General features: G+C 44.7%; 2 protein-coding genes across 6 annotated transcripts; one reads left to right on the top strand and one right to left on the bottom strand.

Annotated features, from left to right (window-relative positions):
- The first annotated feature begins 13,028 nt into the window (after positions 1-13,028).
- Positions 13,029-50,949, top strand: PIK3CD (phosphatidylinositol-4,5-bisphosphate 3-kinase catalytic subunit delta). Of its 2 annotated transcripts, none has more exons than XM_035119821.3 (23): positions 13,029-13,352; positions 19,919-20,082; positions 24,406-24,634; positions 25,417-25,649; positions 26,431-26,610; positions 27,528-27,677; positions 28,800-28,889; positions 30,642-30,863; positions 34,431-34,527; positions 35,341-35,471; positions 36,240-36,299; positions 37,434-37,601; positions 38,504-38,625; positions 39,570-39,713; positions 40,440-40,539; positions 41,218-41,396; positions 42,913-43,025; positions 44,735-44,813; positions 45,491-45,658; positions 47,179-47,302; positions 47,820-47,965; positions 48,998-49,130; positions 49,567-50,949. In XM_035119821.3, the coding sequence occupies exons 2-23, from the start codon at positions 19,942-19,944 to the stop codon at positions 49,702-49,704; spliced, it is 3,147 nt and encodes a 1,048-aa protein (XP_034975712.1). In that variant the 5' UTR covers positions 13,029-13,352; positions 19,919-19,941; the 3' UTR covers positions 49,705-50,949. The 2 variants fall into 2 exon arrangements, with proteins under 2 accessions (XP_034975712.1, XP_060132210.1); XM_060276227.2 differs by lacking the exon at positions 13,029-13,352 and adding an exon at positions 18,022-18,157.
- A 1,501-nt stretch (positions 50,950-52,450) lies between these two features.
- CLSTN1 (calsyntenin 1) lies at positions 52,451-116,386 on the bottom strand. Of its 4 annotated transcripts, XM_035117897.3 has the most exons (19): positions 115,970-116,386; positions 95,473-95,595; positions 84,726-84,755; positions 82,890-83,085; positions 79,053-79,261; positions 76,782-76,931; positions 75,450-75,635; positions 73,550-73,798; positions 71,081-71,202; positions 70,632-70,794; positions 68,527-68,577; positions 66,804-66,961; positions 65,021-65,169; positions 63,133-63,359; positions 62,310-62,480; positions 60,222-60,367; positions 59,350-59,488; positions 56,833-57,017; positions 52,451-55,701 (listed from the first exon to the last, which is right to left on the bottom strand). In XM_035117897.3, exons 1-19 carry the CDS (start codon positions 116,043-116,045, stop codon positions 55,504-55,506), a joined length of 2,928 nt encoding a protein of 975 aa, XP_034973788.2. In that variant the 5' UTR covers positions 116,046-116,386; the 3' UTR covers positions 52,451-55,503. The 4 variants fall into 4 exon arrangements, with proteins under 4 accessions (XP_034973788.2, XP_034973790.2, XP_034973789.2 ...); XM_035117899.3 differs by lacking the exon at positions 68,527-68,577; XM_035117898.3 differs by lacking the exon at positions 84,726-84,755.
- Between the last annotated feature and the right edge of the window lie 14,471 nt (positions 116,387-130,857).

Raw genomic sequence — 130,857 nt, 5'->3', positions numbered from 1 at the left:
AGATAGTGTGTAAAGGTTTGTTTTAAAGAGGCTGTAGAAGGCCATTTTTTCCTTTCCAAAAGTAAAAAGAGGGGGCAGGATGAAGGAAAATAAATGCTTGCTCAATGCCTTGAAAATATTTTAAACTTGAAAATGTTCACTTCATAAACTCCAGCTATAAGTGGATAAGAGATGTGCTCAAGGTTTAGAATGTTATGGGGTGTGTTTAAATTGGCTACAACATCCATAGACTGCCTTCTTAAGTGTGCATAGTTAAAACTGCCAACTTCTTTAAATTTCTAGTATAGAAACAATGTTGAACCGATCAATCTTAAACATTATAAATATGAGAATGAGGTGTGCAAATGTTTGTTATTGAGAGAGGCTCCAAAGGGGAGTCTTTCTCCAAGTGACTAGATGAATATTGACTAAAGGAAAATTGAACAGCTATTCCAATAAAGGTGATTTGTTTGTCAAAAGTAGAGCTTTCATAGCCAGGAATTGTCTATCTGAGTCTAGTTTTAACTTCAATTGTGTTGGACAGAAGGGTTATTGTTGGGCTCCCCATATCAGTCTCTTAAGAAAAAAACAACTCATCTGCTCAAGGGTTCTGTATAAAGTTGGTATTTTCATTCAAATCTTGTGAATCCTGTATCTTAGAGGGTTAGACTAAATGACCTCAGGGTCCCTTCTAACTCCCATTTTAGAGCTATGTGAAAGGCAATGTGTCTGATGTGGTGATGGGTTGAAATTCAGCCCAGCTCTGCTTTCTGGCAAGGAAAGATTATTGGTTTTCAGAGTTGGAACAAGAGTGTCATTGTTGTTTTTATATGGAGTGATTATATAAGTTTTTATCACTTTGTCTATTAAGGGTTAAAGCTTAAGCACATATGAAAGTCTTGAACATTTCCCAATCTTTATCCAATCTTAAGGTTTGCTAAAGGCTTCTATATAACGTTGGTACTTTTAATCTTCCCCTTCCTTATTTTTCCCTTAGTACACACATGTGCTTCCGTGATAGGGCATAGCCTGTGTTTCCTTCCCAGTCAGGCGTCTGTACTCAAATGTATGTGTATCCTAAGGGCAGTGATAGTGTTGAGATCCCCATATTTCAGAAGGGGTGGACTAGATTACTCAAGATCCCTTCCAACCCTTTCCAAACTTGCAAAAAGGAGGGAGAGAAAATGTGTTTGTAAGCACTGAAAAGTGAGTTTAAACCCTGGTGGTATAGTGAAATGGCCTGAATTCAGTCAAGCATTACTCTTTGGTGGAGAAGGATGGAAAGATAGATTTTTAAAGTTTGGCATGAAGAGTTTGAGGTGCCATTCAGAAAGAGGTAGAGATGGTATATCATGCATTGAAAATGAATGTCTGGTGTTATTTTTTCCACCATATTGTCAGCTATTTTTTTTAACTGCAAAACTCCAGCCAACAGTTCAAGCACATACAAATTCATAATCAAGCAGAATGAGCCTTGACCATCCCTGTAAATAAAGGGCCAGAAAATTTTGTCTGGAATTGGTAAGGCTGAAAATCAATGAGAATGCAAAGGATTTTATGAATTCTGGCTCTATGACCATATTACCCATAGATAAGGGGGCAGAGAATTTAGTCTGCCATGGCTGTAATAAATTAATTAAAAACAAACAAACAAACGAAAACATTTGCAATTACGAATTCACCCCGAACCCTGTAGATAAAGGGGGCAAATCAAGATTTATTTTGCCTGGGGTATGAGATGTTTATATAGTACAGTAAACATGGCTAATTAGTGCCATGACTTCATTAAGGAGTTTAATTTGACCAAACTTTTCTTGCAGCTTTCTGGTAAAAATATTGGGTTGCCTGGATATTGAAGTTTTATATATTTAAAGTTTAAGATTTATAAGCCTGCTTCCTAAGCAGCAAGGAACAGGAAATAAGAGGTGTCAGAAATATCTCAGGACACAAAAGCTAAAGAAATGGATTTAAACTGACCAAAGAATTTAATTTCACCACTTTTGTTGCTGGTTTGGTGGAAGTGTAAATTGCTGGGTTTCTGTGTAAAATCTAACCCTATTTTAAAATCTACTCTTTCCCCTTCCCCTCCTTTATTCAGATGGTAATTTTGTCAAGAGGTGCAGCACTTTAAAAAATGGTACAATAGACTGCCGAATCATGAACTCTGTACATGCACAGAGGCTATGTCAGCTTGAAGAGGAAAATAGAGGAGAAAAAGGAGGTTTTAACTAAGGGGCGAAAAGGTTATAATCTGCTCATGAAATATTATTCAAATTTCTTAATGTAAAGCTTTGAACCACTGAGGGAAAACAACCTCATGTATGTTACTGGTCCATCAAAGTTAAATGGTTGCCAAGTTTCAAAATCTTAACATGCCAGATTCTTTCCACAGGTATAAATAACAGAGTACTACTATAAGTCTGTCTCTTGAGTAGTTTATAAATTAAGAGGTTCAAGGTTATGCTTTGCACATGAAACTTAAATTTAAATTTCCTTATGTAAAAATAAATAAATAAATAAATAAAGAACCATTGAGAACCATCAACTGTTTAGAAGCTGCCAATTCCAGTTCAACATGCAAAACTCTGTACATTTTAGGAACATTTCCTGACTGATTTTCACATGAAATAATTTTCCCTTTCCAGCAGAATACTGAGATTCAGGGTGTGGAGAAATTCTTTCAGAACCTTAATGCAAAATTATCTCCCAATGGGGGGGGGCAGACGCCACCTAAACAAGCCCCCCCACACTTGGAAATTCATAGGAAATTGCGGTCTTCTCTTCATACTGCCCTGATGTGTACCTTTGGTCTGATCCAACCAGTTGACAGACTATGCAAACAAAAGGCTCCATTTCTTTCCTAGCAGGTACTCAGGATGGATACTTATCTCTCATTTGCATTTCACCCCGAAGCATTACCCTATGTTAATATAACCCTCCCTTTTCTAATGTAGCAATGATTGAGTGTTTTGCCAATTCTTTTCTTCCACAGCAAAAAAAAAAAAGTGAGGAGCGAGGAGATACAAACAGTAATTTCATTTCTCTTTGGCGCTTCTCTTTAGCTTATAAATAATCTGCTTCCATTTATTATATCAGTTTTTCCATTATGTCTATGAAATTATTCTAACAATAACCAGGTAAAAATTGTTGTGTGAGTGGTAATCTAAATTTTATTATTTTATTTTTGTATCTTTTTTGGTATTTCTACTTTTTCTTTCTGTACATACAAATGTAGCATCTAAGTCATTCTTTCCTGTAAATAATAATAATATTAATCCCTTTCAAACAAGATACGTGAACCTCAAAGAGAATTCAGAACCACATAAGGAAAATGTTAATAACTTATCGATTGGGTCCTAATTAACAAAATTTTTGTCCTTTGTTTCCTCCACAGCCAAACTAGGTGAAGTAAATTAAACAGACTGAGTAGACAATAACAGCAGTAATTAAATAACTATGATCTTATATTCTTTGCAGCTTCCCAAGAAGAAATTTCTAGAATATTCTCCCCCTTCTTGACTATTGATCATTATTATACTATTTATCATTATTATTTTTTAACTAATTATATCTTCAGGCCCCAACCCCCTGCAGGCCTATTTTCAAAAGGATGTGTATCATTTACAGCTTCCCGACAATTTTTTTAGAAATACTGTAGGATATTCTCCCCTTTTGTTTTCCCACTCCTTCCTTCCTACGTAACTGTCTTTTAGTTCCAAGCACTCCTGTCCCTCTGCAGACTGTATTTCTGAAGACTGAATAATGAACCTACAGCAGCTGAACAGCATGAGAAAGCCCACAGCCATTGTTTCCATAAATGACTTTTTTGGGACTTTTTGGGACTTAAGGGAGGGGGGAGAAAGGGGGGAACTATTGTTGAAAAGTTTTAAGGATTTTGACTATAAGACTGTTTATTATCTGCAACAACAACAGACATCAGATTTTCCAAAGTAGCCACAGCATCTTCAAAATCTCCTTCCAAAGGAAACAGACTGAAGAGGGGCAAGGGAAAGTGAATTGCAAGGACATACGCTCTCTTTTGACTTCAAACTCTGTGCCCTATTAAGAATTGGCCTCAAGATACGCAACTGATATATGATTATGTTTTATGTTGTGTGATATTCGACAGAAACATTTAACTATGTCTGACAGTATGTTATTTCCACAAGGAGGGGGTGTGTGACCCAATTTTGTGTTTAATTGTTTTTATGTTTAATGTATAGTGTCCCAATGTTTTTTTTGTATTATTGCCATGCATTGTATGCCTTTTAAAGGATCAGGATATTGCATAGTCCAGTATTTAGATTAGATCAACTTATGACCATGTTTTCTTGTCCCACCTGGCACTCTGCAGTGTGCCAACCTTCTCTACACATTTTTTAAAATTGTTTTTACTCATTTTACCAAGAATAAGCTCCAAGATCCATGAAACACCAGATAAATGAAGGTATTTATGTCTTGATTTAACAGGAATGATCCCTTTTAGAGTTAAATTTGACTAATTTGGACATGTTTTATGGGGCTGTATAAATTTTAATTTGGCTTCAGTTCTAATTGGGCAAGTGTATCCAAGGTGCAAGTAGCTTTCTTCCTTTAAGAGCAACTGGGCAACTCCCTACAGTGCAAGGCCAGAGCCTATAAAAAGGCCCATAGGAAGCCCAAGGCAAAGGCATCTCTCTCATGACATGTCCAAACCTGTGGCAGCTATGGGGGGTGCCAGGCGACATGGTCAATATGAAAGCCCTAAGGGGATTCACCAGGGATTGTTGCTGTTGTGCCACGATGGAGGTGTGCAACCAGAGGAGAGCTAGCTTTTGACACCTGAGACACACACAAAAAAGACAGAAACAAAGCAGAATGTATTTTTCAGTCTTTGCTGAACCTTCCTCATAACTCTAAAGCATAAACCACTACCGAGAAAATGCTTATCACAAAGTGCTAGAATGTCACAAGTAATTTTAGTAACAAACTGCACTTTCCAGTCAATATTGGTGGACCATCCTGTTAAGTGTAATACATAGACCATTTTTGAGAAATGCTTCTCCCAAAGTACTGAAACAACACATCTGGTTATTCTTTTGTGGGGCAACAATTTTTAAGAAAAATTATAGCCCCAAATGGGGGATATTGTTATAAGAATTTTGAGGTCATATATATATATATAATAATTGTTCATAAAACATGTACATGAATGTACAGAAACATGTCTGAAGCAGCACAGGAGAACAGGCCTGACTGACACCATTTTGACTCTCTCTGACCAGGTGTTCCTCTGCAAGGAAGAAGTGGGGTGGGGGGAACCTTCTCATTGTCTCAGGAATTAAAGTGATAATCCCTGGCATCCTGATACCTGACTGCCAGACAAAAGGGTGTGATTAACTTGGCTGGGAAACAGGGAAATGTAAATATCTCTCAATTTTGTTGATTAGGTTTTGGGGGCAGGGGGCAGGGTCCAGGGTGCTCAGATTACTGCCACCAGACCTCCCCTTTCATGATGTACCTATGATGAATCTAGGGAGGGGGGGTCTTGGGCTACACCCCTTCTGTGACATATGGATGATGCTTCTGGGGGGTGGGCTGAAACCAATTTCAAATCTCTTTTTAAGGGCAAGACATCTTTGTTTGGGGTTCCTTCCTTGTTCTCCTGTGTGAGAGGAAGGACCCTGTTGCAACAGCGAAAATAAAGGCTTTGCTTCTCAAACTTCTCTGGTTGGCCTCTGTTATATTCTCCAACCGATGGAGAACCCAATAAGGGAATAAAGGCAGATTTTTGCCTAAATCACCACTTTCCAAAAAGCATAGTAATGTAATATAAATATACTAGCAGAATCCTCTGCTTTTTAGTCAGCGGTAGCAGCTGCATCTAAACTACCTGAGCTGCAATATTGTGACTAGTCTGTCTGGACGTCTGGTTTTTGGTAAGGAAATTGTTTGAGGTTAATGTTTATCCACCTGTAGGGAACTCCAGCATTTTTGTAAAGCTAATGTGTTTTTTCTTCTTTTAGATTTACATTCTTCTTATTTTCCTGAGTAAACCTTGTTTGTTTGTTTGTTTGTTATCTGTTTTGCTGTGGGTTTTTCCAAAACTCGAGTTTTTCAGAATGCCACTGGTTTTATAACTTTTTTAAAAACAGGTTTTTAATTTAAAGTGACAATAATTGATGTGACCCGTTGCGGCTGCAAGAAGGCCCACTAGGGCCTGCCGTAGGCTGAAGAATATTGAGGGGGCCCAGCACCCTCCTTGAATATTGGGGGGGGGGTTTGCTTTGGCCCTATGGCACCCGCAAATGGTACTCCTGAGTAGTGCTAATTTTGGGTCTGGTCGTAACGATTGTCCCATCATTTGATTAATGAGCCTGATTTGGCTGCTGCGCAAAAGGAGGAGTGTTGAGTTATTGGGACTAAAGTGGAATCAAAAGTTAAATGTTTCAATCAAATCTGATTTTAGAAAGAGGTTAACAATGTCTTGTCCATTTTCCGATAAGAGAGTGAACACATAAAGTCTTGGCCCCTATTAGCCTCCATTTTTAACCATGTGACCTGGTCTGAGCCTTGTAAAATCAAAAGTATATTGTATAAGTGAGCGGAGTCTTTACAGTATATCATTTTAGCATAGGCATCGCTATATCTCCTTTCTTGACCCTATAAAGGTAGCCGTGGTCTCTTGTTAGTATATATTTTTTGCCAATTATTAACATGAAAATTAGGTATGTTTATTGGTAAGACTCAGAATAACTCTCCCCCAACCATTACAATGCTAGCTTTGATCAATTTTTGAGCTTAAATTTGTTAAATATTTTGCAAGGGAGTAAATTTCAGTTCTTCTAGTTTAGATAAGATTCTTAGGTATATTACAGAGTTTCAGGACAGTTGTTTTGTGCCAATGCAGTTGTAGGTCTGGCACGGGTGTTTATACACACCAACTCAGATTAGGTGAAGTTAACAGTTAACCCAGATATCGTGCCATATATAGCAAGCTGGTGCATAACAGCAGGTAATGAAGTTTCAGGATCAGAAAGGAATAGCGCAGCTTCGTCTACAAAATATTGATAAGATGGGTTTTTCCAAATAATTCAAAACCTTTTATATCATCATCTGCTTTTAGTGCCAAAGCTCCATGGCCAGGTTTTATGGCCAGGGCAAAAAGCAGGAGAGACCATGGGTATCTCTGCTACGTGCCCCAGCCAATGGGAAATGTCAAAACCTGGACCTGTGACCCACAGCATAAATTATAAAGCATTATCAACACAGGATGCACTAATACCAAAGTGTTGTCATAACTTTTAGGACTATAGAGCTAAGTCAGCCAACTCTTGTGTATTTATTCATTTACTTATTTATTTATTTTTCAAACTTATATAGGAAAGCATCACATTACAGTGCACATTTTAATTGGGAGGGGAAGCCAAACTGGACTGACTTTTGCATAATATCAGCCTATATCATGCTGCTGCTGCTGCTGATTTGTTGGCTTTGGTGCTACCTTTTAACTATTTTAATGATTATTGCTATTTTATTTTATGAGTTATTGTAAATCACTCTGGAAGTTTTTAACTGGAGGGCAGCATAGAAAGGTTTGAAATAAATCAATGCAACTTAATTTTACTTATTTATGGTGATTGCATTCAGTTTTTCTGATGCGTATGAGCCCTCAGAGTTAGCTAATACAGTAGCCGGGGCTTTTCTTTTGCTGGAGCTCACCAGAGCTCAGCTCTGGCACCTCTCAGGTGGATACCATTGCCATTCGAAGAGAACAAGGGAGAAGTTCATGGTGAGCTCGGGCACCTCTTTTTCTTGAAAAGTAACAGTGATTGTAGTGCATGCAAATAATGCCATTGGCATCAGAATGAATAATCTTCCTATTTACATAAAAATGCAAGACTGTTGTCACGCTGTAGTTTGCATGGCTGCCAACAGATGGCCACATCGACTCCAGTGGTACGGCAAGCAGGCAAGTGAGCATGGCGGTCAGGAAAGCTATTTAGTGGGGATGGCAAGCAGTCAGGGGTAGACTTTGGTAATCTTTCATAATACGACGCCCTGTGTAAGGCCAAAATTTGGCTCCCCCAAACGGATCTTATCAATTTTGTGCCCCCTTGGGGGACCACCTGCCCTGCCCTGCCCTAAATGCAGAGCTGGCAGAGTCCACCAGCCTCTACCAGTTCAAGAGCAATCGTCCAGTACAGTAGTTAGTTGATTAATCTACCACAGGCATCCCCAAACTGCGGCCCTCCAGATTATTGGCCTACAACTCCCATGACCCCTAGCTAACAGGACCAGTGGTTGGGGAAGATGGTAATTGTAGTCCAAAACATCTGGAGGGCCGAAGTTTGGGGATGCTTGATCTACCAGTTAAAATTCACATTGCATTTTTATCTGCTATCTAACAGCAGAATTCTGCACAACTTTATGCAGAAGTAAATCCCAGGTTATTGAATGAGGCTTGCTCCCAGAGATGCTCACTAACCCAGGAGTAAATCCCATGTGAGTAGACCTTCCTAAAATTGGATTATGCTGCACAAAGGCTCTCTAAATTACACCTTGGTTGCAGAAAAACAACAACCCTGATAATTTCTGTGGCTTCGCTGCAACATGCAAAAGACGTTTTAGGCTAAGTTGGGGGAAAGGGCAATGAATAAAATGACTCACCTTCTAGAAGGAGGTTTGAGTTTTTCTGCAAAGAAAAAATGTGTTAGATTGCAGGGGGAAAATAGCTGCAGAGTTAAATGTTTCCTCTCCTCCACAACCCAGGTGGTTGTTGAAAACTGGTAACATTTTAATCAGGCTTAAAGTAAATTTAATTAAAACGCTGAAGGTAAAAATTCAATTACAAGGAGAAGTGAATTGCCCAGTTTGTCCTTAAGCATATAAATAGTCCCTGTGCTTTTACTGAAACAATCCTATGCATTTTACTTAGCAAAAAGACTACATAACGCATCCCGACATGTTTAAAATACACGGTGTCCTCAAAGAATCTTGGGAACTGTAGTTTACCTCTTACAGAGCTATGATTCCCAGCACTGTTAACGAGCCACAGTTCTCAGGATTCTTAATTTTAAACAATTTTAAATTGATGGTGTGTACACAGCCTGTGTGTGATCATGTGGCTGTGTAACCTTGCAGTGCTATACTTTTAGCACCACCTAATATTGCCCTGCCAACCTAGCAGTTCGAAAGCACGTCAAAAATGCAAGTAGATAAATAGGAACCGCTACAGCGGGAAGGTAAACGGTGTTTCCATGTGCTGCTCTGGTTTGCCTGAAGCGGCTTTGTCATGCTGGCCACATGACCTGGAAGCTATACGCCTCGGCCAATAATGCGAGATGAGCGCGCAACCCCAGAGTCGGTCACGACTGGACCTAATGGTCAGGGGTCCCTTTACCTTTACCTTTAATATTGCCCCATTCTACATCTTCTTAGCTGCCTTCTGCCCTGCCAACTGCAAAGGTGGATCTACACACATGAAATAACCGCTATAAATAAGTCAGAAATTAGATCGTTATAACGAAATTTTAAAACCCCTGTGGGAAAATGCATATTAAAACTTCCTGCTTTACGTTATTGGTGTTGCATGTTTATAGCGCATTCAAATAGTCGTTTCTTTCCTAATGTGGCTGAGTCTCAATAGCCACCAGCCACCACTGCCTTTATTACAGTGATGTATTCTGGTGTAATGGGAAGCTGTTCCTAAGATTACGGGTGATCAAGGCAGGCACTGCTAACAAGACCTGGACACAGATTTTATTTTAATCCCTGGTCTATTGGGTGCATTGCTAATTGTTTACTATTTGTATGGATTTCCATGAATTTTTCATTAGTTTAAACTCGGTAATTTTGGCGGGTTGCTAAATGCATTGCTAATTGTTTGTTATTTACATGGACGGGCGTGTTGTTTTCATTAGTTTATCATGTTCATTTTGCTTTTGCTTTTTAAATGGGATATAAGCTTGTTATATATGGTTCATGGGGCCGAGCATTTAAGAAAGGCCTGGTTCTGCACCCATGCACCCATGTGCACCTTTAATAAACTGTAGCACAAAGGCAGGAGTTGCAGGTGGTGCTGAAAACAGCTGTCCAGCTGTGGAAGATGGCAGTCTCCAAAGACTAACCAGCCTTCCTGTTTGTCTTGTGGTTGCAATTAAGCAGGCAGCCTTCAAAAACATTTTACTTTGTCCCGTTCGCCTACGGTATTAGGGTGTTGAAAAGAGGAGGAATGGGTGATGCACAATGAGCTTTTTAAATTGCCTAATTGGCCATAATTGTCGCAGAGATTTTTCTAAAAAAGAAAAAGTGACACTTCTTCAAATAAGCAGAAGTTGTCATCCGGTAAACAGTGACTTACAGAAATATCTCCACATATAGCAAGGCAGGATACAACCACCACCACCACCACCACCACCTCAGAGAAGCTCTGTAGAGAGGTTTGTGATGGCTAACAATTATTCCCTTATTAAAGGCATTTTCTGCTTGTCTGCAGCTTCCAAAGATTGAAGGGAATATGGAATAGTAAAGCAGATTGCAAGTGCAATCTTAAAAACATAAGACAATAAAACCATGAAAGGGGATTGTATTTTTTTACAGTCCAATGTGTTCTTCATGGATACATATGTAGTGATTTGTTAGATTTTTGTACAGTGGTTTTCGAACGTCCTGGAAGTTGGACGTTTCTGTTTTTGAATGCCGAAAAACCCGGAAATAAATGCTTTGGTTTTCGAACAAGCCTCGGGAAGTTGAACACGCTACGCGACTTCAAGATCTGGAGGCGTAGGTGTCGGCTACTGAGGTTTCGGTTTTGAAACGTTTCAGAACGGATTACATTCAAAAACCACGCTACCACTGTACACTGTGGATAGATTAGAGCCGAAAGCTTATATTGGTCTACTAAGTGGATGCATCAGCTATAGCTGTAGATTAGCATGGCATCTGCCAATGTAGTGCCAATGTAGTGCACACCAGGTGCATTGAACGTTCATCAGCCTCGCCAAGTCCAAAGCACCTGGAGGGGCAGCAAAAGTTGGACTGGTTGGCAAACAGCTAATTGCACAGAGTTTCATTTGAAATAAAAATAAAAATGGAGGCTATTTTCATTCAGACGTATGTAATGCCAGCCCGACTGAAAGAGAAACCTGCTAGCAGAAATGGTATTTCCTCCTGGCAAGGAATAGAATCTTTCATTTCTTAAACACTGCCTTACACCTTTTTTCAGTTCTGCATTCTTACAGCGAGGTCATTTTCAGTGAGGGGATCTTCCATGCTGTACCAAGGAAGAGTGGGGAGGTCTCAGTAGCATACTCTCCAAGTGTCCCTATTTTACAGGGACAGTCCTGGAACTATATACACAAAGTATCAAATGTGGTGACAGTAATAATAGTACAACAAAACAAAACAACAACACCACAAACTGGCTAGTTAATATAAAACCAAATATACACAACAACAACAACAACAACAACAACAACAATTTATTATTTATACCCCGCCCATCTGGCTGGATTTCCCCAGCCACTCTGGGCGGCTTCCAACAGAAAAATGAAATAAAATAATCTATTAAACATTAAAAGCCTTCCTAAACAGGGCTGCCTTCAGGTGTCTTCTAAAAATCTGGTAGCTGTTTTTCTCTTTGACATCTGATGGGAGGGCGTTCCACAGGGCGGGCGCCACCACCGAGAAGGCCCTCTGCCTGGTTCCCTGCAACTTGGCTTCTCGCAACGAGGGAACCGCCAGAAGGCCCTCAGTACTGGACCTCAGTGTCCGGGCAGAATGATGGGGGTGGAGACGCTCCTTCAGGTTTAATACAGGATTAATAGCTAGAATAGAGATAGGCTAGTAACAGTAAATGTTATATAGACTGGATTAGTGACCTGTTCAACATGTGGCGTGAGTCCAACGGAACGGCAACTCCGTGCCACGACAACGGAGAGGGTAGCACAAAGGAGAATATGAAAAATGTTTCAAAGCCGCTTATCAAAGATGAACTGGATGGAATGTTCTTCAATGGGTCTTGAGATGGAAACACAAAGCCGTGTACGTGGATCAATCACAGGAAGTCGAATCAAAGCCACCACCCTGATGGGAATAACACAGGAGCATGGGAGAGGAAGAGAAGAGTTTTGGATTTGATATCCCGCTTTATGACTACCTGAAGGAGTCTCGAAGCGGCTAACATTCTCCTTTCCCTTCCTCTCCCGCAACAAACACTCTGTGAGGTGAGTGGGGCTGAGAGACTTCAAAGAAGTGTGACTAGCCCAAGGTCACCCAGCAGCTGCATGTGGAGGAGCGGAGACGCGAACCCGGTTCCCCAGATTACGAGTCTACCGCTCTTAACCACTACACCATACTAGCTCTCTTACCACACTGGTATTAGAGATACCTGAGGGTATGTTCTGTGGGTCGTGATTATGGATCTTTTTTGTTTCCCAGTGAAATCTGAGTGTCTGTCTGGGACACCTTGTGGGCCCCATGGTGGTAATAGGCACTGAACTGGCAACCCCTCGTATGGGAGATGGAATGGAGTATTCTGAAGTAGGTGGTGTTGTCCAGCTGGCACCATGAACAAGAGGACTCCGCATTGCAATATTTTGTTAAAGGCCCTACTAGATATATCTAAAAGGCCACCGATGCTCATTGTGCTGCATTGAACATGTTTAACAGCTAAAATTGTGCATTAACTTTTCTTTTTTTAAAAAAAACCCAAATATTGGCCGAGAAAAGTCAGATGTTTAAATGGACTTTTCAGACATCTCGAATCACTCCACACTCTGGATAAAACAGCTGGAAGAATGTTTTTAAGTGAAATACGTTTTTTAAGTTTAATACGTAATGGTTTTCCTAATGTTTTAACCGTTTTAGGACTTTGCTTCCGTTTTCAGACGTTCCATCTCTTTGCCGCCCTGCGCTCCTCGAGGGGGGGAGGCAGGGTGCAAATTCAAGAAGCAATGGCAATGCCGCAGGGCATCCTGTGTGGGGCTGCCCTTGGAGGCTGTTCCGGCCGGGATGGTTGCCTGGGCTTGAGGGCTGATGGGAGTTGTAGTCCAGAACCATCTGGAAGGTAGCCGGTTGAGGAAGGCTGACCCTAACGTGTTGCTTTTGTGCGTGTTGCCTGCGAGAAAAAGTTGTCTGCAAACGCTTCCTGTTGCCGCAGAGACTTTGCAAACGGTCCCTTGGAAAGCGCCAAGCCCAGCCTTCGGGAAGGAGGGGGGTGCCGAAGACTTCCTAGGCCGGCGTTCTCCAGATTCTCGGTGGCAAGGTTTATTTTATTTTATTTTCAGTTCAGTTCATTTTTATTTTTATTTTTATTTTCATTTTCAGTCGGCGCCGGTTAAGAGATCCGCTTGCTTTCCTGCTGGCGAAGGGATCATGGATGCTACCTCCAGGTCAGTAGAAGGGGTGGTGGGCGCATCATGAATAAAGATTTGACACTGTATTTCAGCCTCTGCCCTCCCAGGAATTCAGTCTTCTCCAGCAGCTGGCCCTACTCGGAGTAGACCCATTGAAGTTAATGGGCTCGGCTCGTTTAGGCTCCTGAATTTCCTTACTCTGAGATGGATCGTAGCAGGCGGCAACGCTTGGTTTATTCTGGGTTGTATCCAGCCCTTACTCAGAGTAGACCCGTTGAGATTAATGGGCAAGGCTAGCCCAGGCGCAATACTTTTGAATGGGTGTACTTGTGAGTAAAACCTAGCAGGGATGCAATCCTCTGACTTTTATCCTGACTTTGAATTCCACCCCATTCCAGTCCTCCCAATTTAGGAGCACATGAATGATGCTTGTTTTTCTCTGTGATTCTCTTTCTTTTCCTTTTTTTTTTTGAAGAGGTGGAGGGGGGACGGGACTTCTCTGGGCTGAATTCCAGTCCTGTGACCCAGAGAGGTAAATGTGAAATGGAGGTGAATGGGAATCTATATTAGTTTCTAACGGTTGCTATGTGCACGTATAAGACCTTGAGCGCAGTGCCTCTGAGCATGTTCAGAGTGCCCTTAGAACACTGTCTTCCACCAACTCAAACTGTTCATTCAGCCTGGTGTTCCGGCAGAGGACTTTCCCAGCAGATGCTGCCTGATTTATTTTAACTGCAGGTCATGGTGGGGACCTTCTGTTTCTGTGAGACATTAAACATTTCAGATTTGGCCATGAGAGATGCAAGGGGTCTATGTCAGAAGGTTGTGACATTATATGTGCCTTTGTTATCCATGAGAATCTTTCAATAAAAACAAATTAATGATAATAATATTTGCCTGCCTCTCAGCATCCTGACCTAAGGTGGGTCACCACAGCAGACACACTTACATTATTGGATTAAAAAGTGGATCCCCAAAATCATGTTTGGGCTAAAGGTTTGGCCTTGATCTGAAAAGCTGGAGGACTGTTGCAAAGTATATAAAATGTTAAAATTGGGGCTTAGAGGTCTGAAATAAAGGATGTCAATTTTGCAGTTGGGGTGGTAGATATTGTTGCTTCAGTGTTATGGGGAGAGGGGAGGAGTGGTCTTACTGGGGGGGTGTATGTCTTTGTATGGAGCAGACTTGATTTTTTTTTTTAAGGATGCTGAGTTCTCTGCAGCTCAAGAGCTATGGGGTTGCTAATATTCATTGTGGGGCCAACTGTTTGCTTCTTTCTCCTCAACCTTTTGAAGTATGGTATGTTCTGAAAATAGTTTTACTTTGATTTTTACAAAAAAAAGCAGAAGTATTATATGCCACGCTCTTCAGTTTTAACCCAGGCAAGAAATAAATAACACCACGGGTGGAGTCTGTACTGGTTTGTTTATCTCAGCCTTGAAGCTAATCCCTGTTTTGGTGCAAGATCTTCTCATTTCTTTCTTTATTTTAAAGGGGCATGCATTTTTAAGACTTTAGTCCTCATAGCTATAGAGAGAAGCTTGACAAAGCTCCTGTGCAAGACTCAGTATTCTGAGAATTTCAGTATGCATTCATTTATAAGAGGGCTTGCATTTCTAATATTCTAGTCCTCATTGTTACAGGGGGGTGGGGAAAGCTTGTGAAACATATGGGCAGCATTTGGCTGCTGGGAAAGGTTTAATCTTCCTTTGAATTATGTATCGGTATATACAAACATGCATTGTATTGGTCTCCTCCCAGCTTTATTATCACTCTCCGGAATAAGTCATCCTCTTCCTGTTATGCTTTGAAAATACCCCTAGCAAATAAATGCATCATCTTTGCAGATGTCTCCCCCCACCCCCCACCCCCCAGTGTGGCCTGTAGAGGTTTTTCTTTCATGTTGTTTTGTTATCGTAAGTGCAAGTTTGCCTGGCATCTAAGTGCCTGGCAAGTCAGATTTATAATAACGAAGCACTTAGTGTAGGGCTACTGCGTTATCAAGGGGAATAATAATTCGCTCTCTTAGCTAGCCGAGTAATATTTCTGCCTCTGTGACCTGTAGATGGACAGGGCTGGCTGGTAAACTAGCTTTGTTCCTGGGGTCCGTTGTGTGTGGGGTAAGCTGGATTCTATACGCACCCCATTGAGCCATGCACTCATGCGCCCAAGCACCTAAGCGCTGAAGCACTTGAGCACACCCCCTCTGAAGGCCGAAGAGGAAAATGCAGGAAGGTGGCATAAGATTCCAGAAATGGAATGGGAGGTCAGCAGCCATGGACTCATGATGTCACAGCTATGACATCACCGGCACTGGCCTTTAGCTCCATGTGCTGCTAGAACAAAACATCTCTTCCCTGCGGGGGGGGGGGGGGGAGGAAGAGGAAAGTATTTGCTTGCTGTGTCAAGAACTCCTGTTTCTCAGCAACTGTTGTTGGCAATCTTGCCTGTGCTGGGAAACTGGAACGTAACTGAGAACAGGCACTGTCTGGACTGATTTTATTGATGGCTGTGGACTCTGCTTGGAAACGACCTGGTCTGTTTTTTTTTATTTAAAAAAAATCTCAAGTGACCCCAAACAGCATTGCGTTCTGCTTGTTACTCAGTGTTCAGCACAAACACTACTGTCAGGAGGGAACATCTGATTCCGCAGCAATCTGTGTCCTCCCCCCAAAAAAAATCATTTGGATGGCATGCTCCAAAGCAGAGCTATTTTGAATTTTCATTCTGCAGTATTTTCCGTGCCATTGGCTGCCTTTGGATGTTTTGTCAGCATTGAGCTGTAACATTTTTAAGATAATATTCTGAGTTAGGAACCTAGGAAGCTGCCTTGCCATTGTTCCACCTACGTGTAGTGCTGTTCCACCTGAGTTGAGTGATGGGCATGTTTGGGGAGCATGTGGGAGGTCCCAAATCCAGTCCTTATCAAAGGGGTGAGGAACCAGTGGTCCTCTACATCAGTGTTTCCCAACCTTGTGCCTCCAGATGTTTTGAGACTACAATTCCCATCATCCCTAGCTAGCAAGACCAGTGGTCAGGGATGATGGGAATTGTAGTCCGAAAACAGCTGGAGGCACAAGGTTGGGAAACACTGCTCTAGATGTTTTCAGTTTGCTCTAACCATCTCTAACCATTGGATGGTGGGAGTTGGGAGCCCAACTACACCTAGAGGGTCGCAAGTTCCCCATCCCGGAACTAGACTGCCACTTTCCTTTACTGCCCCTACCTGCCTCCATCACTTGACTTCACTGCCCTGCGTTTGAATCATAGAATTGTAGAGTTGGAAAGGAGCACAATGGTTATCTACTCCAACCCCCCTGCAATGCAGGAATCTTTCACCCAATGTGGGACTCGAACCCATGACCCTGAGTTTGAGTCTCCTGCTCTACCGACTGAGCTATCCAGCCTCAACTCTGCCTTCCTCTAAATGTTGCTGGACTGCAACCCTACCATCTCTGACTGCTGGCCCTGCTGGTTGCGGCTAATGGGTGCTGGAGTCCAGCAAAGCCTTCCTAGCCTGCCATCTCTGCTTAGAAGTGTGGTGCAGCAGTGAGAGAACTTCCAAGTTCAAAATCTACCACTCTGCTATCTCTTGGGCTTCTTACCTACCTCACAAGGCTGTTGTGAAATTTGTGAAATGCAGTGGATGGGGGTGGGGGTGGGAGAGAGGAAGAGAATCAGGTACAGTACTTCATCTAGAAGCCTTGAGCTCTTTGGAGGACAGATGGGATAGAAAATGTGAAAAATAAAAGTATCATTTTGTTGACAGGTGACAGGTAAAAACTCCTCTCTGTATGAGACTCTGGAAATTTGCTGCCAGTCAGAGCAGGCGAATCCAGGGTAGATAGATCAGTGACCATGCTTAGTTGGCATCCACATTTAAAACCACATTTAATGCACAATGAAAGCACATGACTCCCCTCAAAATAACCCTGGGAACTGCGGTTTGCTAAGGGTGGTGGGAATTGTAGTTCCATAGAAGTAAGCTACAGTTCCCAAGAACGGTTTCCCCAAAGAATCCTGGCTACCTTCGTTTGTTAAAGGTTCTCAGAATTGTAGCTCTGTGGGGGTATGTGTAAAGTAGTTCCCAAAGAATCATGGGAACCACAGTTTATTAAAAGGGCTGGGAATTGTAGCTCTGTGTGGGAGCAAACAACAGTTCCCAGGATTCTTCTTTGTTGGGGGGAGTATCATGTACCTTAAGGGATTTGTAGTCATTTCAGGTGATGTGATGTGAGCAGGAATTGCTAACTCTCACCCTGCGCTAATATATTTCAAATACAGCTGGAGTCTCATGGGGTGGCACCAAATGTGTGTGTGTCCCGTCCCCCGTCCCCTGTCCCCCGACCGCTCACCCCCGCCGAGTCATCCCTGGCTCAGCTTTTGCATCTGTAACTCAAAACAAGCAACAGTCATAAATGCTTCTGGCATGCCAAAGCTCATCTTGTAAACATGTCTGGGGTTTGATGTGTGTGTCCCGGCTGCAGAGGACAGGGAGGGTGTCAGTGAAACCTCTTATATATTTCCTCTACTGAGCCCCCCCCCTCAGCCCCCCACCCCCACCCCCGTGCTTATATTTCCTTCCCTTCCTAGGAAGTTGAATGTGTGGTTTGTGGTGGCTGCATCTGGACCTGAAGCGATACCAAAAGGGCTCAACAGATAATATTTCTTTCTCTCTCTTTTTTTTTTAAGCAAGAACCACAGACTGCATTTCTGGGAATTTTTGCACCCAGCTTAGCAACAGATGAGGACATGGCATGCACACTCTGAGGGGCTGGCATGCAAAAGTGGTGAAGATTGACAAATGGCACCCAAGGGTCCTGCAAGCTGCATTATTTGGGGTAGGGTGGGTTGTTGCTTCACACACACACACACACACCCTCTTTCCCAGAAGGTTCTGGTGCCTCCTAGTCCTTTAGCAGGTGTATTGTGGTTAGCAAGTCGGCACCTGGCACTGTCAGGATTTACCTGGAGATGCTGCACTGGGAAGAAACCTCACCTGTTGAATCTCTGCCTCTTGTGTACCGTGTTTCTCATATTTTAAGGCATCCCTAAAAAATAAGGCATGGCAGGATTTTCCAGACCTGGTGAAATATAAGGCATACCCTGAAAATAAGACATGCTGGTACGGTATGGCAGGGCACGCCGCGCCAAGTCCCGACCCAGCGGGACCCAGCAAGGGCAGCAGTGCGCGCTTTGCCGAGCCCCGACTGAGCGGGAGCTGGCAAAGGCAGCAGCCCGCCGCCGGCTTGGAGCTCGAGCCGGCAAAGGCAGCAGCGGCGCTTTGCCGAGCTCCACCGAATCGGGTGAGAATTGCGTTCGTACCCCTGCCTTGCAGCCTCCGACCCTTCACCCAGGGCGTTCACACATGCATCCCCACCCCCGACCCGCGTCCTCGTCTACCGGTACCTGAAAGCTGCGCACGCGGCATTCCAGCACAAAGCCGCCAGCCAGCGTCGGAAGAGGAGAAGGAGGTGTCGCCGAGAAACTTTGCCGAGCTCCAAGCCGGCGGCGGGCTGCTGCCTTTGCTGCTTTCCGCTCCGTTGGGGGGGGAGCAGGAAGTCGCTCGCAACTTTCCGGATCCCTCCCCGCCGGTCTCCTCCTCCTTCCCACTGCGCCTCCCCTTTCTGGGTTTCTCGGCGACACCTCCTTCTCCTCTTCCGACGCTGGCTGGCGGCTTTGTGCTGGAATGCCGCGTGCGCAGCTTTCAGGTACCGGTAGACGAGGACACGGGTCGGGGGTGGGGATGCATGTGTGAACGTCCTGGGTGAAGGGTCGGAGGCTGCAAGGCAGGGGTACGAACGCAATTCTCACCTGATTCGGTGGAGCTCGGCAAAGCGCCACTGCTGCCTTTGCCGGCTCGAGCTCCAAGCCGGCGGCGGGCTGCTGCCTTTGCCAGCTCCCGCTCAGTCGGGGCTCGGCAAAAAATAAGACGCCCCCGAAAATAAGCCATAGGCTTATTTTCTTGAGTAAAAAAAAATATAAGACATGACTTATAATATGAGAAACACGGTAGCTCTCTTGGGAAAGGGTGAAACATGGCTAATCTTTTTTATTTATTATTACCTTTCAGAATTAAGCATTGGAAACTTGCAGAGAGGCATAATTATTATTACATCCATCCCATCCCAGTCCAATTGAAAGGGAGACCTCTTTCCAATAATTATGGTGGGGTGGAGGTGGAAGTTTGAATTTGGGTGTGCTAGGCAACTAATGACTTCCCTTTACTACTTATGTGTCCAGAAAAAAATAGGACATCTCCCGACAACTGCCACAATCCTGGTGATATTTTTATTAACATTAATTTTGACTAATGATCAGGTAGCGAATCCATCCTCCCAAACTTCTTGGTATTTTTTTGCTCTCTCTTTTTTTTGGTTAAGTTTCTAGTCCTTAGGATTACGTTCCTTCTCATAAGGACCGCAAACTTGTTTGTCAGGAAAGACGAAAATATGATCCAGGTGCTAAATTCTTTGTTTATAAACTCCTGGCTAGTGCGGCCTGTTTGGGGGCAAAACTGAAAACCATCGCATTTCTTTCTGTCTTGAGACCTTACAGATACGTAAGTTTAACTTGTCCTCTCTGCTTCTCCTTGGTGGCAGGTTGTAGCTGAGACCGGAGCAGGATGCCCCCTGGGATTGCTTGCCCCGTAGAATTTTGGTCCAAAGAAGCGAACCAGAGCATTCAAGTCGACTTCCTCTTACCCACTGGCATTTACTTGACCCTCTCCATTTCCTGCAATGCAAGTCTTAACACCATCAAACAGGTACTCGGCTCTTTCTCTTTTTATCTTTCTCCATCGCAACGGAGTTGCCAAACTCATTCCACATGTTTTCTGTAAGCAAGAGATTGTGCAAGGTCCTGAGGTTCTCTGATGCATCCCAAGCCAGGGCTGGAAAAATTCCATGAAGCTAAAATGTTGTTAGTGAAAAGAACTAACAACGTATTCACCCAAGGGCCAAATGTGGCCCTCTAAGCTTCTCCGTTTGGCACCCTGGACTCTCTCCCAAGACACACCTCTCAACAGCCCTGCCCTACTCCCGCCTCACCTAGTCAGATGGGCAGGGTACTACTGCTGCTGCTGCTACTACTACTAAAATTATTATTATTATTATTATTATTATTATTATTATTATTATTATTATTTATTATTCCCAGCTAGGATAGGTCATTGAACCTCTTGCTTGCTTTCCTGGACGAAGGACAGAGACAGATCTCTCTGTCTGTAGTCTACTATACAGAGATGAAATTTGCATTCATTGCCCCACCTACTTTCCCCTCTGGCCCCTCCCACCATCGGATTGCGGCCCCTGGAAAGCTGCCCAGAAAGGAATGTGGTGCTTTATTTGAGAATGGTTTCCGGTCCACCTTCTGGCCCTTGCAGAGAACTGTATGCACCTTTCAGACCCTCCCAGCAGCCAGCATCAAAGGCAGAAATCCTTGTATTTCCCCAGCCTTGGAGTTTAGAAGCCAGCTGTTTTGTTACAGGAGCTGAAGTGCAACCCAGACAAAGCAGAAAGTCACTCTCTGTTTATCAAATAAAGGAAGTGGCAGTCAACCTGTTCGAGGTGAGATTGCACTTCCCCTTCTTAAAAGATCCAAGATTGCACCTTTGCAGGTGCGTCTAAGACCTCATCTACCGGTATTTCAGAAAATGCCCACATTTAGTTTTACTTACCTACCTGTTTCTCTGTCGTTAAAAAACAATCCAAGCAGTTAATTTGATTCCTTCGCCCCCAGGACTTTTATGTCAAAAACTTGCTGTGATACCTCAGTTAGCGCATTTGAATTAGTTTACAGGACAGGGCAAAAATTTCAGGAGTATGATCCTGATTTTGGGTACCAGTGGCCTGGCTAGCTATGGTGAGGCACCAGAAAGATCCATGGGGTGGGAGCACCATTGAGCATTGTTATCATGAAATGTGTCATGTTGCCATGGTGGAAAATTACCACAAAACTCCAACTTACTCAGGGGACAAATTAAAGCAACTTGGTGGCGATTTGGCTTAACTTTACCATATTCCAAGGACACATTCCAGGCTAGCAAGATGCTCAGAGTGCAGTAAAGAAGGACCAGGGAAGGTGTGGCCTCGGGAGAGGGAGTGTGGTTTGGAGAGAGTTCTGAGGGCCAGATAAGAGAGGCTTTGAGGGCCGGCTCCCCCCCCCCCCCGGTCCTGAAGTTATTGGTTAAGCTAACAAAATTAAAACCACAGCAAAGGTCCACTGTCACATGACGCAAAGCTCTGGAAGTCATAAGGCTTCCTATGTTTATACATCTGTTGTTTTCAGAACCACCTGCAAACAAAACAACACAAGCAGTTCTTTCCCAGAATCTGGGCATTGTCCGAAGGTATGTTTCGTGAACAACGTTCTGTGCAGGAGAAAGAACACTTGGCATTGTTTGAATGGAGAGGAATTGTTTCTTTCCTCGTGCCACTGGTTTTACGCAATACAATATGACAAAATAAACAAAATAAAATAACCCCAACCATACACAATCAAAGCAGATTACAGGAATGATATAAGGCACACCAGAGAAATGGAAAGCAATGCATTTATTTTGCAAACGTGAAAATGCTAGGATGTTTTAAGAACCCCCATGTGCATGCATGTAGAGTAATGGGATGGAGAAGTCTGGATGAACAGTACGTAAAACGCCCCAGCTTATATTCACCAGCATCTCTAAGTGGGGCTGGGAAGTCCTTGTGCCTGAAATCCTGGAGAACTGCTGCCAGCCAGTGTGGGTAATATTGAGCTCAAGGGACCAGTTGTCGAACTCAGTATAAGACAGCTTTCTGTGTCTTAAGGGAAAGGTTTCAGCTCAGAGTCAGTGCATCTGCTTTGCACATAGAAGGTCTGAGGTTCTATCCCTGGTGTCTGGGAGTGTCTGGTGTCTGAAACCCCAGAGAGCAGCCAGTGTAGACGGTAGTGAGCTAGACAGATAAATGGTCCTACTTGGTATAATGTACAATATGTGTTGTAATGTTCCTTATGTAACAAACACAACCAGGAATAAGACCCACAGAAATATAAATTATATAAAAATATCAACATATTTACAATGTATATAATGTATAGTGATAGATAGATAGATAGATAGATAGATAGATAGATAGATAGATAGATGAATGAGCTGGTAGAGCATGAGTCACTTAATCACAGGGTTGTGGGTTTGAACCCCATGCTAGGCAAAAGATTCTTGCATTGCAGGGGGTTGGACTAGATGACCCTTGGGGATCCCTTCCAACCTTCCAACCCTATGATTCTGTGATCTGTAATGTACTTCAAAATATGAACAACGTAAAAAGTAGTCATTCCGTAGTCATTCTTCATTGCTTTATTTTTATGGGTTTTTTTTAAAAGCACATTTCAAGTATATTTACAGTATGCACCTGTGGGTCTTAACTGTTGGCTCAATATAAGGCAGGCTTCCTCAACCTTGGCCCTCCAGATGTTTTTGGCCTACAACTCCCATGATCCCTAGCTAGCAGGACCAGGGGTCAGGGATGATGGGAATTGTAGTCTCAAAAACATCTGGAGGGCCGAGGTTGAGGAAGCCTGATATAAGGCAACTTCGTATATCATAAGGGGAAGTCTCGCCGGTAGAACACCTGCTAAACACAGAGGATTCCTAGTTCATTATTTAAGTGTTTCCAATCCCTTTCCCCAGAATTCACCCTGTGAACAAACTTGAACTCGGCTAGCTACCTTGATTGGACTCCCATCTTAGGGAAAGCACCTGTTCAGATGTTGATGGGGCAACTCATACGAGGGGCTCATCTTCACTGTGCATTTGAAGCAGCAGCATACTACTCCAAACAGCCATGGCTTCCTCCACAAAGAATCCTGGGAACTGTAGTTTGTTAAGGGTGCTGAGATTTGTTAGGAGGTCCCATTCCCCTCATAGAGCAGCAGTTCCCAGGGTTCCCTGGGAAAGGAGTATAGGTTGTTAAGCCACTCTGTGACGGGAATAGGGGGGTCTCTCTTCCCAACTCTCAGTACCCTTAACAAACTACAGCTCCCAGTATTCTTTGGGGAAGCCATGAGTGTTTAAAGTGGTGTCATAGTGCTTTAAATGTATAGTGGGGATGGGAGCAAGGGAGGGAGAGGGGGGAGGGAATAAGGTGTATACAGTGCTTTTTTTCTTAAATTTTTTTTTTAGGGGTACTCTCATTTCTCTCATTTTCCTACTCGTATTGAAATACTGCCCCTCAATGATGCCAAACTTAGATTCACAAAATGTTTAGGGGGTATGTGTACCCCTGTGTCAGCCCAGAGAAAAGCGCCGTAGTGTCAAAAGAATTCTAACTTCAGTGGACTTTGAATACCTAGGATCTGAGTACAAATTGCCAACTGCTTTTCCATACAAACTCTACTGCTCAGATCCAAAGGTCTTTGCAATACAAAAATGAAGAGCAAACAACGAAACACAGCATCTGTACAGAGAGGCACAAATAAGCTACAAACATGACTAAGGTTTTTGAAAATAAAAATGGGATGGCAGCTCTTAATTAGGTTAGATTGTGGTCATGATAGAAAGAAGTGAGGCTGGAAGTGATTTGATCCGTTTTAACGGCTGAGAACAGATTTCTTTCCCCCCAGACATAGAGACTTATCGTTGTTTAATTGATCAGTCACATTAGCATTTTTAAAGCATTTCCTTCCTTAGATGTGCAAAAAATTGCTTTATTTTTTGTGGATAGCCTAAATATCAAACCTGCTGATGATTCGTTTTATGTGTGTGAACACCAGAAGCAGCCTAACAATTGCTTTTTTAAAAAAGAAAAAGAAAAAAAAATGGAAATAAAGGGCTGGATCCAGTGTTCGTCCTATTCAGAGTAAGTCTATTGAGATTAAGTTAGTCATGCCCATTAATTTCAATGGTTCTCCTTTGAGTAGGACTAATGTTCAATACAACCCAGTGCAAAGAAACGGGAACTATTTCTTTTCTTTTTTTAAAAAAAGTTTGTAAAGCAGGAATAGGAATGTTGGTGAGGGCAGCAGGTTGGTGTGGGGAGTCCTGGCTCTAGAGGGTCAAATATTCTGATCCCAGAATAAGGCACCTTCTCCTCCTCTCCCTGTGTTTCAGATGGTCTGGCACCATGCTCAGTTTGAGCCCCTCTTCCACATGCTCAGTGGCCCAGAGTCCTACGTCTTCACCTGCGTCAACCAGACAGCCGAGCAGCAGGAGTTGGAGGACGAACAGCGGAGGCTCTGCGATGTCCAACCCTTCCTGCCGGTCCTGCGGCTTGTGGCCCGTGAAGGCGACCGAGTTAAGAAGCTGATCAACTCTCAGATCAGCCTCCTCATTGGCAAAGGTGAGGCCCAACCTCGAGGGGTGGTAACTTGGGTTGAAGTAACCCAGCCTTGCCCTGCTTGCCGCCTTCCAGGTGGTTTGGACTATTGACTCCCATCAGCCCCTGGTGTTGTTGTCATACTTATATCCTACCTTTCCTCCAAGGAACTCCAGTATAGTTTAATATTCACAACAACCCTGTGAGGGAGTTCAGGCCAAGAGCTGTATGGCTGAGTGTTAGGACGGAGACACTGATGTGAGAGCACTTTCAAAAGTTGCTCAATCCCATCCATTGTTTTGGTTGCCCCTTTCCGAACCTTTTTCCAATTCTATGATTTGTCTGAAAATAGTGGGGTTACGGCAGTGGAAGCAGAACCCCTGTGAAGCTTAAAAACAACATATTAAACTCATTCTGCATGCCTGCTTTGTAGTTTGTTTTCCTCTTTTATTTTTCATGTGTTGTTATAATTGGTCGCTCTGTTTTATATACATTATGAAAAAAATATTTACAAGAATAACAACTTAGAACTCTAAGAATCCCAATTGCAAAATCATTTCAGTTTATGACTCTTCTATGGGTGCTGCCCATCCATTTTTAAGCAACACCCCCCAAATGCTTTCATAAGGACTGGAAACTTAAAAGTTGGGAAATATTTAAAAGATGCCATTATATTAGAGTGATGGCATTGCCTGGTTCTACATCACAGATGGCACCCCTCACATTCAAAAAACTATTATTATTATTATTATTTTTGTTGTTGTTGTTATTATTAAAAAAAATTCTTGGGGATTTACTATTGTCAGGCCTGCATGAGTTTGACGCCTTGTCTGACCCGGAAGTGAACGACTTCCGCACCAAAATGCACCAGTTCTGTGAGGAGAGAGTGACCAGGCGGCAGCTGCTGAGCTGGAAAGCCTGGATGGAGTACAGCTTCCCCGTGCAACTGGAACCCTCGTCTAGCAGTCTCGGAAGAAAGAGCCCCCTCCAAGTCCCCAACAAGAACATCTTTGTCAACGTCAAGTTTGAGTCCGGAGGGGTAAATCCACAAGCCTTTTCAATCTTAGCAACTTTTTTTAATAAAAAAAATAATACTCGTATTTATTTAATGTGGAATGCATGCAGCTTTTGCAGTTTGCACGAGAACAGATCTCTGCCCGCAAAGAGCTTACAATATAAGATTTGGCATAAGGGGAAACAGAGAGGGGGAAGCAGGGCCTAAACAGTGAGGAAAATGTGCGGCATAAGGCAGCTTCCTATGTCATAAGTGGTCAGGCATCTGCTTTTGCATGCAGAAGGTCCCAGGTTCAATCCCCAGCATCTCCAGGTCGGGCTGGGAGAGACTCCCTGTGTGGAATCTATAGATAAGCATATAGACAACAGTTTTTTTATTATCATATTTATTTGTTAGTAACTTTACAAAGAAAAAAAGCCTCTCAGAGCAACTTAGCATTATAAAATGCACCAGCAAATAACAATAAAAAATAAAAAATATAAAACAATGTATAAAATATGGATTGATAGTGCTGTCTATATACTGACAAATCATAAGATTATTGGTTTCGTTTTGTACTTATTTTTATTACGTATTTTGTGTTTTTTATATTGTAATTTTATGTTCTGAACTGCCTTGAGATCTATGGATGAAGGGCAGTATACAAATTTAATTAATATTACTACTAATATACTATTTAATTCTGGAATTTTACTGAGAACCATGAGGACTAGAGTCATAATTTTTTTTTTTGCAGGGGAATAGGCCATAACTCCCTGGTAGAGCAGCTTCCTGTGTTTTGCTCATTATATTTCCTTCCCTGCAGGAAAGTTTCACCTTCCAGATCTCTCCCAAGGAATTCCCCGTGACACTGATGAGCTATGCTGTCAAGAAGCAAGCCACAATTTTTCGGCACCAAAGAATGAATAGCCCGGAGGAATACACCCTGCAGGTTAACGGGAAATGTGAATATCTGTACGGGAACTACCCTCTCTACCAGTTCCAGGTGTGTGCTCCCCTCCCCTACCTTTTGTCTCACTGACTAGCTGGGAAAGGGCAGAGAAGGCAAAGGATATTAGTTCCCTGAGCAGAATGGGCTTTTCGCTTTCTGGGAGGACCCTGTTTGGGAAGCCACTGGGCCAGACCAGTGGTTTATCTAGCTCTGTACTGTGTACAGAGACTCTCCATACTTTCCCAGCCCTATCTGGCGATTCCAGGGATTGAACCGAGGACATCTTGCACACAAGGCAGATGCTGTATCCCTAAGCTACAACCCCTATCTTAAGACCCAGGAAGCTGCCTTTTACTGACTCAGACCATTGAGCTCAGTGCAGTTTGCACGGACTGGCAGCAGCTCTCTCAGATTTAATATAGGAATCTTTCCCAGCTCCACTTGGCCTGCCTTTAAAAATATACATGTCCAGTTTATTTTATTTTTATAGCAAGGCAAGCCTCTGATTTATTCCTATACTCTATCTATTTTAAAAATTTATTTTATTTTATTTTGACATTATTTATTTTGACATGTGCACCAAAGTGATCACAAGGAGAACCATTTAGTTCACTGGGGGACACTGGGAAGGAGACCATAGAGAGGAGTGCAAGCTCTTTCTGTGCTAGGGATACCTGTGCACAGGTACCCACCATTCTGTCATTTCAGGGGGGGGGGTAGTGGATTGGAATTCAGCATTTTTCTCATATGGGCTAGAAATGTGGTTGTTGTTTTTTATTTAAAAAATGAGATTCTCAGGATTCTGTAATTACTATATCTTTTCTCTGAGAACATAATCTGGGCCTCCCACCCTGACTTGGCCGCCGTTCCCAATTCCTGTAGCCTTGCAACTCCTTTTCTCCTCTCATACATTTAGCGTTTTGAGCTCCTGCTACGTATATATGCTAATCTCCTTTGATCCATTCCCGCAGTACATCCGTGACTGTTTGCACCGTGGCCTCCTGCCACATCTCACAATGGTGCACTCCGCTTCCATCATGGCTCTGTGCGAAGAACAAACCAATGGGATCACTCATCCCTCAAAAGCGTCCCCCAAACCTCCTCCGGTCCCCAAGAAAAAGGTAAAGGGACCCCAGACCATTAGGGTCAGTCGTGACCGACTCTGGGGTTGTGGCGCTCATCTCGCGTTATTGGCCGAGGGAGCCGGCGTACAGCTTCCAGGTCATGTGGCCAGCATGACTAAGCCGCTTCTGGCGAACCAGAGCAGCACACGGAAACGCTGTTTACCTTCCCACTGGAGCGGTACCTATTTATCTACTTGCACTTGACGTGCTTTCAAACTGCTAGGTTGGCAGGGGCAGGAACCGAGCAATGGGAGCTCACCTCGTCACGGGGATTCGAACTGCCGACCTTCTGATCAGCAAGCTCTAGGCTCTGTGGTTTAACCCACAGCGCCACCCGCTGTAAGCCGTAATAAACAAACAAGCGAGAAAGGCATGTCCAGACACTGTGGTTTTCCCGTCTTTGAAACGGAACATGCGAAGTTTGTAGTCCATATGACATTTTCACTGGCCTGGATTACCTGGGTTTAATTTTTTACTCGTGGAAATGATGCAGCGTTTGCAGGAAGTTTTGAAGCTTTGACCTACCTCACAGGGTAGTTGTTAGGTTAAAGAAAATCATTGTAAGCTAGGAGTGGCGAAGTTCAGTCTTGGGTGTTGGATGTGGCCCTCCATGCCTCAGCCTGTGGCCCTCAGACCTCTTCCCAGGCCACACCTCCCTCCTTGCCCGCATCTCTCTTGGGTATACCTGGAGTCAGTTCTTGGACTCTGACAATGCCTCTTTCTTGCCTTGATGGGAGGCCAGAGTGGGATGTGTGCAGAAACCAGCCGAATCCAGAAAAGTAAAATTCACAGTTGTTGCTCCACCCACTTTTGCCTCAGGCCCCGCCCACCACTGGCATGTGGCCCACAGATACTTGCCCAGGAGAATGTGGCCCCTGGACAGCAAAAGTTTCCCCACCGCCTCCTGTAAGCCATCCCGTGATAGCTCGACGGAAGGGTTGGGGTAGCGATCAGAGTAATAAAGTCTGGACAGAATAACAGAAATTAAATATATCTCAATGCTTGGTGTATAGCTTTCCCAGCTTAGCTAAATAAATTGGCTGATAGTTGCCTCCTATGCTTTAGTGGTGATGTTTACCTCTCTCCCTTTTCTCCCCCCTCCCCAACCCCACATGCTAGCCCAACTCCATCTCTCTGTGGTCACTTGAGCAGCCTTACTATATCGACTTGGTGCAGGGCAGTAAGGTGAATGCTGATGAACGGATGAAGGTACTCTCCCCCTCTTTCTTTCTGCTAGACTTTCTGTGACTGCTTTTTCCTCTTCCTGCCTTGTTGTTTACTGCTTGTTGTTTTAAAAATGCTGAGATCAAAAGGCAGAAGTCATGTGCTGACTTCTCCTCTCAGCCACCACCAGCCTACATGAGACTTTTTCATTCAGCTCTTCAGACGGTGTCAGTGGCTTCCCACTACAGGAAAGGGGAGGGTTGCTGATCAGCATTCTGCAGAAGGAGAGTTCTTAGAAATTTCTGGCTGCGTGGGAGATCACTGGTTTTTGGGTGTTTGTTTGTTTTTTAAAAAAATGTGCTCCTGCATGATACAAAGCCAAAAAAAAAAAGACCAAAGAAAGCAACCCACAAATGCTGACACCTTCATAGATGTAGAAAATTGGCTCTGCAAGGTGCAGGGGAGGCTGGAACTTTGCTTCTTGAAGGTGCTACCTTTCTGCTAGCAGGGAGGGTTGTAGTTCTTTTTATTAGGTTGAAGAGCAGTCAAAAATGGCATTACCGTATTATGATGGTGATTATTTAATGTATTTATTACCCATCTTCCTCCAAGGCTGGGATTCAAAGTGGCTACCAACATTTAAAATGACATTATACAATACAAAGGAATAAAACCAAACTAGCTGGCTGAAAACATTAATTAAAAATATATCAGAACACCTCTTAAAACCAGTAGTTAAAACCCAGTTTGCCCGTTGATCAGCATTGCCTGCAAAGAGTACTTTACAAAGAGTACTATTGTTTATTTATGTCGGGTTTTGTTCAGCTTAAGTTAGAGTAGACCCATGTGCCAAAGTTCGCCATGGCCATTAATGTAATTGGATCGGCTTTGAGTTGGACGAGCACTGGACACAACCGGTTGTTACTTATTTATTTCCATTTCTATAAAACATAGGCAGCTGCCTTGTCCGGAATCAGGCCATTAGTTCATCTAGCTCAGTGCTGTCTACACTGGCTGGCAGCAGCTCTCCATGGAGATGCTGGGGACTGAACTTGGGACCTTCTGCATGTAAGCAGATGCTCTACGCACTGAGCTACTATGGTCTGTCCCCAAGTTGAAGTGATTAACAATCGAAACATAATCATATAACATACTGTAGCAGTGATTCCTGCGTTGTAGCATGTTGGACTACATGACCCTTGGGGTGCTTTGTATTTCTGCTGGGAGCCCGACCTGATGCCATTGACTGGCAGTTATCACCACTATAGAGCAATACAGTGGTGCCTCGCTAGACGAATTTAATTCGTTCCACGGGTCTTTTCTTATAACGAAAAATTCGTCTAGCGAATCCCATAGGAATGCATTGAATTTTTTTTGAATTTTCTTTTGCCCAGAGGAACGCATTAATTGAATTTCAATGCATTCCTATGGGAAACCGCGATTCGCTAGACGAATTTTTCATAAAACGAATTCGTCTAGCGAGGCAACCTCCGCTCAAAAAAATCCTTTCGTTAAGCAGAAATTTCGTTAAGCAGGGCATTCGTTAAGCGAGGCACCACTGTATGTTTATTGAGTTTTGCCAGCAGCAACTCAGCTGGAATGCAGGCCGATGAAGTATCTCCCCCTGCCTTGTTTACTAAGCAACAGAGACGGATTTGTGTCATTTTCCTTTGTCCACTCTTTTCTCTACCTGTTACCTTTTGAAGCGCACATGGGCTGAGCGCATGGCGCACGCATGCACAGAGCTGTGAGGTTGGATGGCTTGGCTCACCCTTCTCCTACATCTCCCTTTCTCAGCTGGTGGTCCAGGCGGGCCTGTACCACGGCCACGAGATGCTCTGCAAGATGGTGTCCAGCTCTGAAGTCAACGTCTGCTCAGAGCCCGTGTGGGGGCAGAGGCTTGAATTTGAGATTAACGTCTGTGACCTACCTCGCATGGCCCGGCTGTGCCTGGCGCTCTACGCCGTGGTGGAGAAAGCCAAGAAGGCAAGGTCTACCAAGAAGAAGTCAAAGAAAGCTGTAAGTCCCTCCTAGGGTTCACTGCACTGGTCTGGATCCACCCCACACAACCAAACGAGGTGGTGCAGTCTTGCAGTGGCAGGGTGGAATGTACCACTACTACACTGCTGGTTGTGTGTGAGAGAGTTTCCTCCTCTTAAAAACACCCTGCAAATAGAAAACTAGACCAGCAGGGGAGAGGGCTGAAACCTGTTTCCCTGGTGAATTCGCTTTCTTCTTGCAGGAGATATATATTTTTTAAATGTAAGAACCTTCCCCAAATGGTGTATTTCTTCCTTCAGGCACTGTCTGAAGCTGTTAATTCTATGCTATGTCTTCATAGCCAGTGTGGGGCAGTGTGGTGTAGTTAAGAGTGGTAGACTCGTAATCTGGAGAACCGGGTTCGCGTCTCCGCTCCTCCAAATGCAGCTGCTGGGTGACCTTGGGCTAGTCACACTTCTCTGAAGTCTCTCAGCCTCACTCACCTCACAGAGTGTTTGTTGTGGGGGAGGAAGAGAAAGGAGAATGTTAGCCGCTTTGAGACTTCTTAGGGTAGTGATAAAGCGGGATATCAAATCCAAACTCCTCCTCCTCCTCTTCTTCTTCTTCCTCTTCCTCTTCTTCTTCCTCTTCTTCAAGATTCTTTCCACTTCCATTCCGTGGAGGTCTTAGAATTGGGGCGCCACAAACCATGTGGATGCGGGAGATGAGGGTGAAGCAGGTCAATTTCTCCAAAGTGTGGCTCTGGTTGTTTACAACCTGAGTCTGTTATCTATGTTAGGACACAGCGATCACTTTAAAGTGTGATAGCATCCCGCAAAGGATGTGGCTGGGTGGAGCTGAGTAGTTGTATAAGGGCAGGAGGTGATTCAGTGGACGTTTCTTGTTGCCTTTCACTGAGTTCCCCCCTCCCCCACCCCCTCCTGCTTCTCTCTCTGCACTCCTTTACCTCCATCTTTAAAACCCGGGCTTACAAGCCTGGTCTGAAATCCTGGTCTAATGTTTGGAGGACCATAGGTTCCATATCCTTGATCTAAATGATTGCCCATAGGTAGTTAGCAAGATAGATACAGTCATACTTCGGTTTCAGTACGCTTCGGTTTGAGTACTTTCAGTTTAAGTACTCCGCGGACCCGTCTGGAACGGATTAATCCGCTTTCCATTACTTTCAATGGGAAAGTTCGCTTCAGGTTAAGTACGCTTCAGGTTAAGTACAGACTTCCGGAACCAATTGTGTACTTAAACCGAGGTACCACTGTACTTAGTTAGATAACAAGATAGCTAGGAAGTTAGTCAGATAGCTAACAGGGTAGCTAGCTAGATGATAGATAGAAAGTTAACTATCTTATTTAGCAAGACAGCTAGATAGACAGAAGGTTAGCTAGGTAGCAAGAAAGATAGAGAACAAGATAGCTATACAAAGAAAGCTAGCTAGCTAGGAAGCAATATAGAAAGTTAACTCCCTAGGTGGAAAACTGGCTAGTTAGCAGACAGATAGAAAGCATGTTAGGGCGCAAGATAGATAAGATAGGTAGCCTTATTGGTGCCACATCTAGGTTCACAATGCAGGCTTAAAATGCAGCAAGGTCAGTCCTCACCCCCCACTGCTTCAAATCACACTTGCATTCTGTTATATACATCAGTGCAGTGGGATATCTTTCCAAGTTGCCACTTCCCATCCACACCAGTGGTTGGAGAAGGTGTGTGGATGTCCATATGGCTTCCATTTTCAAAGACCACGTTTCTCAAGGAACTAACAGGACAGATGTGGATCGGGGCATTTACAAACCAATAGGAGCAGCACTGGATGGAGAGTGAACAGAACTGTGTACACAACCTTAAATGAAAAAGTGTGTAGGTTTTTTGAGAGTTGCAAATTCCTTATGTACAAAAATCCAGCGAGAACAAGCTTACAGGAACTGGGCTTGAGCCCTTGGACTGCATCATGCTCTGCTGAGTCATGCTGCAGCTATTCTCTGTTGCTTCCTCGGAAGATGCCGAGTCATTCACTTCTTGGACCATCTCCACCAAAGATCTCATCATTTCGAGCTTGGTCAGGAGCCAGGCCTTCTGCTGTTTTGGCTGGGTGGCTCTTAAGAAGGCTTAGAAGTTGAAAGAAGGGAGGCAGTTCGAAGTAGAGAGGTGAAGCAATATTTCCGGGTATTTATTTTCTTGGATATGTGCTGGAAGCGAGCATTGCGAAAGAAAACGGAGGAGGGTGTTTTCAGCCAGATTAATCCCTCGTCCCTGTTTACTGTGCAATTTCTTTTTTTGGGTGTGTGTGTGTTTGCTTGTTGTTGTTGTTTTTTAAAAAAGACCAGTTGGACCAGTTGACAGTTCTAACTGCCCCCCCCCATTCCAAGGTTAAGGGACTGAGCTGCAAATTTCTAATGACAAAAGCACACCAGAGTCAGAGGGAATCTAAACAAACAAGTTCAAGACCCAGTAGCCGTTCTGAGTTGATGTGAAAATGTGGGCCCTGCTTTTCAATGAATGCATTGTATGGGCAGCTTACCAACTCCTACAAAAACCAACCCCGCCCTTGAAGAAAATATAAATATATAAAACACTGTACAACTAAAAAATAAATCAGTAGCTGAAGTGCCTTTGTTTTTCTTCTGGGTTTTTAAAAGCTGCTTTGGCTCTGCTTCTGACTCTTGAACTTGTTTGTTTTCATTTTTTAAAAAGCCGCTTTGGGCTCTGGGTTTTGAATTTTTTTCTCTGTGTGCATTTAAAAAAAAGAAAGCAGACAAGTTGAAGACCCAGTAGCATACCAGAGCCAAAAAAAGCAGCTTTAAAAAAGGGTGGAGTGGGTAATTGGATCTGATCAGTGGGCCCATTCCTTATCTCCCCTTCTTACAGGCCATGTTTGATGGGTGGGCAGGACAACCCACTTGTCCATCACCTGATGTCACAGTAGCATCAGGTGACATGTTTTCCTGGTGCACGCTGCTTTGAAGGCCCGACTATCAGCTGATTGCCAGGCCTTCAAAGCAGCATTGCACCAGGAAAATATGTCACCTAATAAAGGTAAAAGGTAAAGGACCCCTGGACAGTTAAGTCCAATCAAAGGTGACTGTGGGGTATGGCGCTCATCTCGCTTCAGGCCAAGGGAGCCAGTGTTTGTCCACAGGTAGCTTTCTGTGTCATGTGGCCAGCATGACTAAACCACTTCTGGCACAACGGGACACCGTGACGAGTGCCAGAGCACATGGAAATGCCACTTACCTTCCCGCCGCAGCGGTACCTATTTATCTACTTGCACTGGTATGCTTTCGAACTACTAGGTTCACAGAAACTGGGACAGAGCAACAGGAGCTCACCCCGTCATGCAAATTTGAACCGCCAACCTTCCGATCAGCAGGCCCAAGAGGCTCAGTAGTTTAGACTACAGCGCCACCCGGAAAGCAGGTCACCTAATGTCTCTAAAGCACTGCAGAGATTTTTGCAAGTGCTGGAGATGAGCTTATCTTCAGCCCTGGTGCCTGCAAGGGTATATGGCCAGCAGGCGTGGCTTGATCAGAGTCATTGAATGTTATTCCTGCTGCATGAACCTGACCCGCTAAATCTTCTTCACCCTCCCTGCAGGATTGCCCAATTGCCTGGGTGAACATCATGCTGTTTGACTATCAAGACCAGTTGAAAACTGGAGAGTGCTGCCTGCCAATGTGGTCATCGTTTCCAGGTACATAAGGCAGCTCCCTAATATCACTGTTGTTTTCATCCTGGGTGATAGAATATATGGGAAAGGGACGTAACTCAAAGATAGAACATCAGCTTGGAATGCAGAGGGTCCCAGGTTCAGTCCCCCATGGTAGCTTCAGGTTTGGTCTCAGGGAAAAACCTCTCTCTGTGTGTGAGAGAGAGCAGGGGGTAAAACCCTGGAGAGCTGCTGCTAATCAGTGCAGACAATGCTTAGTTCAGGCATCCCCAAACTTCGGCCATCCAGATGTTTCGGACTACAATTCCCATCATCCCTGACCACTGGTCCTGTTAGCTAGGGATCATGGGAATTGTAGGCCAAAACATCTGGAGGGCCACAGTTTGGGGATGCTTGGCTTAGTTCAATGGACCAGTTGGGCTGAAAATTATTTACTTTATTTCATAAAACTTACACACCGCATGATTGTAAAAGACAACCACCACCTGAAAGCGGTTTACGAAAACAGATAAAGTGATGAAATTGCCCATACGAAAAAATAACAATATTTTTAAGACATCTGAAAAGCTAAAATAACAGTAAGCTAAAAACAGAATTAAAAAACTTTTTTAGCAGACTCTGAAAAGAGGTACTTGTGCCTGAGATCAATAGGCAGGGAGTTCCAAAGTGTAGGTGCTGCCACACTTAAAAAAAAGAAAGAGGCAGCTTCCTAGGTTCCTCTGAGTGTGACTTAGCCGAGTATCACAATGCATGGCATTCATGTTCCGTTCTTGCCAAATCATTGGCCACTAGGTGGCGCCACGTTTCTTAGGGAGCCTCACCCTGCTTGCTTTCCAGATGAGAAAGGAGAGCTGCTGAACCCAACGGGCACCGTCCGGACTAACCCCAATACGGAAAGTGCCGCGGCCTTGGTCATCCGCTTCCCTGGCATTTCGCTGTACCCGGTCTACTATCCGTCCTTTGAACAGGTAAGAAGGTGTCAGTTTGCACCCCTGCCCCTGGCCAGTCTAGTCTGCTTTCTGAGTCAGTGGGAAAAGTGGGTCACTTCCATTCAGTTTTAAGAGGGGTGCGCCTCTCATTACTGAGTGTGGAATCCCATTTTCATATAGGGCTGCCAGTTCGACTGATTTATTAGGCTTGCATTTTGTTTGTTTGTTTGTTTCATAATATTTACCCACTGCTTGACTGGGCAGCTTACAGTGGGAATAAAACAATAACATCAGTAAAAATAACTCTTTAAAACACTGAAAGAGATAAAAATCAGCAATAAACTGTGTGTGATCTGGGCTGGAAACAGGCTGGGAGCTAGAGAGACAGAGGCATGCTTGCTGTGTGCCTGATGGAGAGGCAAGATCCTGTTAATGCTACGAACCCCTCCATCTTACGCTCAGGTTGTATATATGTGTAAATAAAACCAAATATCCTAAAGACATCACAGTCTCTGCTGGGCTAAATTCCAATGTAAGCATCTGGGACCCCTGGATTCTCTCATCGCTTGGAGATTGGGGCAGAATGTAACAGTACAAATATTTATACCGTATATATATTAGTCATATAAACCTTTGTACATAATAGTTCCATACATTATTGTAAATCACGTGGCGTTTACTTTTCGTAGAGGGGAAAAGACCAATATGTGCAAATGATGAATATGATGATGGAGCCGTTACAGTAATAATAATCACCACAGTGTTTAAATGTCATCGTATACATTCTGTTTTATCTTTGCGTTTCAGATCATGGAGCATGGAAGGAATGGGCAGTGCCCCCGGTACATGTCGGAGGACCCAGAAGAGGTGAGCACATCTTCCCGCGCATCCATTTTCAAAACCAGTTCAACATTCCGTCACACCCCAGCGTGACCAAGGAACAGGAGCCGGGGGTGGGGCTATGCAAATAGGAGCCTGTTTGAATCTCAATCGCTTGGGATCATCTGGGGTGCAGGATACAGTTTAGCTGGTGTTTTGCTGATTTATTAATGAAATGCCAGCACATCCCCTTCCTTGTGGCAAGTGTGTCCATTGGGTTATCCTGTTTGATCTTCCCAACGGCCCTGTGAGGTAGGTTAGGGTGAAAGAGGGAGACTTGCTCAGTGCTGTCCAATGAGGCTGAGTGAGGCCACGTCAAAAGAAAAAACAAAGCTTGTAGACCCATTGAAGTGAATGGAAGATTAATTTAGGTCCACTAATTTCTGTGGGCCTGCCTTGAGTAGAACTGACTTGGATACACTGCAAAAACCTGAGGATAGACATTATCTTCAATATTATTTTTTAAAACTGGATGGCGTGTCGGTTAGGGTGTTGGAGCATGAAAAAACAAGTAGGTTCCCAACTAATACAGCCCAGACCTCTGTTTCCATAACAGTGCATTTTCAAAATAAAAAAATTCCTTCCAGCAGCACCTTAAAGACCAACTAAGTTTTTTATTTTGGTATGAGCTTTCGTGTGCATGCACACTTCTTCAGATATCTGAAGGTATCTGAAGAAGTGTGCATGCACACAGAAGCTCATACCAAAATAAAAAACTTAGTTGGTCTTTAAGGTGCTGCTGGAAGGAATTTTTAAATTTTGTTTCGACTACGTCAGACCAACACGGCTACCTACCTGTAACTAGTGCATTTTCAGTTGCCTGCATGCACAACACCGTGCTATCCCCCTCACAAATGGCTTTAAAAGAGGATTAGACAAATTCATGGAGGCGAAGGCAGTGTGGTGTAGGGGTTAGAGTGTCGGCCTAGGACCCTGGAGACCACAGTTTGAATCCCTCAATCATCCACAAAGCTCACTGGGTGTGACCATTCACTCTCTCTCAGCCTAACCTGTCTCACGGGGTTGCCGCGAAGATAAGATGAGGAGGGAGGAGGAGCTCCCCAAGGGAAAAGTAGGGCATAAATGTGCTAAGTCAATAGTGTACCAATCCCAACGGTTCAGAAACAACAGCTGAAAGAGATTCTGGAGCGCCGATCTCACACCGAACTCTACGAGCACGAGAAAGACCTTGTGTGGAAGATGAGGCATCAGATGCGGGACCAGTACCCGGGTGCCCTGGCGAAGCTGCTGGTTGTAACCAAATGGAACAAGCATGAAGATGTTGCTCAGGTGAGAAGTTCTTGCTTGGGAGCCAGGGCAGCAGTTGGCAGAGAGGGAACGTTCAGGTATTGCACGCAGATGTTCAAGCCAAACATGGGTTGTAGAATATCTATCTATCTATGCATGTGTATATGTTTTTACGATGCAGAATTATACAGAATAGCAGAATATGTGAAGCCATGCTAGGAAAAACAGTTTTTTTTCCTTCAAAGCCAACAAGTTAAAAATAACCCATCCTTTGCACAAGGGTGGGTGGCAACTCTGTTATTCCCTCCATCCTCTTTGATCAGCTACCCTCCCTCCTCCTCCTCCTCCCCCCGCATCCCCCACCTTCCTGTTTGTGGCAGTGGAGTTTTTGACACCAACTTCCTTTCCCCACAACTTCCTCCAAGCTCTGAGAAAGGGACAAAGGTGACCCCTTCTGCACAAGGTAGCCAGCAGAGTGCTTGAGCTGGTATGCTCTGCTGCAGTAGCTAGAAGGATACTTCAGCTTCAGCCTTTTCAGCCCCCCAGAAGGCCTTGCTCCTTTCTCATCTCTTTCAACCGTTGTTCGTAGGACTTGGTCCTCACAGGACTTTTTTTTGTGCCTGACTGGAATGTGTCTAGCAATGCCTCTTGCTTGTCTAGAGAGAGGAAAAGGGTTTGTGAGCTGGTGTGGCAAACAAACTAATGTACAAAGGCAAAAGTTTTGATTTTTGCTCCACCCACTTTCCCCTGGCTCCGCCAACTGCTGGCATGTGGCCCCCGGGAGGTTGCCCAAAATAGAATGCGGCCCTCGGGCAGAAAGAGGTTCTGGACCCTCCAACAACCCCTGGACGTGTTCCAGTTTGTCAATCTTTCTTCTTTCCCTCCCACCCCAAGTATGTTATTGCTTTCAGCCTGTCTTTAAAAAAAAAATGTCCACTTTGCAGATGATCCACTTGTTGCAGTCTTGGCCGGAGCTGCCCGTTCTCAATGCCTTAGAGCTGCTGGATTTCAACTTCCCCGATCGCTACGTGGGTTCCTTCACAGTCAACTCGCTGAAAAAGTTGACGTGAGTAAAACGAAAGTTTGCCTGATGTTACTCATTTGGCTAGATTTATATGCCATTTGATAACATGAAAGGTGGAATGTAGCCAGTGTCCACTCGCATTTATTTATTTATTGACAGCATTTGTACCCTTGCTTCCTCAGCCAAAAATGCTCCTACAGTGGCTTACATACCACCAAAACAAGACAGTCACTACCCTCAGGCTTGCAATCTGGAAAAAGATGGCACGCAAGGCAAAAGAGAGAGGGAGGGTATATCAAAATCAAAACTCAGGCACCAGTTTCTAAGCAGTTGGCACAGTTCAGGGGGCACGGGAGGTGCCTGATGGAGCTAGGCCTCCAGCAAAGTGGATGAAATGAGCCTTCTGTTTCCTATCTCTCCCACTGAGGCTGGCATGCCACAGCAGAGCCAGTGCATAGGGATAAAACTAGAATGAGTGGGTTCCTGCTGGCCCTCATTCTTGCTTTGCCTCATTTTTCTGCCCTACCAGTCCCAGTGGGAACCAGCAAAGGGGTTGGGGCCAAGCAAACAAGAGGGCAGAAAGCTAACCCACGCCTACCCCAGGGTAGAGTCATGAGTGGTTATGGAACTGTCTGCATAACTCTCTGCCGTGCCCACAAATTTGCTGGAATAAAAGTTGAAACCTATGAGAACTGTAACTGAATGTTGCAGCATGGGACGCTTCTGTCCGAGGCACACCAGCCAGCCATACCCTTTCCCGTCATTGGCTCTGGCTCCTCCTGCTGTCGGGCTCCGTGCCTTCTGCCCCAGCCGTCTGTCTCCCTCACCCACCCCAGAAAAATCCCCACGGGGAAATAAAAATAAATAGATGAAGGGAGGAAGAGGTGGGTTTGCTGGTTTACAATAGCCTTGTGCTGCATGTCAACTGATGCCTCTGCACTTGTGGTGTGGAAATGACTCCTCTTCTGCCGCCTCTCCTTCTGCAGAGATGCCGAATTGTTCCAGTACCTCCTCCAGCTGGTTCAAGTGCTGAAGTACAAATCTTATTTAGACTGCGAATTGACCAAGTTCCTGTTGGACCGGGCCTTATCCAATCGCAAAATAGGGCACTTCCTGTTCTGGCACCTCAGGTAAGGAAGTACTTAGTGTACAGTTAAAAGTTAACTGCGTGGCATGGGCTGCGGCAGGGAAGGAATACGGAGTTTAATTATTTCCTTATTCCTCACACACACACACCCCGGCCAGCTGTGGTCCCAATGAAAATCTCCTCCCCACCTGCTTGTTGCTGCTGCTGCTGCTGCTGTTGCTAAAGACCCAAACGGTGTCAACTGATTTCAATATTGTATTTTTAATGTGGCTGTAACCCACTTTGAGACTTTTGGGTGAAGGATGGATAAAACTATCAATAAATTATAATTAATCAAGAAGTAATTTTGTTAGCCTTTTAACCGGCATTTTCAGCAGAGGCCTTTCTCTGAGGGCCCTCATTTGCTGAGGTGTGTTTATATGCTTGAACAAATAGGCAGGGACTTTTTCTGTAGTGGCTCCCACCCAACTTTAGAATATATCCACCCCCATAATCCCTGGCACCAACATTCTTATCATTTTCAGCAACAAGTTATTTCCGTGGGAACATTTTAAAGGGATTACCTTTGTCTGTGGCTTGCTTTGTGTTTGTTTTTTCTTAGTTTAGTTTTTTTTAAAAAAAAAAACCTGTCTTCTGATATTTTGCTTTTATTATATTTTGTTGTTGTACACTTTGCCCTGAAACTCATTTTGGGTGAAGGATATTTCTTTTAAAAAAGATCATCATAATCGTAAGATGTCAATTTCCTCCTCTCACCATCCCCGCTTAGATCTGAAATGCACGTCCCATCTGTGGCCTTAAGGTTTGGCCTGATCCTGGAAGCTTATTGCCGAGGGAGCACTCACCACATGAAATCTCTGATGAGGCAGGTAAGCAGCTGGCTTGTCCAAAGGGGATGCTTGCATTTTTTTCAACCCAGCAGGTTGGTACAGGGCAGGCCCCAGGGCTGAATTAATCATTAAGCAAAATAAGCATGTGCTTAGGCACAGGGGCTAGCAAACTTTTTCAGCAGGGGGCCGGTCCACTGTCCCTCAGACACTGAGGGGCACCACAGAAATTTCCTGTTGTGATTAGAAGAAGTAGGATAAAAACATTCAAATATAATTTTCCTTCTTACTGTAGGTTTTGTTTCATTCCGAAGAATAAAATTTTATTTTGTGGGTTTATATTTTGAATTATTTATTGAAGGTACCAAAATCTTTTAAGTGTTTTTAGGGCAGGCATCCCCAAACTTCGGCCCTCCAGATGTTTTGGACTACAATTCCCATCTTCCCCGACCACTGGTCCTGTTAGCTAGGGATCATGGGAGTTGTAGGCCAAAATATCTGGAGGGCCGCAGTTTGGGGATGCCTGGTTTAGGGTCTCTAAAGATCTGAATACTTCCCCGACGGATTAAATGGTGCGTTTATTTCACATACAGAGTCCAAATGGACTGTCAGCGGGATCTTATTTGGACGCCTTAAATATTTTGAATAGAACAAAATGAGTTGACTTGGCTCTGGTTGTGTTTTAGATTATTTAATTTTTCACCCTGCCTCCCGATTCAGAGTGAAGCCCTCAACAAGATGAAGGCCTTGAATGGCATCGTCAAATTAAGTGCCCTAAAGAACCCCAAGCCTCAAACCAAGGAGTTCATGCACACCTGTTTGCGGCAAGAGACCTACCTGGAAGCTCTCTCCAACCTTCAGTCTCCCTTGAACCCCAGTGTCATCCTGGCAAAAGTCAGGTAAGGCAGGGCTGGGGATCCTCGGGCAAGGAGCTGGATGTGGCCCTCCAGACCCCCTCGGAACTCTCCCTAGGCCACACCCCTTCTCAGGCCACACCCATCAGCAACTCTGGTTTGCATCCTCCTGGCTAGAATGTGTTGCTGAATGGATAATGCCTCTCACTTGCCTGGAGCGAAGCTAGAGTAAATTTACCACGTGTGGCTCCGCCCCCCTCTTGCTTCTGGTCCTGCCCACCACTGGCATGTGGCCCCTGAAAGGTTGTCTAGGAGGCAATGTGGCCCCTGGGCTGAAAAGGATTTCCCGTTGCTGACACAAGGGGGTACTTTAGATCGCACCAGAGCTTGCGCTCGCTCAGAGTGGGCTGATTTCTTCTTGCCGATTTCAGCAGTTTATACTGCCCAGGACCGGACAAAGATGAAAAACGTGTTTTTAAACAGCCCAAGATGCTGTTTTAAAACATCAAATCGGGGAACTCACAAGGCCTGTTGGAATAATACGGTTCTTTATCAGGAGTCGGAAGATCAATGGGAGAGCGGGTCTGTGTGATCTCTGCTGGGAGGTTGCTCCTCAGAAGTGTTTTCCCAAAACCAAACACACAGATGTGAGCCATGCATCTTGAGCCTTGTGGGGGACCACAGACAGTGACTTCCCGGAAGGGCTCAGTAATCAGGCAGGGATACAAGGGGTATAAGCAGCCCATTGGGCCCAAATTGTGAAGGGCTTTATAAGTTAGTAGAAGAACCTCAAATTTGAACCAGTAGCTGTCATGCAGCCGGTACAAGCTTTTAAGCACCGGAGTTAAGTTCTGGCAGCCATCAGCCCCTACCAACAGTTTGGCTGTAGCATTTTGCACAATCTGGGCCTAGGATGGTTTGGACCCAGGAGGGCTCTGAGCTCAGTGGTAGAGCATCTTCTTTGCAAGCAGAATGACCCATCGGTGTTTCCAGGTAGGGCTGGGAAAGATTCGCTGCCTAAAACCCTGGAGAGCCACTGCCAGTCATTGCAGGCAGTACTGAATTTGATGGACCTAATGGTTTGACCCTGTATAAAACAGCTTCCTTTTGTTCTTAGGCCTCAAGGGAAGGGATTTAAGGTCACTAGTAGAGCACATGCCTTGCATGTAGAAGGGCCTGGGCTTGGTCCCCAGCCTCGCCTTTTAAAGCAGGGCTTCCCAAACTTGGGTCCCCAGCTGTTTTTGGACTACAATTCCCATTATCCCTGATCACTGGCCCTGCTAGCTAGGGATGATGGGTGTTGTAGTCCAAAAGCAACTGATGAACCAAGTTTAGGAAACCCTGATTTTGAAGGACCTGGCAGCAGGTGTTGGGAGAAAGATCTCCCTCCTTCTGCCAGGGATCCAGCAGAGCAGCTTGACAACACAGCATGGCTATGTGGAAAGAGACTTATCTTGCACCATTTAAATTTTTTTATTATTTTCACCCCTTCTTACTTCCAAGCTTCTGCAGGTGGGTGGAGGTTTTCAGTTGGTTTTATGTGTGTGCGCAATTTTTCTAGTGTGGAGCTTTGCACTTTCATGGACTCGAAGATGAAGCCTCTGTGGATCGTGTTTAACAATGAAGAGATAGGCGGCACCAGCAACGTGGGGATCATCTTCAAAAATGGAGACGGTAAGGAAGCCACACAACAGCTTCTTGATGGGTTTGTGATTGATATAGGATGAGCCTCTTTGTCCCAGGGAGACGCCTCTCCCTATAACAGTGGCCGTGATAACTAAGGAGCACGTAGTTAAACTACGCAGCTGGCTATCACTTAACTGTTTGATGCCGCCTGTGTGTGGTGTTTTTACAAACAGTTTAAAACAGACACTGGGAAAGAGCAGAGGATGTGGGAAATTAGAAGAGTATGTGATTATTTCAACTATGTTTGGCTTTGTTACAGTAAGGCAGGAATAAGGAGTTTGTGGTCCAGCAACATCTGGAAGGCTGCAGGTTGCCCATTCCTGGACTTAAGGCTCCTAGGAGCACCTTTCAGAAATGAGGCTGCCTGTTGCGTCTCTGCATGAGTGCCTGCTCTGGCTTTTAATTGATTAAAACTAGTGAGTTTTGACAAGGGAATTAAGAGGTGCGGTTGCATAAAGGCTGTTCTGGGGCATGCACATATCTATATTTACTCTTGATTCGGCTATTTGCTTTTAATGTGGATTTTTTAAAAGCAACCCTGGAATTTTATTTCCACTGTTGACACTGTGTAGGGTGTAGATTAAGTAAGCAACATGCCAATTAACATACGAAATATCCCTTTCCTAAAGAAGGTACATATCTTAAGTTGGCACGCTAGTTTCCTAGCACAAACATTGTGCATTATGCTGGTAATCTTTTTACAACCACCTTGTAAGGTAGGGCCATATTGTGTTGACAGAGGTAAGATGTAAAACAGGGGTCAGCAACCTTTTTCAGCCGTGGGCTGGTCCACCATCCCTCAGACCATGTGGTGGGCCGGAGTATTTTTTTTTTTGGGGGGGGGGAATGAACGAATTCCTATGCCCCACAAATAACCCAGAGATGCATTTTAAATAAAACCACACATTCTACTCATGTAAAAACACCAGGCAGGCCCCCACAAATAAGCCACAGATGCATTTTAAATAAACTAATGTAAAAACAGGCTGATTCCCGGACCGTCCATGGGCCAGATTGAGAAGGCGACTGGGCCGCATTTGGCCCATGGGCCTTAGGTTGCCTACCCCTGATGTACAGCCTGGAGACTCCTCCCTCGGTCTCATCAGGCTATGCTTTGCTCAGAGGAAACTGATTGGAATTAATGAGCCTAAGTAAGCCGTGCCAATCAGTTGCACGTAGGAAATCAAATGAAACGGTTCCAAGAACTCGGGCCGGGGAGGAGATTAATTATGAATTCTTAGGCAAACACAATTGGTACACTTTGACCATGAGACTATAGCTGATGAAGAATAAACGAATCAGGGCCTTGTCCTGGATTTGAAAATCATTTCAAATGGAATTTTTCTCATTACCTTAAGCATAAAAGAGTTTGAGGAATTCAAAATTAATCTCCTTCCTGGCCCGAATTCTTGGAACCGTTTCATTTAATCAGTTGCACGTAGTCTACTCTGAGTAGGACTAATGCTGGCTTACAACCCTTAGTCTCTTAGTCACAATGCTACTCCAACTTTCCCAGTTTTAATCATCAGAGCGCCCTAAAACATGGGAACGCACAGATCTGCATGCTGTTAGTGCCCCCTTGTGGCCAGATGAAGAACACACAAAGGCAAATGTTCCCATCATCATAACCGCTGATGAAATGGGAGAAATCATGGGATGAATAGAGAAAAAGAGAGAAATGTTTCTTAATTTTTCAGATCTCCGTCAGGATATGTTGACCCTGCAGATGATCCAGCTGATGGATATCCTGTGGAAGAAAGAAGGGCTAGATCTCAGGTGAATTCCAAAATAAATAATTATGTTTATACCCCCCCTTTCATCCAAGGTCCTTAAGGCTGCATACATACCGTAGTTCTCTCTTCTCTTCCCCACCCCCAATTTTTTTTACCTTCACAACAACCCTCTGAGGTTGATTAGGGCTGAGAGATCTATATAGCTACTGGTCCACAAAAGAGCAAGCCACTGAGGCTGGGTTGGGGGTCTCACTCCTGTCTCTCTTGATGTTTGTGAATTAACCCTGGGTGTAGGGGTGTGTGTAGGGCAACAGAGTGGAAGTCTCAAACCAGGCTGCTAATGGTGCGCTACCTCTGCGTCTGCTGCAGTCAGAGCAGACTGGTAGCCCAGCATAAAATGACACTTTTAAGGCACAAAAACTCAACACTGTCCAAGCATTCTGTCACCTGACTGCCCAGCAGCCAATCCTGGTATACAGAGCCTTCAAAATTCACCTCTGGCATCAGGACAGCCTTGAGTTCCTGCTCTCTTCCCCCAACAGCGACACACCTTCCTTCCAGGCCTTTTAAGAACTTGGGACCCATGCCTGGGTTTTGTTTTGTTTTGGCCATGTACCTGCCTCATGCCCACTTGGGCTGTCAGTGGCTTCCCTGCAAAACACCCAGATTTATTTTTTTAAAGGGTCCTGACCTCTTCCCCTCACTCTTACCTTCTTTAAGGATGACTCCTTATGGCTGCCTTTCCACGGGAGACAAGACAGGGCTGATAGAAGTGGTCATGGACTCGGACACAATTGCCAACATTCAGCTCAACAAAAGCAACATGGCAGCCACTGCCGCCTTCAACAAGGATGCTCTGTTGAACTGGCTGAAGTCCAAGAACCCAGGGTAAGTTTTTGAATTATTTTATCTTAGCCCACTCTTGATTTAAAATAAATCCCAAAGCAGGGAACATCAACATCAAATAACTCCTCCTCTTCCTCCTCCTCCTCCTCCTCCTCCTCCTCCTCCTCTTCTTCTTCTTCTTCTTCTTCTTCTTCTTCTTCCTCTTCTTCCTCTTCCTACATTGCAGTGGGTTGGAAAAGATGACCCCCTTCCAACTCTACAATTCTATTCTATTTCCTTACTATGGCTACTGTTATTTTTTAATTATCATTAGAGCAAGTAAGAATAGTAGGTTGTATCTACGGCCTCTTGTTCCATTAGTGCAAGGTTCCCATTCACACATGGGAACTTCTCTCTCTGCCCTCCACTCCATCCCCATATCTTCTCCAGAGGAGGTGAGGGAGGGAGGTTGTGTTGTGCTGGCGTAAATGCTTGCATGAATGGAATGGAATGAGAGGCTTAGTGCTGCTGTGGATCCAAGCCCACAAATATAAATCAAATTGCAAAATGGTTCAGTGAGGGTTAAAAAAAAACCCTCATGACTTCCCTAATAGATGAAGGGTCGCCAACCTTTGATATGCTTACTGGGCAAAAATTGCAGAATTTTTGAGCTGGTGCCTTGAGTTCATTGGAGGGTTCATTGGGAGCCTTGAAAAGTACATAAAGCTGAAAGAGGAAGTGGGAAAGAGAGTCACTTACTCAACTTCCTCCTCCAATCCTATCCTATCTACTTTCCAACAGAAAAAACGTAACCACCCTCAGCACCTCGTGAGTGTGGGAAGTTCTGCACATCACACTGTCAGCCCCAGCAACAGATCATCTAAATACCTGGATAAATAAAAATGCCCTTTAAAAGATGGCTTAAACCCATTGGGGTTGGCACCTGCCAGATCTGTGAAGGGGAGGCTGTTGTGTAATGAGTGCTGCAACTGAGAACACCCCTTCCTGCATTGACACATCATGTTTGCTGTTTGGGGCTGGGTTACGGTGTTTTACCTGATCTCAGTGTCCGAGGCTGGTATATATGAGAGAAGGCAAAACCCACCCCCCACCCCGCCCCAAAGCACTTACATCCCATTTGTGGTTGTAACAGAAATATATGTGGCATACATACCATACATTTAAAGCACATGGTTCCATCCCCCAAAGAGTCCTGGGAACTGTAGTTTTACCCGTATAATTCCCAGTACCCATAAGAAACTAGTTCCTGGGATTCTTTGGAGGAAGTCATGCTCTTTAAATGCATGTGGTGTATGTACAGTGAGGGGGAAAAGGTATTTGATCCCCTGCTAAATTTGCCCCCCTCACTGTATGTGCAGCCATGGAGACGCTGGCCATGTTCTCTGACCTAGCTCACTCCATTGTTATTTTGAATCATTTGATTTACGTCCCACCAAGGAACTTGAGGCGACAGCAGGTCCTAGTCCGGCACTTTAATCACTATACTACAAGGTTACATTGCCTTGCAAGGATGAGCTCCAGCTTATCTTCAGTGGGTTTTTGTTCCCTGCCTTTTTGCGTAGTGATGCGCTGGACCGAGCCATTGAGGAATTCACGCTCTCCTGTGCTGGGTACTGCGTCGCCACCTACGTGCTTGGCATTGGAGACCGCCACAGTGACAACATCATGATCCGAGAGAACGGCCAGGTATTGGCAATCTGATACACCTTCAAGGAGCTATGCAGCTGGTTAATTTCTTCCCACCTCCTTTTGAATCCTCTCAACAACCCTGTGAGGTAGTTTTATACTGATAAGGAAGGTAACCCCTTGAACTTCTGCAGTGGCTTTCAAATTCTCCCACAAGGAGAGATTGCAGCGTTAGGGGCTTTTTAAAAAAAAAAAAGAGAGAAAAAGGCAATGAAGAGGCTACACATTAGCAGCTTGTAACTTTACGCATGGCATGGAGACAGCAGATAAACAACACCCCCCCCCCAACATTAGAACTTGCTTCCACAGGAGGTAGCGATGGCCATCAACTTGGATGGCGCTTAAGGTTTGCAATGCCTGTCGTGCAATTTCTTAGTACAGAATTTAGTGGTTTTTAGAATGGTGCACGTAGCTTTGGGTCCGTCTTCTGTTTGGGAAATTCTAGGCCATTGGGACGATGCTGCCAGGCTTGCAATTAGAAGCCCTAACCTGTTCCCTCCCCCCCATTTGTTTCCAGCTGTTTCACATCGATTTTGGCCACTTCCTGGGAAATTTCAAGACCAAGTTCGGGATCAATCGCGAGCGGGTCCCTTTCATCTTGACCTACGACTTCGTCCATGTGATCCAGCAAGGCAAAACCAGCAACAGTGAGAAGTTTGAACGGTAAAGGATGAGTTGTGTCGCTTTGAAAGTTGCCCCCAATTTGCTCTGGCTGGGCTCTTCCCTCCCCAACTTGCCTGGGGCTTAGGGTGGAATCAAGGGCTTTATTTTGTGTCTAGGGTTGGGAGCGGCTGGTAACTGAGAAACAAAGTCAGAGAGATGGACTATATACAATGGATGTTTTGTGTAAAAGGTATATGCGCACGCACAGTGAGAGTCTGTGTGTAAAATCTCTGTGTATTAACACTTGCACATGGGAGGAAATTTATGGGCTGCACCCAGTGCGAGTCCTACTCAGAGCAGACCCACTGAAGTTAATGGGCCTGACATTGTATGCCACCTGTATATTAAAAAGATAAAATACACCTATATATGGTAGTAACACATAAGTCTGTGTACAGCTCAGAACCAGGTTGAGAGGCTGCCTTGTGCCTTACACACCCAGTAGATCGCTGCAGTCTGCGGGATGGTTTCTCTTGCAAGTTCCAAAGACTTCTCAAGTGCACTCTGCAGTAACTCAGAGCAGGGCATTTATTGTGGATGCCCCTTCTGTGGAATAGGATTTCGAGATATGGCAGGAGCCCACTAGCTGCACTTTCGGAAACAGTTGAAGACATCCCCACCCCCACCCCCGCTTGATGAATGGTCTGTAACGCGCGTTAAGGCCACTTGCTAGGGTTTTAGTGTGTTAAACTGCTTTTAATTATCTTGCCTTTAATTATCTTGCATGTAATACACCTTGAGACTATGGCTTAGAAGGCAATTAATAAATCAGTGGTGTAAGAGATATTACAGATTAACCAATTACGCACCCCGTATGTATAGAGTTGGGTTCTGGCAATGGGCTGTACTAAGTGCTCCACGAAGCCCATGAGTTGCCCCATGTATATGTTGCAGAGTGTTGCTGTGTACAATGGTTCCTGAATTGTATCTAGTGCAAATCCTAGTGAAATTAAGATGATTTATTTATTTATTTAGGGGGGGACCATTGTCCTCCCTTCCATCCACTTCCATTTCATACCTTTTTCCTTCCAGATTCAGAGAGTACTGCGAAAGAGCCTACATGATCCTCCGATGCCACGGCCTCCTCTTTCTACACCTGTTTGCACTGATGAAAGCAGCGGGGCTGCCGGAGCTGAGCTGCTCCAAAGACATCCAGTATCTCAAGGTGAGAGAGAGATCAGGCAGGTTTCAAGGAAACCTTAAGGTCAGGCGAGGACCCACCTTTACAGCAGGCTGACCCCGTTTTCCCCAAAATTCTGCCCCCACCATGGGCCACTGAATATTTCTGCCTGCCACAGCAATTGTTAGGTGCTGCACAATTTTCAATCATGTTTTCTTACATGTTGTACGGTTTTTACAATTCCATAGAACACAACAAACTATAATATGTAAGAAATGAAAGCAGCAATGAAACTGTTAAAAATCAATGTGGATATGGAGCATGGACAATTCTGTGGTCTACTGACCAGTTTGAGAACCTCTTGTTTTAAATTGTTTTTAATACTGTGTTTTTAGATGCCAGGACCTTATGGTGAAGGGCGGGTAAGAAACTGAACTAAAAATAAAACAATATATTTAGTTCCATTTTCCTCCTTCATTAGGACTCGTTAGCATTAGGGAAGACGGATGAAGAGGCGAGGAAACACTTCCAACTCAAGTTTAACGAAGCCCTGCGGGAGAGCTGGAAAACCAAAGTTAACTGGCTGGCTCACAACGTGTCCAAGGACAACAGGCAATAGTTCTCTCTAAGCCTCTTCTTTTATCTACCTGCCAGGCGTGCAGAGTTGTGCCCAACATGGGGAGGGGGTCACATCATACACGTGACCAGCCCCCTCCCCTAAACAGGCTCCCATCGGAGCCTGGCTACGACCTGTGAGGGAGCTGCCAAGGCAGCTTCCTTGGAGTGAAGAGTTGGCGGCAGAGAGCTGCTGCCCCTCTCCTCAACTGGGCTGCAACATGTGATGTTCACCCTAGCTGTAGGGCAAGGAGATGGGGCCCAGCAGTGGCATCCCCCTCAATATTTTTTGAGGGGGCTGAGACCCCTGGCCAAAAATATTGAGGGGGCTGAAGCCCCCAGCACCTATTACTTGCCCATCCTTTGAAACGGACCCTCCAAGGAAAGGTTTCCCACTTCTTGGCTATTTATGCGACTGCTTGAGTCTTTTCTTGCTGGAAAGCCACTCCTCCTGCACAGCTGTTTGTGTGTGTGTTTGTGATTCCATTCATGGATTATAGGAGGTCCTTGTACAGGCATTTTAAAAGGATGACTTTGAAAGGGGTGTGTGTGTGGTTTTGCGTGTTGTGTATTTTATACTGATAAAGTGTGTGCTAGATATACTTTACCTGTTCACTGGTTGAACAGAGATATTGTAGTGTGAAAACCTCCAAAAGCAAAGAAGAGCTGGGCTCTCTAGGAGGATTTGATGCCTTTCTTTTCTGGATTCTTTTGTGTAACACATGCACCCTCATCTCTATAAAAAAGAAAAAATGCTACAGGTGACAGTGTCTCCTGAAATGCTTTATGTGCATGGGTGTAGTAAAGATCAAACCTCTTACACTTACGAGTACAGTGGTACCTCGGGTTACAAATGCTTCAGGTTACAGACTCTGCTAACCCAGAAATAGTACCTCGGGTTAAGAACTTTGCTTCAGGATGAGAACAGAAATCGTGCTCTGGCAGCGCGGCGGCGGCCCCAGGTTAAGAGGGCTTCCTGGTTCAGGTTAAGAACAGACCTCTGGAACGAATTAAGTTCTTAACCAGAGGTACCACTGTACTAGATAGTTACTGTGCAAAGAATTTTTTGTGTCACCTATGCTTAGCCAATAACTGTAAAGAAAACAGCCTTGAGGTACTACATGCAAGCCAATTCTGAACTGTTTTTTGTTCCTATATGGGGCTTAAGCCCAAGATTTGCATTGATAAAGGTTTACATGTGATTTCAGGTGCTTGGTTTGGGGGCTGAAATATAGTTGTTTTTGTTAAAGTGTGTTCTTGTCATTTCTTATTAGCAGTTGGACTGTCTTGTTGGTGCACTGCAAGCGGAACTAATAATAATGTTCAACATGTGACCAGCTTACAGATACAGTGGTGCCTCGCTAGACGAAATTAATTCGTTCCGGGACTCAATTCGTCCTACGAAAATTTCGTCTAGCGAGGCACCGTTTCCCATAGGAATGCATTAAAAGTCAATTAATGCGTTCCTATGGGCTCGGGGGGAACTGGTGGCAGCGGCGGCGTTTGTTCTCTTGGAAGGCAGGCAGGCGCTTCCCCGAGCCAAGAGAGCAAGCGCCACTGCTACCAACGACAGAGCCGGATCGGACGAAGCTTCAGAAGCTTTGTCGGATTTGGCTCTGTCGGGAGGGGTGGGGGAAAGGCGAAGGAACGATCCTGAGCCTTTCCCCCACCTCTGCCAAGCCCCATGCCGGCGAGAAGCGGTGGCGGGAGAAGAAGTCCCGCCGCCGCCGCGCCTTCCTGCCTCCCCCGACATGGAGCGCGGCTTTGGACACCTCCGAAACCGCGCTCCATGCCGGCTGTGCGCGGCAAGACGCGGTGGCGGAAGAAGACGTTCCCCCGCCGCCGCGTCTTGCCTGCCTCCCCCGACACACAGTGGGGATCGTAGGGTCTTGAGAAGCCCCTACGATCCCCGCTGTGTGACAGGCAGGATGGTGGGGGGACGCAGGAAAAATCCTGCGTTTCCCCTGCATCCCGCCTGTCACACAGCGGGGATCGTAGGGCGCTTGAGAAGCCCCTACGATCCCCGTTGTGTGTCGGACGGGATGCAGGGGGGGGACGCAGGAGAAATCCTGCGGTTCCCCCACATCCCGCCTGCCGAGGGGCTAGAGGCGGCAGTGGGAAAAGACCTTCTACCGCTGCCGCCTCCCCCCACACTGAGCACAGCTTCGGAGGCAAAGGAAGATTAGCTGTCAGCTTCCCGCGCTGACAGCTCATCTTCCTTTGCCGCTTTCTATGGCCGCGCTTCGTAAGACGAAGCGGCGGTCATAGAAAATTCTGTCGTCTTACGAATGCCTCTCGCAACGCAACTCTTTCGTCTAGCGAGTTTTTCGTAAAGCGAGGCATTTGTAAAGCGAGGCACCACTGTATTTGCAGAAGGCAGAATGAGCAAGGATGCCTCAATACTCAGGTTCCAAACTGCCTTTTTGCAAAACTGAAGACTTTTGGTAAACTTACATTTCCTTTTCTGGAACCAAAACTTCTCAAAGACCTACCTTGCAAGGCAGATGCTCTACAACTGAGCTACGGCCTTTACCTGTACAAGCACTCGTCAGATCCTGCTTCCAAATCTATGTTACCAAGGTGCAATGTTTATAGCCTCCATTTCTTTTAAGAAGCCCTGTCAGAAAAACGCTTACACATTTTGTTTCCAAAACAGTAGAGGATTTTAAAAAATGCATTCAGTTGCTAGGCAGAAAGAAATCAGCTCAGAGGCCTAACAAAGAGGCAGAAAGCTAGACAGTAACAAAAGAAAAATTTAGAACCAGAAATTTATTGTAGCTCAGACTCCCCCCCCCCAACTTGACCTATTTACCAATATACACATCCGAAATGTTAGATCCATGATGGCTACATACTGCATCAGAAAAAGTGTACAACCTTTCAGCATTAGCATTTAAAAGAGAGAGAGAGAGAGTCATGATCAGGTTTACAGTCTCTAAAATACAGCTGCTACAGTGATGGTATCATGAAAAAGAGGGTTAAGGAATCTTCTCTACACAGTGACATTTAAAGCACAGGGCAACTTGGACATAAGTTAAAAGTTTTCCCGTTTTGTTTTGTTTTACTTCAAACTAGCACTTGTAACAGTGGTCAAAACCAACTTCCTTGCCCCTTAACATTTTGCAATTAAACCCCCCCCCCAAAAAAAAGGGAGCAGGAATGAGCCGAGTTGTTCAGGGCTTAGCCTTTCCCTACCGTCGGGTCCACCCTATTGTGAAAGGCACTCCAGAGAGACTTTCCTCTAACTGAGGGATGGGGACTCTGCCCCTGCAGACACAGCTCCCTGACCACTGGTCATGCTGGCTGTGGGGCAGGAGCCCAGCTACATCGGGAGTGCTGCAAGGTTTCCATCCCTACGCAAAAATAAACCCTGCTTCTAGGTAGTAAGAGATTTAAAATGCAAGGTGCAGGAGCATCTTGTAGGAAGCTGCCTTATACCAAGCCAGCCATATAGCTCAGTAATGCCTGCACTGACTGGCAGTGCCTTCTCAGGACTTTCAGGAGGGACATCCCTAGCTCTACCTGGAGATGCCACAGGGGATTGAAGCTGCAGCCCTTCTGCATTCAAAGCAGACACTCTACCAATGAGGGGAGGTCTCACTCTATTTCCTCACTGCTGTCTCCAACCACCTGGACCAAGCCCCCCACAAACAGACATGCCAGCAGCCAACATTCTCCCCTGGCCCTGCTGAATCCAATGCTCAAACTCCTGTTCTATTTGCCTAAAACTGCAAAGCAGCCAGATTTTTTTTTTCTCATGCAAAGCAGCCAGTCAGAACTTGGCTCACCTTAGCAGGCAACCCACACAACAAAGAAAAGCTTCAGTAGAACACCCCCTCAGGGAATAAATCAACTGTAAAAGCAATAAACCCGAGGCTCTATCAAGGAATAGTAATTGTTAAAAAGTTAAAGCAGAGGAGAGGGAGGACCACATGCCTAATGAAAAGCCCAGCACTCGCCACTGCCATCGGGGTCATAACTTGCTTTTCGGAAAACCACTCCGGTCCCTTCCAAATCCGGGCACAAAATTTTACTGGGCACAGTCTTCCCACCAACAACCCCCTACCCCGTCTCCAAAGCTTGTGGACTAAACTGCTTAATTAAAGAGTATTCACAAGGTCACCACTGGGAATAGCTTATGCCCTAGTTTTGACAGGAAGGTAGCACATATGTTCAGTGTAAACAACGACTGAAAGAAGAGAACGGAAGCTTAATAAAAAGAGACCCAACGTCCCCATGTTAACTGTACCCAAGGAGCTACAGGGAATGGACAGGAGTGTTCATTTGTTTTTGTTTAAAAACAAACAAACTGGAATGATGCCAGCAAGGAAAGTCGACTTGACCCCCCCTCCTCTCCAAAATGTTCAGGTTCACGACTTAAGACAGGCAGTCAAGACAGAAGCACCCTTCCTGTGACACTGTCCTTTTACAATCAACCGAGCCACCTGCGTGACTAGTAGTGTGCAACCCAGAGAGAGCACCAGGCCCAAGTGGTCCAACTGGGCTGTCTCCCTTTGTGCAAAAGAAATTGTGTGATCTGGCCAGCCCACCTTACTGTCCCTAAAACTGAAACAGACCAGGACCCAGAATGCAAGAGGCAGGACAGTTGGACCCAGAGAAAGAGGGGGTCCATGAAGATGCCTTCATGGTCAAATCACGTTTTGCCTCCTCCCTCCCACAACGAAATATTAAAAAATAAAATAAAAAGGGGAGAAACCCATCAGTAGAGTTGGGCCAGACTGAAGATGGCAGTCTAATCCAAGGCCATTGGATCATCGTTAGCTTTTCCTCTACGCTAATTAAACTTGCCCCATGCTGCTGCTGCAGGAATTTTTTGGGGGGGAGGAAAACCCAAAACCTTATTATTACATCATGCGGCATGTTTTTTTATTTTAAAACCCTAGCATGGCTTGTGTCCCCCCCTCCCCCCTTTCCCCGTTTTCACTACCACAAATGACGTAATTACATAATTCCAAGATTATTTACAAAATATTAAAAAGTCTGTTAAATCTTCTAACATAGTTAACCTCATTCTGCCACTTTACACATGCACTAGAGTTCAGGAGGAGGAAAAGAAATGCATTTAAAAAGAAGAAGAAGGAAGAAAGAAGAAGAAGAAGAAGAAGAAGAAGAAGAAGAAGAAGAAGAAGAAGAAGAAGAAGAAGAATCATCATCACAGGGATGTAACAAGCCACAAAATAATAATAATAAAAATAATAAATCCGACCCAAAGGTTTTTAAAAAGTTAATCTTTTTGTGAGAGAAGGATCCTGGCATTATTATTATTATTACTATTTTACACTCAACCACCCCAACAAGAAAGCATGAGAAACGATGCCGGAAGCCTAGTGCCGGACCAAAAATAAGATTAAAAAAACCCTCAAAATCATGGTCTAGCGTGTGCAATGACTAGAGGGCTGGTCATGTCCCTTAAATGAGATGACACAAGGAGTGTGTGAGTGAGAGAGACAGATAGCACAAGGCAGTTCCTTGCAGAATAGAAATAAAAATAATCCAGTCATTGTGAGGCGAGGGAGAAATAGGTACTAAATAAATTTCTAGAGGTGCGAGATTTTGATTGGCGAGATTAGCCAGGAAAGAAGAGACAGGACACCAGGACAGGGGGTCTAGGGAGGGGTGTGTGTTGTTGGTCAGCTCTGGGGGCCCAACCGACTCTCTTCACGCCATGGATTTTCAGGAGCGATGGAGTGGTTTTGCTGTGGAGTCTTCTAGGGCGGAAGAACAAAGGAGAGAGACAGAGAGACAGACAGAGACAGACATACAACAGCGGAAGGAGCTGGGATCAATAGGTGAGCGTGGAGTCATCCCATTCTAGCTGCTGCTGCCTGTTCACATTCTGCTGGTCCTCTTCCCGCTCCCCCTCCTCTTCGTCACTGCTCTCGGACTCGGCGCTGGTGATGTCGTCCTCCTCCTCCCCATCCTCGCTCTCCTCCTCCTCCTCTTCCTCCTCCTCCTCGCTGCTGTGCTGGTCCTCGTATGTCTGTGCAAGGAAAACAAAGACACAAAAAGGCATGAATGGCATTGCAGCCAATTCAAGTTCTACTTGGAGCAGCGCCCGCTGAAATTAAGAGGGGCCACTGGGCAGGGGTTGTTTTTTTAAGGAATAGCGCTCTGCTTGTTTGCTATCTATATTTTAACAGATTTACCTTTTATACCATTTTAATTCTATTAGAGAATGATTACTTTTCAACTTACAGCCTTTTATATGATTCTAGCTTTTTGCATTTTATCTGGGTTGTTTCAGTTTGTGAATGCTGCCTTTAGTCCCAGTCAGGGGGGAAAGTCAGGAGATAAATAAGTACAGTACTGTAATAATAAAAACAACAACTACTTAGTTCAATTAGATTCAAGGGGTATATTCAGAGTAGATGTTTAGTCGAATACGACATAATAATGCAAGGCACTTTCTGTTGCAACTTTTAAATGCCTACTGAAAACTTTTCTATTCTGCCAGGCTTAGGCAGGCAATTAAGAATCCCTATTTCCACAATAGTTAATTGATGCCTGTTTTAAACTTTTCTTTTACTGAATTCACACATTTTTGTTGCAAACCACTTTGGTATACTGTATATTCCTGCATATAAGACTACTTTTAAACCCAGGAAAATCTTCTCAAAAGTTTAATGGATGTCTTGTGTTTGAGAGACATCAATTGCTGGTGTGTTTGCCTGTACAACTTCCAAGAACTTGCTCCCTTTAGGACTGCATTCCATTCAGGGATAAAGGCACTCAGAGCCAGTGAGGGGTGTGGCTTGGGAAGAGTCCTGAGGACCAGCCAGAGAGGCCTGGAGGTCTGATGATGTCCCTACCACCACCACCACCCTATTTCAAATCAATTAGTGAAGGGTGAAATGCTTCATAAACTTCAGCATCAGGCCCGCCTCTCACATACAAGGCCTTTAAAGAAAAGCCAGAGGAAGATGCTGGAGCGCTGGTGGCAGACGAAAGGCCGTAGAAGCTCAGCAGGCACGATGCAAACTTTGGACCACCTATTGAAGAACGAAGTCCCAGAGGAATCTGTACCCTGCCCTCTTGGATAAAGTGCAAGAGAGGAGGAAGAAGAGGGGAGGAAACCCACACAGAGAAACCCACAACACCACACAGGCCTTACCTCCATGGGGTTGACAGTAATGGTCAAGGCTGAGTCGTCCCAGTCCATCTCGTTCTCCTTCCCAGAATCCTGGTCCCGCATCGTCCGCTGGTGGGCAGCTCTGATCCGGAACACGCCCAGGATGATCATGAATACTAGGAAGCTGACGCAGACCACAATCACAACAGTGGCAGTGCTTGGGACCACTAGGAGAGGGTTGGAAGACGTAGGCAGATCGCACAGTTAGATGGTCACAGAAGAGGAAGAAGCAGGCAGCACATGCCATGTGCTTCCTTAATGGGTTCCGGTTTCCGCCTGCAGGAATGGCGGACCTGTTTTCCATCTCTCTGACCTTTGTAAGGAATTTGGCGGTTGCTAGGGGAGTAAATGGCAACCCCCTACCCTCTTCGGGGGTTACGGAGAGGGGCCGCTGGCCCGCGATGCCCCCAGACCCACTCCGACTGTTTTTGGAGTGGGGGGAGCTTGGGCTGAGCACTTACAAGGGCCAGGACTCCCGGACGCTAATCTGCATGGCGGGGATTTCCATGGTTAAAGAAGATAATTAGGCTTAAATCTATGGACATACTTCAGAAGGAGGGAAAGAAGCGCTGTTTACTGCTGAGAAATTTATGCTGCCGAGTGAGAGGAGTCAAAGATTGTACTGCATCTGGAAGAAGGATTGATGGGGACGGAGCGATAAGGGGAGTGAGTTTTTATTTTATTTTTTTTCTTCATATTGTTGCCTCGTACCTTCCCGGACGCGATGTCCTGGCTTGTTTGGAGTGAAAGAGAAGCAAAAGACTGTGTGAGTTGAACCTTATAACTGTTGTTACTGAGCATATTTTTTTAAAGATGTGGAGTTGCCGATGAGAAAAGCCCCCCCCTAGTCGGACGGAAGGAGTTCTGAATGCGTTCGGAGGATTTATGAGCTGTGACGCACTTTAAATTGGAGCAGCGACCTGAAGCTAAGTTCAGCTATAGGGCAAGGAGATCCATTAATTTACCAAGAGTCTATGGTTTGATGTTTGGGTCTCCTGCCTGGAAAAGCTGTAAATTCTATAATGATCGTAAATCTTCATGGCTAAAAGCGAAAGTGATTTGAGCTTTTTAAGATGGCGCTACTTCGAATTGCTTCAACGCAACAGGAGCTCCATTAAGAAGATTTATGGGGAGGCTGGACTGATTAACTCACACAGGAGAAAGAACATCTGTGAGACTTTGTTTGATATTTATATCAGCAGCTGGGAAACAATCGTGAAAGTGGAAAACATCTATGTGACTGTAAGGGGAGGATCTGGATTATTATGAACTTGAAGGACGATTTGAACTTTAGAAAAAAGACGGCAGTGGACAGTTGCGAGGAATTCCCAATTTCTTGAAGCATGGGAACCCAAATAAAAAATTCTTTAGATGATTTGGCATAACATTCGGTCTGATTGATATATATATGTGTATAATTTGAAATATTGAATGTGATATAATTGGTTTTAATTGGAAAATTAATAAAAATATTTTTTTAAAAAAAATAGATGGTCACAGAAGAGGAAGAAGCAGGCAGCACATGCCATGTGCTTCCTTACCCAGAGTGGTGGGGAGATCAGGGGAATCTTTTTTTTAGAAGGAAGCACTAGAGAATCACACTATGTGTGTGATACCGGAACCCACCCCCCACCCCAAAATGCTGCTTGCTCAGTTTGCATGTTTATAACATGTAGTTACAAAAAGGTATACTAGTTCCCAAGCAACTGTACAGTCAGCTCCTCTACATTTCTGAAGCATAAGCTGCTCCTAACTGCTTCACTCCAACTTCCAAGGCTAATGGCTCTCATTGGGGTCCAGCCTCATGACAAGGCTGCTAAGGGGCAGAGGTCCAAATGTGACTGGAACCCACAGTCTCTGTTTATGAATGCCCATCCTGGGCTCCCTTCACTGGTTTGAGAATTATTCTGCCAGCCTCTTCCTGATTCTCCATTATTGAAACTGCCAAACAAATTGTGCTCTTGTTCACAGATGGCAGAGAAAGCTTAGTTCAGCTAATCTGATGCCCTCTGGATCTTTTGGACTACAATTCCCATCAGCTTCCCCCACCCCTGTAGCTTATGAAGGTTGTGTTAAGTGTGTTGGGGCCAAGGAATGTCCACAAGTAACTCCACACAGTGTAACCTTTCAGTGAAATCCCAACATCAGGCTTGGCAATCATTTAAAAAAGGAAAGGAAAAGCTCCCTCTTTCTAAAAAGCTCAAGGAGAAACAGGCTGTAAATCCTTTTTTCTTTTTTAAATATACGAAGGCTACTTTTAAAGAAATCTAGCAGGCTATCTGTGCCTCACAGGGAGACTTGAATTTCATATCCCCCAAGACATTAAGTGCTGCTTAGATGCAATTAGACTGATATATCAGCCACCTCTGGGAAGAGAGCCACAGACCTGCCTCTCCTCAGTGGCAAAAGAGCCTCTCTGAAGAGGATTTTATCTGAGTGGGTTGGAGGGGGCAGAGCAGTCGTCAAAGAATGTTTATCCAAGGCAGGACGAGCCCTTACCTGAAAATCCTGGGTGAGGGCTAGCCAGGTTGTGGCCAGAGAGGTCGACAAAGGAATGGTGGACGGGCTGGACAAACTGAGGCTGCGCTGCGATGTGGCTGGCATGGTCCATGGGGTTGGCGGTGTGGATCACGTTCACCTGGTGAAATAAAAGACAGGCGAGTAGGAAGAGAAAAGGGGAAATTAAATTTGGGATTATCTGAGTGAGAACTAGCCCCCTCATTTCCGCATCCAAATTTCTACATACACCCGACTCATAATAGTAGGACCCAGTAGGGTAGCCCAATGAAGCAGAATGGTGGAAAATTCTGAACCAAAGGAAAGACTTTGTGGATATCACAAATTCACAGGGAAGGATTTAAATGGCTATGAGCCACAATGACTACGAGGGCTAACTCCCATTATTAGAAGGAGGATGCCCCTTAAGGAAAATTTTTGGAAATCACAAGTGGGGAGAGCACTGCCATTATAGGCCTGTGGTAGGCTACCATGGGACCAGGATAGTAGAGTGAATGGGCCTTTGGCCAGACCCATCAGCAAGGCTCTTTTCATGTTCAGCTGTAAGCCTACAGAAAGGGTCCAATATAATTTTCTGTACAGCAACTAGATGCTTCATAAAATGAGCATCACCAGGGCTGCGCCAATGCTCTTTCAATTGACTAAAAAGGTTTTTCTTAATCAGCTGCTTCTTTTTAACAAAAGGATAAAAACCTGACAAAATGCCATGTTAAGGGGCACCCTAGCAGTTGGACTCTGCGTGAGACAGCTTGCAATGCACATTAGCTCTCTCTATAGCATTGGCTGGCCCCAGTTCCTCAAAACACCCCTAGGAGTCCATGCAGATCTCCTGAAGCCAACATTTGCTGACATACCTCCACTTTAAATTCATTGCTGACGTAGCGCCCGTTCAGCTCCGAACAGACCAGCTTGAACTTGCGGTCAAACAGAGACACGGCGTGCCAATTGCGGTAGCGTATCAAGTGCAAAACCTCCTCATAGCTGGCCATAGTATCAACCCCTAGAGGTAACACAAAATGCTGGTGAGGGGACAGAGGGGGGGGGAGCTCTCTCTCATATATATGAAAGTTGCATTTTTATACAAAAAATCCAAACTGCTACCCAAGTACCCCCCCCACCTGAAATGTAGCCCCCAATACTGGTTACAGCAGAAATCTGTCAAGAACATGAAAAATATCAAAATTATGGGGAGGTAAAAATGCCAAAATAAAACCTTCAGCTACATAAGGAGCCTTAAACATTCCACATTGCATGTTAATTAAGATGGAGGATTTACATCATTGTCTTTAATGTATACATGTTAAACCATACTTTAATAAATTAAGTTTTAAGAAATAGTTTTAATAAATTAATGGAATAAACGAGGAAGTATTCCATTAAGCATAGTTTCCTGTTTAACCCAAACTGGGAAAGTATAGCAAATTATGGTTAACTAGTGTCATTCAGCCCGTTTAATAAACGGGTGCTAGAACATTTGGCCTTTTTCGGCGGCACTTGGGGGGGCCGGCTGGCCCCTCCCATGGCTGCCGCTTCGTCGGAGTGCTCTGCTGAGCCAGCTGGCCTTCTCCTGGGCGGCCGCGATTCTTCTGAGGACTACGAGGGAAACGGTAGGCAGAGGGGTGGGGGGGGTGGAGAGAGCGTGTGTGTGCGTCAAGTCTCTGCGTCCAATCCCTGTGTCCGTGGGGCACATGCGCAGTAGCGTGGACACAGGGACTGGACGCAGAGACACTTGCACTTTATTATATAGGATGGGTTGAAAGCAAGCCAAGACAGTAAGCTGTGGTTTGACGTTGCATGTTCCAAACCTGTTGAACCACAGTGTTCCAGATCAAATGAGAAGGGAAACTACAGCGAATAGCATGCTTCCTGGCTTGTTTGCAGCAGGGTTGGGGAACCTGTGGCTCTCTAGATCAGGAATCCCCAAACTCCAGATGTTTTGGGACTACAATTCCCGTCATCCCTGACCACTGGTCCTGTTAGCTAGGGATGATGGAAGTTGTAGTCCCAAAACATCTGGAAGGGCGAGTTTGGGGAAGCCTGCTCCAGATGTTACTGGACTTGCACCCTGATTCCCGGCCATGCTGGCAGGGGATGATGGGAGCTGGAAGTCCAACAACATCTGGAGGTTCACAGGTTTCTCCATCCCTGGGGCTAAAGGGGGCCACAGAACTGCCCTTTGACGTATCAGAATCATATGCCTATCTTACCAGTACCAATGCTTTAAACATCCCAGCAAGTGGAGAGGAAGAGGGGACAGACACACCATGTCTGGCCTAACAAAAATGCCCCCTGCGCTTCTTCTGCAGAGATTCTTGTGGCACTTGAATGCTGCCATTAAGGCAGAGCTGTCCTGGCTGACGAATGAGTGAGACACTATGCATTATCTCCAACTAAGTCTAGACCCCTTGAAATTAATGGAGCCAAGTGAGTTGTGTTCATTGATTTCAATGGGTCCACTCTAAGCAGGACTGACACTGGATACAGCCCACTGTTTCTCTGATGAGAGATCAAGCCACCTTTAAGAGGGAGCATGGATGCCTTATTCTTGCTTTCACAAGAGGAACAAAGCACAAAGATACCTTTGTAAGAGAATGGAGGAGCTGAATTTTGCCTACAAATTCTCCTGAAAACCAAAGACCAGTTCCAAAGGTTTATGCAAACTTGTGGATCACTTAATAAGAACGTGTTTTGCAGGTGTATCTTGTTAAAAGTTTATGTACAAGAATGCAAGTTTTCATAATGTATTTTAGAGGGGACCTCCAGGGAAATTTAAATAACATTTTTAAAAGGCTTGCTTTCAGTTTAGTAAATACCAGCCGGGTCTGTAAATGGTTTATCACTGTGACTCTAAACTGAAATATATTTAAGACTTTGGGTCTCTGCCTTATTAATGCAATTAGGATTTCAAGCACATTCAGGTACAGAGGAAGAAAGTACAATACCGGTAATGATCATGCCCAGGTTGGAAGTGCTCATCTCCATCCCCTTCTGCTGCAGCCGGATCATGTCAACCTCCAGGCTCTCTTGCTCCTGGCTGAGCTCATCACCAACCACCGTAACCTCGCAGGTATCCAAGTTGTGCATGATCTCCTCAGACACCAGTGATTCTTGGACTGCAAAGGAGAGGAGGGAGGACGAGAAGATCAGGAAGGCAAGAAAACACACACAGAGTCTTCTTTGCTTCCAAGCTTTTGCCAGACACAGGGCTCACCCATTTGCCTAAGGGCTTGCTTTAGGACTAGAATCTTGAATGTTTCCTACATTAGGAAGCTGCCTTAGGACTGAGTCAAGCCACTGGCCCCATCGAGCTTAGTACTGCCTGTGTGACTGACACTGGCTCCCTAGGGCTTCAGTCTCTACTAGCGCTTCCTGGAGATGCTAGGAAAGGAACACAGGATCTTCTGCATGCAAAGCAGATGCTCTACCACTGAGCCACGGCCCTTCCTTTAAGACATAGGAGGTGCCTTACACTTAATCAGACTATTGGTCCATCTAGCTCAGTTCTGCCTGCACTGACTAGCAGCAGCTTCTCATTGTTTCAAAGTCAAGGAATCTTTCCCAGTCCTACTTGGAGGAGCCATTGCCCCTTCCCAACATTGACTGTTTTCCCCACGTTGTCTCTACTACTCTCTACCCACCCCCATCCCAGCCTCTCCCCCAAATCCAAGTTTTTCTGATAATCCCTCAAAACAGGGGTTGTATCATACCCTGCCGCCAGGCCACTAGCCCAAGTATGTGTTGCACAACTAGGTGAGTGGGCTTTACCTGTGGGGTCCTCATCTCCCTCCCCCTCCGGCTCAACCTCCCGCGTGATGGTGCTGATGATGCGAAGCTCGGGGAAGAGGGAGACCCCTTCGGGGCTCTCAAACTCCGAAGCCGAGCGGGCAAAGTGGTTGATGCCACTCAGGCTGATCTTGGGCTCTTCAGGCTGCAGGACCATGATGTAGCCGTCCACAAAGGGGATGGCGATGCAGGCTTCATCGTTGGAACACCTGCCAAAAAAGGGGGAAAAGGTGATAGGAGCCAGTTGCCATCAATGCCGGAGAGAGGGTGGTATCCCAGGAGGAAAAGACGCAAAGGACTAACTGTAAGAAAGAGGGCCTGTCTGAAATGTGGGCAGTGATCATCTTGAAAACCACACATCAGCTCTGCCTCTGAGCTGTCTTTATGCCAGATGGTGATTATAAGTTTGCTTTTTCCTCTCCTCCCTCCCTATCCTTATAATGGTGCTAGGGACGTGGGTGGCACTGTGGGTTAAACCACAGAGCCTAGGGCTTGCTGATCAGAAGGTCGGCGGTTCGAATCCCCGCAACGGGATGAGCTCCTGTTGCTTGGTCCCTGCTCCTGCCAACCTAGCAGTTCGAAAGCACGTCAAGTGCAAGTAGATAAATAGGTACCGCTCCAGCGGGAAGGTAAATGGCGTTTCCATGTGCTGCTCTGGTTCACCAGAAGCGGCTTAGTCATGCTGGCCACATGACCTGGAAACTGTATGCCGGGTCCCTCGGCCAGTAAAGCACTGCAACCCCAGAGTCGTCCGTGACTGGACCTAATGGTCAGAGGTCCCTTTACCTTTAAGCCACGGTTTGGATAAAGAGTGGGGCACAAATGCTCTAAATAAAGATAAAACACGTGGGCACATTCAGAGGGTTCTCCTCTTAAGGACATGGTGTGTGTGCCACGCCCAAATAACAAAAGTGCAGCATCTTCCATTATAGAACTCCTTCATTCTCTGCTCAGTGGTGGCTGCTCATGTGTGGAATGCTGTCCCCAGGAAGACACGTCTGGTACCATCCCTTATGTGCTTTCAGTTGCTTGGCAAATATATTTTTATCCCCCCAGGCCTCTGGACCTCCGTTTGGGAGGGTGCAGTATGTTTGGGGGGTTCTCTTCCTCCCCTCATCTTTTCAATAGGGCGGGCAGAGTTGGGTCTGCCTTTTATGCATGCTGCTAGTGAGTAATTTGGGTTGATTTTGTTTGCTTCCACAAGACGCTTTGAGTCACTTTCCTGAAAAACTGGTTGGCACCTGTCTGTCTTGGAAGACAATGGAAGAGTGTTCCTTTGCGGGAGAAGTCAAACTGTTGGAAGGTTACAGTGCCTGCTGTGGCTGTAGAGACCGTTACGGGAGAGACATGTTTTGTTGCAGCTAGAGAAGATGAAGGCATCTGGTTGTGCTGCTGCAGATGCAACACGGCGCTTCTTCTGATAACCATAATAATCTTACATCTTACCCAAGATGTGGAGGCATCTTCAAGACAACCGGGTAGAGTTGGGACCACGAGGGTAATCTAGTCTAATCCCGTCTATGGAATGCTCTCCCCAGGGAAGTTCGCCTGGAGCCTTCATTATACACCTTTAGGCAGCAGGCGAAAACGTTCCTTTTTAACTAAGCCTTTGGTTGATTTATTGACATCCAACACCCTTTTAGAATGTGGCTTTTGGGAGGGGGAATGTTATTGGGTTACTGCTTTTGGTTTGGTGTTGTGGTCTTGTTGTGAACTGTTCTGAGACTTCCAGGTATAGGGTGGTGTAGAAGTTGAATAAATAATACTACAACAACAACAACCTCCTGCAATGCAGGAATCTTTTGCCCAATGTGGGGCTCAAACCCACGACCCCGAGTCTCATGTGGCTTGCTCCCAAAGGGAAACTCACTTCACGGTGCTTGTGATCTTGATCCTCCGGATCCCAGGTGTGGGGAACTGGCGGGAGTTTAGGTAGGCGATGTGCTGCATGGCCTTGTCAAACCGGTCAATGTCGTCTCCTTCCAAGCTCAACACTGACTGGCTCGGGTTCATGTGGATCTGGAAGATCAGGCAGAGAGAAGAAGTGAGAAGGGCAGCAGGGGCAGGGGCAGGAAAGAGATCAGACCCAGGAAGTGCTAAAATAAAGCAATTCTGTGCCCAAGACTCCTCTATACAGAGACAGGAAAGGGAAGGACATTAGCTCAGTGGTAGAGCATCTGCTTTGCATGCAGATTGTCCCGTTTCAATCCTAAACATCTCCAGGTAGGGCTGGGAGAGACTCCTGCCTGAAATCCTGGAGAGCTGGTGCCAGTCAGTGTGGACTATATTGAGCTAGATGGACCAGTGGCCTCAGTATAAGGCAGCTTCCTGTGTCCCTAGGTCTTTAGGGAAGGGCCAAAAGTCAGGGATCACAGAACCCGATTCTCCAGGTAGGACTGGGAATGTCCCCATCTGAAATCCTGGAGAGCTGCTGTCAACCTGTGTGGACATTACTGAGCTAAATGGGACTGATGGTCAGACTCTGTATAAGGCAGCTTCCTCTGTCTCTATGTTTCTTCAACAGTTACTGATTAAAGAGTAATTTATTAACCAGAATTTGCCTGACTGCCCCCAATTAGCTTGAAAAGGTAGCAACACAATAACTGTGGGTGTATTTCACCATCCAAGAAAACATCCTCAGGACCGGGCTGGTTCCTAAGTCTCTAGTAATCCATCCAATTCTGCATGCATACTGTATTTTCTATGCTGCCGCAACCCCCCTACAACTGCAAGGTCACAGTTCTCCATGCCTCAGCAAGTAAAGAGAAGAAAGGTATATGGGGGCGAAGGAGTATTCTTCTCCCTTAATTTGCTTCTCCCAATACAAGAGAATTCCAAGCAAATTTATGGGATGATTATTAATCCGAGGCATGTAGGGAGCCATTTCAGAACAATGGCTCATTCAGCTCTGTATAAACTGGCAGCAGCTCACCAATAATATGGCAATTAAAGCATAAATAATCCAAATGCATCTTTCATATTTATTTAGACCATTTTTTCACTGCTTAATATATAAGAAGTGCCTGTAAGTTGTGTACAGAAAACTGAAGCAGCAACAAACATTACAGTAATACACAATACAAGTTAAAAACAAACGCATGCAGTGCATGTGCTGTAAGTGGCAAGTGTGTGCCCATGTATGCACTGAACACATCCTTCCTGACCATGCCCAAGGCTTGAACCTGGGCCATTAGGTTATGTTATTGCTTTCGTATACCGCCTTTCTGCCAAGGTATCAAAGGCCGAAATTAAAATGCTAAAATAAATAGACGGTTTACAATACAGAGCAATCGGGTCCTCTTGGGCTGATTGGTGGCAAAAGCCCACCCACGCCCTCCCAATGCCAGTCTGAGCATCCAGGATCCTGCCTTCCTGCAGGGCATGCAAGGTTTAAGTAGCCCCAGGGAAGATGGAGTGGTTGCCCAGCAGTTCAGCTCTGCTGGGAGCTCATGCTATCTGCTCCCTGGCCTTGATTTCCTCCTTTTAGGCACCCCTGCTTTAGAGCCACCAGGCGGTGCCGGGACAGACGTCATTCCTGCTCTCATTAGAGAAAGGAGAGGAGGATGTGTGTGTGAGAGAGACACATAACATGTCATCCTAATTGATCTCTGTTCTGCCAATGAATCAAGGGTCCCTCTGCTGCACAAGTTTACCTTCAGGCCTTTGCCGACGCCATCTGAGGTCTGTAAATCCAGTCCTTCCTTGCAGGTGTAAAGGCAGTCAATCACCTTCTTGTTCTCCAGTTTACCAGAGCGGATCATTAAGCCGGCCAAGTTGCCTCGGAAGAACTGAGCCATGCGGAGCTCTCCACCTTTATGGAGCAAAGGAAGACATCTTGAGCATCATACAAGTTTGCTCCAGGGGGGGTGGGATGCGTTTGTTTAAAGTGCCAACTGTGCTTTGGTTCTTAAAACTGGCATGCAGGTTAGTTTAGTGCCCATTCTTGTGTTAACCTTGCAAGTATGTTCAAGCACAAAGGTGGGGGGGGGGTGTAGAAAACTCAAAAAGAATGAAAGAAGTCCACTCATGCAATAAATATGTCTTCTGAGGCAAGGATGGAATGACCCTACTCAGTGCTGAAGGAAAGGGGTACAATCCTTTGGTCATCACAAACAGGATTTTCTCCCTTAGAAGCAGACTCTTCAAAAGGCCAAGGATACCTTCATAACTGTAACTGCAGTACGGAAACTGCACCTCCCACTTAAATAAAAATATTTACACAACAGTCCATCCAAGTAACAACCGCTGCTCAATCAGACACCAGGTGCAGGAAGCTACCTCATTTGGAGGCAGTTTCCTTCTACTGAATGTGAGAAGCTGCCTCATACTGACTTGGAAAACTGGACCTTTCAGCTCTGCATTGACTAGCAGCAATTCTCCAGGGGCCTTTTCCAACCCCATTTGGCAATACCACAGATTGAACCTGGGGCTTTCTCCATGTAAAAGAAATACTCTACCACTGAGCTACTGCCCTTTCCTGAAGCTATTAGGAGAAGATGAAGCTAGGAAGACCAATCTTTGCATGGGCTATTCCAACACACCTCTTCTAATATGATGTTAACCATGACACACTTCTACAGTCTTTTTTCTTTTTTTAATGATGCTTTTTACCTTTTGGAACTATTGCTTTCATATGCACATACACAGAGTTAACCTCTCAAGATCCACAGAAATTAATCTAAAATTTCTTTAATCGGATGACAGCCTTCTTCAAAATTAAGTATTCTATTATTTAACAGTTCTCAAAAGTTAGTTTTTAACTTCACCGTTCAAGATGAGAATAATTAGAAGGTATTATTCTACCCTGTACAGCACTTCATATAAAAGGTGCAATTTAAAATTAACGAAAGTCTTGGTTTAATTGTCTCAAGCAGAGATGTTAAATCCACCGAGCCGTTTCCAACAGACCTGGAAATATCAGCTGCCAGTCACAAGAGTTTTACAGCTGTGTATGTAATAGACCCTCCCCAAACATATCGGCTGGCAAGTCATTCCAGCGCTTCCTCCAACCTCTTGTTATGGGACATGCAAATTTATAGAAGAGGCAGCTCTTCTGATTGACCATTCGATTCAAGGGAGTGAGGGCTGAACCATCAAAGCAATTGACAAACTGTCTCATTTCAAAGCAGCCTTTTAAACTGCTTTTAATCTTGCAATTATCACCAATGATAGATAAAAAGAAAAGAAGTGAACATTCAAGAAACAACCAAACAAGAAAAAAAGAAGAAGCACAATGGAAGAAAACAAGCCCAGCAACACAATAATAATGTAGCTTCGATGACCATAATGCAATGCTGGCATGTCATGCTTGTGTGAGATGAAGCTTTATCTCAGCATAGAAGTGAAAGGGGGGGAATAAGTAAGAACACCAGCAACCTGCAGGAGTCTCGGTCGCTTTTTCTGTGTCATTCTCATTTCCTGTATATTCTGCAGAAAAGCAAGACGAAAGAATAGGAACAAGGAGAAGAGAAAAAGGAACCGGGTGGTTAGGACCTGGAGGTTTCTCTGACGCAGTGCACATGCCTTGGAGGACGTGCTTTGTTTACCAGATGCCCATCTCCCTCTCTGCATTCAGTACTATATATATTCTTAAATTCTCTCCCCATCCTATATTGGTCCTCCTGCCAAGGAAACCTTTAGTCTGTATCGGGGAACTCCAAGAAGACTGCAGAAGGACACTTTCCAGAGGGCACACTTGGAGATGGATCTTCATGTGTGGCAGGGTGTAGCAGGGATGATGTGAAGGAACTCAGAGGGGACATAAAGGAAAGGGACAAATTCAACTGCAGGTTTCAGGTGGAAACCTTTCCCAGACCTACCAGGAGATGCTGCCGGGGGCTGAACTTGGGACCTTCTGCATGCAAGGCAGGTGCTCTACATCTACACTAGGACCCTTCCCTTGAGACATAGGAACACAGCAAGCTGTCTTACACCATCTAGTTCAGGCATCCCCAAACTGCAGCCCTCCAGATGTTTTGGCCTACACTCCCATGATCCCTAGCTAACAGGACCAGTGATTGGGGAAGATGGGAATTGTAGTCCACAACATCTGGAGGGCCAAAGTTTGGGGATGCCTGATCTAGTTCTGTACAAGGACTGAAGAACCTGCGAGCTTCTGCATGAAAAGCAGTTCCACCACTGAGCTATGGCTCTTTCCTGTTGAACAGAAGTTTACACATAGGGAAGCATACAAATCTCTGTTCCCCCCCCATAATGCAGTATAAGGTGGTGCATTTGATCTTACTACCTTCCTCATTCCACTACAGGTGTAAGCCTGAGCCACAGCTGGCTAGGTCATGACCCGCCAGGCCTGCTAAGCCTAGCTGCGTAAGACGAAAGTGCAATCGCTTAACACACCCAAGGGGAACAAATAATTGCCTCTTAGGGACACCTAAGTGCCATTTTGACCATACAAATCAGGAAGCACAGAGAAACCATCAGCACATGCCGACATTGCAGCGAGAGTTCTTCTAGGCATTCAAGAAGATTCACCTGTTCTTTATATCATTTTCACATTTAAAATTGCATTTCAAAAGCTTTAAATATATGCCGGGAAATAGTCTTGCAGGATATAATAGTTAGGGATTGTATTCTGAAGCTTACCCTGTTCAGAGTAAATCCACTGAAACTAATGGCCATGACTAACTTAGATTCATTTATTTGAATCGGTCCCACTCTGAGTCGGACTTAGCTGGATACTAATCCTACGAATAAATATGCCATTTATGGTGCTAACTCCCTCCTCCCCCCTCCCACTTTTAGCCTAGATACAGCAGGTGTCTTTCATTTGGTGATCTACATCCCTTCCTCCACTCTTGGGATGAATCCCAGAAGCCATTTTCTCAAGATGCTGACGAGGGAGAGCGTCACTGGCCTTGAAGGCTGTGATTCAGCAATATGAATCCTCGAGGGAACGGCCGTTTAAACCTGCTTTGCATGTTAAAACCTACAGCTACTGCTGTGTTTCTTTTTATAGACATAAGCAGTAAAATCCTCCAACACACAGAGACAGAGGGTAAATTACTCCATCAAAATCCTCAAAACCAAGCGTGTGGTCCCAGAGGGAGGAAAACACAAGAAATTTAGCATTCATGTAACTTCTAACCAAGTTCAAGAGCACAACTTCTTCATTCCAAGGTGAGGTTTTCTCCACTGATGTTCTCAAGATTTGCAACAAATGTTTTGCTTTTATTTAACTCTGCCAACAGACTGCGAGGATGCCAATCACCCAGGCTTCACAGACATCCCAAAATAATTAGGAGGAGAGAGAACAGGCTGCACAATTAGCTCCTATGCATTCCCCATTGAAAATGCATTGCTATTTTCAACCTCCATCTGTTCTCTTGCACAGCCTCACTGCAGAGATGCAAGCTCAGTAGAGTTTTTGCACACAAACTAGAACAGAACAAGAGTTCTGGACAAATGACCTACAACTATTCTTCCATCTTTGAGAAGCCTGCAGCTAAAAAAAGGTAAGCTACCTTGCCAGCAGGCTCCGACCACCAGCTGGGATTCTATTTTGGAGGGATGGAGCGGGTAGTCTTCTGTCACTGATAGAGGGTCAAAGGAAACTCCGTCCACGTACAGGGTCACTGCTGGAAATTCGACATTGAGGACATAGTGATGCCATTCCTTGTCACACACCTGGAAAAGGAACAAGAGTTTTTAAATGGCAGGAAGGAGGGAGGGAACCTTTACCAGTACTTTGCGCCAGATGACTTCCTTTCACATCCAGTTCTTGATAATAAAAACACAATTTTGTCAAAGATACCGAAAGCAGGAGTGTTACTGTATCGCTACCCCATTACAGTTCCATAACGAACATTTCGTTCGTTTGGGATGGCCTGTTCCTCCTGCAAATTGACATACAAAGACTGGCTATTGATCAATCTAATATTACACCCAGGGCTGCCTCCTCTTATAAACCCACCTGGTTCAGCTTCCAGTGGAATTCTGCTGGTTTGTAACTCTGCCCCTCCGAAGGATCTTGGCGAAAGAGGAACCCGAGACGGCAATTGTGCACATAGAGGGAATAGTGGTGCCGGTTCATATCTGTCACAAGAAAGATCAGGCATGTGTTACCATTTCCCTTTCCTCCAGCTGTAAAGCTAGTGAACATTTGGATCCTGTTATACATGTTACAATCCAGCACATTCTTGTCACAGCATAAGCATGGGATGGGGAACCTTTCCAGCAGGTGGGCTAGATCCTCATCTCCACACCCCTTCTGGGATAAACGTGACGGGTGGGTGGGGTCCACCGCCTGCCAATCACCTGATGTCACAAAGACATCTCCAGCAATGCTGGGCTTTGAAGCTCTGATTGTCGGGACTTCAAAGCTGCCTGAAAGCCCTTTTGCAAGAAGCCCCATGCTGCGGTTTAAATTTCAGAAAACTGCAGTGTCAAGAGTGGGGCAGAGCTGCTTGCATGAGGGCTTTTAAATAGCCCTGCACTCTGCTTTTCAGATGGTTAAGCAGCAGTGCCAGGAAGGAGAACGCAGCTGCCTTACTTCAGCAAAGGAACAATCGGAAACTCACTTTAAGCTCTCAAGTTTATCTTTGAAGCCTTGCCCTTACCTGCCCCACACCTGATGTCAGGTATGACAGCAAGGTGTAGGATGGGTAGGCATGGCTTGCCCCAAAATACCATGGCCTGGCAAGCTAACTCTGCACCCTTCAGGTTGAGGGTTCCCCACCCCTGCAGTAAAGGGAGGTGCTTAGCAAAAAAGGATGCAGGAGGCCTAATCAAAGGGAGACCATTTCCATGGCAGAAATGCTTCCCCTTAGGGCAGTTCCATAGTAACTGCTCTTTGAAAGTCCAAGACATTTCAGGAAAATGTCTGCTTCTCAACTAATGGCTCGGCCAAATTTTGCACAGAGGTGCAATAAGAAGAAATAGGCTAGCACTGAAGTGAAATAATAAATGGCAGTACTCTGGTTTGCTAGTCTTGTGACAGCCTTCAGCCTGGAATTCGGAGCCGGGGTGGCTTTTCACACAAGAGCACCCCTGCTTCCCCATTCAGTGTGAAAGGGACCCAGAAAAGCAACTTTGCTGATAAGGGTGCATGGATTTAATGACAGTTCCCCTGTGCTGAAAAGCATGGAATTAGTTTCTGGGAAAGGGTCTGGATTACAATGGATTTCAAGAGCATAGTCTTGCTTGACAAGCTGCCAAAAAAAAAATCCAGATTGTTCAACAATAGTTAGCCATGGAGTTCAGGGTTTTTTGGAGCCCTCTGGGAGGAAGGGGCAGAAAAGATTCACAACGCCTCAACACCAACACACACTGGGGGATGCGTTCACATGAATCCATCTTTAAGCCACTACCACCAAGATAAGAGAAAACTGTAAATCTGCTGTACTCAGGAATCAAATTCTCTGTGGCCGAGAGCATCCTTCTGCAGAACCACATCCAAGAATGAATGGAATAATTCACCCATGTTTTAAAAGCTTCATCTCCAGCCTAATTATTTTCAGGGTCCCAGATGATCTCTTTTTAATTAAGGGAAACATCTTAAGTTGGCCTTACCCCAATTCTTTTAAGTGAAAGCATGGAAGCTTCTGCTTGAAGAGAGCACTTTTGAACACAGCCAGCTTTTGACTGATATGCCTTGATCTTTTCCCCTTATTAAGTGGAGACTGATCAAAAAGGAGGAAGAGGCCCTTTCCCAAGGTGTCCTCCAGATGTTGTTTGCTAGACTGCCTGGGGCTGATGGGAGCTGTAGTTCAACTACGTCTCAGGGAAGGCTAGTTTAAGCTTTGGGAGATCAAAGTTTTAGTTGCTCATAAAGGCTGCTTCAGCCCCAAGATGACAAGACACACAATTCCTTTCTGCACTGCTGAGGTGCAATGTACAAAACCCAAATGACCGCATCTCCTTTGGCTCAATACCACCTTTCCAGAGTATTGTTGGCATCATTCAAAGACTGATGCTATTGACAAAGAGATTGGGGAGGGGAAATGCAGGACAGAAGAGAAAAACATGTTTTCCCAGAAAATGTCAATCAAGACTTTTGTGCACTCTGTTCATTTTTTATCAGCATACTGAGGGATCATATTGCAACACCTGCTGGAGAAAACTGGAAAGCAGCAACTCCCACACTTCTGACTGCCACTAACATGAAGAATCAGATACATTTACCCACCACCACCAACCCTGCCCCTCACCCACACCAAACACACAAAATCAGAACAGACTGCAGCATCCTTTGCCATATTATAATGGAATAGCAATGGTGAGCCCTGGGCAACCATTCTTACACTGATGCAATCAGGTTCTCCCTCCCTCCAGCTCACAGAACTTGGAATGTTTGCTAACGTTCTGTGGCATTGCAATGGTTCAGCCAGTCCTAAAAGCCCCCCTTTTTAGCCCAAGGGTTCCCCTTCCCCGCCCATTCCACCTGTCTTGTCTGAGTTGCAGATGATGGTCTCCTTCTCCCTGGCCCCAGGCCCATGCCTCATCCACACCGAAATCACAAAAGGCTCTTTCATGTTGACAGTGACAATGTTGTCTGGGACCTTCACGGCTTGGGTGCCATTGAACTCGAAGACCTGGTCGCTGTCATGGCCGTTGTCAGTCGGAAGGCCTATCGTCCAGTTCGCTGTGCTGCTTGGAGGAGGAAGCAGCTCAGCCGTGCCAGAGGAAGCACCTGCAATTAAAACCATCAACATGTCACAGCAGACTGCCAACAGAGGAAACACATTTTGTGTGTGTGTGTGTGTGTGTGTGTGTGTGTGTGTGTGTGTGTGTGTGTGTCATCTGTTGTTAGGAAAAAATGCTAGACCTTCACAGCATTAGCAGCAAGAATTCAGAGTCAGCATTGTTTGCTGAACTTCCACTGTAGTGGAGCTAGACAGACCCCCCCAGCTTTAAAAATGGCTCCCTTTCCCTATTTAACCCACTGGCCAATATCCAGGTTCCACTGCCCTCAGTATCTCTGCACTGTGAGAACTGCATTACACTCTAATGGTGCTTCTCTTGTTGAATTCTTGCTTCAAACTGAAGAAGGATCCATCACCATTTACAGCTCCTTCCTCTCATATGGCTTCTGTCGTCCAATCCCTCAAGCTCAGCCTTCCATGCACCATCACTGCTGCTGCTGCTGCTGCCGCACTCAGAGGCTGCTAATTCTCAGGAGCAAGGGAAGGAACCAAACCCTGCCCTAACAATTGCCATCGTTGCTCGTTCCCTTGGAGAATGTTCAGCTGACAGGAGCCATGGAGGAAGACCAAAGCCATCTCTCAAGAGCTTGCGCTGGGAATTGTTTGTATAAGGATATTGACACCATGCTATGCAGCTAAGATTGGCTCCCAAAGGAGCCTACAGTTAAGATTTAATAGTACAACACTATTAGGGATACAGGTGCAGGTTTGCACCTGCCTCTTCCGGCCGTCTGCATTGTTTATGGCCTAGTTCTGGTCTTCCCCAGAGGAGGCAGATGGCAGGAGAAGCTGTGAATAAAGACTTGTGGGATAGCTGATGACACACAACATATAAAGACTGCTATAATTTCACACTATTTCGTGCCAGTGGTGATGTGCATTAGCCACTTCCAGTTCCCCAACAAAAAAGGGAGGGTTATAAACCAGTAACACAAATAAATGAGTTATCCTTTCTGTTTTAAAGGCCACATGCTAAAGGGGAGTGCCCACCTTCCTCCACCTCTGGTCTGTTAATGCTTACGACAGGGATGGCGAGCCTCAGACCTGGGGAGCCAAATGCAGCCCTCCAGGGTTCTCTGTCTGACCCATAGGGCCCTCTCCAGGCTATCCATCTCACTGGTTTTGCTTCACACACTCACTCAGTGTTTTTGCCTCTGATCCTATACCTCTGCTGCCTTGCAGAATATCTTCAGGAGAAGAAAGACTATGGAGTAAACTCTACAGAAATCCAAAGTGCAGTCCCTAAGATGGTTGAATGGCACCTTGTACTTCTGGCAAGTCCTGCAGTCAAGCTGGTGCCAAATGTATTGCTCTGCTTTCCTTTGGATCACACCAGCAAGGCCAAGAGGGGTTTTTTGTTGTCTGCCCAGGTCCCCCAGGTTTGTATCCCATGGAGGTCACTCCAGTGCTGCTGACTCAACATTCTGACTTTACTCCCGGAAATGCACTCTGTTGTCTTTCAAGACAGACGGATGATAACAGCAGCAAAATTGTTTAAATTTATAAAGTTTTAAGATTTTAAAAATACTGATTTGTGGGGAGTGGGTTATGCAGACTGTGCACTGACTATTTGAAATAAGATAAAGATAAAAGGAAGGTGTGGGTTTTCAACAGGCCTGTTGGACCAAAGGAACCTACCACAGAGCCTGTGAAGGGATTTCTCAGAGTAAGTATCTCGGTCACAGCCCTTCCCAATATGGTTGGTCTCCAGCTCAACTGTGGCCTGCACGGAGGTGATGGGCTCATCACATGTCTCCAGATGGATGTTGGGGAAGAGAGCGAGGGAGCCAGTTCCAGGTTCGTACTCCATTCTTTTGCTCCAGCCTGAAGTCATAAATGGAGGGGGTAGGGGAGAACAGTAACGATCCATTAGTACCTCAACCCTGGTACCTCAACCAATCCAATTTTAAAAGAAAGCAGAGAATATAAAGAAGTACAAAACCACTGCCTCAGAAGAACAAAGTTAGGCACTAAAAATATTTTACTTCCTATTACAACCAGGCCTGAACTGAGAACTGAAATGGGTCCAAATGATCTTTTTCTTCTAAGAGTAACTGCAATTACTGTGCCACAACCCTCTCAAACACCTTTCCTAAAGGGAGGAAGGAATAGTATTGGGAACTGGGTGGTAGTTGTCACAAACCAACAGGCCCAGGGTGGGCTTTTTTAGAGTTGGAAGGGACCCTAGGGGTCGTCTAAGTCCAACCCCCTGTAATGCAGGTATCACAGCTAAAGAATCTCTGACAGATGACCATCCAACCTCGATTTAAAAACCTCCAGTGAAGGAGAGTCCACCCTTCCCAGGAAGTACATTCCACCGATTAACAGCTCCTACCCTCAAAAAGTTCTTCCTAATGTTCAGTCGGAATCTCCTGTATTGTCATTTGAATCCTTTGGTTCGGGCCCCCCTCTCTGGAGCAGCAGAAAACAAGCTTGCACCGTCTTCCATGTGACACTGCCAGCCCTTCAGATATTTGAAGGTGGCTATCATATCACCTCTTAATCTCCTCCTCTCCAGGCTAAACATACCCAACTCCCTCAGTTGTTCCTCACAAGGCATGGTTTCCAGACCCTTTATTATCTTTGTTGCCCTCCTGTGCACACAGTCCCAGCTTGTCAATATTGCTCTTAAATTGTGGTGCCCAGAACTGGACACGAAACTCCAGGTGGGGACTGAACAAAACAGAACAGTGGTACCGTTACTATTTTCAGGAGTGGTCAGAACACTGCCTCATGCAGGATGGCCAGAACCCCACTCCCCTCTGTAAGGGTTGACTAGACCCTGGCTCCACCAGGCCTAAACCCAGATTGAAGTGGATCCAAGTAAGAAGTTTCTTCCAGGAATACCTACAGCTGCTCTGCCAACACTCTCAACACCTCCTTTCCCCCAAAAAAGGGTACTGGCAATGGGCACTGGCAAGCATTTCACCGCTGTAACGCTGCATAGGGTGGGTGGGGAACAGCACTAACCTTGCCAGCCTGGCTTGCATGTAGGTTTAATGCTAATCTTCACCAGCACGTCCTCGGCAGCTCTCTTCTTCCCGCAGTCATAGGCTGTCACGGTGAGCTTATACTGGTGCTCCTTGCCGTAGTTCAGCTTCTCTGTGTTCTTAATGTAACCTGACAGCGGGAGAAAAGCATTTGTGTTTTTTTTCAATTGAAAAAAACTGGTGCACTGAAAAGGTTGAGGGGGTGGAGAAGTTGTGAATACAAATTTACTTGGGATGCCTATGCCAAGTTATAGGAGAATTTTCTTGGTGAATGGATTCAGGAAGCAGTTGGAACACGTAGGGAATCAATAGAAAGGAAACCAAAAAATGGGAGAGACCAGGGTTCAAATCCCAGCTCAGCTATGAAGTTCACCAGGTGACCCTGGGAGCGTGTCACTGCATCTCAGCCTAACTTGCCTCACAGGATTGTTGAGGGAATTAAATAAGGAGGGGGAGAACCATGTATACCACTTAGAGCTCTTTGGGAGGAAAAGGTGGGATATAAATGCACTAAATAAATAAACAAGACACTAACCAAGAAGTTGTGCCTCTTGCATGAAGTGAACTTAAAGAGTCCAGGGCACTCTAGAATGCCAGTTCTCAAAAGTTGCTGCAGACCACTCACTGCAGACCTCAATAGATAACTTAGTGTACTTTTTTTTTGTTCCATAAATTAAAGGATGTGTGTGTTTTAACAATGTTTTTCAGTCTACAGCTCCTGTGTCACAATAAAACCGCTGAGAAATTTGCAGGCACTAGGCCTCTTTAGCCTCTTCAACAACCTGGTCCCGGTCAAAAAGCAGCCTCAATCCCAATCATCAGAAAAGAAAATGAATCCATAAAATGCAGGACCAAGTACAATTCGGCAAGCTTTCTGGAGCCCATCAGAATGGAGCTCATGGTCCACCAGCGGTTTGAGAACCTCTGCTGTGGAATGCACCGATCCCCCCCCCTGTGACTTTTCATCACAGGGCAGGATGGGCAGCAGAGACACATTAAGTCTTTTTGCAACTTTCCTTAGACACACAACCAGCTCCAAAGCTCTCCAGAACAAAGTTTGAAATACTCCTATTTTGTAGGCTGAAAATTTGAAGCACCAATGAAAAGAGGTATTTTCTACTGTTGCATCAGGGATGAGGAACGTTTGGGTCCTCCAGATCTTGTTGGACTACAATTCCTATCATCCCTGATCACTGACCATGCTGGCTGAGTCTGATGGGAGCTCGTAGAGGACAACAGATTCCTCACCTCTCATTTGTATCTAACGTTAGTCCTAGTATAGGACTAGTATAAGATATTTCCGGAAGAAATATCAACAACCTCAGATATGCTGATGACACAACCTCGATGGCAGAAAGTGAGGAGGAATTAAAGAACCTTTTAATGAGGGTGAAAGAGGAGAGCGCAAAATATGGTCTGAGGCTCAACACCAAAAAAACTAAGATCATGGCCACTGGTCCCATCACCTCCTGGCAAATAGAAGGGGAAGAAATGGAGGCAGTGAGAGATTTTACTTTCTTGGGTTCCATGATCATTGCAGATGGTGACAGCAGTCATGAAATTAGAAGACGCCTGCTTCTTGGGAGAAAAGCAATGACAAACCTAGACAGCATCTTAAAAAGCAGAGACATCACCTTGCCGACAAAGGTCCGTATAGTTAAAGCTATGGTTTTCCCAGTAGTGATGTATGGAAGTGAGAGCTGGACCATAAAGAAGGCTGATTGCCAAAGAATTGATGCTTTTGAATTATGGTGCTGGAGGAGACTCTTGAGAGTCCCATGGACTGCAAGAAGATCTTAAGAAAATCAGCCCTGAGTGCTCACTGGAAGGACAGATCCTGAAGCTGAGGCTCCAGTACTTTGGCTACCTCATGAGAAGAAAGGACTCCCTGGAAAAGACCCTGATGTTGGGAAAGATTGAGGGCACAAGGAGAAGGGGACGACAGAGGACGAGATGGTTGGACAGTGTTCTCGGAGCTATCAACATGAGTTTGATGAAACTGTGGGAGGCAGTGGAAGACAGGAGTGCCTGGCATGCTCTGGCCCATGGGGGTCACAAAGAGTCGGACACGACTAAACGACTAAACAACAACAACAAAGTATAGGGTTGCCACATTTCCAGACAGTTGTTGAGCTTTTCTCTCTCTCTCTAAAATCTCAAAAAAAAAATGCCAGATTTAAATGCATTTACGGAGCAGGGTGAAATGGAAACTACCCCTGTATATGCACACACAGTCAATGGTCCTACTCACCATCCTTGTCAATAGCAAAGGGAACATCCGGTGTGACGATTTCATAGCTGCAGATCTGGCTGAACTGGGGAGAGCAGTCGGCATCCACCGCTTCCACTTTCAGGATGTTGTCATACCTCTTGCCCTCAATAACGGCGGCTTTGTAGGACTTCTCTTTAAACACCGGGGCATACTCGTTGACATCGTTCACCTGGATATGCACCGTTGCTCTGGAGACAGAGTAGCAGCCCATTATTGGCATTCAGCAGAGTACAAAAAAAAGAGAGCCAACTACATTCTCTATCAATCAACCAGTTATGGTTTACAGAATACTATCAGTGTTCCAAAAAGCTCTTAGAAAACTAAGATGCCGACGATGCTGACCACTGGGCCGCTGTCAGGGCAAACTGTATTTCAATGTTGGTTTTAAATGTGCTTTAATGTATTTTAACTATTGCTTTTCAACTAGTTCACTTTTATTACTCTGTATTTTATAGTGATTTTTTAAATGTTATATGCCACCTTGAATTCCAAACTAGGAGAAAGGTGGAATATAAATGCATTAAAATAACAGCTGTTGTTGTTGTTTATATTATTATTATTATTGAAACACGGAGGCTACCAATGTGTGGGTAGATAAGGAGTCCAAGTCCGAGATGCGATTTCAACCAACTGCCTATTTTATCTTTCTAGCTATTCCAGTACATGGGAGAGTAATCAAAATGCAGCTTGTTTGTTTTTTAGATCAACCCACAGGAAATCATCCACTGCTCTCAGGGCTCTTCGAGCTACTTGGGCAAAGGCAGACACCATGCTGCCCTCCATTCAAGTTGGTGGCCATCATTGCCCCCTGTGGCATGGGGCTGCATAGTCTAACTATGCACTGTGGGTTCCTTGCAGAGCCAAATTGCCAAGAGTCTTGCTGCAATGCAACATCTGGAGGACACAATGTTAGACTACCTCTGTACTAGGAGGAAGACACAGATGGAGTGCTATCGTTTCCCCATCAGAGGACAAGCAACACAGCTGTCTGGAATTTTCAGCTTCAAGCACCTAGGAGTTACATGCCTGGCAGCAAGCAACAGAGCAGTTTCAAGAAGGCACAATGGGGCAAAGGAACAAGTAATGCCTTGCATCTCTAATGCACATTAAACAGAGATAAAGAAGAATAGGGTTTGCAAGGCACTCGCTGTCCCTCCATGTAACATCCAAAGCTACTCTCATGTCTCAGGCTTTGCAAATGTGGTGTCGGTCATTTATTTTCCCTACTATAAATGGCATCTAATGAATCACGGGAACGGAATAAAGACAGGGCAATTGGCCTGGTCAGCCAGATTTGATAGCTTTTATTACAACAATAGATTTATTGAAGTAAAGGCCAAGTGAGCTCATTTCTTAAAGGCATGAAAATTTGCCACCATAAAGATGACTACAATAGCTTATTTTTAATAGGAAAACCTATAAAGAATATCTGAGACGGCTTCTTGTACTCAAAAGTTATTACAAAAACATGTGACCCTTATCAGTAAGCAAAATACAGAATAAATCAATACGGGATTAAGCTTTGGAAATACAAAACGCTGTCTGGAGCACGTTTCATTTTTAAAATAAATAAACATTTTTTATTTCATACAATCAAACAGCAATATTTAAAGCCTTTAATTTCAAAACTTGCATAGAATTAAATAATTTTACTATTACAGAGCTAGAATAAATATAAGAGATAAAAAAGGATACTTGGGGCTGATGTCTGACTTGTTCTTCATTTTGTTTAATGCTTTTGACTCTTCCTCATTTGTATTAATTTGTATTAATGTGTCCTCATAAACACATGTAATCAATTCCCTGTCCTGAAATTCCCATCTCTCTTTTGAGATATTAAGTTACTTGGTTCCATGGATTTATGCTCTCTCTCAACTTCTCTACCCCCATAGCATATCTGTTAGCTTACCAATATTTACCTGCTCCCATGCTTTATTAGATATAGTTTATTAGGCTTCCGTTTTTCACCCCATGCCTTTGCATAAAGTATTCTAGCCACTGAAGTTATGATATACAGAGCATCAGTCTAATTCACACAACAGTTTTCTTTTCAGCGGGAGCCTAAGTAGGTGTACAAAAAGATCCACTACATATTTGAGATTCCTTGAACCCACTGTTTTGTTTCCCATCAATGAACAAATGCTTTTTGCCAGCTTTGTGGACATGTGAAAGAGAACAGTGATATATAAACTCTGCTGTGTGCTGGAGAGGGGGGAATTTTTGCATGCCATGGAAAAAATGGGGCCCTATATACTGCACATCTAGTGCGGGCCTGTTCCATACGACATATTGAAGGGTTTACAGCATCAGGGCCCACTTCTGTGTATTGGAAAAGAGCACTGATGCTTTCATTCATCCATTCCATTCTTAGGCTGCTCATCAACCAAAGCCTTCTGGACCATGTTAAGAGGCTGGAGAGTAGCTGGGTGTCAGCAGCAACACCCTGTCCAAGCTGTAAAAGATATGCTCAGGAGCAAATCCAAGAGGTACATCTTAGAGAATGGGATATGACTATGGATTTTCCAACCCAATACGCATCTGGCTCTTTTAGGCATGACAGGTGTATGTATTGAATCCCTTTAATCTGTCTGGTCCTGCTGTAACCAAGTACTATGAAGAGGCTTTGGGTGTGCTGATGACATTAAGCTCTCTAGGGAAAAGGTGGGGGGAGGATCAGTGGATTCTGGGTAGAAAGGGGAACCAATGTTTTTGAGTTCTGAATACAGTATGGTTTTTATTCTGTATATTTTCTGTGTTTGTCCTGATCTTCAATAAACATTATATTTAAAAACAAAACAAAAGCAAAGTAATGAAATACCAGCTTTTGGGAAGGCATTTGGGAAAGTGCCATACCCTAGTGATAGTGATCCCACTTTGCATACAGAAAGTCCCAAGGAAGGATCAATCCCTGGAATTTCCAGATAGTGCTGGAAAAGACTCCCTTGCCTGAAACCCGTGAGAGCCTCTGCCAGTCAGTGTAGACAATACAGTACTGAACTAGATGGAACAACTGGTTTCATCTATTAGAGGAAACACACAGAACTGCTGTATTTTAAGCACAGAAATCTTTGAATTTATGCATTGCATTTAGGGAAGCCTGAGGGGAAAAGAAAATGTCTAATAACTTTGGTCAATGCTCAAGCAGTGATAATGATGCATAATAGACTGTCCCTATTTTCATTTGAGGAATGTTGGAGGGTACAGTATAGTCCAGGCTTCCTCAACCTTGGCCCTCCAGATGTTTTTTGCCTACAACTCCCATGATCCCTAGCTAGCAGGACCAGTGGTCAGGGATGATGGGAATTTTAGTCTCAAAACATCTGGAGGGCCGAGGTTGAGGAAGCCTGGTATAGTCCACACTGACTAGCAGCAGCTCTCTAGGGTTTCTACCTCAGCCCTATCAGGAGATGTTGGGGATTGAACCCGGGACCTTCTGCATGCAAAGCAGGTACTCTACCACTGAACATACCTTTATTTACCTCTTTCCCTCCTACCCCACGTTTATTATTAAAAACCAAAGCATTGTTTACGACTGCAAACAGCCTTGAATGCACTGGCAGCTTATGAAGGTGGCAGAATGATTTTTAATCAAGAAGGTAATGTATGGGCAGATCAATGCAGTTTAGGGTCTGGGTGCAGCTGGGAACTCTTCTGGTACCAAGACCACCCATTGAGCATCTATCACTGTCGCCAGCCGGTATTAATTCATTCATTCAAGGGCAGACTACAAAGAAGAAGAAACCGCATCCGGGGGGGGGGGGGGAGAGATGCCTAAATCAGAGCCTCCCACCTCCCTCTCTCCCACGCTGTACTTACTTGTGGGATTTCTTCATATTTGCTCCGTCTGGGCCCTTCCCACAATCATAGGCCTGGATGGTGAACGTGTAGTCCTTCTGCAGCTCACAGTCCAGTTTCTCTTTGGATCGGATCATCCCCTCCCCGGTGGATTTATCCACCACCACCGCTTCAAAAGGGACATTTTGGCCGTGGATTTTAAACCCACAAATCTCACCTATGAGATTCAAAGTAACTCCAGTTAGCATTTCCAGGTAACAGAGCATGCACAGCGGGGTGGTTTCTTTTGTTTTGCTTTTTAAATGCAATTGTATGTGTGTGCAGCCAAGGGTTTGTGAGGGTCTGTGGACAAAGCAAAGAGGCAACTGTGCTTTTAAAGATGGGTGAGTTCCGGCAACTTTGTTTTTAAAATAAAAATAAAAAGGCATACATTTTGCTTTCCAAGCAACTGGGTTTTTTTTTATTTACTTTGCATCCATTCATGCAGGAATACAAAAAGAGAGAGAGAGAAAGAGAGATGTAGACAGGCATTTCACAGGAGTACTTGAGATGCACTCTAGGGCAAAAGAGTAAGAGATCTTAGGGGAGCGAACAGCCAAGGCCAGGGGGGGGGGGTCTTCTATGCCAAGCTACTGGGAAATAGCTGGGCAGCTTTGCTGGATTTTGACCAGAGCAGGAGGTTATAATGCACCGTTACAAAGTTGGGAGAGGGAACGGGGGAAAAGATGGAAAGAAAAGCTTCAAGGTATATAGAAGATTCAGCACCACAATTAACATGAATTCTGTCAATTGATCAAAAGGACAAAGTCTTCCTGTGCAATGTACCTGGCATTTTAAAAAAAAAAGAAGTCAGGGAATCAGAATGAACTACTGAATGAGAAAAGGTAGAAATACCAACTTTTTCAGGCATCCATTTCAACCTACTAACTTGGAACTGTCCTCTATACTCTTACTTTGTGGTTCAGCTCTAAACCATAACATAAACAGAAGAGAGTGATATAGGCCCAGTGCAAGGACAAACTATTTCTACTGTTGTGCCTACGGTTGTGAGATTTGGGATGTCCCACCTGTTCACACACTCTTTTCCCTCGGCTTCCTTCTTGCACATAATTGCCATCTCTCTCTCCTTTTCAGAGCTATCCATAGTAGAGTTACATCTCCACTAATACTACAAGCACAGTTAAGTTTCAAACTAGAGTGTGCAAGCCTACAGTGGTTATACCACTTTGAAACTAACCATTGTTGCTTCAGTACAGATGTAACCAAGCACCATGGTTAGCTCTGAAAAGGGAAGGCAAGCTGGAAGGCAAGGGAGGCTGAAAGAATAAACATGTTTGTGGGTGTCTCCATCTCCAAGATTACGAATATTATACCTGCATGGGCTACAACTAAGTCCAGCTTAGTTGTATCCAGCTTAGTTGTATACAAAGTGACCAACAATCTATACCATGAATTGCTGGTATGCAGTACTGTATACAATTCGTTGCTCCAGTTGGCAAAAGTTTTGGGATAACTTTACTTGTTTCAATATATGACTAGAACACCCTCAGAAAGGGAAACTATTAGAGAAAACACTCAGAAAACACATTTACCAGAACTATACACAGCCTAAGTATTAAACTGCACAGTTCAAATGGATGTCTGATTTACCGATATTTCTAGCCAAGGGTTGGTAACATAACATTTTTCTATCAATATATTTTGAGGGTGGTGGGGTCGGGGAGGAAAAAACTGGGATAATAAAATGGGGTCAAAGAGCATGACAGGATCTTCTGTTTAAGTGCTGATTCCCCATTTCATAACCAAAGTTAGTGGGTTAATATTCATAAAAGGGGGATAGAAAGAACCCTTTATCACCTTCTTTGGTGACTGTCACCTCAAAACTCTCTAAAGGGAGAAAAGATAAACCCAAGTCAGTAATACAAGAAAGACTGAAAAGGGAGCAAATAAGGAAAAGGTCAAAGATGTAGACATTTACACAGAAAACCTTCGAACATTTCTCTTTTTTAAAAAAAATCAGAATCAAACGGTCAGAACCAGATCTTCACCTTACTCCTTTCTTTCAAGTTCAGAGACACCAAAGATGCAATTTCACGTTAACACATTTTCAACATCACTCATTTCCTTCTTCCAGTACTTTGGAATTTACATACTTGTTCTGAACTATATCTATATTTAAGAGCTCAAGGCTGCCATCCTATGCCAACTTACCTAGGACCAAGTCCCACAGCCACCCCAGTATATTGCCTATTGTATCAATATCATATTCACTTGTAGCAGTGAAGCCTTCAGCACTTGACTGGTTGAGCTGATGTGGCAGTGCAGGATGTGCAGCAGCCCAGGTGCTAAACATTCTGCTGTTAAGACTTCTGTGAGGGAAGCTGAAGCTGTCAGTTTGCCTGGGATTAAGAATCCCACAAGGGGGTGGGAATCCCACAAGGGGCAGATGGAGGACTCTGAAAGCAATTCTGGGACACAGAGAAGGTACAAAGGCAGGGCATCCAACATCAGCAGACTAAGAAAGAAAAACTGGAGATGTGTAGGTACTGGTAGGTAGAAGCTTGAAGGGCAGAGGAAATGGGAGTTATTAGAAACATAACCTCATAGAAACAAAGGAAGCTGCCTTATACTGAGTTGGTTCATCTATTGTGGCTCACTGTTGTCTACAAACAGGCAGCATCTTTCCAGGATTTCAAGAAGAGGTCTCTCCCAGCCAAAGAATTGAACCTGGGTCTTTTGCATGCAAAGCAGATGCTCTACCCTTGTGAGTTATGTACCTTCCCCACTCCTGGTCTATCTAGTCAGACACTTGCTGTCTGTTATGCTACAGGGCAGAAAACCACACTATGGGGAACAAATGTGCCAGGTCTTCCCCAACAAGCATTAGGAAGGCAAGGCTGCAGAGAAAGCTCAGCAGGGGGCAAAGTGGGCTGTCAAAGCATTTGCTGAATGTTGAAGCATGGCTGCCTGCATCTTCTGGCCACCAGGCTGTGCAAGTGCTGCTGCCAGAAAGGGTTGTGGAAAGATGAGCGGTACCCATGTGCTTGTCGCAGCTCCAGCAGCCCATTAACTGCAGCCTTCTGCTTTCCAAATGCAAGTGAGTCTGTGCAGCAGAAGTAGCAATGCACTTCACTTTAAATAATGTTCACTCATTTTAAGAAGTAATACATGCCTGTTATCTAAAGGTTGTGTGGGTACCAACTTGCAAGTATCTTACAGAGTAACCTAGTTGGAGGAGAGAGCTGAAGAGGGAATTATGTACTGTACCCTGGCTGAGTTTTATCAACAGGCAGATAGATCTCTTATGACTAAGAAGCCGCCTCAGTAACTATAATCTTGTTTTAGGCTCAAAACCCCAGAGTATCTGAGGCAGTAAGGCAGACATGTATTTTATTGCAACAGTGTAAGCTTTCTGAAAAACACAACTTTAATCATTAGCCCAACCCTGCAGGAATTGTGTTACTTCAGAATTCTGTACAGCATCAGTAAACCCTGCTGGATCACGTAAAGGCTCATCTGGTCCAGCATCCTGTTTTCACAGTGGCATAACAGATGCCCCACTGGGAAGCCTGCAAGCAGGACCTGAGCACAAGAGCAGCTTTCCTCACTTGTGAATCTCAGCAACTAGTATTTAGAGCAGGCATCCCCAAACTGCGGCCCTCCAGATGTTTTGGCCTACAACTTCCATGATCCCTAGCTAACAGGACCAGTGGTCAGGGATGATGGGAATTGTAGTCCAAAACATCTGGAGGGCCGAAGTTTGGGGGTGCCTGATTTAGAGGCACACTGTGGCTAGCAACCACTGATGTCCCATGAGTCTATCTTAAAGCCATCCAGGTTGGCAGCCATTATGCCATCTTGTAACAGCCATTATATGCTGTGCCTGTTACCAGTAAATGTGGAAAAGCCTTGAAAGGTGACATGCTACTTCTAAATGGATGCCTGCACCAGGCACTACAACTACCTCTTCCAATAAAAATGACTCTCAAAAGAAACACATGAAATAGGAATGTCCTGTTAAAATTAACTGGACCCAAATCAATGCCGAAACACATGACTTTTTTTTAAGTCACACAAACAGAAAGTGTTTTCTTGAATAGCAGTTAAGAGAATGCTCCTGCGTGTAATTATACATCATTATATTATTATTATTATTACTAGTATTACTTTTATTAATAATAATTTATTATATTTCCTACTCTTTACCAGCAGGTCCCATGCTTCATCTATTAGCAGAAGGAGAACAAGAGTGTGGGTCATGCAGACCTTCTTAGGCAAGGTCAAATGGTGGGGGCCATAGCAGAAAAGACCCTACTCGTGTTCCCAAACATTTCACTTCTGAAAAGGTGTGAATATGAAGTACGGCCTTCCTTCCTATCCAACAGGACTGAAAGAATGCCATGGGAACAGCATTTCTTGATTTTCAATGCAGACCTACCCAATTATTCTGCCCTCATTGGCCAGGCACAGCAAATATTACCCTCCTGGGAAAGGAACTCAAGACAGTGTATTTGGGAAGTCAATGGGTCAATGAGGGTACAAAACCTCTTGTTCCGCCCCTGCAAGTAGACTTCAGACAAGTTCCCCACCCAGAGGGCTAAATACAAAAAGCTCATGAAAATGCTAGAGTACCAATAGTTCTGGCACAGGAATGAGTTTCATAAACAATTTCCACAGGGAATGGTAGCTGCCGTAGCTTCTTGCAGCAAAAATCAACTGTCTTTTGCTATCTTAAGGACAAGCTGTGTTATGGCATAAACTTTCACGACTAGCCATGAAATTGGCGCTTTTTACAGCAGCAGACTGGTGACATTTTATTGAGCATTGCAGAGAGGACTGCATTATCACCAGAAAGAAACAGTACTAGACAGCACATATATTTGGCATTGGTAAGCTACTCAAGCAGTTATCTCAATTTAACTCACAGGGGTTCAGCTATTTCACATTGTATTCTTCCTTATCAATAACTGCTTGTGAATAGTTTCCTGCTCTACTAAAGATGTTAATTTACTCAGCACTGGTGAGATGATCGTATTATCACCAATCTGCTACTGTAATGGATTTGCCTATTTAACTTACATTTAAAGCTCTTATTGATTGCTGGTTGCAATTTTTACATCTCCTTGCTGCTCAACTCCCACCTTAATGATTTTCTCCTGTACTAGTCCAATGAAAAAATTATGTCATAATAAAATTTTGTTACGCCTTTAAAAAGGTGCCACAATACACTCTGTTGCTTTTTCTTCAAAAACACTATGCTTTTCTTGAAGCAAACATTCCCATGAAAACATTAAGAGCCTAGTCTATGGCTGCAGGAGGGCATGATGGCAAGAAGCCCAACAGCGAAGCGGAGGAGGAGAAGGAGGGGGAGACAGACAAGAAAGAAGTGTGTTGATGTGACACAGTTGCCTTTTGAAAATAAAAAGTCTGCACAGCTCTTGGCCACTTTAATTGGTCTCTTAAACTCCTTTGTCAATGCCAGTCAATGCCAACCTTTGCCATGAGGCGATTCGAGCATCACACTTCTTGGCATCCCTCTGTCAGAACTAATCTATCCAGGAACACTCCTCGATTCCCCAAACATTGACTGCAGTGGCATTAAGACCAGTACTCAAGCACTGAGAAACCTTCTCCCACCCCCCATATTGACCGATTATCACTTTCATGTGAAGCACATGAGCAAAACAAAATTAACAGGCAAATATTTGAAATTTAGGGCCTGGAGTATTTGAAGTAGAAATAGCTCTTTGAATTAGGGTAACAGAGTTGAATTCCAACCCTGTTCTACATTGACCCTGGGGAGAGGGAGGACAGAAACAAGCATTTATTCAGACAAATTCCAAGCATGTCACTAATTGGGCTTTGAAGTGTGGCACTCATTTGGCCACTCGCTGTTCTACAGAAAGGCCAGGAATTTCACTCAAACAAACATTTCTGAACACATTAGGGAGTCTTAAAAAACAACACCCATAATATGGCCAAAAGGAGTGTTTTGGGGCCTGTTCTGCATATTCTAATAATTGAACAGACAAGAGGTCACAGTTTCAATATGTGCTCCAGATTTTCAGGGCACAATTAATGGGTATAATGTTTCTGCCAGAGTTGCACAGTCAGTTGCACAGTTGCACAGCTTAAAAACAACAACCAGGGAACCAGAAAATACAGCTTCTTAAAACAATGCTGAAATACAGCACTCAGCATTGGATTTACCTACAATCAAGAAAAGTGGAAGGTCAAGACTGGAGCAGATTATGGGTTCTCCAACCAATGAACTGTGCCCTCCAATAGAAACAGTTACACTTTTGATGAACTGCAGTCATGCAGGTGTATTCCTCACAGGTACACATAATTGGAAGTGATGTGACCTCAAGCAATGCACTTACAGCAAAGGTCTTCCAGAGAGTGCTCTAGTTTTGAATCTCTGTGGTGCCTTCCCACTCAAACAAAGGTACTTAATACCAGATAAGACTACTGGCCAATCTGGTCCCTTATTATCCACTCTAATTGACCTGATCCAATGAATTGGAGATGCTGTGGAGGCTGGACCTGGAACCTTCTCTTGCAACTGATACCCCCCCTATGGTAGCGTCATTCTACACTATAGTTCTTTCTACCTTCAGAGATAGAAAAGATGCCCTTCAAGGAAGCTTGCTGACCATTATTTGTCTGCTCAACAGTGGCACCCACCGGGACTGGTAGGCTGGAAAGCAGCCAGGCAACGGCAAGTAATTCTAGATTTCCCCCCATCCTCTTCTCTGCTGAATTCTACCAAAGGGCAACACTGAGGCTAAGGTAGAGGAAGCTGACAGGCAGAACCAATCCCTAGGCTGATTGTAAGCAAGAAGACAGGCAGGGGCTGGCTGAGGGCAGTGCCATATTCACCTTAATGGACCACCCCCCACTGTTTAGTAGTGGCAAAGGACAGCCCCACACCTATCTATCCTAAACGTGACAGTTCCAAGGTTCTAGGGTGGACACAAATAACTGTCTAGTCTTCAAACACTGGTCTGTTCCGTCTGCACTCCAACATCATCCGTACACAGATGGAAATTCACTGAAAACAAATAACAGCTAGAAAGAAAAACCCAATTTGAAGCCATAAAGTTTATGTTTCATTTAATTTTCATTTCACTTTTAATTTGTATACCACCTTTCTAGGTTTACAAGGCGGTTTACCAGCTGAAGAAATAACAAAACATACAACAAAGATCACACATATTATAGCACTGCAATTCAATAGGAATAAGCCATAATAAAATACAGTATATTACTTAAAATAAATGACTTATACCAAGTAATATTCAATAATCCATTAGAATATAACAGTACTGTGCACTATAAAGTTCACTCTCAAAATATCAGCAAATAGTATCAAACAGAAATTCACTCTCAACAATTGCAATGAATCTTTTATTAAATTATAATCAATGAAAATAACAGCAAAATTACAATACATAAAATGCCACAATATATAAAAAAAAACACGTATATCAAACCTTTATACCAAGGCAGATTCCTCCTAACATTCCTGCTTGAGTGATGTCAAAAGCTCTCCCTGCCCTGCCCTAAGCCCAATATTATCAATTTACAAATTAGCCAGCAAACCTAGTTACAGGAATTTATCCATTCCTATCTGTTAATTGGAACTGACAAGGCCAACGCCCCTCTCTGATCACTCACTCAAGCACGGCTGTTTGCTTCCCCTCTTTGCCTATCAATTAAACTCCCATACTACACATTTCGCCAGCTGCAGCCAGGATGGCAGCACCGCTCACTGCTCTAAACAAACAAGGACTGGCAGCACAACCAGGAGAGACGCAGACATCAGCAATCACTCACCGGAACATGAGCTTCCTGTAAATTGCAAGTGGGGAGAGAGGAAGGAATACTGATAGAAGCTTAAATTTTGTGGGTTATTTTTTAAAAAGATGAATCCACAATGCTTAGACATGCTGCATGAGGACTTTTATATCCTGTACGCAAGCACTTCCCTTAAAATGGAGACTTAAATCATGCACAATGGCAAATTCCTACTTTTAACACACCATTATTAATATAGGACGGTGTGGAGAATCAGCTGGGGGGGAAGCCAATGGTAGTCCTACTCAAGAGCAGATCCAATGAATTTAATGGACATGATGAACTTTAGGTCCATTCATTTAAATGGGACACAACCCAAAGTAATTCTTCTTGGAAGTAAGCAAGCTATGTGCACACACTATATTAAAGCTTCTGTTTAATTCCAGAGTTTTTATCTCTCTCTCTGTTTTGAGACAGAAGAGACCGGCTGATCTCATTACGGTTGCTGAGAATTGCAAGTGAGGAGAGTGCTGTTGCGGTCAAGTCCTGCTTTTGGACTTCTTATGCATGGCCACTGTGAGAAAAGGACACTGGACTAGATGGGACTTTGGTCTGACCCAGAGCTACAGGGTTCTTCTTATGTTCACGGCACCTGTGGGAGCATTTGGGGGGTTTTGTGGGTTTTTTTACTGTAGGATAAGGGTAGAGGAACATGTGGGCTTTGAGATGTTCCTTGACTACAACTCCTATTATCCCTGATCACTGGGCCATGCTGGCTGGGGCTGATGGGAGTTGGAGTCCAACAACATCCAAGTTTATTTGAGAGATCACTGTACCCCTTATATACTCAGTAAAAAGGTAAAGGTAAAGGGACCCCTGACCATTAGGTCCAGTCCAGTGCATTATGCAGGAGAATCATGCCCCAGAATACCAGTTGCTGGGAACCCCAAGTGGATAGTGCTACTGCTTGCTGCATGCATATTCAGCTTGCAGGCTTCCCACAGGCATCTCATTGGCCACTATAAGTACAGGATGATGGACTAGATAGTCCACTAGTCTGGTCCAGCAGGCTTGTCTTACATCCTCATGTCCTAGGAACAAAGGAAGCTGCCTTATACTGAGTCAGACCCACTAATTCACCTAGCTCAGCATTGTACACAATGACTGGCAACGGTTCTCTTGAGTTTCGGACTGGGTTCTCTCCCAGCCCTACCTGGAGATGCCAGAGATTGGCCCTGGGACCTTCTACATGCAAAGCAGGTGCTCTACTGCTAAGCTACAGAAAAGACATGATTTATCTGCCTAAGATCTCAGATTCAGTTATTTCTAGCTACAGATAAAATGGTCTTGGACAGGGCAGCTATGCCTAACCCTTAGCTCTCCTTCTGAAGCAAGCAGAGTTGCAAACATTGAAACAATAATGAAAATTGGACTGCAAACTGTTCCTGAAGCTGAACAAAGTAATCAAAACAACCCCCCCTTTAAGCTCCACAAAAAAGCCAATGTTCTCAATAGAACAGACTGGTGTGTGTGTTTGAAAACCAAAGTGTGGCAGGTTTGTACAGGTCAGAATGAAATATAGACATAATAAACGCAATGAACTTGCTATCTTAACGTTTTGTCTGGTTGTGAATATTGCCAGATTGGTTTCCCAATCAGGGACTTGGTCCTGTAAAAGATTTTACTTAGCAAACGGTTTATTCAGACAAACCACTAATTAAAAGCTTATGTTAATAGCAAGGAATAGACTTGACACCAAATGGTCTCCTGCACATAATCTCCTTATGCCTGATCAATCAAGGGGCAACCTGTGGGATGTGTTTTTTAATCCGTTTATTGACTGAAGTAGACTTTAAAGCAAGTTGCTGATGATGGTAACAACCTAGCAAAACAAAGTAGTAGCAGAAGAAATTGTCCACAGGTTGGAACTGTTCGATTTCTTAGTTGCCCTTTACCATGAGGTCCCAGGGCAGGCTACAACAATTTAAAATTCAGTATTAAAAACAGTTTAAAACAAATTAGTCAAGGGAATAGAGTGGGTCTTGTAAATGTATGTATCTCAGGTGTCCAGGGTAAAGAGGTGCGTCTTCAGCATTTGACAGAAATTATATAATGGTGCTAGGGACGCGGGTGGCACTGTGGGTTAAACTACAGAGCCTAGGGCTTGCTGATCAGAAGGTCGGCGGTTTGAATCCCCGCAACGGGATGAGCTCCCGTTGCTTGGTCCCTGCTCCTGCCAACCTAGCAGTTCGAAAGCACGTCAAGTGCAAGTAGATAAATAGGTACCGCTCCAGCGGGAAGGTAAATGGCGTTTCCATGTGCTGCTCTGGTTCACCAGAAGCGGCTTAGTCATGCTGGCTGCATGACCTGGAAGCTGTACGCTGGCTCCCTCGGCCAATAGAGAAGATGAGCGCCAAAACCCCAAAGTCGGTCATAACTGGACCTAATGGTCAGGGGTCCCTTTACCTTTTTATATAATGGTGCTAGATGCCCCTCAGAGCTGCCACAGGGAATGCCCTCTCCTGGGCATCTACCCCAAATTTCTGAGGGCAGTGGAATTACCAAGAGGGCCCCCTCTGCTAATTTTAACACCCAAGAGCGTCTTTTGGGAAGAAGGAGGTCTTGCACATTTTTGGTAGTAATCCAGTCCAGCTGCTTAACCCCAACACAGTACAGCCCCCTTCCCTGTACATAATGATGCGTGTCCAGCTTTTTTCAAAAAGAACTCCCAACAGCTGCTTCATCCATTGTCAAAATGCTTTTCAAGTTCCCACAGCAATTATGGGGAATGTTCTTGTCTCCAGGGTTAGAATCTCACCAATATATAAGCTAATCGCCAAATGGCACCTTAAGCCTGGGTTACAGTCACCACAATGGTATACAGTGGTACCTCGCAAGACGAATGCCCTGCAAGACTATTTTTTCGCAAGACGAATGCGTCTTGTGATCTGATGGTGACTCACAAGACGAATTCGTTTTGTGAAAAATTGTCTTGCGAATCACGGTTTCCCATAGGAATGCACTGAAATTTAATTAATGTGTTCCTATGGGCAAAAAAAAGAAATTTCAATGCATTCCTATGGGAAACCACAATTCGCAAGACGAATTTTTCGCAAAACGAATTGACTCGCGGAACGAATTAAATTCGTCTTGCGAGGTACCACTGTATTTGGCATCACCACACCAAGTGTGATGTTTGTTGTTGTTATTATTAATTTCATTTCTATACAGCTTTATATTGCAAGAAAAAATATATCAGTGGTTTACAACACATCAAACCAAACAATACAGAATAAAAACAAATCCAAGCTTTAAGGAAAATATTTCAGATCCTTCTCTAGGTGACATTTTGCTTTTTCCATGTACATATATGTTTACCTACTTAATTTACATTAAGATTATCTGAAGAAGTGTGCATGCACACGAAAGCTCATACCAATGACAAACTTAGTTGGTATCTAAGGTGCTACTGGAAGAAATTCTTTAATTTACACAGTTCCTCCACAGCAGAAGTACTCTAGAAAGCCAGTGTGGTAGAATGGTTAAGAGTGTCACACTAGGACCTAGGAGATCAGGGTTCAAATCCCCACTCAGTCATAAAGCTCACTGGGTGACCTTGGGCCAGTCACAGCCCCTTAACCTACCTCACAGGGTCATTGTAGGGATTAACTGAGGAGGGGGTGAGCCATGTACTCCTTGGAGGAAAAGGTGGGGTGTAAATGCAATAAATACACTCTTCTGCTTACCTGCTTAAAGAAAGCTGGAGGGGTCAGGCAGATGGAGATGTCAATTGCCAACCTGGCACCCAGAGATCTCCACATGGTTGCAATCGGGCCCACTCCAGTCATAAAACACGGCTGGCTAATTTCTAGCACTGCTCCTCTTTGCACAATTAGTGTCAGCTCTCTCTAGGCAAGATTGTTGTGTTTCTTCTTGCATTAGCACACTGGAAGTAGCTGCACAGTTCCAGAAGGGTAACCACATTTGTTGCTTTAGCTGCAACAGACTTCACTGGCACAGGCCCTGACTTGTTAACAAATGATCACTGGATATCACATCCAAAACAGCACAGAACCCTGTGGCACCTTTAAAGATTAAAGGGTTTTATTCTGGCATAAGTCGTCATGGAACAGAGGCGACATCAGACACTGAGAAAAGCTTATGCCATAATAGACCTGTTAGGTCTTCAAAATGCCAGAAGCCTCTTGTAATTTTAGCTACCGGTACATGTTAAATCTTGTCTAAATAAAGTGGAACTATTATGAAACATGCACCCAGAGAACAGAAGTCGTATTATTTCTTCAATCTTTCATTTCAATTAATGCAATCCTGAATCTATTAAATCCAACACTTCTGCAGTAGACCATAGACATAACTGTCTCAAATCTAGTTTAGATGTTCTCCTCAGAAGTGCTACTTATTAACCAGGTTGCCCTGCCTTGCACAGGCAAACTCTGGTTTGTATCCAATGCTAGTTCTACTCAAAGTAGCCCCACTGAATTTAACAGTCTAATTTGGGTCTGTTGCTTTCAGTGTGTCTACTCTGAGTACAACTTAAGTCAGATACAACCTTGTGTTTTCCCTCATTCCTGGGTGTGGATTTTTGTACTTGTCCTTGTCGAAGACTGTATTGGTTATCTCCTCAGCTCTGTCTCATCATTTGCAATCATTGGTTTGGCATAACAGCACATTAGACTTTAATCTAATGAGTGCATTGCCACCTTACATGAGTTATTTCTGGACAAATTTCTCACACTTTCAAAAGACACGCAACAGTTAACATAAAATACCAAGATGCCCGTACCTGCAAAACGGAGAGGTGCATCCTTATCCAGTGCTATTAATGGGGGATCCAACAGTACTGTGTTGTCGTTTTCTGTAACTATGCCATGGTAAGTTGTTTCAATCCACGGTTTGTGCTTGTTAACTAAGACAGGGAGAGAAAAGCAAGGTGAAGAATATATCAAGAAAAATTCTACTTAATTTAAAAGTGTAACAGATTGTACCCAGCTAAATCCTACACATTCAACCCAAATTAGCCATTTCCATTAATTTCAATGGATCTATGTTAGATACAATGTAATGTTTTGATGCTATACTTCCATTTGGGGACACTATGTTCACCAGGAAAAGGCCCCCATGAAGCAGCAGTTTGACAATAAAGATGATTCATTTTGAAGTAGTTTACAGAGTGTCCTTTTCCAGCATTCAAGAAGGACCAGATTATGCCAACAGCAGTAATTTTCACACTAGTAGTGTGAAGCCATGCATCAATGCTAATCTGGCCCAAGCTTTGTGAGAAAAATGGAAATTCTTACCATGAACCTCTATGGAGAGCATTCATGAAGCTTGGCAAGGGAAGAAGCAGGCCTGTGATTCTGGCCACAAGAAAAGGAGACGCAGTAGGTCTCCCTCCTCACATCCCTCCAGCTGCAGGAATGCCCCCCAGAAACCCATGGGAAAGATGACCCTTCACATGCCCTCTCAAATATCTGCTCAACTAGTGGAATGTTGTTACATGTTATGTTTGCTGAGGTCCTACATCATTCATTTAAACCAAGGCCACATTCCCTTCTGAGGGCCACATGCTAGTGGCCAGTGGTGGATGGGGCCAGTGGCAAAAGTGGGCAGAACAATGAATGCAAATGCTACCTTTGTCTCATGGACTATTTTCTACACACATTTACCCAGCTCTCTGTCCTCTTTCCTGCCAAGAAAGAACTTATTATTGGAGCTGAAGGACACATTCCAACCAGGCAAAAGCACTCGGGATGCAAAGCAGGGCCAGTGAGGTATGTGGCCTGGGGAATAGCTCCAACTGACAGAGAGGCCTGGTTCCCCGTTGCTGCTGCAAACCTAGACAGTCAGTCACAGATAGCAGGACAAGATATGCCCTATTGCTCAGTTTTTGTGTAGATTATAGCAGCCAACCAGGACTTTAATCAAGTTAAGTACCGGTAATGCACAAGGTGTCCCTAATATGGCTTGGTTTTGGACATGAACAGAATGTTAATGCTACAGAGGCGACCCTGCGCACCGATTTGAAACTCCACAGCGATGTGCTTTCAGTATTTCGTCTAATCCAACTGCAGCATATAAAAACTCCTAAACTTGCAGATGAAGACTAAAAACTAAGGAGAAGCTCAGTGAGATTTCTTCCAAAGTATGTATGTGTGGCCTTACAGCCTTAAAAGCAGGCCTTGTGGAAGCTGTGGCTTTCCATATGTGATTGGACCACAACTCCCATAATCTTTGATAGCTGATCACACTGGCTGGAGCTGATGGGAAATGAAGTCCAGCAAATATTGGAGGTCCACAAAGGTTCCCTACGTACTGCTTAACATCAATGCAATGCTCCCTATACCAAACATGAAGTTTACCGTTCTACATTTAAACCTCCAATAACATGCCATATACTGCCTCTTCTACTACATCTTAGCATCTTCAACTCCCACCATAGAGTTACCAAAAAGTATATTTAAATGCGATTTTGAAACAAGTTTTATTTGCATTATGTTGAATACTGTCATGCCTAGCCATGACATTGTGCTAGGCATGAAGGCCTCAGAGGGTGAACTTGACACCACTGAGAAACAGGCAGGGACCCATAATTCCAATGCTGAAGATCCCCTTGAGGGGCCCTCTGGGTTAACACCTGAAAAAGAGCCTCATGACATCAAATGAGGGGGTGGAGCCACATCCCAGTCCACAACAGCACCACAAGGTTTAGATCCCTGCAACAGCACAACAAGCATCTACAGGAGTCTGCAGGTTACTCATGAATAAGTAATCCATGATACTCCTTCAGGGCCATCAGCTGTGGTTAGGGTGTGGTTTAGGATGCCCAAGTATATAAGGCTTCCTTCTTGAACCTTCCAGTCTCTGGCTCCTGGTACCCAAATCTAGTTACACCTCCTGGTTGAATTGCACTGTGTAGACTACCTTGAGATATTGACCTTGGATCTTTTTTTTCCTTGGCCTTGCTTCTGGATTCCCTGTGTTTGGCCTTGGTTTGTTTGGACTGTGCTGCACCAGAAACCCTGTTGGTGCTTGTAAGTATTTTGGTGAGAAGCTGAAATTTCTGGGAATGAGCTCTTGGAGTGTGACAGATATGGATTTTACACACACACACACACACCAGTTATATGAAAGTTACAGTGTTGTGCCAGCACATACAAAACTGTCAGGTGGTCTACAAGCTCTGCACTGTACCACTATCGTGTCTGGCATCCAGGCTGCCACTTTCAACTTAGGCTCAATTCAGACATCCTGCTTAACCATGGTTATGGAAGAATCAGATGCTGTGGTTTGATGTGGATTTAAAAAACAGTGTTTGCAATTTGTATGGTTTGGCACAATGTCTGAACAAACAGTCACAGGCATCATTACAGAAGCCCCTGGACTATGGAGAAAGGGATTAATTTATGAAGCTGAAAGGACAGACCATGCAAGCAACTCTAATCCGTGGCTTCCTCGTTGTACTTTTGAAAGCTCCAGCCACAGAGTGGGTTTTATCTGAACCCTAATCAGCTCAAGCCAAGGTCTGACACGATGAATGAAATGAGTCACAGCAATAGCCACTCTTGAAAGTGTGAAATAAAAATGCCATTTCCCCTTTCACCCATCATGAACAGCAGGAGCCAAGCATTTAAGGGGAGTCAAGTCTTTCATGTGTAAAGAATTATATTATTCTTGTCATTATTGCATAAATTTGTAGGTGGCAGGGGGGTCCCCCCACCCCACAGAACAAATTATCTAGTTGACGTGACCTACAGGAGAACACTAGAACAATTTTCTATTATGCAGAAATTCTTATCTTGGTCTTACAATTTGATTAATAAATCATCTTTTAGAAAGGTTAATATGATTAAGTGCTTTTCAGGACAGATAATGTATTTAAAAGAACCAGATTTTTTGGTGCTATTGGAATTGGATTATTATTATTTAATCTCTTGATGTTTTCAACAGAAAGCCTGTTAAAATGCAATCTGGATATTAATACAGAGTAGGTTAATTATAACTTATTCCTGTACAGTATTTAAAAGAGTAAGGGTGCCAAATTTCAAACTTCAGCTGAACACAGCTTCTTGCACAAGGAATTATCAGGAGGGCAGTTTTACATCTGGAGGTCAGAGTTATTAAATTCTAATCCAATCTGCCTACTGGGTTCAGAGTGGGAACTAACCATTTCACAGTACAATAGTAACTCTTGTTTCTGGATGTTTAAAGGCCCTTTAAGCAGATTGAGATTCTGCAAGAGCAGCTGTGGCAAACTGTAACAAAATTTTGCAAAATTCTTAAAACTAAAACTTGAAGTCCTTAGCTTATTTGAATGTCAAAACATTCTGAGTGGGAAGGGCCGAATGAAGTCCTCTTATTTCTCTCCCTTGCTGGCCTTTGGTCTGTGCATGGGCACATAGTGCAGTGCACTGGCCAATTCAGAGCCCGGGATGTTGACACATTTTCTTGCATTTCATCACATTCATGTAACTAGCAAGACTGGGCAAGTGAAGCATGCATGCATGGGTACCCTCATTCCTGCAATAAGCAGGTTGCTACAGCACAAGAATCACAGAAATGCAGGGTTGGAAGGGACCCCAAGCGTCAACTAGTCCAACCTCTTGCAATGCAGGAATCACAGCTAAAGAATTTGAATCCATTGGATTTGTATGAATGCATACATGCTCCAAAGTCCAGCTAGGGATGAACAGAAATGGAAGAGGAGTCTACTAGGCCTTACACAGATCTCTTCCTGCAAGGAGGAAAAGTTGTGCCTTGAGTCATTGAAGATGAAACAAACTAACCAAATTTCCAAAATTCAATGCTTTTGTCTACACTTCATTCCAAGAGACCCAGTATCCATAACTGGGCTATCTAGAAAGAAAAACCAAATCAGGACAGCAGGTTGTTATTCGGTACAGAACTATTTAAATTAATGGTTTACTATGAGCAGGATTTGGTTGGATGCAACCCAACAGAAATTTTTTTCGATCAAGTTTGGAAATCTACTTAAGAACTTCCCCGTTTGTAAACCCCCCCCCCCAGCAACCTCTGGCATATACAAAGGTTGTTGAAACATTTAACAAGAACATAGAGCTAAAAAGCAATCTCTGTCTCAAACAGCATCAACCAAGTCACTTAGCCAAGTCACTGCTAATCTCCTGTCACATAAGCAAGGATAAGTTGTGTTGGTTTGCTTGAAATACAATATTCTCTACCTACACGAGACCTGCCGGAATCTGCTGCATGTGCCCTGATAAGCTATGACAGCGTTACACCCAAGCTCACATTTAATCCATCTGAGGAAAAGAATTGTCCTTGACACATGAGCTGCCTGCAGCCTGAAATTGACTTTTCATTTGGAGCTGACAATATTGAAAGTAGATTCAAAACCCTAATTGATGAAAAGCCTGGCTTTCTTCTTAAATAAGTATTTGAAAGGGGAGAACACATGACTTCAAGAAAAGAGCAAGATAAAATGTACCCTTCCTTGTTCTGGTTTTTTTAAAATGCACTCCTCACCGCTTAAAAAAGAATGAAGACTGTGTACAGCAGGCTGACAAACCAACCACTTAGAAAGTCTCCTGGGATGAGTAAGGATCACCATCAAGCACCAAGGAAACAAAGATTTTTGGGAATTGGTAGATGGTCATTCTTCCCTGTTCTGCCTAACAGAGTCACATAAAGGCTAAGGTACATACAGTGGAACCTCTACTTACGAATTGAATCCGTTCTGAATGCACATTCGTAAGTAGAAACATTTGTTTCCCATAGGAATGCATTGGAAACGGATTAATTCCTTCCAGGGCCTTTTAAAAAGGCACTATAAAGGCAAGCAGGAGGTCTGCGAGGGACAGCGAGCGCGGGGCAGCAGGAGGCCAGCTGAGCAGCAGCGGCCCGATCCGGCCATAGGGCCGGATCAGCAGGAAGCGTGGTTGGCGGGAGGCTGGTGGCAGGGGTGGCGAGGGCCCTTTCCATGCCTATGGCAGGTGGCGCAGCCGGCGGGAGGCCAGCGGCGGTGAGGGCCCGATCCCACGAGGTGCAGATGGCTGGCATTGCAGCGGCGGTGCCGGGTGCGGGGCAGTGAGGCATAGCTGCCAAGTCTGGGTCGTAAAGATCCGGGATCGGCAGTGCGCGCATGACCGGAAGTTGCGTGACGCAACTTTCGGTGGCACTTCGCCCTTCTATGGGCATCAGAAAATGGCGGCGCCGGCGCCGGAAGTCGCTTCCGCACATGACCGGAAACACGTAAAAGCGACTTCCGGCGCCGCCGGCGCCATTTTCTGATGCCCATAGAAGGGCAAAGCGCCACCGGAAGTCGCGTCACACAACTTCCGGTCATGCGCGGAAGTGACTTCCGGCGCCGGCGCCGCCATTTTCTGGTGCCCATAGAAGGGCAAGCGGCACCAGAAAAATGGCCGGGTAATTCTCCATTCATAGCTGCCAAGTGTCCCGATTTAAGGGACAATACCGGGATTTTCCGCTAAACGGGAGACCGCCGGGAAACGGTAAGAAAAAAGGGGTTTTCCCGGCGGATACGGGATACTTGGCAGCTATGCAGTGAGGGCCCGATCCCCCGAGGCCGGCAGATGGCCGGCCCTTGCAGCGGCGGAGGCGGCAGCCAATCACGGGGCCAATCCCGAGGCCAGCCCTTGCGGCGGCGGAGAGAGCGCGATTGTGCGGGCCGCAGCGGTGGTCGCCGATCACGGGCCCGCTCCCCTGAGGCCAGCCCTTGAGGCGGTGGAGGTGGCGGGGAGAACGCGCTTGCGTGCGCCGCAGGAGCAGAGGCGGCCAATCGCAGGCCCAATCCCCGCAATCGTGCAAGGCCGGCAGAAGGTCGGCAGAGCAGCTGCGGTGGTTAGTGCGGGGCAGCGTAAGTCGAATAAATTCGTAAGTGCACGGTCATTTCCCCCCTTCGTAAGTAGAAAAATTCGTATGTAGAGTCATTCGGAAGTCAAGGTACCACTGTACTGATGAAGAAGTAGACTAGTATGTTGCACAAGCGTGTAATAGCAAAAACACTAGGAGAAATTGACAATTAAAAGCAGCAGCAGAGATCAGTCGTCCCATTCCAAAATCAAAGAGGCCCTCACAGAATATCTAATTCATCAAAGATGGTGGATCCAGAGAAATGACTTTCCCACAGAGGTCAAGATTCAAAGTTAGTTTGTATGGGAGATGATGCTCTTCTAGTTATGCTGGACACAGATTCCTATTTTGGACCAAGTAACATTCAAGATGCAATGTACAAACTTTACATTTCAGGCTGCTCCTCATGCCTAGATACTTGTGAAATTTGGTGGGGGGAGGGAGATGTTTCTTGATCACATGGCATTTGCCAAACTTGAAGCTTCACTACACAGTGGCCCAGTCAATCGACCCTGTTCAGGAAACAATGCCCTCAAATGTAGAAACTTTGGGACGACTGCCTATATGATGTTGTTGTTGTTGATGTTGTTGTTGTTGTTGTTTAATCCATTTGGTGCCATGATTTGTTGTTCTTAATAATAATAGTAATGATTTTATTATTTATACCTTGCCCATCTGGCCTCTGAGTGGCTACCAGCATATATAAAAACATAGTAAGACATCAAAAACTTCCCAATACAGGGTTGCTTTCAGATGTCTTCTAAAAGTTGTGTAGTTCTTTTAGATGGGAGGGCGTTCCACTGCCAAGAAGGCCCTCTGCCTAGTTCCCTCACTTCTCTCAGTGAGGGAACTGCAAGACGACCCTTAGAGCTGAACCTCAGTAGGGATAGAGATGCTCCTTCAGGTATACATGGCCAAGGTCATTTAAAAAAGGCCGTTCTTGCCATTTTTATTGCTGGTTTTTAAACTGTTTTAGAGTTACTTATATTTTGTGTCAGACCTGTCTTACAGAATACCTGGTGTTCCACCAAAATGACTCATAGAAAAAGAAATACAAAAATATTAAGAAAGATGTTAATGCCGGAGAATCTTCTGAACCAGCCTCATTAGATAAGCTCGGAAGGAAAAGTGGGGTTGTATCCAATGTCAGTCCTAGTAGATCCACTGAAATTAATGGAAATGGATCACACAGGTTCATTAATTTCAATGTGTCTACCCAAAGAATAACTTGATTGGATATAACCCTGTGTATGTTTTACATCCCTCCTAGTTTTTGATCCTTCTACAATTTTTATCACTATAGTTTCTCAACTCTTGCTGAAGATTTGTCAGGCTGATAATGTGCCCTTCAACTGGTTATTAACATGTAATTCCTACTGATCTTTTAAAATTTATTTTTAATTTGATTGCTAGCTAAAATTATTTTTAAGTTGATTGCTAGCTAAATTTAGTTTTAATTTGATTGCTAAAATTTCAACACAAAAACACAGCACGTCATCAGAGAGATGCTTATACGCAATAATGGTATGTACAATTCTATATAGGTATATTAAACCTACATATAATTTAGGTGCACCATAGTTCTTTTTTTAGGTGCAGGTAATGGTCATGCAGACTGTTACTTGAAACGTAAGATAAAAAGCCCCACTAACTTGCATAAAATTGTTCTACTGGTTCTTTGCCTTTCATCATGAAACTGTAAAAGGTTATCTTTCCAGCAATTGTGAGGCTTCGTAAGGTTTTATATTCCAGCTCAAGAGACAGATTATTTAAATTCCTCATTTTTTGTGCAATAGAAAGTCTAGCAGCTACAAGAAACTAAGCTAGCAGTTCCTTTGGATAATTTATAATCCACAAAATTATATTGATATTAGTTTGCAGGTATTTTTTTAAAAAAACCATTGTATTTTTACTGGGTGCTCTGTAAAGAGCAGAGATGATGATTATTAAACAAATATTAACGGGGTGAGCTCCCATTGCTCGGTCCCAGCTCCTGCCCACCTAGCAGTTCGAAAGCACATCAAAGCGCAAGTAGATAAATAGGGACCGCTCCGGCGGGAAGGTAAATGGCGTTTCCGTGTGCTGCTCTGGTTCGCCAGAAGCAGCTTTGTTATGCTGGCCACATGACCCGGAAGCTGTCTGCAGACAAACGCCGGCTCCCTCGGCCTATAGAGCGAGATGAGCGCCGCAACCCGAGTCGGACACGACTAGACCTGATGGTCAGGGGCCCCTTTACCTTTAAGGCTATAAAGTAGCATTTACAGTATATATACAGTAATGCCAGGATTCACAGAAGCTGCTCATAAATTCTCAACCCCACTAATACAAGCATCTTTGAACATTTTCAGAAATGGCTTGAGCTCTTGAAAGCCTCCCATGGCAGAGAATTTAACAACTGGGGAACAAGTCTAACTGAGCACAGGAAGCTACCCTATCATGAATCAGGCCATTAGTCCACCTGACTCCATATTGTCCACACTGGCTGGCAGCAGCTTGCCAGAATTTCTAATAGGGGACATTCTCTGCCATGCCCGGAGAGAATGGGGATTGAACTGGGGGTCTTCTACAAACAAAGCAAACGCTCAGCTACTGAACTATGGCCTTTCGTATAAGGCACAGGAACACAGGAAGCAAAGTCAGACAATTTGGTCCTGCCAGTTCAATACACTGGCTGGCAATTGCTCTCTGAGATTTCAAGGAAGCAGTCTTTCCCAACCATACCAGATGCTAGGAATGGAACCTGGAACCTTCTACTGTACATGCAAAACAGGTGTTCTACCAATGAGCTACAAACTTTCCTTGTTGCAAAGAAATATAACATGATGCTACAGCAATGGACCAGTGAAGAAAAGGCGCTAGCAGAGGTCAAAAGATGGTACAGGTTTTTCAATATGGGGCATTTAGGCACCACACGTTAAAGAAGATGAAATATTTCTATACACTTTGTGAGGCCTTGATGATGCCCACCCCTCCAAAATCTTTTCAGATACAAAGCATTTTAGAGTAACCAGCTCCAGTAGCCAACACAGGTTTCTTTTCAGGAGGGATAAGAAATATAACTTTAATAAGACATGTCAGCTGAAATACTGCAGCTTTTGTTAGCAAAGTAGTCCTGAGAGATTAAAAGCAAAAAAAAAGCCATCTCATGCCCCACAGATATGTTCTGTAATTAAGATCCAATGACAACTTTTTCTCAGTACACTGAAAACAACACTAGCCTTTGTCTATTCCCCTTTTTCTTTTAAAAAGGTTAATGCAGCTCCTTTGGAAAGGTGAAACCCTTATTGATTAGGTTAAATACTGGATGGCTCTCTGGTTTTTACTGGCAATCGAGGTATGTTATTTCACTCCCTTGTGGTTGTTTTTGTCAATATGCAAGGGATAATCCTCCAGCAGCTTGCAAATCCTGCTTCGGGAATTGGATCCTGCTGTCAAGCTATCACATTCTTCCTCCACCAATGCTGCCTTTAGAAGGTCAAATATTCCTGGACCCTTATTCCTGGGTTAATACTTTGCTTAGCAGATCAAAGACAGGGTACCTGCTTTTTGTGGAGAACCTTTACCACTGGCTGGTCAACCTTCCTTCCCATCCACCCAAATGCACATGCAGCTCCTCCTGGAGGTCTGATAATTTTTTCTCTTGGAAGCAAAAGCAGCTGGGAACCATCACCTGAGGAGGCAGCTTTCCACCCAGCCCTGCTCCACAGCTTCCTGCACTCCTTGCTCCCAAGGAAGCTGGCCTTTTACCACCACTGGCCAGCAGAGAGAAGTCTCCCCCACCCACACTATTTTGTTGGAGTGGGGAGAATAGTCTGGGGCTCTAGGGAAAGTATACATGGCTCTTCTCCCAACCACTATTTTATTCTTACCAGTAACACAGTGAGATGAGTTAGGCTATGTGTGTGGAACTGGCTCAATGTCATCTAGTGAGATTCATTACAGAAGGGCGATTTGAACGTGGGTCTCCTTAGTTATTGTTGGCATCCTTCTGTCTTGAATGGAGTGTGCCTCCAGGGGTGCATTAGCAGCACCCATGTGACCTCCTTGGGGTAGTATTTCTGGAGGGTTTGGGCTGCCTAGACAACAAGATACACACACCCCTTGGCCTCGCTGATGTGGTCCAAAGGAAAGCATAGCAATACATTTGACACCAGCTTGGCTGCAGAAGTTGCTGGAAGGAGGAGTACAAGGTGCCATCCAACCACCTTAGGAACTCCACCTCAGTAGTAGCCCAACATACTAAACTATGCCAAACTGTCTTATCATCCTCTAGGGTGCCCTCCAATGCAGCACGCTCCAGGTGTCCCTAGGACTAGAACTCCCTTCATCCTGGCTAACTGACCATGCTGACTGGGGCTAATAGATGTTGGAGTCCTACAACAATTGGAGGGTCCACATTGGCTACCCCCTGCTCTGGTGATTGGGAGGCTGCTATACATACTGCCCCCACCCCCATGTATCCCTGTTATAACTTAACTTTTTATTTAGCATTTTAACTTTTTATTATGGATTTTGGTTATCAGCTGCTTTCAGAACCAGTGTAAGTTGAAAAGTGGGGTGTGTTACACACACATAATCCTCCCACCAAATTTTGTAAAATCCTACCCCCTTGCTTGCCCCTTAAACTTAGAATTCTACCCATTTATTTTAGATTTTGATTAGCACAAGCAGCAAACTCAAGTCAAGCAAAGCAAGGACAGTCCAATTTTGCCCAATCAGCTTAAAATTGCCCCCAAACACAGCAAAAACACCTCAGCTTTATGGGAACAAGGATTCACCCATCAAAGCACTGACTCCATGCACACAGGATTAGGCCATTGCCCAAGTCAGTTAAAAAGCGACTCCTACCACTATTAACACTTGGCTCAGAGAACAAGGGCATGGATAAGAGACTAGCTTACACTGCGAAGAGATACTGATTATCTACCTCTCCGCATATTCTGGGCATCCTGGACAGGCATAAGCAGCACTGACTGATCTAGTTCATCACAATGGGTGCCCATATGCCTTCCAAGCTTTGCATTGACACAAGTCAGGTCCTGTTTGCTGTCTTCCAATGATGTACACCCAGTTTGCCACTGTGAGAACAGGGGGCTGGAATAGATGGGGCACTGGTTCTAAACTCCATCTCCTGTCAGCCTTAGGGACCAATCAAAAATTATGCAGATGATATAAGCTAGTCTATTGACTGAAAGTAAGGGCTCTTCTAAGACCCATATGGATCAGTGGTGAGGAATCTTTTCAAATTCAAGGGCAACATTCCTTCAAGGGCAACCTTCAAGACAACATTCCCTCAAGGGCAATTTTCCAAGAGCCACATACTAGTAATGGGTGTGGCAAATGGATGCAGCACTCACCTTAAAGGCTTTTGTACTCACTCCCCACCCTCCAACCTGTCAAACAAGTGGTAAAAAGTGTTTGCGGTTAAGATTAAGAAAGCAGCCACCAGCGGAAACCACATGAATTGCTCATAGTCCACAATGACTTCCTGGGCATGGCTAGCGGACTAGCTTTTGGGCCCAGCCTATTTGCAATCAGCAAACAGTTCCAGTGTCCTACCTAATCAATTAAATCACCACTGAACCATTGCATCATGAAGTGAATTAGAAAGTGACACTCACTTTTTAAAGTTTTGCACTGCCCATTAAAGCACCTGAAGGTTGAAACTGGTCTTCCACCCCATCAACAAACTTCTAAAGAAATACATCTCAAAAACTTAATGTTTAAAGAAAAACACAGCTGAATGTGTAAGTTCTAAAATTGGAACGGTATGGATAAAATTGGTCCCTGTGCAAAGAGGACATGCTATTCTCCTCCACCCCCCAACACATGAATGCACACACACACTTTTGAAACATTTGGTCAGCCTACCATGGGCTTAGCCAGGATTTATGTCAGTGGTGCAGGCTTTATGTTGGGGGTGGGGGTGTGTGGCAGAATCTCAGTTAAGTAATTTTTTTTAATTTACAGTACTTGATTGGAGGGGCACCTGCCCCCCCTTGGCTACACCCATGCAGCCTATTCAGAAGTATTTGCCTAAGAATGTTGTTGACGGCCTCGAAATAAGTTTTCTTTTTATCTCCTTTTCTTGCCTGCATTTTCCTTCCATTGAAAGTAAGATGAGCCCTTGGTGTTATTTTGATACCGTATACATTTTCTTCTTTCCCAGTAAGCATCCTATCCCAAGCACCTTTCTCTGATCTCTCTTTCTTCTGCTTTTGTATGAATGTTATCGGTGAAGCTTGGGATTATATCCAATTACTTGGAGCAGATCCATGGAAATTAATGGATCTAAATTTTGTATATTAATTTCAACTGGACTACTCAGAGCAAGACTAGCAATGGATACTCGGCCACATTGGGCAAAAAGTTCCTACTCTGCAGGAGGTTGGACTAGATCAGGCCTTCCCAAACGAGTCTCCAGTTGTTTTTTGACTACAACTCCCATCATCCCTAGCTAGCAGGAACAGTGGTCAGGGACGATGGGAATTGTAGTCCAAAAACAGCTGAAGATCCCCCCCCAAAGTTTGGGAAACCCTGAACTAGAGAATCTTCAAGGTCCCTTCCAACTCTACAATTCTATGATTCTACACACCATAATGCTTCATATTGCAATGTCTGTAACTGAAAGACAAAAATCATTTAATGCAAAGGTATTAAATGAAGCTCATTACACAGCCATGGAAATAATCCAAGATCTGTTTGCTTAGTCACCCACAGCAAATAAAGAGTCCTTGCCAGGCAACCAGGCAGTGATTGCTTGAGGAGTGTTGTCTCCTTCATTTTTCCTACCCCCATATGACACAAGTGAGTTAAAAATATATATTTTTTATATTGGGCTATGCAAAAGGTGGCTTTGGCTTTATTGTATGTCTCATGGGGACAGATTTCTGTGCATATATATCCCTCCATATTGTCCCCTTTAATGTGCAGTTTGAAAGAAGTTTCCCAGGCCAAACAAAAGCATTCTCCTACCGTATTCATGCTGTGCTAACAAATGGAGGACTGAAAGAGCAGAAACAAAAAGAAGCAAACCTGAGTAGAGCTGCTTTCATCACCACAAAGCAGCTAACAGTGAGAAGCGTTGTCCATTTTAAAAGCACGAAGGGCCCTGCCAGTAATTTAGATCCAGCAGCTTCGCAACATTCTTCAACAATGCAAGAGACTGGGGAAAGTGTTACTGATTCTGAAAATGGAAGCTCTCAGGTAGGCGTACAGCCCTCCTCCAACTTGGTGCTCTCCAGATATTTTGGGTGACAAGACAACTCATCAGCCTCTGACTGGTAGTCTAAAACATCTGGAGGGCACCAAGTTGGTGAAGGCTGATATACAATGTAAAAAAGAAAAGTAATATAAAAACCCCTCCTTGTTGGATTGGAAGCCATGAACTCTTTGCTAGTTCTGTGTAAGTTGGGAGTAGTTCCTAAGATTAAAAAGCAACACACACATTTCCAAACCTCTAGCTCTCCATAGCATCCTGGACATAGCTATAAATATATTCGGATACCACTCCTGGATCAGGCCAAGGACCCATCTATTTCATCAGCCTATTCTCATAGTGGCCAATAAGATGCCCCTTTGGAAGCCCGCAAGCAGGACCTGAACACAAGAACCCTCTTCCCTCCTGCGGTTTCCAGCAACTGGTATTCAGAAGCACTCTTGCCTCTGACCATAAAAACAAAGGCCTGCGTTCGTACAAGAATATGAATTACGGTAATCTGTTTGGCTTTAAATAAGCTGAGTAAACCTCCAAAACCAGGAGGTTTGGGGAAAGCAAAGGCAGCTGCCTTCTACCGAGACACAGCCTTGGTCCATCTGGCTCAGTATTGCCTACACTAACAGGCAGTGGCTCTCCAGGGTTTCAGGCAGTGTTCTCTCCCTGCGCTACCGGGAGATGCCAAGGATTGAACGTGGGATCTTCTGCTCTACCGCTGAGCTACAGCCCTTCCAAAATATCCTTCTAAAATATTAGAGCCTTTCCAGATTATACGGTAGCAGTCATGTGAAAACAGTGATGAACCACACTGCTAAATGGGAAACCAGAGACTATCACCACAGAAAATCCTTGCACAGTCTTGAATCTCTTTGCAGTGATAGCGCTTCCATCACTTCCGGGTTCGCAATAAATAGCACAGCCAATTGAGAAAGGCAACTGCCATCTGGCCACATTTAAAGTCAGGCTATAAAAACTCAGGAACTGTGCTCTATTTCAAGTATATATAAAATCAGCCATAGGAAAATAAACATTTAAATTTTAACAGCAAAATAACTCCCAAATCATGTTTTTGGAAATTGAACCGATAAAGCAAGTACAAGCCAGATACAGGACAATGTAGCCTCAAGGTACATTACCTACAGATGAGCAATAAGGCAGGCAAAAAGATCACACAATCCTAGCACAGTTGCCCACATATACCTATTGCTAGTCATTTGTGAAACACTATTCACCTCAATCAACTCTCCTATACAGAATACAACACTAATAGCAAATAACAGGACATTCATCTTTACATATTTGTCTAAGCATATTGCTAGGGGTGAAAACTTGCATAGAACTGAGCTGTAAAATTGTTTTAAGAATATACCAAGGGGACAGCAGTTGTCCCCGAGTTGCAAATAAATCCAATAAGTTTACTAGTCCACAATAAATTCTTACTAGCCAAAAAAATAGGCTTGATACAGTCTTCCATTGTCTACTATGGAACGCTTCTTTCAAGTTTAATTTCAGAGACGGGAGCTGTGAGAGGACAGGAGCCCATGGGTGCCAAGGAAGGCCTTTCTGGGCAATTATGCACCCATGAGCGCTGTGTTGGCAACCCATGGCATAAATCAATATGCAATGGGGCAGTACTGAACTTCCCCACTCCCTTACTAAAGCTTTCCCACCTAGTTATCAGTATGAAATTGTTGGTGATTTCCAGTGGCTGTTTACTTGTCCATGTTATTCCAAATTAACACGGTATGAATGATTATGTGCATGTCACATTAGAGAGTGTCCTTTTGGCATAAGGATGCTCAACCTAAGGTCATTTCTCATCCGTCCCAGGATTTTTTGTCTTCTCACTGTCACATATACACATGCACATACTCTAACATAACTGCTTTTCTGGAATTTGTCTTTATATTTATTATAGCCATAACCTTTAAAGCAAGACAGGGTTCTAGTACAGCTACACAAAAGATGTTGTTGTTTAATCGTTTAGTCATGTCCGACCCCATGGGCCAGAGCACACCAGGCACTCCTGTCTTCCACTGCCTCCCACAGTTTCATCAAACTCATGTTGATAGCTCCGAGAACACTATCCAACCATCTCGTCCTCTGTCGTCCCCTTCTCCTTGTGCCCTCAATCTTTCCCAACATCAGGGTCTTTTCCAGGGAGTCTTCTCTTCTCATGAGGTAGCCAAAGTACTAGAGCCTCAGCTTCAGGATCAGTCCTTCCAGTGAGCACTCATGGGACTCTCAAAAGTCTCATCCAGCACCATAATTCAAAAGCATCAATAATTAAACATTCAGAAGACTGTCACAGGAGAAAGTGTTACCCACTGAATACAGTACCATAGTTCAGTGACAGAGGATCTGCTTTGCATGCAGAAATTCCCAGCTTCGCTCCTCAATGGCATCTCCAGACAGGACCGGGAAAGTTCCCTTGTCCAAAAACACTGGAGAGAGCAGCTGCCAGTCAGTGCAGAGTAGACAATACTAAGCTAGAAGGACCAATGAGCTGACTCAGTATTAGGCAGCTTCTTGTGTTCCTATTTAAAGTCAGCCCTTTAAATAAAAAATATGAGGACTAAAATCTTGCTTTTTGAGGAAGGAGGCATACCGTAGTTCAGTAGTGCAGCAACTTCTTTGCATGCAGAAGGTCTCAGGTTCAATCTGCAGCAATTTCAGGTAGGGCTGGAAATGTGCCCTTGTCTGAAACCGTGAAAAACTGCTGACAGAATAGAGCAGGCTTCCTCAAACTCAGCCCTCCAGATGTTTTTGGCCTACAACTCCCATGATCCCCAGCTAAAAGGAGCAGTGGTCAGGGATGATGGGAATTGTAGTCTCAAAACATCTGGAGGGCAGAGTTTGAGGAAGCCTGGAATAGAGGATACTGAGCTAGATGGACCAGTGGTCTTGTTCAGTATTAGTCAGTTTCCTATTTTCTTAGATATGAAGAACAGGAAGTACCATACCAGGTAGTTCTAGTTACAGGTAGGTAGCCGTGTTGGTCTGACGTAGTCAAAACAAAATTAAAAAATTCCTTCCAGCAGCACCTTAAAGACCAACTAAGTTTTTATTCTGGTATGAGCTTACTTGGTCTTTAAGGTGCTGCTGAAAGGAATTATTTTAGGAAGTACCATAAAAACCAACATGTTTACAAACTAAACATTTCCACAGATGATTGAAAGGTTCAGTTTTCATCAGCAAAATACCCCAACATCACCTGTACCACCTTAAAAATAAATCAGTTTGAAGTCAAATGGGTTGTGTCCAATGTTAGTCCTACTCAGTGTAGACCCATTGAAATTTAGACATGACTAAGTTAAACTTCAATGGATCTACTTTGAGTAGAACTTAGTGAAATGCATGTCTATTAAAACATTTTAAATGGCACACGGCTCCGGCTCCACATTTAGGGAAAGAAACTTTTGCAACCCCAGACACATACTCTGCAATGCGTCCTCACTTCCCAGCTCAAGGCCCAGCGATAACACAAGCGCTGCAAAAGGTTAAACAGCTAGATAGGTGTGAGAAGGGATTGTGTTTGCTTTAAAAGACATAAAGCATTTTTAATGAAACTGAGGTGGTTTAAGGTTCCCAGAGATTCAGTAAGGTGTCCAATTCCCTGCATCTATTCACAGCTGACGAAAAAAACACACAATTCCACCATCTAAAATACCATCGCTGCTTGGAAAGGGGTGGGGGGAATCATACTCTCAACAGAGAAAGAGCTTTTGCAAGCCTAGAGACAGACAGTATTTACACCATTGTTAATCTCATCAGATTGGTCCAGTTTAACCTTGCCTTGCCACAAGCAACAACGCTGTCTCTTATCATCAAAGGGACAAACAGAAGTCTAGTTGGGAAATAATTTGTGGAGTGTGAGAGAAATCATTTGCATGACAAAAACAAAGAAAGTGTGTGCCGGCAGAGAGCGGACTCCCTCCCCCCACTCACAAGCAGTGCCATTATACCCCCCACATTCCATTCCTCCCTGCTAACCCAGATTATGAGCCAAAGTGGGCAGTGGAGGACACAGCCTGGACAGCCAGAATTGCCCGCCAGATAAAAACACTGGCAGTCTCTCTATCTGGGGAGTAAGCAGGTTTCCATCTCCAACATGATCAGGTTGCCTTATGGAATATTTTCCTCACTGCCGGAAAAAGGATGGAGGGGATTATACCAAAGCAAAACAAAGCAAGAGGGAGGGGGGCACTGCAGGCACTGTGTAAACATTCTCCCCGACCCTGTAGGACAGCATATATAGGGGGCACCTTTCTGTCACCTTCTAGAATGGTATCCTCCATCTGCTCCATCCAGCACCACCCGTATAGACTTGAAGGGATAAGAAGCCCATCACCACCAAGGACACTGCTATTTCCTTCCCCATTTGCACCCTGATCCACAGATACACAGAGCATATGATTTGGGGACATGATTAAGCCTTGTTAAATCCCTATAGGGGAAAGGAGCTCAACATACAGGAATGCAGGAGGGGAACGGCATAGGGTGGTATAAAAGAGGTATCACTGGAGAAAAGAGGGATAGATGGATTTAACCTCAGAGGTGGATTCATGGGCACAGGCAATTAAATTATAAAACTACAGAGTGAGGAAGGCTATCCATCATCCCCTTTCCTGAGGGGGGAAATAGTGCCCCCCACTAGAAAGATGTATCCCCTTAAAAGAGTAGAAAGGTAGGAAGAGCGATCTTCCTAAGCCCCCCACTGCTTATCAAAATATGCCCTTGCATGAAGGACTCCACACCTCCAAAGTCAAATATATGGAGGGAAACAATTCATTTGGCGGGGTTTGGAGTCTGGGTCCTTCAAACACATGTGCCTTTCTGAGATGGTATAAAACCAGGGGGGAGGAAGGAGGAATAGAGGAGGCAGAGAATAGCTTCTATACAGAATGTGGAAAGGCCAATGGTGGTCCAGAAAGTACATTTGGATGTAAGAGCATGGGGTAGTGGACAGAATACTAATAATTAATAAGCACAGTGGGGAGGCAGACATCGGGGGGGGGGGGCAGAGGTGCAGGAAGTACAGGCCCCCTAAGAGGAAAGCTACAGGGAACAGCTTCAAAAGGACAGGGTGAAAAATGCATGTTTGTCAATGTGTCCCTGAAGTGGGGTGGGCAGAATAAGGTAAGTATCCTGTGCATACGAAGGTGCTGGTTTGGGGGTCTGGGAGAGTGCTTTAGAAAGGGGGAAAGTAAAAGAAACAGGCAAGTGTCTGTATGAAAAAGGCATTTGTGGGGTTAGGAAGTTTGTGTATCTATGTGTGCTTAACAGTGAAATGGACAAATATTGGGGTGGGGGTGAAGAGATAACTGCATTTGGATTTACTGCTAATGGCATGTTGGTGTTTCCTACATAAGTACTATGTTAAAAAGAGGGGAGGTATCATGCTTAGAGGGGAGGTGCTGTTGCTATGAGGTGGGGGAGATGGGATGAAGTGGAAAGGGAATCAAATCTGCCCCCCCCCAAAAAAAATACAAGAGAGTGAGTGCATGTATGGAAAAGAGAGAATTAGGTGTATTATGAAACAACAATGCTATATTCTTAATATAAGGAGGAATGTTGTGCAGTAGGGTTGCATCATTTATTAAATAATGGAATGTTATAATATCCTTGTTAAACAGGGACTATTAATGATGCGCTGTATTATAATGGACAATATAAGTACAAGGATAAAATATTGCATTATCAAACAATGCAATATTAAGCACTGTACTCTATTATGTATTAATAGTTTTCTGGCTGAAGAGTGGAACCTAAGTACTTTAAATATATACTTTATAAATTATTCATTTTATTAATATCTTTCTAAAAGGCTGTGGGAGATTACATATAAAAGTATAAATATGGAATAGTGTCTATATCGCTACTAAACAAAGCAATATTAAAATATCCTTATATTAATGGCTGCAATATTAACTTATACATTCATACATATACATATACATACACACACACACACACCCATTGTATTTATACATACAGCATTACATCAGATATTATATATTACACACCTAATCCTATACATATCCACTCAGAAGTACATTGCACTGACTTCTATAGGGCTTAGGAGATGGATATCCATCTTAAACGCATACACACCTATGAAAGCATACCATAATAACAAATATATATATTATCAAATCATGCAATATTTATACTATGCACCGTCAGACAATTGCACTTTGCAGAAAAAGGACCCTTTAAAAATGTCTCCTAATACAAATGCAGCAAAATCTAATAAATAAGAACGCTGGGTGATATTCACACAGGGTACACTCATAGGAGAAATTGCCCATGAACCTAAATTGCCCATGTTCACTAACTTCAACGGGTCTACCCCAAGTTGGACTAATGTGAAATGCCACCCGCTGTTATCATATTGTGTGCTGCAATAAGCATCTCAACACGGTCAAACAGACACCTTCCCATTAGGAATACAGAATGAGGCTAATAAATAATTACAATATCGCATGTGCAAAAAAAGGGGACCAGTACTGTTTCAAGGCAGTTCTCCTAACGCAAATGCAGCAAAACACAACACATCAATAAACCACCACCACCAATAAAACAAACAAGCCAACAAATCACGATATTGCACAGCGCGGTAAGTGACCCACAGTAGGTTCGAAAAAGCAATGCAATCGCAGCGCAGGCACAACAAACGAAGCAGCAGCAGCAGCACCGTCGTCGTGGTCCTTATTGATCCTTTCCATACTAATGCTACGTTATTCATCATTATCATCATCATTATCATTGCAATGTCACTGCTGTCTGTATTAGGGCAACGCAATTTTTTTTTATGCATATATACATGCGTCCATAAACGCACGCATACCTGTATCATTCTATGTATCCGTATACAGTACACAAAACGCGCGCACAAACACACATACGCGTCTATCTACATATGCATATGGATAGATATTTCTGCAATGAAAAGGCAAAACGCAAGCACTGTTACGAAGGACTACTTGGCAAGCCAAGTGCAGCACCGTGCCTAAGGTGCTATCAGTTAAGTGCAACGCTAAGGCGTTATCCTCCTATGGCACTAACGGGGTGGGGTGGGGTGGGGTGGCTGAAGACCTGGACACCTTTTTTAAAAAAAAATCTGTCTCTCTCTCTCACTCACTCACTCACATACACACACAAAATATTAATTGTTGTTTTCCTCCCCCACCCTTCCCTCCGCCTTCTGGCTCACCTCGGGCAGCGCGGACCCGTCCGCAGAGAAGCGCAGCCAGGAGGAGGCAGGCAGGCACCAGCCGGGAGGGCAGCATCTCTGCTAGGCCAGGAAGGCGCTTCTCCGCCTCGCCTCCTCCTCCTTCTCCTCCCCGGCGCCCCCCGACCAACCCCCCGTTGAGGGGGAAGGCAAAAAAAAGGGGGGCTAAAGGAAACGGGGGCGGGTATTAGTGATACTAATAACGACACATTGATAAATAATAGCAACGGTAGCAATAAATAAAAAGGGTGGGGGTGTCCGGGGGCGGAAAATAAAAGGGAAGGGAGGAGAGGCAGCCGTTCCTTTCAGCCCAGCCCGGCCGCCGCGTCTTCTTTTCCTCCTCCTCCTCAGCCCGGCGCTGGCTCCGCTGGCTTACGAACTAAGATGGCGGCCCGCTCCGCTCCCTTTCGCCGCTCCCTCCCGCACCAGTTGCCAGGCGACGGAGCGGGGGAAGGAACCAACTGGAAGCGGAAAGGAGGGTGGTGAGGCGGAGGGGGAGGAGATACCATCGTGCGGAGTGGGGAGGAAAGGCAGAGGCTGACGGAGCAGCCTAAACCGGGGAGAGGGGAATGGTAGGAGAAACCGTGATTACACACACACACACACACACGCTGGAGGAGAATAGAATCGTAGGTTTGTAGCGTTGGAAAGGATACCGTGGGTCATCCATTCCAACCCCCTGCAATGCAGGGATCTTTTGACCCAACATGGAGCTCCCTTCCAGCTCTACATTCCTATGATTGGAAGAATCATTTTGCTGGGAGATCTCAGGTGCGGGTGAAAAGCAAAAAAAAGGGGGGGGCGTGCAGCTGAACCGCGGAACTATCTGCAGCAGGAGGCAGTGGTGGCCGTTGGCCACCTGAACCGAATAACTTTAGAAGAGAATTCATGGGGGGTGAGGTTATTGATGGCTGATAGCTGCAGTGGCTGAGCTCTCACGCTTCTAAATACCAGTTGCTAGAAGCTGAAGGGAGGGAGGGTGCTCTCGTGCTCGGGTCCCAGTTGCTGGTTCCCAACAGGCATAATATGGGTGGCCACTGTGAGAACAGGATACTGGACTAGAAGGACCGCCAGCCTGATCCAGCAGGCTCTGCAGGGTTGTTGTTGCTTTAAAAAGAGGCATTCACCCTGCCTACCCCCCTTCTTACATTAAAGTGGGCTTGCATCCAATGCTAGTCCTGCTCAGAGTAGACTCATTGAAGTTAATAGCATGTAGCCAATCTGTACTCTTTCTGTACCACCAGTGACGGGAGGAAGCGGGTGTAGGATTATTATTCTAACAACAATTACAAAGTTACAGGTAGGTAGCCGTGTTGGTCTGAGTCGAAGCAAAATAAAAAAATTCCTTCAGTAGCACCTTAAAGACCAACTAAGTTTATATTTTGGTAGGAGCTTTCGTGTGCATGCACACTTCTTCAGATACACTAGCTAGATACACTAACAATTACAAAGAAATTGCCGATAAAAACATGGAAAATGAGGGGGGGGGGAGAGACGTTGATGGGCATGGTCTAATTTAGGACCATTAGTTTCAATGGGTCTACTCTGAGTAGGATTTTAGTCACAGACAACCCACTGTGAGCGCTGCCCCCCAGCTGGAGAACCAAGGAACTGAGCTGAGAATTTGGGAATCCAAGCTTTGGACTTTGCATGTGTTATAAGAATTTTACGGTCTCAAATATAGAATAAACATTCATAAATGCATACATATCTAAATATATGAACCACGTGTCTGAAATACCGGTAGTATAGGAGAGTACTCTTGGAGCCAATTTGACTTTCCCAATGACCTCAAATATTCCTCTGCAGTAAGGGAGTCAAATGGGGAAAGCCTTCCCACTGTCTTTTTGCTTGCAAATCCTGTCTTAAGGGCATATTTGTGTGTGAATAGGGTGAGCCTGTGACCTGGATTCAGGAATTAAAGCATTTACCATCACAAAAGAATGCCCAGGGTGCCCAGGTAATGCAATCAGTGACCATTATCAGGTTTCCTGGCAGACAGGATTTCTGCTGGAAACTGCCTCCTTCTGTGATGTATGTATGATATTTTAGGGGAGTGGTCTTGGGCTACAGGGTGGGCAATTTCAAAAAAACTATATAAGGGCTTGCACACCATTGTTCAGGGTTCTCCTCCTTCCTGCATGTGGTGAGTGGGCACTCTGTTGCAACTGTTTGTTTCCTTTAATAAAGATCAGGCTTACTAGCCGCTTTGCTTCTCAATATACTCTGGTTGACCTGTTTTCTCCTACCGATAAGGTAGGAGACTCTATACGGGCTCCGGAATACCCCATAAGGGAAAGGGAGCAGTTTACCCCCCCCCCTTATAATACATTAAAACCATTTTGTTCTTACTCAGAAGTCTCACTTGAGTTCAAAGGGATATAGGATTGTGATATTACAGTTGTAGACCTACCTGGGGTAGACCAGTTGAAATCAATAGGCATGACTAAATGAGGTCCTGCTATTTTCAATGGGTTTACTGTGAGCAGGACTTAGTGGGAGAGCCACTGCCAAGTTCAGAAAGTTCTGAGCTAGATGGACTAACAGTCCAACTCAAGAGTCAACTGACTTCCCATGTTCCAGAATGGTTGTGGGAGAAACCACAACAAAAGTACTCACATCCCACTCCACCTAGAAGATGAAAAAACACCCCTTCTAGACCTTTGGCTCTATTAAATCTTTGAGCAAATCTCTGCATTTTCAGAGCAAGGTTGCAAGCGACACTTTTCCTTGGAAATACCCTCACATTTCAGTTGTGTTGCGTTCTACCAGGTCAAGTTCATAATAATAATAATACAATAGTAATAGTAGTAATAATGCAATCTTTCTTCCCGTTTGCAATGCAGGAATCTTTTTGCCCAATGTAGAGCTCGAACTCACAACCTTGAGATCAAGAGTCTCCTGCTCAGCTGACTGAGGCTGTGGAAGAGGTTTGTCCCAGAGAATACAGAAGCTGATTTATACTGTGCTACCCTCAGTTTTTATTTATTTGTTGCATTCAGGTCCTGCCTTTCTTCTGTTAGAACCTTAATGAGTGATGTACCTAAGAAAAGTCCTCTTGCCCAGCATCCTGTTCTCACAGTGGCCAACCAGGTGCCCATGATGTAAAGCTTGCAAGCAGGATTTGAATTAACAACACTTTTCCCATTTCTGATTTCCCAGCAACTGGTATTCTGGAAGTAGAATGTGGGCATCATGGCTAGTAGCCAACGATAATGCTGTTTGTTTGTTTGTTTGTTTCTATCCCACCTTTTTTGCCAAAGAGCTCAAAGGTGGTGGACACAGTTTCTCCCACTCCTCATCCAATCCTCCACAAGAACCCTGTGAGGTGGGCCAGGCTCAGAGAAAGCAACCGGCCCAAGGTCACACCCGGTGAGCTTCATGGCCGACTGGGGGATTCAAACCCCGGTCTCCTGGGTTGTAGTCTAACCTCTACGCCACACTGTCTCCCCCCCCCCGCCATGTGTAATCCTCTTTTAAAGCCATTTTTGAGGGGGTACTGCAGCAGAAGGCATGGGATGAAATACATTGTGCAGGCAGGCAACCAAAAATTCAGTGTTATTGAGACTCAGGTCTGGGCTGTATTAGTAGGAAACCATCTTGTTCTTTCACACCCTGCCACCATCAAGCTCACATCAATAATTAAGGTGTCTACAACTTGTTCATTAGCAAATGAGCTCTTTGTCTCCCCGTCTTCTGTAACAATTTTCTAATGAGGAGCCAAAGGAGGCAGGAGGGAGAGAGAAAGCGAGAGAGACTCAGTTAGGCTTGATATCTAGAGACCAACATCCACCTTCCCCCCTTTTTTTCTCCCTGATTGGATGCCGCAAAGCGAGCAGGCCGAGATTATTTTTAGAGCAGCGAAATTATTCGCCACCCTTTCCCCACTTTCCATAAGCACACACCTACGAGCTGTTTCTCTCCCCGTGCGAAATAAATAAATAAAAATGCAGAATATGCTTTAGAGCCTCTGGGATATTATTGTTTCCAGTTGGAGTTTTATTTTTAAATTTGTCACGTGCTGCTTTCCTTGCACTGGGGAATGGCAGATGGGCCCCAGGCAAACTTTTTATCTATTTTTTTAAAAAGAAATCAATATAACAGATAACTTCCTGTGGCTGTCCTCCCAAAGTAACTCACCCTCCAGCAAACAATAAAGCATTTAAAAAAAAACAAAGCAAAAGGGAAAGGGAAAGGGTATTGCTGTGGTCCTATCCATCCCATTCTGGATCTTGCTGCTTTCCCTGTATTGATGGAATGCGGAGGAGCCAGTCAAAGGGAATATCATTTAGGTCTGTTGATTTATTTACCAGCGTGCATAGCTCAATTTGCCATGCAGATGCTCCCGGAAGGCGCTGAGTGCATTTCAAATAAGAAATAATACAAAATGGAAAGTTGCAAAAAGAAAGGCTTTTGTTTTTTGATTTTTACAAAGAAGGGATCACCAGATAAAATCTATAATGAAACAGCAACAAAAAAAGGAGTTTAAGAAACAACAACCCCAAAACTCTTTGGGTAAGAAGAGTTTGGCAGCTGGATTAGGCCAGTGGCCCAGCATCCTGTTCCCACAGTGCCCAAAAAGATGCCTCTGGGAAGCCCAAAACCTGGACCTGGGTGCAACAGCAACTCGTATTCAGAGGGATACTGCCTGCCGATGTGGAGGTAGCCTTTGGATTGTCAATAATGTTATCTCTACTCAGAGCAGACCCAGTGAAATCAATGAACATGATTAACCTAAATACTGATTTAAACAGGGGACCCAGGTGGCGCTGTGGGTTAAACCACAGAGTCTAGGGCTTGCTGATCAGAAGTTCGGCGGTTCGAATCCCTGCAACAGGGTAAGCTCCCGTTGCTCAGTCCCAGCTCCTGCCCACCTAGCAGTTCAAAAGCACACCAAAGTGCAAGTAGATAAATAGGGATCGCTCCGGCGGAAAGGTAAACGGTGTTTCAATGTGCTGCTCTGGTTTGCCAGAAGCAGCTTTGTCATGCTGGCCACATGACCCAGAAGCTGTCTGCAGACAAACGCCGGCTCCCTCGGCCTATAGAGCGAGATGAGCGCCGCAACCCCAGAGTCGGACACGACGACCTGATGGTCAGGGGGCCCTTTACCCTATGAGTAGGGTAGCTGGCAGGTCTTGAACCCTCAAGGAGTTAGTGACTTCCCTTGCATGCAAAGACCGGCTCTGGCGGATTGAGCGGACGAGACCAATAGTGGGTCCAATGGTGAAGGCGGCGGCTTCGGCATGTGCCATAGAGGGAAGTGAGGGGCAGATAGGACTCGTCGACCTAGGAAGGTGGCCCATCTAGGATAAAGAAAACTCTGGTCTGAAACCTTCGTTGCCTTCTGAATTATCTCCAGGAGAAGAGGCTAAGGAACAAGGGGGCTAAGGAACAAGGCTAGATTTCTTGGTAAGGGAAGTATAGCTGCCTCTAATGAATAAAATACTAAAACAGCCATTAGATAACATTTCCCAAGTGTTCAAAGCATTTTGCATATATAGTAGTTATAATCCTTACACTATGTATAGGGAATCTCAAGCCCAAGGGCTGAGTGCAGCTCTCCAGATCTGTCTGTTTGGCCATGCCCTCCTCTCCCTATGTAGCCATACCCATCTGCTTTATTCATACCCTTCTGGAGTGTTTTTGCCTGGCTGGAAGGTATCCTCGGACTCTAGCTTTTGCTTCTCAGAGGTGTGCTCCTGACTGATTGAATTTTCATTGTATCTCACATCTTTGGCTCTCAGGGCTTGGTTCACAACAGAAGCCGAACATACTGTCATCAAACATAAAAATAATAAAACGATAAGCAACAGCAAAGAGCAGGCACCCCCAAACTTCGGCCCTCCAGATGTTTTGGACTACAATTCCCATCTTCCCTGACCACTGGTCCTGTTAGCTGGGGATCATGGGAGTTGTAGGCCAAAACATCTGGAGGGCCGCAGTTTGGGGATGCCTGGCAAAGAGTTTTAAAAGCACAAAACCAGAAGAAATTAAAGTGTTTTTATTCTTTCTCCAAAAGGCTTGGGGACAATAAAAGGGTTGAAGTGTTGAAATGATATCGAAGTGGGCACCGGCCTTCCATTTACTAAGGCCTTTGGCAGGTTTCAGTTTATGGAAAATTCTGGTTTCATCCTCTGCTTTTCTTGATTTATATTGGACAGCTGATGTGCCTTCCTTTATTTTTGCTTTTGTGCTGGCCTCAAAAAATTGGTGCAAGTGAGCTTGGACATTAAATTAACAAAAAGGCAAGAGAATGAAATATTCTTCCAAATGGGGACTCATGTAGGAAATCTAAGAATGTAAGTGGAGCTCTGTGGGCTCAGAGCAAAACAACAACAACACAAAAAACAGCATCTAACCCAGCATTTCCAACAGTGACCAATCTGATGCCTCTGGGAAGCCTACAAGCAGGGAAGTGAGTTTTCCCTGTAGCTTCTCCCAGCAGACAAACTGCCTCTGGTCATGGAAGTTCCACTGAGCTCCCATAGCAAACAGAAATATCCTCTTTAAACAACCGAGAGTCTTGGGGCACCTTCAACACTGATACATTAACTGATGCCACAATAAATTTGTTAGTCTTTTATGATGCCACAAGACTGCCTGTTTTTGCTGCAACAGGCTAACTCACACACCTGCTCTTCTGGAAATTACCCTCCATAAACCTGCCTGACGAGGACACACAGATGCTTTGTTGGCACCAGGAGAAGAGCACAAGGCTACCACTGTGCCCGCAGATGCCACATTTGTGACCCCAGATGTAAGTGTCCTGTCTGATCAATGAACACACAAAGCTGCCTTCTGTGTTCTAGGCAAGATTTTGCTTCCAGGTTCGTCTATTGATTCATAGCCGCTCTTCAAGGTTCTACCTGTATATGACTCTTTTTTACTTTTTTTTAAAAAGCCTGACAGTTTATTAGAGAATCATCCTTTTTCAATAATAACATAGTTCAGTCTCCCTCATTCTCTCTCACTCCATGAACGCTTTAACTGGAGATGTTGGAGGCTGCACTTGGAATCTTCTGCATGCAAAGCAGATGCTCTAACCACTGAGCTACAACCCTTTCCTTAAGAAACAGGAGCACCAAAAGCTGCCATAGCAAGACCATTGGTCAATCTGGTTCAGTATTGTCTACACTGACAGGCAGCAGCTTTCTGGGATTTTGGGCAGAGGACGTTCCCATTCCTACCTGGAGATGCTGCCAGGAATCGAACCTGTGTCCTTCTGCAAGGAAAGCAGGTGCTCTACAATTGAGATCAGGTCTGTCTCAAAGGTGAATCACTGCCTCTTTTGTTTCAGATTGAACAGGAGGGTTTTTGTTGCTGTTCTTGTTGGTCAATAAGTCAGTATGCAACCTATGCAATAACTTTAGACTCTCCCAGGAAGATTTGATGGGGATAGAGAATGGAAAGCAAGAAAGCTAATGGATCCTAGCTGTGGGTTTTTGAGTGTGAAGCGGACATAAAGAAAAGTATTTTTCTCCATTTTCTTCCTACATTGTTCCTTATGCTTTAAAGTTGTCTTCATCTGTTACTGAGTGAGTGGAGGCGGGGAATCTGTTGTGTTAAAGAGGATTAATCCTGCCCCTCACAACCCTCCCCTCTCCTTTTCAAAAGTTTCCCTCTTCCTCTTTGATCATGTCTGCGGACTGTGTTAGGGGATGCAAATGAAGGCCTTGCCAATCGAGTAGAAGAAAATCATCTCCCTTGACGTTTTGGGGAGTGTGTAGGGAATTCTCACTAAGCCATTGAAGTACAAGCTGATCAGAAGAAGGGGGGGGGGAATAAAACAGGAAAATTCAATAAGGCAGGGACCAGAAAAGAATAGAAACAGACAACAAAGAATGTGAAAAAACGACGAGTGTTTGCTACGGGGTGGGGAGATGGAGGCACAGCACCCAGACCTGCTTGTTGAAGCCTCTGTTCTACACTACTGCATTGCAGGGTGTATAAATATGTAAGGGCAGGATATGACATCTGGGGGAAAAATTGAGATCCTAAGTAGTAGTGACAAATTAAGAAGTGCAGGGTCCCTTCTGGATGGTCACAGCCACGTCATCTCTAAGCTTACACAATAATCATATAAATATGGATGCATTGCAACAGTCATTGCAGATCTCCATGCGCTAGTTCAGCTAGATCCACTGTTTTCGATGCCTCACAAATGGGGAAATGATTTGGAGTCCTCCAATATCTCCTTTAAGAGTGGCTTGAGTTGTGTTTTACATTAAGTTCCATTGCATGTAACAGAACTTGTGCGGCATTCTCTCAGAAGGGAAGCAGCTTTTGTTTTCAGTGTTTCTAAACGCTTAGCATCAGAGCACACAGAACAACTCGTTTTCTGAATGCTTTATCCAAAGGGACCCTAGGAGCCAATCCTCAGCGGCTGATTGGCTCTAATCAGCAAAAAAGGGTGGGGATACTTTTTCTCAGTAGCCAGAGTCTATTAATATATGCTTGTGCACATGTGCAAGGAATAACAAGTTATGACAGTATCATCAAACAAATGACAACCCATAATTCAGAAATGCTTTTAGGTTTGTCCAGATCTTGACCTGCACCCCCCTTCTTTTTCAGAGAAGGGGACGTGGCACAGGTTTTTTTATTTTTTATTTTAAATCCTGCATCCAGTGTTAATCCTACTCAGGGTAGGCCCACTGAAAGGCATAGGCATGTACATTAAGTCTGTTGGTTCCAATGGGTCTATTCTGAGTCAACTTTAGCTTAACTACAAAATTTAGCTATGATTCCTGCATTGCATGCGGAAATTATTATTCAATATTCATTTCATTTCAACGCCACTTTATATTTTTTGGGGGGTTGGAATCGAAGTGGTGTACAATCTATTCTTATTATTATTTATTAAATTTTTATATCACCCTTCCAAAGATCACAGAGTAGTTCACAACTAAAAAAGACAAAATGAGAACACAAAATACAAAAATCAAACACCCCCCCAAAAAAAACCCCACATTTAAAAGACTCTAGAATGTAAAACAGTCCAAGGCCTGGTTGTAGAGAAACATGTTTGCCTGGTGCCTAAAGATAGGCAATGAAGGCGCCAGGCAAGCCTCCCTGGTAAGAGGAGACAATCCCACAAATGGGAAGCCTACATTAAAACATCAGATAAAACAATCCCAAATAAAACATTACAGAAGAAAGTCAAATATAAAGTATACATTTGAAGCAACATAATTAACAGGAAACTTAAATATTACTTTAAATATTTCAAAACAAAACATTACAAAGGAAGTCAAGTACAGTCTGCACATATAACACAGCAAAGTTAACAAATATATAAATCTATCTTAACATTTAAAAATAAAACATTACTAAAGGAACTCAAATATAAAATGCACTTTTAAAACTGCACAATTTGCAAGAGAATAATATATTAACTTAAGCAATATTGCTGCTGCTGCCGCCGCCGGTCCTGCCAATGGTGGTTCATGGCAGGTGGTGGGAGGCAGCTGTGGAAGCTCCATGACTTAAGTATTCACTGAGAGTGAGTCAAGATATTCTCTGGCCTCTCCAGCAGCCACAGTTTTTGTAGCTGGAGTCCGTCAGGGCCCCACCCTCCCAGGCCTGGTGGGAAAAGGCCTGCAAGGCAGGGAGCTGGTCTTCCAGGACTCACAGCCAAGGGTTGGACTAGATGATTTTGGGGGTACCTTCCAACTCTATGAGGGACGTGGGTGGTGCTGTGGTTTAAACCACTGTGCCGCTTGGACTTGCCGATCGGAAGGTCGGCGGTTTGAGGCCCCACGACGGAGTGAGCTCCCGTTGTTCGGTCCCAGCTCCTGCTAACCAAGCAGTTCAAAAGTACACAGTGCAAGTAGATAAATAGGTACCGCTCCGGTGGGACGGTAAATGGCATTTCCGTGCCCTGCTCTGGCTTCGCCAGAAGCGACTTAGTCATGCTGGCCATATGACCCAGAAAAAACTGTCTGTGGAAGCGGACAAATACCGGCTTCCTTGGCCTGTAAAGCAAGATGAGTGCCGAAACCCCAGAGTTGTTTGTGACTGGACTTAACTCTCAGGGATCCCTTTACCTTTACCGTTTCCAACTCTATAACTCTATTATTCTAATGTATGGACATATAGGCGGCCACATGGCAGTGTGGGAAAGAACTCTATCTCAAGGCAGAAAGCCCGAGGAAAACAAAGGAATCTTCTCCCAGCAGGAACAAGGGAGGCGAAATGGAACCAGAGTTAGCTGCCAGCGCTTGAAGCTGCAATCCGTCACCTCCCGCCCCCCCCCCCAGCTTGTTTTGAGAGAGGCACATTCTCCATCAGCTCCTCTTAAATAAACCATGGAAAACTCACAGGCAACAGCCTCATGGCATCTATTAATAAGCTGCCTCTTCCACGTCTCAGCATGCCACCTGAGAGAGAGCTGATCCCTGAGAACCAAGCTGATTTGCTGGCTTCTTCAGAGACGCGGCCCCCTGCCGTCACTCCAGGGCGACAGAGCCTCTTGCAAGGGAGGTTTCTCTTGTCTCCAGGGAGGCAGGCTGTTGTTCTCCTTCCTAGGGATGCACTCTCTCTGTATACATGGGTTTGCATCTGAATATATAAAGGTGGGGACCCTTGTTCTGCCTGAGGGCCACATGCCAGGGGTGGGTGGGGCCAAGAGGCAAAAGGGAGTCAAAAATTGATGTAATGTTTGCCTTTGTACACTAGGCTGATTTCTTAACACATTCACACGCTCCTTTCTCTCCTCCATCCCAGGCAAGCAAAGAGGCATGTCCAGGGTTCAAGGACATTTTCCAGCCAGGCAAAAATACTCAAGGAGGGTGCAAAGTAGAGTTCAGAGGGCCAGATGAGAGAAGCTTAGGGGGCAACATGTGGTCCTGAGGGTTCCCACCCTTATTGTGTGTGCATACACAAACACACAAACACATATAAGCTTATTTAGGCACCAATCTTGGCATATAAGAACATAAGAAGAGACTGTCTTCAGGATCAGGCCAAGGGCCCATCTAGTCCAGCATCCTGATCTTGCAGTGGCCATCCAGATACCTTGTGGAAGACCACAAGGAGAGCCTGAGAGAGAAAGCAACTCTGCCCACTTTTGATTCCCAGAAACTGATATTCTAGTCTTATCCAGCCTGCTTGTTAACACGTGAGGTTTGGGAGCACCTGGCCAGACCTGCTTCTGATGTGCAGCCTCAGCCCAACCCATTTCTGGGGGTTCCCTCACTGCGAGAAGCAAAGCTACAGGGAACCAGGCAGAGGCCCTTCTTGGTAGTGGCCCCCGCCCTGTAGAACGCCCTCCCATCAGAGGTCAGAGAGATAAACAACTACCTGACATTTAGAAAATACCTAAAGGCAGCCCTGTTTAGGGAAGTTTTTAATCTGACGGGGTATAAATAATAACAATAACATATTATTATTATTATTATTATTATTATTATTATTATATTTCGTAAAATGGCCATGCCCTGACTACAAGCAGGAGCCCACAGGGTACAGCAGACTCTTGGACAAGAAAGTGCTGTGGGGCTGGATTTCAGGACCTTGGAGAGCACCCAGGAGATCTCTTCCTCCAAAGAGGTATGGCACTTGGTGGAGGCCTTTTATCCCTTTGGAGGCATCGTGCTGCCCCTTTCAGGGTCTGCCTGCTTCCTAAAGAGTGGAGCGTCTTAAAAAGGGGGGAGTCTTGTGGCCCACAGCTTAGCCCTCCCACCCATAACATCTCACTCAGATCTTGCCTTGTGTTTCAAGCAGGCACTGGGTAGTATAAGTCCCACAGCATAAAGAGGGGTCACACAAAGCTGCCAGACCCTTAGCCCATCAGTATTGTCTACACGAACTGGTAGAGAGAAGAAACGCCATGGTGCACCTGTAGCAGCAAAACCGGACGCCTTTATCTGCCCTAGCTGCAACAACAACAACAACAAAAAGGTCTATCCTGTATTAGGCTCTACAGCAGCCACTGTAACTCTCCAACGGTTTGACTTTACTGCCTCCCCAGACACAACTCTTCCATGGTCTCCTGAGACAGACGGATACCAACAATGTGACTGGCACTGACTCAGTTTCAGGTGCTGAGAGTTGTTAAGAGACACCTACAATTCCCAGAGTTCCCTATGAAGGGGGATTGATTGCTAGATCACTCTGGAAATGGTAGCTCTTGGAGGGGAGTAGGGAGTCTCCAAACAATGTTCAGCACCATTAACAAACTACAGCTCCCAGAATTCTCTGGGGGAAGCTATGACTGCTTAAAGTGGAATCACAGCGCTTTAAATGAATGGTGTGAATATGTGTGTGGCCAACTCTTTTGGCCTTAGAATCAGAGTCAGAAGAGATCTTGGAGGTCATCTGTAATCTCTGCTCAGTGCAGGGTCTGCAATGCAGGATGTAGCCATCCATAACGCCCCCCCCCCACAGTTAAAGCAGATTTAAAGTGTTTGATTTCCCCCAAAGGACTCTGGGAACTGTTTAACCCCCCCCCCAAAGCTACAATTCCCGGTACCCTTCACAAACTACAGTTTCCAGCAGTCTATGGAGGAAGCAATGTCACATCATAGTGCTTTAAATGTATGGTGAGAATGAGCCCTCCTCCCTCTTCCTCTCCAGGAGCTACGCAGGAACTCAGAGGCATTGTCTGCCTCCGCAGCTCTGCTTGGAGACGAGCTCTGCTCATTTGTGGGCATTAATTTATTCCTTCTTGCTAATTTGAAATGAAGCATAAACACGAGTGCGCTGCTGTATAGCCCATGACCGAGGGTGCAGTTTAAACCCAATTATGCACTATCATCAGAATACATGCCCTTTTATTCTGGTGGCATATTAATTGTAGCCCTCCTTGTGCTGCTTATTAGCACAATTATAGTCTTTCTTCCCCTCCTCTCCCCCTCAAGGCTCCCCTTTCATCAGCCAGCCTGCCTTTCCTTTCTCAAAAATTATTATTATTCCATCAAAACAACATTCTGCTGTCCCAAGGAGGCTTCAAGCATTATTATTAAGAAATAATGGGAGAGTTTGCCCGGGCCCTTCTCTTGCAGGAAAAAAAATGAAGCAGCATTCATCATTAAAGTGTGTGTGTGTGTGTGTGTGTGTGTGTGTGAGAGAGAGAGAGAGAGAGAGAGAGAGAGAGAGAGAGAGAGAGAGAGAGAGAGAGAACATGGAACTCGTCCTCTTTGATAAGGCCTGAACACAACTGTCTGGCTTTCAGGCCTTGAAAGGAAGTGCCTAACCTACCTCACAGGGTTGTTGTGAACATTTTGACTGGGTGCCCAAAATGGCCCTCCAGGTTTCTCAACCTGGCCTGGGAGGCTCATACCACTCACTTTAGATGCTCCTTGATTGTCTTGGCCTGGCTGGAATGCCTCCTCGAACTCAGATCATGCCTCTTGTTTGTCTGGATAGAGAAGCGCATGTGAATGGGATTTAGGAAAGAGAGGGCATGTGAGCGCGTGTAGAAGCTAGCCTATTGCACATTTTAAATTTGATGCTCCACCCACCTTTGTCTCTGGCCATGCCCACCATCTACATGTGGCCCCTGGAAGGTTTCCCAGAAGTCAACGTGGCCCTTGGGCTGGCAAAGGTCCCCCACCACTGAGGCAGCCCCGTTCAGCCTGAGAAACCATATGGCTGACACCGATCAGAATAGGCTATGCTGGGCTAGGGGGATCAATAGTATGGTTGCTGCCCTGCTCTGGGCCATGGCAAGGCTCAACAGGAGAGCAGGACAATATGAGGTTCAAGCTGGACACAAGGCAAGATGGAACAAAGTTCAGGCTGGCTGCAAGCACAGGCTGCACTCTGGGAAACACGGAGCTCATAAGTTCCTCCAGCAAAGAACAAGTTGGAACTGAGTCCCCTTGCAGCAACAGCACCAGGTGCAGACTAGTTCTGAACACCACCTGTGCTACAGGATGCTTCTCTACTTCAAAGGGCCCAACCTTCTCTAGCAATCTCCACTTGTGATGGAGCAGGACAGGCTGGAGTTTTCCAGGGTCAGAAGATGGCAGTGCCACACCCCCAGGATGTGGGGTTGGGTAGAACTGGCCCCACAGAGCTTGTGGGGCAGGCCTTGCTTGCCCCCACCATTTCAGGAGTCCTCACCTTCATCACCTGATAATAATAATAACAATTTTATTATTTATACCTCGCCCATCTGGCTGGGTTTCCCCAGCCACTCCGGGCAGCTTACAGCATATATAAACATAATAAAACATCAAACATTAAAAACTTCCTGATACAGGGCTGCCTTCAAATGTCTTCTAAAAGTTATGTAGCTCTTTATCTCCTTGACATCTGAAGGAAGGGCGTTCCACAGGGACTTCCCTGTAACTTTACTTCTCGCAGTAAGGGAACCATTAGAAGGCCCTTGGAGGAGCATCTCAGTGTCTGGGCTGAACGATGGGAGTCGAGACGCTCTTTCAGGTATACTGGGCCAAGGCTGTTTAGGGTTTTAAAGGTCAGCTCCAACATACTGAATTGCGCTCAGAAACGTACTGGAAGCCAGTGCATAAAGAGGAATCCAACAGTTGGTCCCTGACACCTTCCTGGGCACCTGTTTGACTGCATTAATTTGTTTATATTTAATTAAATTTATTGGTTGCTTTTTTTGTTGCCAGTGCAACCCAAAGCGACTTTCAACAATATATAAGCAACATACATTAAAACTACAGTACCATAAAAGGAAACATAGAAAATCTAAAACACAATCATATTTTTCAAAAGGCAGGATTAAAATATCCCAGCTGCTCAAGGAGGTGCCAGGGAATTAAGAGCCAAAGGCCTAGTGAAGAATAAAAGTTTTTAACTGGTACCTAAAGGTATGGAATGATGGTCTCAGGTTAGCCTCCTGGCAAAGAGCATTCTACAAGCTTGGAGCCACCACTGAAAAGGCATGTTCTTCTGCA

This window comes from Zootoca vivipara, chromosome 6 (assembly GCF_965207765.1).
Source record: "Zootoca vivipara chromosome 6, rZooViv2.hap1.1, whole genome shotgun sequence".
Lineage (NCBI taxonomy): Eukaryota > Metazoa > Chordata > Lepidosauria > Squamata > Lacertidae > Zootoca > Zootoca vivipara.
The sequence above is the reverse complement of the archived record's forward strand: the minus strand, read 5'-3'. Positions and strand labels throughout refer to the sequence as shown.

Excerpts from the sequence above, each read along its gene's own strand:
- PIK3CD (XM_035119821.3), top strand. The coding sequence starts at position 19,942 with ATGCCCCCTGGGATTGCTTGCCCCGTAGAATTTTGGTCCAAAGAAGCG. Across the intron at positions 28,890-30,641 it reads ATGCTGATGAACGGATGAAG|CTGGTGGTCCAGGCGGGCCT; the intron begins GTACTCTCCCCC and ends TCCCTTTCTCAG. Across the intron at positions 45,659-47,178 it reads CTGAAGTCCAAGAACCCAGG|TGATGCGCTGGACCGAGCCA; the intron begins GTAAGTTTTTGA and ends CTTTTTGCGTAG.
- CLSTN1 (XM_035117897.3), bottom strand. The coding sequence starts at position 116,045 with ATGCTGCCCTCCCGGCTGGTGCCTGCCTGCCTCCTCCTGGCTGCGCTT. Across the intron at positions 65,170-66,803 it reads GCGTCGGCAAAGGCCTGAAG|ATCCACATGAACCCGAGCCA; the intron begins GTAAACTTGTGC and ends CTGATCTTCCAG. Across the intron at positions 60,368-62,309 it reads CCTGGGCATGATCATTACCG|GGGTTGATACTATGGCCAGC; the intron begins GTATTGTACTTT and ends TGTTACCTCTAG.